This window comes from Emys orbicularis, chromosome 3, assembly GCF_028017835.1.
Source record: "Emys orbicularis isolate rEmyOrb1 chromosome 3, rEmyOrb1.hap1, whole genome shotgun sequence".
NCBI lineage: Eukaryota > Metazoa > Chordata > Testudines > Emydidae > Emys > Emys orbicularis.
Window position 1 is genome coordinate 5239983 of NC_088685.1, and position 144179 is coordinate 5384161.

Here is a 144179-nt window from a genome sequence, read left to right on the forward strand (position 1 = left end):
GAAGTGTTGAGAGTCTCTGGGTTAGGCTAAAAGGGGTAAAAAACAAGGGTGATGTCATGCTAGGAGTCTACTACAGGCCACCTAACCAGGTGGAAGAGGTGGATGAGGCTTTTTTTAAACAACTAACAAAATCATCCAAAGCCCAAGATTTGGTGGTGATGGGGGACTTCAACTATCCGGATATATGTTGGGAAAACAACACAGCGGGGCACAGACTATCCAACAAATTCTTGGACTGCATTGCAGACAACTTTTTATTTCAGAAGGTTGAAAAAGCTACTAGGGGGGAAGCTGTTCTAGACTTGATTTTAACAAATAGGGAGGAACTCGAGAATTTGAAAGTAGAAGGCAGCTTGGGTGAAAGTGATCATGAAATCATAGAGTTTGCAATTCTAAGGAAGGGTAGAAGGGAGAACAGCAAAATAGAGACAATGGATTTCAGGAAGGCGGATTTTGGTAAGCTCAGAGAGCTGATAGGTAAGGTCCCATGGGAATCAAGACTGAGGGGAAAAACAACTGAGGAGAGTTGGCAGTTTTTCAAAGGGACACTATTAAGGGCCCAAAAGCAAGCTATTCCGCTGGTTAGGAAAGATAGAGAATGTGGCAAAAGACCACCTTGGCTTAACCACGAGATCTTGCATGATCTAAAAAATAAAAAGGAGTCATATAAAAAATGGAAACTAGGACAGATTACAAAGGATGAATATAGGCAAACAACACAGGAATGCAGGGGCAAGATTAGAAAGGCAAAGGCACAAAATGAGCTCAAACTAGCTATGGGAATAAAGGGAAACAAGAAGACTTTTTATCAATACATTAGAAGCAAGAGGAAGACCAAAGACAGGGTAGGCCCACTGCTTAGTGAAGAGGGAGAAACAGTAACAGGAAACTTGGAAATGGCAGAGATGCTTAATGACTTCTTTGTTTCGGTCTTCACCGAGAAGTCTGAAGGAATGCCTAACATAGTGAATGCTAATGGGAAGGGGGTAGGTTTAGCAGATAAAATAAAAAAAGAACAAGTTAAAAATCACTTAGAAAAGTTAGATGCCTGCAAGTCACCAGGGCCTGATGAAATGCATCCTAGAATACTCAAGGAGCTAATAGAGGAGGTATCTGAGCCTCTAGCTATTATCTTTGGAAAATCATGGGAGACGGGAGAGATTCCAGAAGACTGGAAAAGGGCAAATATAGTGCCCATCTATAAAAAGGGAAATAAAAACAACCCAGGAAACTACAGACCAGTTAGTTTAACTTCTGTGCCAGGGAAGATAATGGAGCAAGTAATTAAGGAAATCATCTGCAAACACTTGGAACGTGCTAAGGTGATAGGGAACGGCCAGCATGGATTTGTAAAGAACAAATCATGTCAAACCAATCTGATAGCTTTCTTCGATAGGATAACGAGTCTTGTGGATAAGGGAGAAGCTGTGGATGTGGTATACCTAGACTTTAGTAAGGCATTTGATACGGTCTCGCATGATATTCTTATCGATAAACTAGGCAAATACAATTTAGATGGGGCTACTATAAGGTGGGTGCATAACTGGCTGGATAACCGTACTCAGAGAGTTGTTATTAATGGTTCCCAATCCTGCTGGAAAGGCATAACGAGTGGGGTTCCGCAGGGGTCTGTTTTGGGACCGGCTCTGTTCAATATCTTCATTAACGACTTAGATATTGGCATAGAAAGTACGCTTATTAAGTTTGCGGATGATACCAAACTGGGAGGGATTGCAACTGCTTTGGAGGACAGGGTCATAATTCAAAATGATCTGGACAAATTGGAGAAATGGTCTGAGTTAAACAGGATGAAGTTTAACAAAGACAAATGCAAAGTGCTCCACTTAGGAAGAAAAAATCAGTTTCACACATACAGAATGGGAAGAGACTGTCTAGGAAGGAGTACGGCAGAAAGGGATCTAGGGGTTCTAGTGGACCACAAGCTAAATATGAGTCAACAGTGTGATGCTGTTGCAAAAAAAGCAAACATGATTCTGGGATGTATTAACAGGTGTGTTGTGAGCAAGACACGAGAAGTCATTCTTCCGCTCTACTCTGCTCTGGTTAGGCCTCAGCTGGAGTATTGTGTCCAGTTCTGGGCACCGCATTTCAAGAAAGATGTGGAGAAATTGGAAAGGGTCCATAGAAGAGCAACAAGAATGATTAAAGGTCTTGAGAACATGACCTATGAAGGAAGGCGGAAAGAATTGGGTTTGTTTAGTTTGGAAAAGAGAAGACTGAGAGTGACATGATAGCAGTTTTCAGGTATCTAAAAGGGTGTCATAAGGAGGAGGGAGAAAACTTGTACACCTTAGCCTCTAAGGATAGAACAAGAAGCAATGGGCTTAAACTGCAGCAAGGGAGGTCTAGGTTGGACATTAGGAAAAAGTTCCTAACTGTCAGGGTGGTTAAACACTGGAATAAATTGCCTAGGGAGGTTGTGGAGTCTCCATCTCTGGAGATATTTAAGAGTAGGTTAGATAAATGTCTATCAGGGATGGTCTAGACAGTATTTGGTCCTGCCATGCGGGCAGGGGACTGGACTCGATGACCTCTCGAGGTCCCTTCCAGTGCTAGAATCTATGAATCTATGAATCAGCTAACTTATGATTTAATTGGCATCACAGAGACTTGGTGGGATAAGACTCATGACTGGAATGTTGGTATAGAGGGGCATGGTTTGTTCAGGAAGGACAGGCAGGGTACAAACGGAGGAGGGGTTGCATCATACATCAAGAATATATATATATAGATACGGATTCTGAGGTCCAGAAGGAGGTGGGAGGCAGATGAGTTGACAGTCTCTGGGTAAAGATAAAAGGAGTACAAAATAGGGGTGATGTAACGGTAGGCATCCTACAATAGGCCACCAAATCAGAAGGTAGTAGATGAGGCATTTCTAGAACAAATAACAGAACTATCCAAAACATAAGCCCTGGTAGTAATGGGGGACTTTAACTACCTAGACATCTGTCCAATAAGTTCTTGGGATGTACTGGGGACAACTTTTTGTTCCAAGAATTGGAGGAAGTAACTGGGGGGCAGCCATTTTAGACTTGATTCTGACTAACAGGGCGGAATTGTTTGGGACTCTGAAAGTAGAAAGCAATTTGGGAGAAAGTGATCATGGAATGATAGATTTCATGATTGAAAGGAAAGGAGTGAGAGCCACAGAATAAGGCCATGGAATTAAAATAGCAGACTTTAACAGAGAATTGGTAAGTAAGTTACTAACTCATCCAGAATTCTCCCAAGGGCTTAACCTTTGGTGGCCAATCCTCTCCATTGTTGTGACCAGCTGCAGGAATGCGGAAGTGCCGGTTTCAAAGCTCGTACCACAGAGAAAAGCAAACAGTTTGCAGCTTGCTTTGAGTGAGTAAATGAATGAGCAGGGGGCCGGGAGTTCGGAACTTGCAAAATAGAGAGCTGACATGCTCCAAAAAGCACTCTCTCTCCCCCCACACTCCCTGTCACAATCCACCCCACCCCCCCATTTTGAAAAGCACGTTGCAGCCACATGAATGCTGGGATAGATGCCCATAATGCACTGCTCCCAACACAGCTGCAAATGTTGTAAGTGTGGCCACACCACTGCGCTGGCAGCTGTCAGTGTGGACAGACTGCAGCGCTTTTCCCTACTCAGCTGTACGAAGACAGGTTTACCTGGCAGCTCTGTGAAGCGCGAGTGTATTCCACCTCTCCGAGGGGAGTAGCTTGCAGCGCTGCGAGGGAGCGTGCAGCGCTGCAGGCGTTGATTACACTGGCGCTTTACAGCGCTGCACTCGCTGCGCTCAGGGGGGGTGTTTTTTCACACCCCTGAGCGCAGCAAGTGCAGCGCTGTAAAGCGCCAGTGTAGCCAAGGCCTTAGAAACCAAGCAAGTATACAGCCCATATTCTTAACCTCAAATAGAAAATGATATATGTGTACAGATAGGATGAATAGATATAGTAGACCATAACCTTTGCGGAGATATATTACATGGCACAGGCAGCACAAAACATATTCCAGTTATGTCGTACATACATTTATAAGCACACCCCCCCCATAAAGCCTTATGGGGTATACTGTCACAATCTATACACAAATGCAAGGCTGACGGGGAATAAACAGGAAGAACTGGAAGTAAATAACAGCTGCCACTCCGCTGCAGCTGTTATTCCTCTCGGAGATGTGGAGTACCTGCAGCAGTGTACCCAGGGAGATACAGCGCTGTAAGTGCCCTGCCAGTGTGGACAGGGAGTGAGTTACAGCACTGGGGGAGGCTTTACAGCGCTGTAACTTGCAAGTGTAGCCAAGGCCTAAGTAAGCTTTGGGAGGCATTTGATCAGTTTCTTTAGGAAGGAATTTGCCAGGTTAAGTACCTGATCAGGAAGCACTTGGGGAACAATGCATCTTGGAATGCTCCAATCCACATAAGAAGTCTTCCTGGAGACATACAAGATACCATGTGGACAATGGCTTCGGCTTGTAAAGACTGAGTCATGCAGGGACATGTGACTTGCCCAGGTGACTCCAGAACTCCATCTTGGAGCTGGACTTTGCATAGGAGTGAGGAGGGGGGTCTCCACCCACAAGAGAGAGTCTATTTAAACCCGTGGAAGACCCCTCCATTTTGTCTTCAGCTGGCTAAAGAAGGAGCCTCTCCACCCCCCCAGGATACTTGAAGGAAACTGGAACAAAGGACAGTAACTACAAGGGGTGTGAGTGATTGCTGGACCCAGGCTAAAAGGAGATTAGCCTGTAAAAGGGAGCATTCTGGAACTGGTGAGGATCTTATCTGTATTTAGTTTGATTAGACATAGATTTGCGCGTTTTATTTTATTTTGCTTGGTGACTTACTTTGTTCTGTCTGTTACTACTTGGAACCACTTAAATCCTATTTTCTGTATTTAATAAAATCACTTTTTACTTAATAATTTACTCAGAGTATGTATTAATACCTGGGGGAGCAAACAACTGTGCATATCTCTCTATCAGTGTTATAGAGGGCGAACAATTTATGAGTTTGCCCTGCATAAGCTTTATGCAGGGTAAAACAGATTTATTTGGGTTTAGATATCATTGGGAGTTGGGCATCTGAGTGCTAAGGACAAGCACACTTCTGTGAGCTGTTTTCGGGTAAACTTGCAGCTTTGGGACAAGTGATTCAGACCCTGGGTCTGTGTTGGAGCAGACGGGAGTGTCTGGCTCAGTAAGACAGGGTGCTGGAGTCCTGAGCTGGCAGGGAAAACAGGAGCAGGGGTAGTCTTGGTACATCGGGTGGCAGCTCCCAAGGGGGTTTCTGTGATCTTACCCGTCACATAGATATCTAAGATACTGATCAGATTCCCCCATTGATTTCCCTCTTGTAGCTTCTCTGAGCCTATTATAATTTTCTGTGTCCCTCCCAAAATCTAGCCCTCTGTTAAGGTCACCTTGTTTTTTATAATTACTTGTGGTCTTTTGTCACCTGCCTCCTTTGAGCCTAGTTTGAAGCCCTCCTCACTAGGTTGGCAAGTCAGTGACTCAAGATGCTCTTCCCCATCTTGGTCAGGTGGACCCAATCTCTCCCCAGCAGACCGCAGCATCCCATGGTTGAGGGAGCCAAAGCCCTCCCATGGACACCATCTGCACAGCCATGCATTCATCTCCAGGAGGCACATGTCCCTGCCTGGGCCTTTACCTCAACCAACAGGATGGATAAGAACAGAACCTAAGCCCCTGGTCCCTTCACCCTAGCTTCCAGAGCCTGGTAGTCATTGCTGATCTGCTGCGGGTCAGACCTGACAGTATTATTAGCGCTCATGTGTATGAGCAGCACGGGGTAGAGATGAACCATAGTTATGGGTTTAACATGGTTTCTGTTTAAAGCTGAAATTTGCATCCTTTCTAAAACCTACGTATACATGGCGACACACACAATGGGTCTGATCCAGCACCTTTAGGGAGCCTTTCCATTGACTTCTATTTGAATAGGATGAGACCCCTGTATTTCTATACAAGATATGTGTATAAAGTATCTTTATCACACCAAATTATGAGAGCAAGTTGTTGTTTTCATATTTAGATTTTCATTTTTTGTTTGTTTGTTTCTTGCTTAGTAAATCATAGAAGATTAGGGTTGGAAGAGACCTCAAGAGGTCATCTAGTCCAACCCCCTGCTCAAAGCAGGACCAGCCCCAACTAAATCATCCCAGCCGAGCCAGGGCTTTGTCAAGCTGGGCCTTAAAAACCTCTAAGGAGATTCTACCACCTCCCTAGGTAACCCATTCCAGTGCTTCACCACCCTCCTAGTGAAATAGTGTTTGCTAATCCAACCTAGACCTCCCCCACTGCAACTTGAGACCATTGTTCCTTGTTCTGTCATCTGCCGCCACTGTGTCTAAAATAAAAAATCTCAGGGTCAGATTCTGCACACTCTAAAGTCAATGGGAATGAGATCCGGCAGTTGCTAATCTTAAAGGCATTGCCATTTCTTGCTTTTCTCTCTCTTCTAGTTTCTTTCTGTTCTTCTGTCACAGCTGCATACAACAGTGATTTTGCATATAGGACATTTCAGGTTCTAACAAGTGTCATGTTACCAGCCACCCTGCTGGGATGCAAATCTTCTCCCTTTCGTGTTAAACTGTTTGTTTGGATGGTTGCCCGAGCAAAGGAGGCTACACCCTGTTTCTAAGGAAATTGCTTGTGTGACTTTGGTTACTCTTACCGCCTGACTAGGAGACCATCTTACTACGCCTGTGACCAGCTCTGTTGTGGGAAGATCAGCTCCTGCAACTATGTGTTTAACCTCCCTTGTGGAAACGGGCAACATTATGTATTTGTGGCCAATAAGGGGTGGAATGGGTTTTTGGGGTCAGTGTCAGGGGGTATTTCTTTTTCCCCAGGGGGCTCTAAATCACAATCCTCCCTCAACGTTACAGCCGCTACCACCCTTTTATGGGCGCTAAATTGTACACACAATTTACTAATCTCTGCCTTACACTTCTGATGGCCTGCTGCTGCCTTGGCTGCCTCATTCTCATCTTCAAGGAAGTGAGTTGCTGCTCTCACTTCTTCTAACAAAATTTGTGTGTGTGTTAACCCTTTCCTATACTGTTCTGCATTCCTGCTGGCCTTGTCTCTCTCCTCTTGCATATTTCTAAGTACAGTCACCATTTTAAGCTTTTCTGCACCCGTCTGTCTCTCATTTGTTCAAACGCTGTTGTAACTGCTTTTTCTCCAGCTCCAGTTCCCTCCTTCCCTTCATCATTTCAACCATTTCCAGACATGCATAAAATAATGCCCAGGCAGCAGCCACATTCTTTCCACTACCCTGTGGCTTAAAGGTTGTGCAATATTGTTCAAAGCTCAGACTCGCTTCAAGCAGGCGATTCTTACCCTTAAAGCACCACTTTCCCAGGGCATTTCCCCTTCTTCATTACCCATCTCTCTAACCTATTGGTTTTCTCCTGTCTCAAGCGAGCAGCCAAGGTTTTTTTTAGCCATCTCTACTTCCCTTATCTCACTAATGATCCCTACCAAAAGCCCTTTTACGCAGTCACAGTATTGCTCTAAAATCTTTACTTTTAAGGCACAACTCTTTAACTCCTTATTGCACAGTCCTACTGTTATTCTAAGCACGATTCTTAACTTAAAAATTACAGGATGTCACCAAATATTCTATGAGAGAGGGACCTCACTAAAGGAGCTTAGTCTGAAAAAGGAAGAGACAGTTTGCGCAGGTCTGTGCCTCAGTTTCCCCACTCCGCAGCAACTACTCAACAAGTACCACGTGATTAGAGTCATGTGCTGCCCGCGTTCCTCCACCAGTTTGTTACCAGATTTGCCCATTACGTTGGGGTATGCTCATTTATTAGGGTTACTCTTCTGGGGGAGGGGCTTCTGTAATTCTATCAATGTACTGCTTGTGTCACTTGTGTTCTCATATGGAGCTCTACTTCTCCCTGCTGCAAGTTCCCTCCCAATGGGGCTATCCTGCAGGACCTAGGCTCCCCAGGGCTGGATTCTTCTAGACCCAGAATCAGATGAACGAACACACACACACGAACACACACACACACATTAACAGAGCGTGTCTGAGAGGACCGGGTTAATCAGCACTCCCAAGATGACCCTTATATGCCCCTGGACTCAGCAGGCTGGGTCGAGTAGCACTTCCAAGCTGCCACCTTTGTATGCCCCAGGTTCAGCACGTCCCTATCCCCACTTTCACATTAAGTTGTTCTGGTAGTAACCCACTTGATGAGCAAACCCCACAGGATTTTTGGGCACTGCAGGGATCTTTAGTTTAGGTACGAGGACCATTGCTGCAGAGCAAATGGGGAAGCCAAAAAACACCCACGAAGGTGGGGCGAGAGAGAGAAGCAACCAGCTTAAGCAAGACAGTTATTTATTGCCAGGTAATAACCATACAAGGGGAGCCAAACAAACAAAACAGTGATAATATTAAATCTAACTTAAATTGGATTATAAAAGTCAGGTTTAGAAAACTATCACTGATCCCACAAGTCAGGGTCAGAAGGCTACACCTAGAGAGAGAGAGCTGGGTTCTCACCACTCCGTGAAGCTTGAATCGATAGGGGTTCCCAGGGGGTGGTGGTAGCTGAGGGTCGGGAGTGCTGGAGACAGGCAGAGCCCCCAGTACGATCAGTCAGGAGAAGATGAAGTCTCAATGGAACTGATGCAGATTTTGGATCCAGGCATCAGAGAACTTACTTGAGCATGGGTAGGTGTTTTTGTAGGGAAAGAACGATGGTTCAAGGGAGAACACTAGATTTGTTTGTGAGTAAACTGGTGGCTGAAGGGAGTATACCACAGTTGTTTTGTGCAGGCTAGACAATAGGAACTGATTATTCCTGGCTATTTTCAGTGTTCCTTCCAGGGAGCTCACAATGCAATTAGGTAGCTTCGGTATTTTGGATACCAATAAAGGATTTATTACTAGAATTGGTCTGATAACTACTGAGCTGGGGGTGTGCAGGCGTGGGTTCATTCACATCTGGAGCAGAGATCCCCCATCATGCAGTGCTTCCCTGCTTTTCTGGTCCCAGAGTTCCATGTGGTTCTTGCCTTGGAATATCTATTCTCCATTCTGTATGCTGATAGAGATGCCTCCTTGTCTCAGCTTCGATGCAAATGAGGCTAGCGGAATTTCCCTAATCCTGTCACCCTTATCCCAGGGGTTTAGGTGTGTCTCCCACTGCCTTTTCATTGCTTTTTGTAAGTCTTTCTTCTGATCGGCTTTGGTTCAAGCAGAGGCTTGGGAGGGAGAGGTCTTTCATGAGTCAGACAGGCTGGGTACTGCGCCTGGTTCCCCAACAACACAGAGCTGATAGGTAACACCTCCTGGCTCATCACGAACTGTCAGGGAAGAGCTTGTTCAGACTTTGCTCACAGATCATAATTTAAAATTATTAGGTTGGCCAACATCACTGAAACAAATGCACCAATATTGTCATAAAAAACAACAGCTGCGTGAGGAAGCTAGTCCTTGTTCATACTTTTCAAACCTATTCTGCTTTCTCAGGTACTAGTATTTTATCATATACTGTATATGCTTTTAAGGTGTATATTAATGTTGCAATTTCAATTCAAATTTCCAACCAATGACTTAATTGGCAACACTGCTTCTGTTCTTTCTGAGGAACAAAATGTAGATATCAATGTTTTTTGCTGAACTTTCCACTCTGTTTCGATCACACATGATCTGGGCCCTGAATTCTTTTTTTGTTTGGTTGTTTGTTTTCTTTATGATAGTAGAAGTTGTCCGTCCTTTTTCTCCATCCAGTTTGACACAAACATGGGCACCAGGTTCTAGATCTGGCAGTTCTGTAACAGTGACATCTGTTATAAAAGTATTTATAAGCTCCTTTTGCTTTTTTATCTGATTTGGCTATTTGTTTCATGTCTGGCCATTCTGGAAGTAGATCCTTTTCCCCCAGTTGGAACAGCAGTTCTGAATTGTTTTCTCAGCAGGAGTTGTGCTGGACTATATCCATATTGGTGTTGATGGCTAGCACAGAAGAAGACCCATTCCTTCCTACTGCTGTTGGATTTTCTCAGCTGTCTCAGCCTCTGCATTCGCTTGTAGGGAATGTGGGCTGCTACTAATATAACCAAAATCATATTTCATTTGCACTGACTTACCGCTCCGGTGAATTTTGGTTCATTGCCATCACTAGTTGTTCTGGAATACCAAAGGGAGAAAAAGTGCATTTCAGCTTCTCAATGACACTGCAGCATACCGTTTTTTCCAAGTACATTATTCTACATACCTGGAAAAATAGTCCGCTACGATCAGATAATGATATGCTCTGAATTCTACAAGTCTGCAGCTAGTCTCTTTCAAGGTCTGTCTTATAGAGGTGGTGGTGTTCTACATGGTTCAGCATTGTCTCTCAAGGTTATTTGTACTGGATCTCCTTTCAAAAGTCCAATTGCAGTAAGTACGCCACAGAGTTCTTCCACCTTTCTCACTAGGCCCCATCATGACTGCCGCTCTGCGGCTGAGAAGTTTGTTGGTCTTTGATCCTGTGATGACATGCACTCTGAATGCAAACCTTTTGTCTTTGTAAGTGTTTCGGTGGTTAACTGATCCATATAGTTCAGAACACCTCCAGGACTAGTTAGGTGACTTCAACTCTGGGAGGGATTGAAGGTGATTGTAAGCCCCTTCTAATATGACTGTCACACCTGCTCCTGAGTCAATTTTAAAGTCAATAGTCTTTCTGTGGCTATTCAGTTCCACTTTCCAGGCTGGCTCTGTGTCATCACACATGACAGATCCCAGAAACAATGGCTCTTGATTGTTGGTAATCATAGTCAGCTTCATGACTGCCTTAGTATGGCAAACAGCTGCAAAATGTCTGCATTTTGTGCATTTATTACATCCCGTGTCTTTAGCTGGACATACATCTCTTGGGCAATGAATTTTTCCACATCTTGTGCATTTAGCCTGAAAGGTTTTGTAGTTTTCCTGCGACTTAACTCTCCTTTTGCCCCAGGGGTTTTATTTTGATGACTTTTAGCAGTCATGCAGGGCCCAGTGCTTGATTTGTAAATGAAGAGGTGCTGGGGCTCAGGCATTAAGGATAATATTGTTTCCCCTCCCCATTCACATCTCCCTGGGATCTCCCCCACACACAGTCCCCCTCCCCCAGGGTCTTCCTGTCCCTCCCACTGGCTTCCTTTCCCCCCAGAAGGGCTCACCCCCCGCAACAGGAAATCCATCCTCCTCTTTCCCCCCCATCTAGGAAATCTTCCCCTCCCAGCGAGAGCTGCACTCATGCATCTGGGGTTGAAACTGAGGTTCCAAAATCCAGCCCTGCCCCCCACGGCAGCCCCGATTGGCCAGCACTGTCCCCCCTTCCCACCCTATGTGAGGAGAGAGGCTCAGCACACCCGAAAAGGCAGCTAATCAGCAGCCAGGAAAAGTGGGAACCACGCTGGGGAGCCAATAAGGGGCAGGTCTTGCAAGAGAGCGGTAGAGTGATTGGCCAATCAACTTGCAGGGCCTGCGTGGGCTGAATGAGTGGCAGATAGCCCAGCCCCTAAGAAGGGGCGGGGGGAGGGGTCGAATGTGAGTGCCCAGCCCCTAAGAAGGGGCGGGGGGGGGTCGAATGTGAGTGGCGGCCTGAGGGGCCAAACAACAATAGATGCGGAGCTAAAATATGATTGAAAAGCCCTGGGTTGAAGAGGCGGCGCCAGGGGGCTGGGCCCTAGTGTGAAGAGCAAGTACCTGGGGGGTTGGGCCCCGGCCTGAAGAGGAGGTGCCTCAGGGGGCTGGGCCCTAGTGCGACAAGCAGGGGCTGGGCCCAGCCTAAAGAAGAGCTTCCCCAGTGCAAGGAGGAGGCTCCCCAGGGGCAGCCCGGGCCCCGAGCTGAGGAGGAGGTGCCCCGGGCGGGCTGGGCCCCGGTGTGAAGAGGTGGCACCTGAGGGCTGGGCCCCGGCCTGAGGAGGAACCTCTCCAGGGGGCTTGGCTCTGGGTAGCCTCAGCACAAATGAAGCTCTCCCTGATCTGTTTACAGTTTCTAAGCTAGTTTCTGGTTTTTCAGGTTTGTGAAGTTTGTTTTGTTGCTCAGGTTCAGAGGGCTTTGCTATTTGGGTAGCTGTGTGAAGGTTTAAGTCTGTCTTTAATTTTAGTTACTGAGAAAGATTTATCTGGCAGGCAATAACCACACTATCCCTAATATTTTCATGTTTTACAGTTCCAAAGCCACAGTTTTCTGTCAATGCATGCAAAGCGCTTATGAACAATTCAGCAGATGCCCCTGGTTATTGAAATCTCTGGTGAAAACACGCCCTTCCATAAACCACATTTCTCTGAGGTATAAAGTGTGCATCAAATAGGCCCAGAATTCTGTCATAGTCACCTTCGTGATTGTCTTCAGTAAAGGGAGGGGATTTAAAGATATGCTTCCCTACAGCATAAAGTAAAGATGATGCCTGAATGTCTGCAGCAACATCTTCCAAAATGCTGCTTTCAGTCTGTCCACTCTCTAGGTTTTTCAAAGCTGAAGTTTGCTGGGGCATTGAAGAGAAGCATGTTCATGAGATCCTCCAACCTGTGTTGCTTCTTGTTTGTTTATTTCTGTTTGCAACCTTTGTTGCGGCTTTCCTTTGTTTTGTGTTCTAAGAAGAGCTCTGTGTAAGCTCAAAAGATTGTCTGTCTCACCAGGGTCCAATAAAAGATATTACTTCACCCACCTTGCCTTTAGTGTAGGCTTGTCTACACTGTGGGCTTGTCTACACTTAAAATCCTGCAGCACCAGAGCTGCAGTGCTGTAGCCTTTCAGCAGAGACACTACCTATGATGACCTAAGGGGTTGTCCCATCAGTGTAGGTAATCCACCCCCCTGAGAGATGGTAGGCAGGTCGACAGAGGAATTCTTCCTTCAATCTAGTTCTGTCTACATGGGGACTTAGATCGCTTAACTACGCCTCTCAGGGGTGTGGACTTTTCACATCCCTGACAGATGTAGTTAAGCCAACCTAACTATCTAGCGTAGGCCCATGTCGTGTATTTCTTGTACACAGTAGGTTGCAGGGCTGCTGCTAGTAGGTCAGGCTCTTGTACCAGATACAGCCTGGCTACAGAGCTTCCTTTATAGACAGAGATGCCAGACATGTGTCCTCCAAGACCGTAAGATACCTTAGTTCACTGCTGGCTATAGCTGTTACCAGCTTAGGCCTTGGCTACACTCGCGGATTCACAGCGCTGCCGCGGCAGCGCTGTGAAGCGCGAGTGTAGTCGCGCCGCCAGCGCTGCGAGAGCTCTCTCGCAGCGCTGCAAGTACTCCACCTCTCCGAGGGGAATAGCTTGCAGCGCTGCGAGGGAGCGTGCAGCGCTGCAGGCGCTGATTACACTGGCGCTTTACAGCGCTGCACTCGCTGCGCTCAGGGGGGGTGTTTTTTCACACCCCTGAGTGCAGCAAGTGCAGCGCTGTGAATTGCCAGTGTAGCCAAGGCCTTAGATAATGTATGTCACATTGTGACATTCTGTACCTTGGGGGAGCATGCTGTAACCCCCATAGTCCTCATTTTCATATAATCGTGATCTTACGTATAGAGCATGCCTTGTAAGGTATCAGGGGAAAGGTTATGATCTGCTGAAAGTCATTTCTCTATCCATATATGTATATCATTAATGCATCTTAAGTTATGAGAATTGTGAGTATGGTTGTCACTAAAACATGCTGTAAGTTGGGGGAATCAGCCAGATATTAGCTCCCCAGAGGCAACAGCAAGGAAAGTAACCAACACTCGGGCGGGGAGTCAAACAACCCATCAACAGCCATTGTCCAGCAAGGGAGCTACAATGCAATGACTCACCTGCTTGAGGCCACATCAGGGGAATTGTTCAACCTTGCTTGGAGAAACTCAGTAATGCTCACCTGACTCTGAAGGGCAGGAGGTGGGGGAGGGAGGGGCAAAGCCAAGGGGAAGGAAAGGACACGATAAAAGGAAGAGACGTTTGCCAGCTCTTCCTCTCTCTTCCTCCTACACCTACAGACACCACACCAAGCGACTGAAGTGCTGATCAAAGGGGAGAGCCTGGCTGAAGAGCAGCCAGCCAGCCTGTGGTGAGAAGCATCTAAATTTGTAAGGGCACTGAAAGTGTTAAGATCAGCTTAGAATGTGTTTTGCTTTTATTTCATTTGACCAAATCCAATTTGTTGTGCTTTGACTTACAATCACTTAAATCTATCTTTATAGTTAATAAATATGTTTGTTTATTCAACCTGAAGCAGTGCGTTTGGTTTGAAGTGTGTCAGAGACTCCCCTTGGGATAACAAGCTTGGTACATATCAATGTCTTTGTTAAATTGATGAACTCATATAAGCTTGCAGCATCCAGCGGGCATAACTGGACCCTGTAAGACGGAACGTCCTAGGGTTGTGTCTGCGACCAGAGATATTGGCTAGTGTCATTCGGTTGCACAATACAAGGTGTAGCTTACATGCCAGAGGCTGTGTGTGAACAGCCCAGGAGTGAGGGTTCCCACAGCAGAGCAGCATAAGGCTGGTTTCCAGAGTCAAGGATTGGAGTGACCTAGCAGTTCTAATTAATTAAATTAATTAAAACAGGTTAATTAAAACAGTTTTTTCACTAACACCAGTTACCGTTCAGTGCTCAGGAGATCGAATGTCATCTCTGATGTTATTCCAGATAACATCAGAGGGGAATGTCACACACATACTGTGCCAAGATGACATACTGTGCCAAGCAGCGACTGAACCGTATAATACAGTTTAGGATTGCATTGCAGAGGGAGGGCGGGGTCCAAGTGTGTAAGGAGGATCCTTCCTTGTGGTATGGGAGTGCCTGGCCTCCTGCCAAGTATTAACTGCATCAGAGCTGGTTACAAACTCTCATAAAAGTGCCAGGCTTTGTCCGTGTTGGGGGTTTGCTCCAATTCCAGCTGTTGGGGTAGCTGCCCCAGTGCAAAGCCCTGGTGTAAATGGGAGAAGTCACCCCAAGCCATGATTTTCACTGGTGCAGCTTAGCCCATGTTGTAGCTAGCTACGTGCGGATAGTTACCCCAGTTTGTTTTGTACCTGAACCCCTTTGTGGAAGACTCGAGAAGCTTGATACCAGCAAAGATGTAACCACCTGCTTTCCAGCAGGGGATCAACTGCACCAGTGCAAATAGCGGGTTTGCATGTCTGCACCTAGGGGGCAATGCTAGCCAGAGTTGGTGCAAATTCCCAGTGTAGATACGGTCTGAGCATCCCACGTAATAAGAAAATCGCTGTGGAGCTGCGGAAGGTGTAAATACCACAAGCTAATGACGCAGGTGATTAAACACAAAGCAGATCAGTTAAGAACGTAATCCTCATTTTTATTCCCGCTAGGGCAGCTCATGTGATAATTACGCCTTGCAGTGTCATCCTCAATCTTCAAATCTGAATGCATCCTGGTTTTGAAAAGCACTAACAGCCCAGTGTCAACCAGAGCTCGGTAGTAACCTTGGAACTGGTCTGCTAGAATGTCACACAAAAGACCTGAATCCTCAGGTAAGATGATATACTCTGAAACCATACTCTTACCGTGAACATTGTTACACGTAGAGCACTGGTCTCCAACCTTTTTAAGCACAAGATCACTTTTTGAATTTACGTGCAACCCAGGATCCACCCTGCCCCTTCCCCAAGGCCCCACCCCGCTCATTCCATCCCTCCTCCCTCTGTCACTCGTTCTCCCTTACCCTCACTCACTTTCACCAGGCTGGGGCAGAGTGTTGGGGTGTGGGAAGGGGTGTGTGCTCTGGGCTCGGGCCGAGGGGTTCGAAGTAGGTGATGCAGTGGGGCTAAGGCAGGCTCCCTGCCTGCCCCGGCCCTGTGCCGCTCCCGGAAGCGGCCGTGACATCCCTGCGGCCCCTGGGGGTGGGCATGTGGCTCTGCCAGCTGCCCCTCCCTGAAGGCACCACCCCCGCAGCTCCCATTGGCCACAGTTCCCTGTTCCCAACCAATGGGAGCTGCGGAGCTGGCACTGGGGCAGGAGCAGAGTGCGGAGACCCCCCCTGTCCTCCCCCAGGGGCCACAGGGACATGCCAGCTGCTTCCAGGATCAGCACGGGGCCAGGGCAGGCAGGGAGCCTGCCTTAGCCCCACTGCGCCGCCGGACTTTTAGTGGCCGAAAATCTCCCGGATTGGCTGCAGTAGACTCCATGAGATTGAGCCCGTTTCTGGGAGACTCCTGGTGAAACCAGGAGGGATGACAACCCTAACTCATCCTGAGATGGACTGTCAGAGGCCCCACGATCGACCAATCAATCGCATTCTACCAGTGGGTGACCACTGATGTAGAGGAACTGATCCCCAGGTGGTGTAGCTCGCCATACACTGATTTACACCAGCGGGGGATCTGGCCCAGGATCTCAGTGTTAACCCTGTGCTCTCACTTGCTCATAACTCTGAAATGGGAGATTTTCCCTGCTTGGCCAGAGCCCAGAGGGGAAAGCTGGAAGTGTGAGGAAAATCTGTTCAGCCATTTTGAGTACAGCTACACTGGAATAAAAGACCCGGCCCAGGTCAGCTGACTAGGGCTGAGGGGCCAAAAATTGCTGAGTAGATGTTCGGGCTTGGGCTCAGGGACCCTCCCCCCTCACGGGGTACCAGAGCTCAGGCTCCAGCTCAAGCCCAAATGCCTACAGAGGAAATGTACAGCCCTGCAGCCGGAGTCAGCTGACCCAGGCCAGCTGCCAGTCTTTAATTGCCGTGTAGGGACCATGCCATGTCAATGTAATTAAGCGGAGAGGTGCTGAGATACCACAGTGATGGGTGCCAGTGCAAAACTTCTAAGCCCAGTAGGGAAAAACAAAGAAGTGTTCCGTTTCTGTCAGTCTTAGGCTTTGCCCAGAGCAAGGGCTCAGCTGCTAAAGTCAAATCAAGGTTGAAACCTGCTTATGATCCTCAGCTGGTGCAAACTGGGGTGGCTGCATTGAAGACAGCAGAGCTCTGCCGAGTTAGCTGAGGACTTCGCCCCTGACATTTGAACTGTTTTCAACCCCGTTTCTTAGTAAAACTTGTTATAGTTAAGGTTGTTATAGTTAAGGTTAACGATTGCGCCCAGGAGTTCTAGGCATTGACCAGAACCCCATTGTGCTAGGCGCTGTACAAATACAAAGAACAAAACAACAGTCCCTGCCCCAAAGAACTGACAATGTAAGCATAAGGCTAGAGACAACAATTAGAAATGGACAGATTGGGAAGCGCGATGAGACAATATTGTCTCATGAGAGGCTGTGGTTCCAGCACAGCAGCAGCCTATCCGCTGTCAGGTTTTTGCAGGCATTACGGCACAGCAGAGCGCTAAGGAGGGCTTTGAAGGTGGTGTGACAGGGTTTACAGACCCCACCCAGAGACAGAGAGATTAAAGGAGCAGTACTGGACAAAGAGCCCCTCCCCTTAGCAGCTGCGGAGCAGGCTCCAAATGGGGGATCTGCTGTAAAGGGGACCCTGACAACCAAGCGGGTTGAGGGGAAGAGTGAAGGGGAGGCCGTCTGAAGGGAGGAAGCCAGTTTGCTGTTTCTGGGGACAATGCAATGCACAGGAGAGGGTCTGGACTGTGGGTAAGAGCCAACCAGGAGCATAGGGGTCTCACCATTTTCCCTTCCCCACTCCCTGCTGAGGGAAAATAACTGGACACTAGGAAGGGGAATGCCTATTTGGCTGAGTGAGCTGCTGAGACTGAATGAGAACGGCCTGCTGGGGGACAGGGGGCAGTGGGATAGGACCATGCCCCAAACGGAAAGAGATCAGGAGGTAGGAAGCAGCCCTGGGGAAGTTGGCCAGGTGCACCAGGAAGAAGCAACTGAGACATTCCACACCTCTCCCTCTTGGTCCCTGGGCTGGGACCTAGTGGAGAGGGAGGGCCCAGGCAGGGCCGGCTTGAGGGTTTTTGCCGCCCAAAGCAGCGGGGGGGGGGGGGGAAAAGCCACGTTTGCGATCAGCGGCACTTTGGCGGCAGCTCCACCACGCCGCTTTCTTCTTCCTGAGGGACCCGCCGCTGAATTGCCGCCGAAGAGCTGAACGTGCCGCCCCTCTTCATTGGCCGCCCCAGGCACGTGCTTGCTGCGCTGGTGCCTGGAGCCACCCCTGATTTAGGTTAGATATTAGGAAAGCTTTCTAACAGTAAGGAGAGTTAAGCACTTTATCATTTGTTAAATATACCTAATGCTACAGAGAAGGTAAGGTCAGAGAAATGCACTTTGCACATGAACCAGTAAGTGGTGAGGTTTGTGATGGTCTTCAGTTCTTGGGCGAGTCCGTTTCACACTCCCAGAGCACCCCAGGGAAAGTTCAGTCTGCTGCACGGACGAGGTTTGCTCGTATAGTTGAGAGTTCCATTGGGCCAGAGGAGCGAAGTTATAGACCACCGTCTTCATCACACAGCTTTAGAGGGTCTGTTAGGTATCCTGGGAGCAGGCCATGGAATGTCTTCAAGATAAGGACCAATACCTTAAACTTGACAGGGCTTCATGCACAAGTCCATGGGGGCCGGATGCAATGCATCCGAGGGTGCTGAGGGAGTTGGCTGGTGTGATTGCAGAGCCATTGGCCATTGTCTTTGAAAACTCGTGGCGATCGGGGAAGGCCCCAGACGATTGGGAAAAGGCAAATATAGTGCCCATCTTTAAAAAAGGGAAGAAGGAGAATCCGGGGAACTACAGACTGGTCAGCCTCACCTCAGTCCCTGGAAAATTCCTGAAGCAGGTCCCCGAGGAATCCATTTTGAAACACTTGGAGGAGAGGAAGGTGATCAGGAACAGTCAACATGGATTCACCAAGGGCAAGTCATGCCTGACGAACTTGATTGCCTTCTATAATAAGATAACTGGCTCTGTGGATATGGGGAAAGCGGTGGATGTGATATATCTTGACTTTAGCAAAGCTTTTGATACGGTCTCCCACAGTATTCTTGCCAGCAAGTTAAAAAAGTATGGATTGGATGAATGGACTATAAGGTGGATAGAAAGTTGGCCAGATCATCGGGCTCAACGGGATCAATGGCTCGATGTCTAGTTGGCAGCCGGTATCAAGCGGAGAGCTCCAGGGTTCTGTCATAGGGCTGGTTTTGTTCAACATCTTCATTAATGATCTGGTTGATGGGATGGATTGCACCCTCAGCAAGTTCGCGGACGACACTAAGCTGGGGGGAAGGTGGTAGATATGCTAGAGGGTAGGGATAGGGTCCAGAGTGACCTAGACAAATTGGAGGATTGGGCCAAAAGAAATCTGATGAGGTTCAACCAGGACAAGTGCAGAGTCCTGCACTTAGGACGGAAGAATCCCATGCATTGCTACAGACTGGGGACCGACTGGCTAAGCAGCAATTCTGCAGAAAAGGACCTGGGGATTACAGTGGATGAGAAGCTGGCTATGAGTCAGCAGTGTGCCCTTGTTGCCAAGAAGGCTAATGGCATATTGGGCTGCATTAGTAGGAGCATTGCCAGCAGATCGAGGGAAGTGATTATTCCCCTCTATTTGGCACTGGTGAGGCCACATCTGAAGTATTGCATCCAGTTTTGGGCGCCCCACTACGGAAAGGATGTGGACAAATTGGAGAGAGTCCAGCAGAGAGCAACAAAAATGATCAGGGGGCTGAGGCACATGACTTAAGAGGACAGAACTGAGGGAACTGGGCTTGTTTAGTCTGCAGAAGAGAAGAGTGAGGGGGGATTTGATAGCAGCCTTCAACCTGAAGAGGGGTTCCAAAGAGGATGGAGCTCGGCTGTTCTCAGTGGTGGCAGATGACAGAACAAGGAGCAATGGTCTTAAGTTGCAGTGGGGGAGGTCTAAGTTGGATATTAGGAAACACTATTTCACTAGGAGAGTGGTGAAGCACTGGAATGGGTTACCTAGGGAGGTGGTGGAATCTCCATCCTTAGAGGTATTTAAGGCCCTGCTTGACGAAACTCTGGCGGGGGTGATTTAGTTGGTGCTGGTTTTGCTTTGAGCAGGGGGTTGGACTAGATGACCTCCTGAGGTCCCTTCCAACCCTAATCTTCTATGATTCCATGATTCTATGGGAAGCTAATTTAGAGAGCGGAGAACAGGTGTTATGAGCTCGTGGTAGCGTGCGTAGTTGAGGCAATGCACTGCTATGTTTTATATTAGTTGGAGTTTCCTAAATGCTGAAGGTTTCAGGTCCAGGTTTATTGCATTTTTGTAGCCCAGCCAAGAGGTGACAAAGGCATGAATAACTGCAGCCAGGTCTTAGTGTATGTACAGCCCCTAGCACGGTCTTGGCCTCTAGCAGTACTGTAATGCAAATAACAATGCTGGGTTTATACCAGTAAGTGGGTCAGCATCTCCGCATGCCATCTGTACTGAACCTCAGGTCCTTTATTAGTGAGCCTTGTAGCTGGTGTCCATCTCTAGCGCAATCACACTAACGAGAAGGCCCTTTTAATCTGAAAAGGTGCCAAGAGGGAAGATATAAATGAATCACCTACCAAGAAAAAGAGGAGTTTGGACACATATCGAGCATTCGTACCGAAAGAGCAAGAGTTCCTGAAAACCTGTAAGTATGAAAAACTGCCCCCAGTCCCTGCTGATACTGGGGAGCTGTGCCGGGATGTGCCTGAAATACACGGGGCTTTGGGGAGAGGGCAAAACTGGACCCAGCCCTGGCTGTGGTTGAGGGTACAGAAGCCGCTCTCCCTCCCCAGGGCTAGGGTGCAAGGCTGCACCGGCCCATGTTCATGTGGCTGCTCTATGGCACTTGCAGCAGGTGGGATCAGGGCCGCAGCATCCCATGGAAGTTGTGATGCTTCTCAGGGCACACAGGGCTGTGAGCCACCTTGTTGCCACCTGCTTCCAGTGTGAGGGAGTCTTGTGCCAGCTGGGCGTTAACGCTATAATATGACCAGCGTGTCAGCCACTCAAGCACTCTCCTCTGGGTTACACCAGCCCTGCCTTTGCCCTGCAGGCTGACAATAGACATCTGCCAGCCCGCAAGTGCCTTCAAAGTGTCCCACTGGTCTCTGGATACCCACAGAAATCCCAGATCCTCTGTTCCCAAAGGAACAATGTATCCCAGTTTTACCTTAGCCCACCGCTCCTGTCCTGTACCACGCACAGTTCTTGAGTTCAATTATAGTTAGGGCCCTTCCAAATTCACGGACCATTTTGGTCAATTTTACAGTCATAGGATTTAAAAAATCATACATGTCATGAGTTCAGCTATTTAAGTTAAGGTTATTGGGGGGGGGGGTTGTGGTACTGCTGCCCTTACTTCTGCGCTGCTGCTCCTGCTGGCGGCAGCACTGCGTTCAGAGCTGGGCAGCTGGAGAGTGGCGGCTGCTGGCCAGGAGCCCAGCTCTGAAGGCAGAAGTGCTGCTAGCAGCAGCACATAAGTAAGGATGGTACGGTATGGTATAGTATTGCCACCCTTACATCTGCGCTGCTGCCTGAAGAGCTGGGCCCTCAGTCAGTAGCCATCGCTCTCTGGCTACCCAGCTCTGAAGGCAGCACAGTAGTAAGGGTGACAATACCACAAACCCCCTAATATAACATTGCGACCCCCCCGCAACTCCCTTTTGGGTCACGACCTCCAATTTGGGAAACGCTGGTCTCCCCCATGAAATCTGTATAGTACAGGGTAAAAGCACACACAAAAACAGATTTCACGGTCCGTGACGCGTTTTTCATGGCCATGAATTTGGTAGGGCCTTAATCATGTGAAACAAAAGGGAATTAGTTTAAAAAGGCTAGAGATTCAACTGGAAACAAGTGTGAGTGATGGAAACAAATGGTTTCATATCAAACAAAATCATAAGACATGAACTAGGGTCTACACTTACTAATAGTTCCCTTTCCTAGCTAATAGAGTAGAGTCTCACCCCAAAGTTCTGTCTTTTGCAGCACTTGCTTGTCCCAAGTAGCCAGGACCAAGTCTTCCATGAACCACCCCCACTCAACCTATGATCTACTGAATCGGTCTTTTGTCTTTATTCACAGGCAGGGCCATTCCTTCATTGCCGTATTGTTCCTTTCCCCTTCCAAGTGGTTTGGAGGTTTATAGTTTGTCTTTGATGGTTTTCCATTGACTTCTCTGAGTTGGGGCATGGCGGACAATTAAGCAATGCACGACATGATTGGCTAGCCAGGGAGAAGTGATAACTCCCTCCCACTTGACTGGGCAACCACTGAGACATATGTTCCCTAGTGACTCCCTTTCATTCCAAGACCTTAAGGGCACAAATTTTCAAAATAGTGACATTATTCCTGAGATATTACGCCCAGGTCCTCTGCACCAGGGGAATTCCACTCTGGCCACCACCCTGCATGCAGTGGGCGCACCAAGTGGAATCTGGCCACAGGGCCTCACTCTTAAAGCTCATTGGAAATAGCCTCTAGCACAGTGGTTCTGAACCTATTTACTATTGTGGGCCGCATAGGGTGACCAGATGTCCCTATAAAATCAGGACAGGCCTGATATTTGGGGCTTTGTCTTATACAGGTGCCAATTACCCCCCACCCCCGTTACGATTTTTCACCCTTGCTATCTGGTCACCCTAGGGCCACATATGCAGCTCTCAATATGTTAATATGTGGGTCACATCCACACAATATATATACTACCTGTACGGCCCTGAGGATGGCACATGGGTTGCAGCTGTGTGCTGATTGGGCTGCAAGCGGCCTGTAGGCTGCGGGTTGAGAACCACTGGTCTGGTAGCACAGCACCCCTAGAACCATGCTGGAGCATTGGGACTGATAGGGATGAAGAGCCATCTATTGAATCACTGTTGCCATTTCCTATCGCATCCTGGGTTTTCCTTGGAGGCCTCCCCTCCTTGCACTGACCTGGCACAATGCTGCTTAGCTGGTGAGAGCTGAGTCTATCCCTGGCATGTAATTGTCTCCTCCTTCCAGATGAAAATATGGAATCCACAGTCAGAAAAGTTCTGAACACTACGTACGAGAAGCTGACCAACTCTCTGTCCCAGGATAATATATCGGATGAGGTTAAATATCTCAAGTGAGTCTGCAGCCCAATTTCTCCCTTAAAGCCTAATGATTTAGACACCCCAGCCTACACTCACATAGGGCTCTGCTTACCTGCTCTATGGACAGACCCATGTCGCACTGTGCAGATCTGGCTCTGAACTCCTCCTGCATTTGCAGGATTCCGATTCAGGCCTGTGTCTAGATAGCACCATAGGAATTGACAAACTGGATCAGACCACGGTCCCTCTAGACCAGGGTCCTTTCTCTGACAGAGGCAGCACCAGCTGCTTCAGAGGAAAGTATAAGACCCCCCACAATTCTGGGATGTCCCTGCTGCAGGGACAGTTCATTCCCCAGCCCTGTAGAGCTACTGGAAAAGAGAACCCCACTGCAGATACCTTCCCCACATGGGCTCCAAGAGGAAACTGTGGCCAGGAGGCATGCCTAATAGTGCAGGTTTTATAGAATGTTGCTGCTCAGGAACCAAGGAGAAGCAAAGAGCTGGTATGGCGGCTCAGGGCCTTTGCACAGGCTTCTCTGGGCTTACACGGCTCTCTGGGGATGCTCCCAGTTTGGGATTGGGCCTCGCTGCCTGAACAGGATGACATGGGGAGAATAAGGCCATTAGGGGTATGTGCCCTACATTGTAAACCTGGGTCTGTGGGACTCAAGCCTAGAGAGTCGTTGTTTCCAAGCCTGCGCTTGTGCCTCCACATGACATTGTAAACCCAGGTTTAGGATGGCTGGACCTGGGACTCACAACCGTGTTGACACGTCCATACTGCAGTACGCAGACCTGAGTCAGACCGTGAGGTGGTGCGTCAGTGGAAAGGGGTCCCCACAGCCAAACGTGGGGAGGGCCTGGCTCTGGCTCACTCAGCTCAGCAGGGCTCTCAGGCCACTCCTGGTGTCCAGGAACCTGGAAAGCATCTCTGTTCTCAGGTCTGTCGGGGGGCTGGTAGGGGAACCCAGGCCCACCCACTCCACTGGGTTCCAGCTCAGGGCCCTCAAGCCAGACAAGGAACGTCTGGGTTTGCTGGTTCTGAGAGTACCCTGAGCTCCGTCCTGCCTTCCCTCGGGCCTCTGCAGGCTCTTCGGTCTGTTGGCCTGTTCGCCCTTTGCTGGGGTGTTCTCCCTGGGCAGCTCTCTAGTAGTCTGCTGACAGGAGTTCCTTTCTCCTGCCTTCCAGCCCTTTTATCCTCCCAGCTGCTGTTAGCCAGCCAATCAGCAGTGGCTGGCAGTGCCTGTATTAACCCTTTGGTTGCTGGGCTAGCGTGGGATACATACATCCTATGACACAGACCTTCTGCTTCTAGGGGCGTATTCCAGGGTTCCTAGCCCCTCGCCAGCTGTAGCTGCTCTAGGCCGTGGTTCATGGTTTATGGCAGGAAAACTTGTCTGTCCATCCAGCCAAACCCTAACGATAGCGGAGCCTGATCCAGTGTTCATCTAAATCAGTTTGGGGGTTGGGGAGAAGGGGAGTCTTTCCATTGACTCCAATGGGGCTGTATTTGTGAGGAAGGGAGCTGCCTGGCCCTTCCCAAATACATGACTCTGTCTAACCCTCCCTCCCTCTCTCCTCCTCCTCAGGAACCGCCTCCTCACCTTGAAAGAAAAGTCTTCGCTGGACCCCATTTACATTGGGCTCTTTGGCAGCACCGGGGCTGGGAAGAGCTCGCTGTTCAATGCCATCATCGAGCAGCAGTTCTTCCTGCCAGTGTCGGGGAGCCAAGCCTGCACCTCGTGCATGGTGCAAGTCAGCAGCAGCCGGAGCAAAAACTACGAGGCAAAAATTCACCTTCTGTCACTACAGGCAAGTCTAATTCCTCAGCATGGCGCAGGGCACGGATGTGTTCTTTAGGACAGTATCCTGGCTGCAGGGTGTGTAGCCACAGCCCCTCCACAGGGTAACTCTGTCTTATGGAGAGGGCAGCTGGCTCCCTGGCCCAGAAGGCCCCTGCTGGCTGCTTCGTGCATTAAACCTCAGCCCTGCCTGATGATTGCCAAGGGCTCCAGGAAGGAATGAGTGTCCTCTAAGGACAGGGTTGGGGCTGGTTCTCTTAGTAGGCCAGGAGGGGACAGGTGGAAGCAACAGCACTTCCCTCCCTGCTTTGCTTGTAGTTGTCCAGAGGGGAATCCTGCTGCTGGAACCACAGCTGGTTCGTCTGCTGCAGAAGCCAGGGAACCACTTGTGCTGCTTCTGCACTATAGCTCCCCACAGCGTCTCCTGCAGCACCGAGCCAGTTCCCAGCTCCCATCCCCTGCCCTCTGCTCGGCACTAAAATCGATCTGTAGTGCCTTTGATTGGAATGCTGTTACACCAATCCCACCCAGCCTGAGCTCTAGGCATCCCCATAGCTACTGAAATCCACTACCACTGCCTGTACAGCCCTTGTCAAATCCAGCCCCAACTCCTGCATTATTCTGTAGCAACCTTGCCCGGCCCCCGCCCCGGCCCCCAAATGCCCAAGATAACAATGGCCTGTTTGCCCTGCTCTGTACTGGCAGGAATGGAAGGAGGAACTGAAGAATCTGGTGGAGCTTGTGCGGAAACCCGGAGAGGAGGAAGAGGAGGAGGAGGAAGGGAAGGGCGAGGATGATGTAGGTGAAGCTGTCCAAAAGCTTCAAGCGCTCTATGGGAGAGATGCTGAAACCAGACCTTATGAAGACCTGTTGAGGGCAAAGCCCCTAGTAAATATCCCTCCCTCAAAATGTATTCGCCTCGAGGGAGCGCAGGTGAGTGAGTGTGTGATCATAAATTCCAAATCCAGAAGACCGTTGTGGGTTCAAAAAAGAATGAGATCAGTTCATGGAGGACAGGTCAATCTATGGCTCTTAGCCAAGATGGTCAGGGACAAACCCCATGCTCTAAACCTCTGCCAGAAATTGGGAGTGGACGACAGGGGATGGATCACTAGATAAAGAGCCTTGTTCTGTTTACTCCTTGTGAAGCATCTGGCATTGGTCACTGTCCGAAGACCGAGTGGTGGGCTAGATGGACCATTGATCTGACCCAGTGTGGCTGTTCTTATGTCAGGGAGATGGGTGGAGAGGGTGAGACCAGAGCAGGAGGAGGCTGGGAAGGTGAGGGGATGGGGAGGGAGGTGCTAGAGCCGGCGGAGGGAGTCTGGAGCAGCTGGGCTCAGTCCCAGTTTCAGACAGTGAAAGCGGGGGAGAGGTGGGGAGGAGAAGCAGGGAAGTGTTGCTTCTTGCCAATGGCTAAACCAATGCCTCATAGTTTTTCCTGTGACATCGCTTATATGAGTGACCGATATAAATTTAAAGTTCTCTAGTATGTAAGTCATCAACCCTGAACAATTATATAAGTTCTGCGTGGGAGTGTGAATCCTGCTGCACTAATTAGGGCAGTGATGCTCAAACTATTTACCAGCCAGTCGTTCTTTTGTCAGAGGAACAAAAGTAGGAGGGGAGAGAGTCAAGACCGTGACAGGAAATGGGTGACCAGGCATTTCCCTGTCTTAGGGGTGAGGAGAGGATGAGCGGCTAGAGAGAGGCGTACACTAAAGTCTGACTTTTTCAACCTGAAATTATTATACACACAATGACTGAGGCATAAAGGGGAGTTAAAAGGTCAAAAGACAAACTGAAAAACAGGATTTGGTGGTTTTTAAAATCACCAACAAGATTTTTGATCTCTTAAAGTTGGCAGTACTGCAGTCAGATGTCTCCTAGACACACCCGAGGTAGCTTTGAGCCAGTTCGCTCATATACCAATAGCAGTAAAGCTGTGGCAGCTGTACAAGCCCACCCAGAACCCTGGATAATTACTCGGGCAGCTCCCCCGCACAGAAATCCATGCTACTGCCGCTTCACTGCCACCGAGATCAAAGCTAGCTCGGGTATGTCTCCATGTGCTGCAATCCTACCCCTCTGCCCCCCTTCGCAGTGCAGACAGACCCCTTTAAGGAAAGGCGGTAACATTTAAATTCAGTAGGTGCCTCCTTCAGCTTTACATTGAGCTACAAACAAGCTTTGCTGGCTGTGGATGGGTTTTTCCAGAGAACTTGGAATAGGCCAAACTCAGGGCAAAATTGTCCCCTCCTGCATGAATCTATTGTGGGATTCCCCATGGAGATGACCCCAGTCTGTCCCACTGAGGGAGTGAGCTCCGCCTGCCCCATCCCACTCCGCCACACCCCTGGCAGGAAGGCAGCTCCAGTGCTGCCACCTAGAGCCCGGCAACATTTCCTCACCAAAAATATTTCCAGTTGGAAAATGTGGGTTAGTTGAAGTCTAAACGTTAGGCAGGAAAATGTCAATTGTAACTGATATTCTGATTTTTTCCGATCAGGGACATCAAACCAACAATACTTTGTGGCGAATCATCACTTTGAAACAATTGTTTTGCTTTGTTTCGATTTAAAAATGTCATCTTGGCTTTGGGATTTGCAAGGGTTTTCCTGCCTTTCTCTTCCCCAATTTCAAGTGGGGATTTTCCCTGAGGAATTGACCACAGGGAACATTTCTGCTTTCTGATCAGCTCTGCCAGCCATGCAGAGGCAGCTGTAACCCTCTCCCCCCGGCAGCCCACCTCCTTGCCCCGTTCCCTAGCCACAGCCACTCCCAGGGATTTATGGGGGATGCTGGAGAAAGTTAATCAGGCCTCAGGCTACAGTGACTCGCTCAGGTGTCCTCTGCAGTACCAGAGAGGGAGATGCTGTGCTTCCCCCATGCTGTTTAGCTCTTGTGAAAACTCTATCAGAATTGGAAGGAGGCTAGACTTCCTGGGCTCTATTCCCAGCTCAGACAATGACTCACTGAGTGCTCTTGCTCCTCCCGGCCCCTCAGTTTCCTCCTCTGTAAAATGGTGGGGAATAAAACTTAGTCTCACAACACCCCCAGGTGGCAGATTGTTCAATTAATTTTACTGTTCACTGATGACTTTGAGGTCCTATCACCATGGAGGGGCAGAGTTTGATTTATTTATCGTGTTTCAGGCAAAAGAACTCTCTGACAAACTGGACCCTTATGTGCGGTGTCAAAGTGACAAGGATGAGGAGGAGCCAGCACAGGAGGAAGAGAAAGCCAAGATGCGACTCTGGCCACTAATCAAATATGTGGAAGTGACGATTCCGAAGTCCGACATGATTCCAGAAGGTGTCGTGTTTATGGATATTCCCGGGACAGGAGATTTCAACAGCAAAAGGGACGAAATGTGGAAAGAGGTGACTTACCAGCTCTGTGGTGTGTGGAAGAAAATGCTGAGATGTTATTTGGCTGGAAAGCATTTAACCATTGGTTCTAATGTTACTATTCCAGTGTAATGAAGGAAGGAAAGCTCTAGAGAGGGCAGTGAGCTCTGTGGCCTGGGGAAGGCCTGGGCAAGGCTTTAGCGGAACGAAGCAGCATCCACACCGTATAGTGCGGGAGCACCCCTGATATTAGCTAACAGTGCTTCCCAGCTTGGATCCATTGCTGCTCCTGGATTCCTGTAGCATCAAAGCCCCATAGCACCTTTCTCCATCCGCTCTTCACTAGTGCAGACCCTGCAATGATCAGATATACCGTTATCTTCTCTGCACTAGGGCTATCCCACGGAATATCTACGCAGCAATTAAACACCCGCAGCAGGCCCGCTTCAGCTGACAGGCTCGGGCTCTGGGGCTGTAAAATTGCTGTGTAGATGTAGATGGGCTGGAGCCTGGGCTCTGGGACCCTCCTTCCCCCATGGTGTTTAATTGCTGAGTAGGCATACCCCTAGCGGTCAGCTCAGAACCTCCAGCTAGCACAGTCCTGAGTGGCACACAGCTGAGGGGCTTGAGCTAGGCGCTCAAGTCTGTAAATTGCTGGCACAATCCTGCAGAGACTGAGCACTCTGCACTGCCATTGCAGTCAGTGGGGAATCCAGGGTGCTCGGCATGTCTCAGGATGGAGCATGGCTGCCTCTTTGCTTCCAGATATAATCCTCCCTATCTCTCTCTCTCTCCTTAAGAGCATCAATAAATGTTCAGTCATCTGGGTTATCAGCGACATCGAACGAGCTGTGGGGGCCAAAGTCCATGAAGTGCTGCTGACCGAGAGCATCAAAGCTTACCAAGGCGGGATGTGCAGTGACATCGCTCTGGTGGTCACCAAGTCTGATAAGCTGCATCTGAAGGAATACCTGAGGTAGTGGAATAGACTGTCCCTGGGCTTCAGGGACTGAGAGTCTTTCCTTTAGAGATTTACAGTGTGTCTGCCTGTCTTCCTCCTGCAGCCCCTCCTTCTAGCTACCACCTCATCCATGTTCACCCATCGGCTTCTGAAGCATCTGCCATTTGTTCTGGCTGGTGTTTTCTGACTGCAGTGTCTAACAACAGTACCAGTGGTTCTCAAACGTATTTGATTGTGCCCCCCTTCTTTGTGTCTAGTAGTAATTTACGCCCCCCCTTCCGCCACACAAGTACATATAGAGATAAAAAATAAACCAGCCTGCAAGTCACTAAATATTAAAAACAGTGAAGCATTGATTCAGACAGACCCAACGATCCCTTGTAATAAGAACAAAAGCAAAACTGTGGTGACACTTACAATTAAATGTGCACACTGTGTTGTAGCAAATGGATTAACGTACAGATGGCAACGACTTTGTATAATGCTAGGCAAGCTGAACAGAAATCCGCCAAAATGCACAGTGCCATCTAGAGTCAAACGCACAGCACCATCTGAGGGCCTGATACGTCTGGAGGAATCAGCTTTGCTAGTTATTCATTGCTGGCGCAGTCATGGGCGGCGAGTTCTATGGGCCCATGGTTCCTGGGCACCAGGAATATTTTTGGTTCCCAGACACCACGAGCCCTGTTCCAGCACTGGTCTCTCCTTTGGCCCTGCCTTCCACCCCCGGGCGTCCCCTCCCACCTCTATGTCCCCTGGGTCCTTTAAAACAGCCTGGGGCCCCCACTCATCACCAGTAACGCAGCAGAGCTGAGCGGCTTCCTGCCTGCTTGCTCCATGTGGCTGCCAGCCCCTCCCTGCGACCCCTGGGTGGTGTGGGTCCATGTCCCACCCCAAGCGCCCCTGCAGCCAATAGGAAGCTGTGGGGGTAGTGCCTGAGGGTAGCAGCAAGCGGAGAACCCTGGCCCGCCCTGCTTAGGAGACTCAGGTAAGCGCCGAACTCCTCTGCCCCCTCCCAGAGCCTGCACCCCCACCCCTTTCCCACACACACCCTCCGGCCCTTCCCAGAGCCTGCACCCCCTCCCACCGCACCCCCTCCCATCCCCAAACTCCCTTCCAGAGCCTGCACCCCTCACCCCCTCCTTCACCCCCACCCCCTGCTCCAGCCCAGAGCCTGCACCCCAGATCCCCTCCCCAACCCAAACTCCCTCCCAGAGCCTTAGGCAGGTGGGGGGCAGAGTTTGGGGGGCGGGCTCTGGGCGTTCTGGGCACCACCAAAATTTCTACAAACCTGCTGCCCCTGTGTGCAGTAAGGTTTTTTTTCCAAATGCATCTTGCACCTCCCCAGAATACATTCCCCCTCCTGCACAGTTTGAGAACCTCTGGTCTAGACAGGATGAAAGTGTGGGTATTTGTGTGTGTAACACTGTGCCCCTGGGAGGCTCGGCAGCAGGAACTGAACCTGCGATCTCAGGTTTTAAACACATAAGCCTCTACTGCCTGAGCTAAAAGACCTGCTGTGTAAGCCAAGGCTACAGCAAGCTACTCCACCCCCATGGTTCTGTCTGCACGGCCCGCGGGGGTGTAACTGCAGCACATGTAGCCATACCCATGCTAGCTCTGAGCTAGCTAGCTCGGGTGCCAATAGGAGTGAAGCCATTGCGGCATGGGCTAGCTGCCCAAGTACATACCCAGCTCCCTGGGGGGCTGTATTTGGCACCTAGTCTGTGCCACAGCCAGGGCCGGCTCTAGGCACCAGCAAACCAAGCACGTGCTTGGGGCAGCACGTTTTTAAGGGTAGCATTCTGGCCATTTTTTTTTTGTGTGCTTCCGGTGGCAAAAGCCTAGAGCCGGCCCTGGCAGCAGCAGCGCGTCGTGCCCGGGGGGCGCCCTGTAGCCGCTGTGGTTTGCGCCGCGGGGGAGCAGTGCCCACACCTTGTGGCTGGGCCGGCCAGGCTTCGAGTGGGGGACACTCAGGCTGGGGGACACCCCACGGGGCACACGGAGCCGCCTGCAGGTGCCGCAGGGCGGCCGCCCCCAGCGCTGCAGCCGTAGCTGGGCGAAGCGGCCCAAGCCGCCCAGAGACTGTGGCAGGGCGGCCAGAATCAGCAGCTGCAGCGGGGCCATAGAGGGCGGGGCGCTGTCGTGCGGGGCCTGCGTCCCACTCTCCGGGGCTCCGCTGCCTCTGGGGCTATCCTGCCCCGGCTCCTCAGCCCTCTGCTGGGGTGGTCCCCCGGTTCTGCCCTCCCAGGTCCCGGCCGGTCCTGGAGGCGGGAGCCCTGGATGGAGGGACCCTGGGCTGAGGCACGGCCCGGGAGCCCCGCTGCTTATCCTGACTCTGCCAGCGCCGGACCGGCTGGAGGTGAGTGGGGAGCGGGCAGAGTCATCACTGGTGGGGGGGAGCCCAGGGTTGGGGCGGGAGGGGGTGCGGGTGGTGGGGGGGGGAAGAGAGAGCCCAGGGCTGGGGCAGCAGGGGGTGTGGTTGGGGGGGAAGAGAGAGCCCAGGGCTGGGGTGGCAGGGGGTGCAGGTGGGAGAGGGGAAGAGAGAACCCAGGGCTGGGGTGGGGGGCAGCCAAAAATTTTTTTGCTTGGGGCGGCCAAAAACCTAGAGCCGGCCCTGGCCACAGCCTGTGCTGCCATGGCCTAGCTGCTAGGATGGACTATAAGGGATAGAAATCTGGCTAGATCATCGGGCTCAACGGGTAGTGATCAATGGCTCCATGACTAGTTGGCAGCCGGTATCAAGAGGCGTGCCCCAAGGGTCGGTCCTGGGGCCGGTTTTGTTCAATATTTTCAATAATGATCTGGAGGATGGCGTGGATTGTACCCTCAGCAAGTTTGCAGATGATACTAAACTGGGAGGAGAGGTAGATATGCTGGAGGGTAGGGATAGGATACAGAGGGACCTAGACAAATAGGAGGATTGGGCCAAAAGAAATCTGATGAGGTTCAACAAGGACAAGTGCAGAGTCCTGCCCTTAGGACAGAAGAATCCCATGCACTGCTACAGACTAGGGACCGAATGGCTAGGCAGCAGTTCTGGAGAAAAGGACCTAGGGCAGGGGCGGGCAAACTTTTTGGCCTGAGGGCTACATCGGGTTTCCAAAATTGTATGGAGGGCCGGTTAGGGGAGGCTGTGCCTCTCCAAACAGCAGGCCATGGCCTGGCCAACGCCCCCATTCGACACCCCCCCCCGCTTCTCGCCCCGACAGCCCCCCCGGGACTCCTGCCCCCATCCACCCCCCATGCTCCCAGTCCCCTGACCGCCCCCGGACTCCCCGCCCCTGACTGCCCCCCACCGCCCCCTCCAACCCCTCCTCTCATTCCTGACTGCCCCCCGGGATCCCTGCTGCCATGTTCCCTGCCCTCTGACCGCCGCGACCCCTATCCACACCCCCGACCCCTGACCACCACCCCGAACTCCTCTGCCCCCTTACCGCACTGCCTGGAGCACCGGTGGCTGGCGGCGCTACAGCCGCACCGCCCAGAGCACCAGGACAGGCTGCCACGCCACCGCGCAGCACAGAGAACCGGGTCAGGCCGTGGCTCTGCAGCTGCACTTCCCCAGGAGCTCACAGCCCCACCGACCAGAGCGTTGAGTGTTGAACCACCAACGGGTATGTGTGTCACAGGGGATTTAGGAAGAAACCGGCCATGGGATGAACTGTATTGCAAATGACTCTACAATAAGCCACCTTGCACCCACCACCACACTGATCAGTCCACTGCTCACAAGTCCCCCATGTGTGAAATACACTTAGGGCCCATCACTCGAAGAAGAGGACGTTACTTACTATACCTGGAGGTTCTCTGAGATGTGTGGTCCCTAGCTGTGTTCCACTACCTGCCCTCCTGTCCCTCTGCTTCGGACTTCACCATAGTGCAGTAAGAGGAGGAACTGGAGTAGTGCTGACCTGCACTGCCCCTTACACTCTCAGTCGGGAGCACAAAAGGACATACCGCACATGCAGGTCAACAGACACTGCTTGGAAAAAATCAGGACTCACGTGCACAGCGCGGATGTACACCTATGTGTGGAATACATCTAGGGACCACACATCTTGAAGAACTTCCAGTACAGGAAGTAACCTCTTATTTCAAGAGCTTTGGCCTCTTGAATCCCCTAAGTGATCTATCATTTAGGGGTTTGCTCCCCCTCTCTTTATAGAACAGTAAACCTTTGAAATGTATTCCCACATAAGGTTCCTTTCCCCTGCTGGGTGTGGCTGCCCGTCTGTCTGCTGTAAATTCCAGGCTGTCTTCTCTCTTCCTGGTGATTTTTACAATGCAAATGATCTCTTCCTGCAACCTCAGATACAAATGAATAGCCCACTGAATTGGACCCACCTGGTCTGAGATGTCAGCCTCTTTCCTTTGTCTGGAGAAAACTTATCAGTTTCCCCTGATGTGCCTGGTTTACACACATTTTAGTCACATATTTCCTGCCCATCTGTAAAGTTCTTTGTGGGTTGACCATATGTATGTACATAATGCAAGAATATTAATGATATATTACGGGCCACCTTTTGGATATATATCATGACGACAGTGTGTGAGGTGTAGCGAGTATGTCAGACCTGACACGAGTTGCGAACCACCAATTCACTTCTGTGTCACAGGGGGTTAGGAAGAAACAGGTCATTCTATGGTTGCTTTCTACAGTGATTCTTGCATCTTCCATTGAAACATCTGGTGCTGGCCACTGCCAGAGACAGGATGTTGAGCTAGATGGACCTGGGGTCTGATCCAGTCTGCAATACTTACGAACATGCTAAAGCCCATTGCCTACTTTCCAGACTGTGTATTGTCACCTTCCCATAACCCCCTGCACGTAGTTCTGTGCAAGGGGCATGATAGGATTTTTGATGTTTGCCATACCTGATTAAATGTGTCATTTTAATTTTTTTCCAGGGAAAGAAAAGAGAAACACGTGAGTATTTGCAGACTTTTTTAAAAAATAAGTTATAGTCTTAAAAATGAACTCTCCATGAACAAAAATAAGAGGTCACTGATTTATCTTCTAAAGATGGATGTCATCCACTAGGGCTGCTAAATACAATGGGGTGTTCCAGCAAGAGTCCTGATTACTGTAAGAGGAGCTGCAGGGTTAATTTATAGCATCCATGGGCCCAGTCTAGGTATCACCTGCTCACCCTACACATGTGAGGCCCCCATTCGCTTTGGGTGGGTAAGAAAAAGACAGTTTAGCCCACAATCAGGATAAAATTACAAGAGCTATCGGCATTTGTAGTTCAGGGAGGAAGTTGATCATCAGCTGGAATGGGGTAAATATCCTAAGAGAGGCCTGGTGCAGTGGCATGAGAGCCATGAAGTCCCTTGTTCTCCTCCCATCTTTGTAACAGACTCGTTATGTGTCCTTGGGCTAGTCACTTAACCTCTGTTCCCCTTAGCTTCTCCAGCTGTAAAACTGGAGCAATAAGACAGTCCCTATACATGGGAGCGCTGAGAAATGCATGAAGTGAAAATTACAGATGCAGGCATTATTATACCGACACATGAAGAGAAGGGAGTTACTTCACAAGTAGACCTTTAATCATTTTTGTTGCTCTTCTCTGGACTTTCTCCAATTTGTTCACATCTTTCCTGAAATGTGGTGCCCAGAACTGGACACAATACTCCAGCTGAGGCCTTATAAGTGCTGAGTAAAGCAGAAGAATTACTTCTCGTCTTTCTTACAATACCCCTGCCATTACATCCCAGAATGATCACTTTTTTTGCATCGGTGTTACACTGTTGACTCATATTTAGCTTGTGATCCACTATGATCCCCAAACCTCTTTCTGTAGTACTCCTTCCTAGGCAGTCATTTCCCATTTTGTATGTGTGCAACTGATTGTTCCTTCCTAAGTGGAGTATTTTGCATTTGTCCTTATTGAATTTCATCCTATTCACTTCAGACCATTTCTCCATGTAAGCGGGTGAACAGTCCCACCATTGTGGGGAACTTTCCTGGCTTTTACACTGCCCCAGTGGAATCGGCTACCCAAAGGATCTGAGTCCTCGCTCCAGCTCCCTTTACCCACAGGCCTGCCTGACCTGGGAGCCTCCCCTTCCACTCTCTTGGGTGGCAGAGTCCTCGTAACCCCGACAAGGCTGGGCCCAGCATTCCTGGGGGGCTTGACCCCCAAACTTGTCCTGATCACTTAGGCCAGGGGCTAGGGTGTCCCCACTCCGGGACGCTCTCTCCTCTCTGGATGCTTCCCTGACCCACTGATCACTGCATAGAGCTCAAAGCAAATACAGTTTATTAAACAGCACCCAATTAAAACAATGAGGAAAAACTGGGAAAGGTTAAAGGAAAACCCGTCACTCCGTTCTGTGGGCACAGGGGCACCACAACCAGCGTCGCTGGAACGTCAGGGCAGCTCAGTCTGTTCCTCACACGTCCCAGGCCCTACCCAGGCCCTGGCTGTGCTGCAGAGACGCTGCGGGTCAGACACTTGCTCTGGCGGTGGCCACACGCCCTCAGGCTCTGGGTGGCAGGGCCCTGCTTCCCATTGTGGCCCCCGCCCTGTTGGGGTTATGATCCCCCCAAGTCTGGCCTGCCCGGCCTCTTCACTGGGGGCGTCTCCCTGTGCTGGGCCCACTGCCCAGGGCCCCCCTCGCTCTCCCCAGCTGCTCACCGCACCCGGCTCCGGCCTGCCCCAGCCCCAGCCCGCCTCCAGCTCAGCTCTCTGAGCTGCTCCTCTGCCCCTCTGGCTCTAGCCGGCGCGGCTCAGCTTCCCAGCCCAGCTCTGGCTGCTGCTCTCCCCTTAGCTCAGCCCCACTCTGCCTCAGGCAGCTCCCCTCACACGGAGAACGGGACCCTGACCTCCTGGCTCCCTCATTGGCCGGGCTGCCCTGTCAATCAGGCTGACATGGAGCATTGGCCTCTCCCCATTGGCCCTGGGGACCGTCAGTCTCAGGATCCTGATTTCTCTTCGGCCCTTCCCCTTTCCTTTGGTACTGGGAGAGGCCAGCCAAAACCCCCACTAAGTGTCAGTGGGGGGCCAGCAGCCCCCTTACATCCAGTTTGTCCAGATCATTTTGAATTTTAATCCTATCCTCCAAAGCACCTGCAAACCCTCCTAGCTTGGCACTGTCCGCCGACTTTAAGTGTACTCTCTATGCCATTATCTAAATCACTGATGAAGATATTGAACAGAGCTGGACCCGGAACGGATTCCTGTGGGACCCCACTCATTATGCCCTTCCAGCTTGACTGTGAACCACTGATAACTACTCTCTGGGAACGGTTTTCCAACCAGTTAGGCACCCACCTTATTGTAGCTCCATCTAGGCTGTATTTCCCTAGTTTGTTTATGAGAAGGTCATGCGAGACAGTATCAACAGCCTTACTAAAGTCAAGATATACCACATCTACCGCTTCCCCCATCCACAAGGCTTGTTACCCTATCAAGGAAAGCTATTAGATTCGGTTTACATGATTTGTTCTTGACAAATCCATGTTGACTGTTAATCCAGGTTAACAGCAGTATGTTAAAAGCACACTAGGGAACTTCTAGTCCATGCTGGCAGGGTCCACATGTGCCAGTTAATGTGCAACATATTAGTGGGCTCTAGAAATCACATCCCTGTAGTTGCCATTACTGGTTCATGTAGACAAGCCCTAAAAGATCTGCTCTAGCTCAAACAGAAGTTCTGGGCTTGATGCAGAAATTCCAGGGTGAAGTTTGCCCTGTGTTATGTTGGAAACCAGATTAGATGGTGTCTGCTGGCTTTAAAATCTATGAAAGCATTTTGGGGGCTACCTATAGTAACTTTCATTGTCTTTCCAAATGTAGAAACCTATAGAAACCAAACACGATGCCATTTTAGAGAGGAACGCATCCGTGAAAGGGAAGAAAATCAAAGGAATGAAGACAAAGCTCGGGGTAAAGTATAACACTGGGTTTTCTAGTTGTTGGAAACCTATTCCTATTATATTTCAATAGTAAATGTGATGGTCCTTGGACTAACATTTATAAGTAAGTATTTTTCCATGAGATGTGGTGATTTCTACATGGTCTCAACTATACTATAAAAACCTCGATGTCAACTCACAAAGTTCTAAGCCCTATTGAATTCTGGGACCAGCTCTGTCTTGGCCTTCAAGTGCCTAATTACTGTCCACATCCAATGGGAGCTAGTTGCCTAGCCTTGTTAGGCACTTCTGAAAATCCCATCCAGTGATAAAAACGTGTGTGTTTGGAGCTGACCATCCTCTGTGGTTTGATTCTGAGGGCAGGTCTTCACTACGGGGGGGGTCGATTTAAGATACGCAAATTCAGCTACGCGAATAGCGTAGCTGAATTCGACGTATCAGAGCCGACTTACCCCGCTGTGAGGACGGCGGCAAAATCGACCTCCACGGCTCCCCGTCGACGGCGCTTACTCCCACCTCCGCTGGTGGAGTAAGAGCGTCGATTCGGGGATCGATTGTCGTGTCCCGACGAGACGCGATAATTCGATCCCCGAGAGATCGATTTCTACCCGCCGATTCAGGCGGGTAGTGTAGACCTACCCTGAGTCATAAATAAGGGATCCAGGCATTAAAGTCAGTGTGCAGACAAAGCTGATCCTTGATTCGGTGTTTGCTCAATGAAAAATTGACATCCCAAATCCAATCGTTTCACAGTAATACAGAATTAGGAATTTAAGATGCACTGTTTGTCTGCAGCACAAAGCATTCCTTAAACAAAGCCGGTAAAGTAGGGAGAGAGAAAATGAGGCCTCAGAAAGGGAGAGAGATGAGCTGGGACATTGATGAGGCAGAGATTTCACAAGGCTGTTCTTGGTGGAAAAAGCTGCAGAGGAAGAGGCTCTCGCCCCAACAATGGTGAGATTGTGTGACCAGACAGAGGAGTTTGCTGCTAAAGGGAGGGAGGGAGCGCAGTTTTGAACTGGATCCTGATATGAATGGGGTAGTTGAGGATACGCAACTGATTAAATTCACACTCACTGCACCACTGATTGTGCTAACTGGTGGAATTCTGCAGTGACAATAGAACTTGCCAGAAGCTGGGAATGGGCAACAGGGGATGGATCACTTAATGATTGCCTGTTCTGTTCTGTTCATTCCCTCTGGGGCACCTGGCATTGGCCACTGTTGGAAGACAGGATACTGGGCTAGTTGGACCTTTGTTCTCACCCAGTCTGGCCGCTCTTATGTCCTTATGAATTTTCTGAAGCTGCTTCAATAACCCCACTTTTTACATAATCTGTGTGTGGGGGTGGGTTTTTTTTGTTTGTTCGTTTGTTTTTTAGAAAATACTGCCGAGTGACTCAGAAATTCTGAACAAGGCTGATCTCGTTTACACGGTCAGTGCTAAAGAATACTGGCGGGAGAAGTATATGAATAAGGAAGAGACAGGTAACATACAATTGTTCTTTCAACATGAATTGCTAATGCTTCATTGCTCAGAGTGCTGACTCTGCATCTCTTACTGGTGATGGGCACACGCCACTGATGCAGGAATTTGGTTCAAAGCAGCATCTAAATGTGCAGATGCATTCCCCCAAACTGTGGGGATTATATTTATTGTTATTATTTGTATTACAATTACACCTGTATTACAATTGTATTACAGGTGTAATTGTCGGGGCTCTGTGGTGCTAGGCGATTTACATGCACATAATAAGAGACAGTCCCTGCCATAAAGAGCTGATGATCTAAATAGATTTGACAAACAAAGGGTGAGTGTCACTGTCTGTTCTAATGGGGAACTGAGGCTCAGAGATTAAGTGACTTGGCCAAGGTCACACGGGTATCTGTGGCAGAGCCAAAAATTGAATCCACAGCTCTGAGTCCCAGTGCACTGCAGACACGGAAATCTGTGGGGGTTGCAGGTGCTCAGCACCTCTGAGGTTCAGACCCTCTCCAATGACCATCTGAGAGCCCCACTTCTGGCGTCTCTTCCACCAGTGACCCCACCTTTCTTCCAACCCAAATCTCTATAGGCCCGCTGTCCAGTCCCTTCCCTTGACATCTCAGTAGCCCTCCCTTGCAGCCCCCTACATATGCTGTCTTGTTGCATGGGACCCAGTTGTTCTGCTGGGCCCGTCCACTGCTGAATCCAGAATCCTGGCATCTTGGTGCCCTGAACGGGAGTTTAACCTGGAGTTGAAGGCTAGAGAAGCTTTACCTGTTAATGATCAAGGATCAGACTCGCTAAAGCTGACCCAGGGTGTTGTAAATTCCACGCCCGAGCCCCAGCCTGGCCCCTGCACCCAAAGGGAGGCATCGTCCCAAGGGGAGGCAAGTGCTGTTGCCACCAGCGCCCTTCTGTGGGGTTCCTGCAGGGGAGGCACCTTCTCCATTGCAGCCAGGGCTCTCCAGGAGATGGGGGCTGCCCAGGGAACAATGCCCTGTATTAGCGTATCCTGTTCCAGCAACACCACCTCTGCAGCTAGCACTGCCCGTGCATTGGGCTGCACAGACCTTCTGGCAAAGCAGAGGTTGTGACCATTGATGTCACTGCTGTGTGTGCTGTGAATCCCTGTCTCTGCCTGAGCCTCAGGGGGTATAACACTGCGACAGGGCCAGGGAGAGGACTTCATCCTTCAAACTACAGGGTCTCATGTCCTGAGTGCTGGAGGTTCAATACGCCACATACCTGTCATTGCACAGCCGCAACCTTCCTTGCTTGTCACACAGTCTGCCCGGAAGCTGCAGAAGAGGCGGCATTCAGAGGACACAGCACTACATGTGTTGTTGATAGCAAAGCTTAGCTCTGCTTCTCAGCCCCCTGTTTCCTTCTTTGTGTTGCTTCCCCTTTTCCTCTCCCAACGTTGTGTAGCTTCTGCCTCCATACGCAGATCCCTGTGTAACGCTGACAGACCCTGGTCATCGGTGGAATCGAACTGGGGACCTCTGGAGCTTAGTTCATGAGCCTCTGCCGCATGAATTAAAAGCCAACTGGCTGTTGGCTAAGGCTGTAGAGCAGACTCATTTTATCTCTCTCTAAGTGGTCTTGGTGGGTTACACCTGCACAAACCGCCACCGCTGCCCTGCTCAGATCTGCAGCAGGCAATTTGTAGGTCCCCGAGTTTCTGAGACACCAGCTTTTCCTCCAAGTCTCTCAACTGAAACAAGAGACGTTCTATAGATGGAACGTTCACCCAGGTTCATACTGAAGCAGCCTGGAGCCCTAAGCACATCATGACATGGGGAGGGGGGTATCATGGCTCCACCCCTACAGTTCCCCCAACCTGCCACCTAGAGTGATAGTGCCCAGAGTGTCTGACGCAGAGTTTCACAGATGTGAGGGCCAGAAGGACCATTGTGATCATCTAGTCTGACCTCCTGCATAACGCAGGTCATAGGACTGCGCCGGAGTAATTCCCACTCCAAGCCCAGTAGCTGGGTTTGAACTAGAGCCCACCCTTCCAAAAAATATCCAGTAATAATACCTAGCTTTTTGACAGCACTTGATTTAAACATTTACAGTGAGCGAGAATCCACAGTTGGTCCAGTGGTTAATGACCCCCAATGTTAAAAACTTGTACCTTATTTCAAGTCTGAATTTGTCTAGCTTAACTTCCAGCCACTGGATCATGTTATAGCTTTGTCTGCTAGACTGAAGAGCCCATTATCAAATATTTATTCCCCATGTAGGTACTTAGAGGCTCTAAGGTAAACCTTAACCTTCTCCTTGTTAAGCTAAATAGATTGAACTCCTTGAGTCTATCACAAAAGGCATGTTGCAAATTTCCAAATGTATATTTCAATATCCAAACTTCCCATACTAATGCGGTCAGTCCATCTTGCCGTTAAAGCACTTGTTCTGATACACAGGCTGTTGTGCTAAACCTCAAGCAACTAAACTTTCCACTCCCACTAAATTAAATTTTCCACTTTGAATAAAGGTTACGCAACTTAACATCATTATTACAAATTATTCATAAAGCTTCAAAGCGGTTGGTTCACTTGATAATAAGCCTTTACTTAGCAATAGGCCCTTTGGCTTAATAGCCAAGAGAGCCTACTTCTTCCCACCAGGCATGACTGCCCGATGCCCCTCTCCTCAGGAGCAGCATGAGTGTAAACAGGAGTCCCCTCTGCTCTCTGTGTTTCTATTTGGATGGGTCAAGCCGGCTGCGCACAGAGCCCTCTGCTGGGCTGGAGTTCGGAGAGCCCTCCAGAGCAGTGGGGTTAACACCCCCACTGAAATGCATGGGGCAGTGCCCACCCTCACAGCAATTGGTTCAGGCTCTGTGCAGATTCAGGCAGATGTTACTGAACCTGTTTCCAAGCTATTCTTCACAACTGTGAGGACTAGAGACTTTACTTTTTGTAAATGCAGGCTGGGATTCTGATGTAATCACACGGCTCCTGGAGCTGGGGGCCTAGGCCTAGGCCTTAATCCAGCCCTGCGTTCACTGACGGGAAGCTCTGCAGGAGCGATGTTCCCCCTGCTGAACATCCTGCTGGAGGAATGTTTCCTACCACGTTTCTAAGGATGTGTCTATACTACAAGCGCTGCTGCTGCAGCTACATTGCTGACATGCTGTAGTGTGGACACTCGCTTCAGCAACAGAAGGGGTTTTTCTTTCGCTGTAGCAAATTCATCCCCTGGAGAGGTGGTAGCTAGGCTGTTGACCCAGCTGTGTCTACCGTCTTCACAGCTGAGGATGTGAGGGACATTCTGAAAGCTGAGCCAGTCTTTTTAGGTGACAAATCTGAGGAACTGTTCCAGATTGAGGTGTCATTAGAGGAGGTTTTGGAACAAACCGATAAACTAAACAGTAATAGGTCACCAGGACCAGATGGTATCACCCAAGAGTTCTGAAGAAACTCAAATGTGAAATTGCAGAACCACTAACTGTAATCTATAACCTAGCATTTAAATCAGCTTCTGTACCAGATGATTGGAGGATAGCTAATGTGACACCAATTTTTAGAAAGGACTCCAGAGGTGATCCCTTCAATTACAGGCCAGTAAGCCTGAATTCAGTATCGGGAAAACTGATTGAAACTATAGTAAAGAACAGAATTGTCAGACACATAGATGAACATAATTTGTTGGGGAAGAGTCAACATGGTTCCCTTTTGTAAAGGGAAATCATGCCTCACCAGTCTACTAGAATTCTTGGAGGGGGTCAACAAGCATGTAGGGGATCCAGTGGATATCGTGTATTTAGATTTTCAGAAAGCCTTTGACAAGGTCCCTCACCAAAAGCTCTTAAGCAACGTAAGCTGTCATGGGATAAGAGGGAAGGTTCTCTCATGGATCGGTAACTGGTTAAAAGATGGGAAACAAAGGGTAGGAATAAATAGTCATTTCTCAGAATAGAGAGAAGTAAATAGCGGTTTCCCCCAGGGGTCTGTACCGAGACCAGTCTTATTTAACATATTCATAAATGACCTGGAAAAAGGGGTAAACAGTGAGGTGGCAAAATTTGCAGATGATAAAAAACTACTCAAGATAGTTAAGTCCCAGGCAGACTGTGAAGAGTTACAAATGGATCTTACAAATCTAGGTGACTGGGTAACAAAATGGCAGATGAAATTCAGTGTTGATAAATGCAAAGTAATGCACATTGGAAAACATAATCCCAACTATACATATAAAATGACGGGGTCTAAATTAACTGTTACTACTGAAGAAAGAGATCTTGGAGGCATTGTGAATAGTTCTCTGAAAACATCCACTGAATGTGCAGCAGCAGTCAAAAAAGCGAACAAAATGCTGGGAATAATTAAGAAAGCGATAGATAATAAGACAGAAAATATCATATTGCCACTATATAAATCCATGGCACGCCCACATCTTGAATACTGTGTGCTGATCTGGTTGCCCCATCTCAAAAAAGATATATTGGAATTGGAAAAGGTACAGAAAAGGGCAACAAAAATGACTAAGGGTATGGAACAGTTTCTGTATGAGGAGAGATTAATAAAACTGGGACTTTTCAGATTGGAAAAGAGACAACTAAGGGGGGATATGATAGAGGTCTATAAAATCATGACTGGTGTGGAGAAAGTAAATAAGGAAGTGTTTTTTACTCCTCATAACATAAGAACTAGGGGTCATCAAATGAAATTAATAGGCAGCAGGTTTAAAACAAAAAAAGGAAGACGGGATACTGAGCTAGATGGACCTTTGGTCTAACCCAATATGGCCGTTCTTATGTACAGTGGAGGTTAGGTCGATCTTACTTACATCACACAGGGAGTGAAATTTTTCACAGCCCTGAGCGCCATGGCTAGGTCATCCTCGGTGTAGACTAGGCCTAACTCTGCCTCTCTGTGCTATTCCAGAGATCCCCAAGATGAGAAAGTACATCAGGAATATCTTTCTGAAAGAGAAGAAGAAGCTGCTAATGGATTATGTGACAGAGGCTCTCAGCATTGTCCTGTTGGCTGAGAATTTCAACTCCACACGAGACATGGTGGTACGGCTGGAAGAGCTTTGGGCGCTACAATCTGCTTCACTACTAGCACAGTGATGATGCAGTGAATATTCCCCTCTCTTCCCACTGCAGCAGTTTCTCTGCACTCTGCCTTCTTCCCGTTCCATCCCTGCTCCTTTGAACCGGGCCACTCGCCCCATGGTTCCTAGCAGGAAACAAATGCAAATCTGCTCTAAAAGTCTAGTAATGAGCTGACTAGTGTGTAAATGCACCACTGCCCCCGATGGATGGAGCTGTAGCTGTTGAGTTATGTGCCATAGACCCTATACTGCTGACAGCTAATGTGGATGGTTCTGTAGTTCAAACTAGGGAGAGGGACTATACTTTTTGATGCAGGAGGCTCTGAGTTCTGTCCCTAGGGCAGGGCTAGATGATGACATGGTAGAAATCCCTGCACCCTTTCTACACTACAGCGTACTCCATTGGCAGCATCAGTGAAACTGCATCAGAGCTGAAACATGCTATTTTCCCTAGGAGAGACACACCCACGTTGTCCAAGGCCATGCTCTACTTGGCCGATTGGGCTTTTTGATGATGCCACACCAAGCACTACCTCCCAATTGCTCACCGCTGGAACCATATCACCGGGGGACAAAAACGTATCCCTGCGCCCATTGTGTTCTGTGGGTGGGTAAAGCAGTGAAAGTAGGAAAAAGATACAGAGATTCTGTTCTTTCCCCCCATCTATAATTGATGTTTAAAACTACTACTGGCTTTATCTGCAAAGGCAGCCAAACCTTGTACCTCCCTGTTTCCCAGCTGTCCCTTCACACGGCCTCCAGCATCATGCAACGCTAGGGTTTTGGTTCAGTACCGACTCAGAGCACCACCGGCTGGACTGGTGACACCACCTCTTCCAGCACAGTGTGTTCTTTAGATGCCTCCCATCCGGGTGCTGACTGAACCCAGGCCTGCGCTGCGGTTTCTAGCAAGAAGAAATCTTGGCCTGTATCTTTATTTTGCCTCCAGCATCAGCTGCGCAATGATGTGTCCTTTGCTCTTCTGCCACTGCAGAATCACTATCAGCAGAGCGGCTTGGAAGGCTTTGTGGAGGACAAGATCAAGGCTTTGGAGAAGGAGATTGAGAAATGTTTTGCCCAGCTGGAACAGCCCCTTAACGAAGGTGTGAAGCAAGCCAAATTATCTCACCAAAAAGCGTTCTCTCGGCTCCTTACAGTGAGTAGCAAGCTCTTGATTTAGACCTCATGTGCACCTTTCATTCTCTGGCCAGCAACTGCTTCCACCTTTGCTTCCCCATTGCTAATTAACTTTTGAGAAGTGCTTTGAGATCTGTGGCAGAAAGTCCTATAAGGGCTAAGAATTATTATTGGGTGTTGAGAGGATTAATTAAGATTTGTAAAGGGCACTGGAAAAAAGACACCAAAGGAGAGCAGCATGTTATGGGCTAGATTCTGATCCTCTTATTCGCATGGAGTAGCCACTTACACCAATGGGACTCCTTGTGAGGTAAGGCGCTACTCAGTGAGTAAGGGTATTGGAATCCAGCCCCAAATTAATATAGGGCTCCATTCTGCTGCCTTTACTCAGTACTTTGCTCCCCTGAGTAGCCCTCAGTGGGATGACTTGCAGAGTAAGATGCTTCTCAACTTGACCTGTGTCACTGTAGTGTGGACGCTTTCTACTAGGACAGAAGGGCTTTTCCATCCTGGAGTTAATCCACCCCCTTGAGAGGTGGTAGCGAGGTCAAAAGAAGAATTCTTCATCTACCTAACAGTGTCTACACCGGGCTTAGGTCAGCTTAACTACATCTCTCAGGGGTTACGTCAATCTACGTTTTAGGTGTAGACCAGGCCTTAGTCTCTGCGCCTGTGCTCCTCATCTGTACAGTAGAGATAATAATCCTTCCTTCGTCAGTCTATTAAGACAGTAAGTGAGAGGGCAGGGTGTGCTTAGGCAAAATTCTGTATAGATCTATTCCACTCCCCTTCTTCCTGCACCTCAGCTTAGCGTTTTGCTGACGCGCTGGCCAGAGTTCTGTCTTTCCAGAAAGCATCACAGAGACTCAGACCTCTCTCCTGTAACCTCTGGGGCTATTGTATGTAAAACCCTGATCAATGGAGGGTCATAGTTCCCAGTCGTTTCCTGGGGAAGGACTGGACGCTTTATTGATAAAACAAACATTGAGTGCTCACAAAACACACAGTAAATTGTATACAACATTGTAAATAGCATTTGGAATACTGTGAAGAACTTTTAAACAAAAGCTCTTAGACAGTAAATCTGCTTATACAGACTGCCCCCCTTTTGTTTCGGCTACAAACATTCCACTATAAGGTTTCAGTGTAACTGTCTGTACTTTAGCTCACATATCAAAACACATCCGCCTCTGGTCTCCTCTCAGAGATGGTTTCTCAGGGCTTGTCTATGCTGGCAACGTTAAAGCCCTGTCACGGCAGCGCTTTAACTTGGCTTGTGTAGTTGTGGCAGAGCTCTCCCAGCGCCTAAAAAACCACCTCCACAAGGGGCATAGCTACCAGCGCTGGCGCACTGTCTACACTGGCGCATTACAGCAGTTTTTTTCCCACCCCTGAGAGAGAAAGTTGCAGCGCTGTAAAGTGCCAGTGTAGACAAGCCCTCAGTCTTTGCAGTGTGACTGTGGTGTGTCGTGTGTGTCACCTGAACTCTTCAGAGCTCGAGAACACTCCTGTCAAACACTTCAGACCCTGGCAGCGAACAAACACTGTGGGGAGTTCCCCAGCTAGTAGCTTCCAGCCCTTGGGGCAGTAGCTGACTGGTCCTCTCAGTTGCTGGTGAAACACAAATCTCTAGCCTGTATCCAAAGTGGTGCAGGGATCGGGATCAGCCTATAAAATATCCATTCCCTGGATCTCTACAAGCCTCTCACTCTATAGGGCACCATCTTCTCCCCATAGACCCAGCTGACATGGGCAAGAATTCACAGACCCTCCCCTCAGTAAGTGCTGCCCCATTCGTGCTCTCTAACCGAGACAGAATCCAGTTCAGAGCAGTTAGCTGAGAGCCAAATGTAAGTGCCACAGGTTCTGTAGCCTGATTCTTTAATAGTATTGATTGCCATTTGCTATTAATTTAATGAGCTGGGGGTAATAGGTTCTCATTCCAGAATCAGACTCAACAGAATTAAAACTAACAAGTTCAATATCTTGTAGGGAACCCAGGGTGCATGGCAAAGACACTCACACTGAGGGAAAAGCAAGGCCTTAGCCCCTTTTATTAACACAATCAAGGAAGAGAAGGAACTTCCAAAACAAATAGCAGTAATATAGCATTAGGGATACCTGTGGTGTCATCCCCTGCATATGCTCATCTACTCACACCCTTCCTAGGGGACCCGGTGGTGAGAGACAGAGGACTAGCTCTGTTCCTGGCATGCCAAATGAGTCTGGTGGTTCAGACCCCCAACACCCAGAGGTCCGTGGTAGATAAGAACAATGAAGAGCTAAGGGGTCAGTGATGGAAAGCTAGTGCCCGCTATATGGTGGCTTGGCCTATTGTAGGGTCTGGGCACTATCATGAATATTTATTCAGATGCCCAGCTTCCCCTGTCCAAATCTGATTTCCTCACCGTCATAATATTGGGGTGCCCTTATCCGATAGGTAAACATATTAATGTCTTTTAGCTCATTATCATAGATGTCACCTATTGCTAAAGCAAGTTTGTGGTTAAACATCTGCCAACAATTCTATCCGAAAATATCCCAGCCCAGTATCAGTTCAGTGTTCCTGCAGTTGCCTGGTATCGTTAAGTACCAACTCCCTCTCTTGAGCAAGCTGTTACCCTAGATTTTGGGGAACTGGGAACTGCTGGGCCATTTTATATATGCTAAGGGTCATAGGCCTACTTTACTTATCCTAACATGGTTAAGTCAATTCCTTACAGGATACAGGCCTGTAGGTTCCTTGAGTTACTGCTAAGTAAAATAAAAGGCTAAGCTAGCTTTATGGGCTACACCACTAAAGGTAATAAATGTTCCCCCACCCCCAGCTCTCCTTCTAGGTCCATAAAACACACCTCTATGTGTGACGGGTTCGGTCACAGAGAGCCCCTTGGGACTGTCACCTGATGTGATGAGATTACCTCTGAGCCTCCCTGCCAGCTTGGGACTCCAGAACCCTGCCTTCTTGAGCCAGACACACTAGCCTGCTGCAACACAGACCCACGTCGGGTCCACGCCCCCAAAGCTGCAGACTTTAACCAAAAACTTCTCAGCAGGTCACCTCTCTGCAGCACCCAGACACCCAGCTCCCAATGGGATCCAAACCCCAAATAAATTGGTTTTACTCTGTATAAATCTTATACGGGGTAAACTCATAAATTGTCCGCCCTCAATAACACTGATAGCGAGATATGCACAGCTGTTTGCTCCCCCAGGTATTAATCACTTACTCTGGGTTTAATAATAAACAAGAGTGATTTTATTAAGTATAAAAAGTAGGATTTAAGTGGTTTCAAGTAATAACAGACAGAACAAAGTAAGTTACCAAGCAAAATAAAACAAAACAGGCAAGTCTAAGCCTAATACAGTAAAGAAATCGAATACAGGTAAATCTCACCCTCAGAGATGTTCCAATAAGCTTCTTTCACAGACTAGACTCCTTCTAGTCTGGGCCCAATCCTTTCCCTGGTACAGTTCTTGTTAGTTCCAGCTCAGGTGGTAACTACGGAATTTCTCATGACTGCATCCCCCTTTGTTCTGTTCCACCCCCTTTTATAGCTTTGGCATAAGGCGGGAATCCTTTGTCTCTCTCTGGGTTTCCACCCCTCCTTCTAAATGGAAAAACACCAAGTTTAAGATGGATTCCAGTATCATGTGACATGTTCACATGTCCTGTGAGACTTCATTACCCACTGGCTGGCTCCCCCATATACAGGAAGGCTTACAAGTAAACAGAGCCATTTACAACCAATTATCCAGGTCAACGGGAGCCATCAAGATTCTAAACCACCATTAATGGCCCACACTTTGCATAATTACAATAAGACTTCAGAGTAATACTTCATATTTTAACTTCAGATACAAGAATGATACATTCATACAAATAGGATTAACACACTCAGTAGATTATAAGCTTTGTAATGATACCTTACAAGAGACCTTTTGCATAAAGCATATTCCAGTTACATTATATTCACAGTCCAAGCATATTTTTATAAAGCATATGGAGTGCAACGTCACACTATGGACCAACATTATCCTAATACTGCCCTAGTAAGTAAAGCTGGAATAGCACTGACCTGTTCCCAGAGTGGTGCAGGGATGGGACCCAGCCCTCACAGCAACCTCAGTTCTTGGTCCTGCTTCGATCAGCTGCTGTCCACAGGGCTGTTTTTAATTCCTCTATTTATAACCTTCCCCCCACTCTCTGATTAGCTCAGCTCTCAGAGGTGACTTGGGTATGTCCTGCAAAGCTACACAGCCTCATTAACCACTACTGAGCTCATCAGGTAACTGCCATGCTCTGTTCTGGAAGTTTCTGGGTCTTTCTGAGTTGTCCTGCCCTGCGCTCTGCATGTCTGTGTGCAAAGACACAGAATAACCAGCTAAGATCCATGTCTCTCCCCACTGTATCTCCCCCGTCCCGTGGAAGGACAAAGTCAAATGCTGCGGTGTAAAGCACATGGGTTAGAGTAGCTCTTCAGGACAGAGCCTGTCTCTCGTTATGGGTGCATCTACACTGCAGCTGGCATCTGATCGAGCGAATGCACTACAAATAGAAGTGTAGCAGTGTCGGCACAGGTGGCAGGGGGTAGGGGGGTTAGCTGCCCCAAGTACGTACCTAGGGTCTTGGACGGATCAGAGTTAGTGTGGATGGATATGTCTACTTGAGCTGGAAATTACACTTTCCAGCTCCACTGCATGTATGTACAGCTCCCCACACAATGGGGCCCTAGCTCAGCTGCGGTCTATAGGTCCTACTGGAATACAAATTGTAAGTAATGTATCCCAGACCCATTTCATTACAACAGTATTTCCAATTATCCAGCGAGACACTGGCTACCAAGGCTTCCACATGACCCTGAAAGCCGTGTGCCAGAAGAATGGTGTATATGCATCCCGGGTCTTCGCCCGCATAGACCTCAACGGCGCCCTGGCTCAGCCCATCTACGACAAAATCGACCCCATGTTCGCAAACATATTCAGGTGAGAGGAGCCCTGCCCCACTCAGGCTGCAAAGACACCAAGCCTCCTTTGGTAGGGCTCTAGGCTCCCCATTGGCCTCAGGGTCCTGCAGAACCCTGTGTGACAATGCGGTTCTGGTGGAACCCAACTGAGAGTGCCAACTCAGGACAAATTGCTCAAACAGGGCAGTTACAGCCCAAGGCTGGGGTTTTTTCCACCTCTAAGGCAAACCAAACCAGCCAGACTAGGAGGACTTCAGTCTCACCCCACTGGCTAACCGCAAGTCTCACAAGCAATCTCCTTAGACACTCCAGTTTCCCAGTATTACCACCAGTGCCACTCGTTATGGGGACAAATGGTTATGAAAACCAATACCCCAGTAAAAGAAAAAGGTTCTCCTGATCCCAAAGGACCAAGCCCCAGACCCAGGTCAATATACAACTCAGATCTTACCCACAAATCACGCTGTTGCCAATCCTTTAGAATCTAAAATCTAAAGGTTTATTCATAAAAGGAAAAAGATAGAGATGAGAGTTAGAATTGGTTAAATGGGATCAATTACACACAGTAATGGCAAAGTTCTTGGTTCAGGCTTGCAGCAGAGATAGAATAAACTGCAGGTTCAAATCAAGTCTCTGGAATACATCCCCCGCTGGGATGGGTCCTCAGTCCTTTGTTCAAAGCTTCAGCTTGTAGCAAAGTCCTTCCAGAGGTATGAAGCAGGATTGAAGACAAGATGGAGATGAAGCATCAGCCTTATATAGTCTTTTCCAGGTGTAAGAACACCTCTTTGTCCTTACTGTGGAAAATTACAGCAACATGGAGTCTGGAGTCACATGGGCCAGTCCCTGCATACTTTGCTGAGTTACAAGGCGTATCTGCCTTCTCTCAATGGGTCCATTGTATAGCTGATGGTCCTTAATGGGCCATCAAGCAGGCTAGGCAGAGCTAACACCAGTTTGTCTGGGATGTCCCTCAGCAGCATAACATAAGTTTGAAATACAGACAGTATAGAGCCAATATTCATAACTTCAACTACAAAATTGATATACACATATAGACAGCATAATTATAACCAGTAAACCATAACCTTGTCTTAGACACCCCATTTGACCCCCTTTATACAAGATCTGGGTGCCACTATAGGACCTTGGTTGCACCAATGATCTATATGGTCCCAGATTATATCAATAACGTCACACCCTGTTCTCTGGCCCTCCTGGGTAACCCAGCCTCGTGGAGTCCCCCACCAGCTCCCCTAACCCCAGTCTAGCTGGAGCATGACGTGAGGTTCTGTGGGGACTAGAACCTAGGTGTACAGGACAGCTGACACCTCCGCACCACTACCCAACAGGCTTGGTAGGCCTGCATGTATTACCGTATAGACCAGGGGTTCTCAAAGTGGGGGTCGTGACCCCTCAGGGAGTTGAGATTATTACATGGGGGGTTGTGAGCAGTCAGCTTCCGCCCCCAACCCCCAATTCACCTCCAGCATTTATAATAGTGTTAAATGATAAAAAGTGTTTTTAATTTATAAGGGGGATCACACTCAGAAGCTTGCTGTGTGAAAGAGGTCACCAATACAAATGTTTCAGAACCACTGATCTAGACCCTGTGGAGATAAACACCACAGGAAGTACCACCTGGGAAGGCCAGACTGACAGCTTCCCTCATGGCCCCTGATTGGTCCAGGCACCCTAGTTAAACCCAGGAGGAGTGCCAGGAAGTGTCTGTGAAACAAGGCGAACGCCCTAGCTGTAGTGATGTGCACAGGAACCAGCAAACAGAGCTGAAAACAGTGGCATTTGAGTGGGAGTTCTGTTGGAGGAGAAGGGAGGAGTCAAGCCCCTGTTCCTTAGGGGAAGGGAGTGAGTTCTTGTGTGTTGTGTAGTGGTGGTGGTTGTTTCAGTTTGCAGAGGCTGATAGGGGCCAGTGTGCTATCAGAGAAGCAGAGCCTTTGATCATAGCAGAGCCCCCTTTAGGGGATGGGCCATCCCCAATTAGAAGGTGGGACTTCCCTGATTAGGGGCCCTATAAAGGCAGCAAAGCAGCCAGTCAGTGGCACAGGAGCTAGCAAACAGAACGGAAAACAGGGGAGTTCGAGTGGGAGTTTATAAGTGGAGCTTGAGGAGGGAGCGTTTGGTGTTTGTTTGTTTTTGTTTCCACCTGACAGGAGCTTAGGTGGGAAGGTTATGACAGATACAAAGGCAGCAGTGACCCAAGGAATGGAAGAGACAATGAAGATGACCGGATGTGGAAGCTGCAGGATGTACATTATCCTTAGCACATCCCTAGAACGCTGTTGCCCCTAGGCTTGTGCCTACTGTGTCTAATTGGAAATCCGGCCCTAGATATGGAATGTGGATCGAAGGCTGAAGAGGATTGTAACAGGAGCAGGAAAGAATCCACTGACTATCCTTCACATGGGAACAAATGATACTGGTAGATTCTTTCTGGAGCGCATCAAGGGTGACTGTGGCAGACAGGGGAAGATGCTTAAGGAAATGGAAGCTCATCTTCAGTGGGATTTTACCTGTCCCTGAAAGAGGATAATGAAGGCGAGAGAAGATTATGATGATTAACAGATAGCTCAGGCAGTGGTGCTATCAAGAGAGCATTGGGATGTTTGACCACTGGGAGGCAGTAATGGAGAGAGGACTGTTCTCTTGGGATGGACTTCACCTGAATAGGGAGGGAAATTGACTTCTGGGATGGAGGTTGGCACAACTGATTAAAAGAGCTTTAAACTAGGAACTTGGGGGAGACAGTTGGGAGATGCTCATATAATCTCCACGTCTGATTCTAATATTGACCAGGAGGAAAAGAATACAGCAGTAGGTAGGAGAATGGACATTAACAGGAAAGATACTGTCAATACCGGTGAAGGTAACAGACAGGCGATACTGGCGGTAGAATGACTGTACCCAATTGGGTGAGGAATCTGGACAAAGCCAACCAGCAACAGTTAAGATGTTTGTACACCAATGCAAAGAGCCTGAGGAACAACACGGAGTAGCTAGAACTACTGGTGCAAGAATTGAAATCAGATACTATAGGGATATCAGAAACATGGTGGCATAGTAGTCATAAGTGGAGTACAGGTATTGAAGGGTATGTGATGTTCAGGAAAGACAGAAATAACGGTAAAGGTGGTGGAGCAGCCTTGTATATTAATGATGAGGCAGACTGTAAAGAAATTAGGAGTGATGGAATGGCTAAAACAGAGTCTGTTTTAGGTCAAAACCATTTTGGGGAAGAAAGCTACCAGAGGCTCTACTGGGTTAGTGCTGGGGGTCTGCTACAAACCTCAGGATCTGATTTTGCTCTGGATAGAGACCTCTTTAATGTTTTTAGTGAAATAAATACTTCTGGGAATAGTGTGATTATGGGAGACTTTAACTTCCCAGGTATAGATTGGAGGACAAGTGGTAATAATAATAGTTGGGCCCAGATTTTCCTGGATGTGATGGCTGACAGATTTCTTCACCAAAGAGTCAATGAGCCCACAAGAGGTGATGCCATTTTAGATTTTAGTATTAGTGTATAGTGAGAACCTCAGAGATGAACTGGTTGTAGAGGACAATCTTGGTTCGAGTGATCATGAGCTAATTCAGTTTGAACTAAATGGAGGGAAAACCAAAAATAGATCTGCAACTGGGGTCCTCGACGTCAAAAGGGCAAACTTTAGAAAATTAAGGGAATTAGTTAGGAAAGTGGACTGGATTGAACAACTGAAGGATCTAAATGTGAAGGAGGCTTGGGATTACTTTAAATCAAAGTTGCAGAAGCTACCTAAAGCCTGGATCCCAAGCAAGGGGGAAAAATTGTAGGGAAGCGTTACCAGACCAAGTTGGATGAGCAAGCATATCAAACAGATTATTAAAAGGAAGCAAAAAACCTACAAAGAATGGAAGATTGGAAGGATCAGCAAGGAAAGCTACCTCTTGGAAATCAGAAATTATAGGGGAAAAGTGAGAACTGCCCAAAGCCAAGCAGAGTTGGACCTTGCAAAGAAAATTAAAACCAATAGTAAAAGCTTCTGTAGCCATATAAATAAAAAGAAAACAAGGAAAGAAGAAGGAGGACCACTAAACACTGAGGATGGGCGGAGATAAAAACTAATTTAAGCATGGCCCAACACCTAAACAAATACTTTGCCTGAGTTTTTAATAAGGCAAATGAGGAGCTCAGGGGTAGTAGCAGGGTGGCTAATGGAAATGAGGATATGGAAGTACAATAGAAATTACCACATCTGAGGTGAAAGTCAAACTAAAAAGCTTCATGGGACTAAATCAGAGGGCTTGGATAATCTCCATCCAAGTTTATTGAAGGAATTGGCACATGAAATCACAAGCCCAATAGCAAGGATCTTTAATGAATCTGGAAAACTCGGGAGTTATACCCTATGATTGGAGGATTGCTAATATAGTAGATGTTTTTAAGAAAGGGGGAAAAAGAGATCTGAAAAACTACAGTTAGTTTGACCTCAGTTGTATGCAAGATCTTAGAACAAAAGAAAGAGAAAGTAGTTAAGGACACAGAGGTAAACAGGAATTGGGATAAAATACAACAGGGTTTTACAGAAGGTAGATAGTGCCAGACCAGCCTGATCTCTTTCTTTTGAGAAAACAACTGATTTTCTTTAGACTAATGTCCCTGGATTTAAAGTTCCACATGGGAAATTAGTTAAATTGGAAAAGATGAGAATTAATATGAGAATTGAGAGGTGTATAAGGAACTGGTTAAAGGTAGACTACAATAGGTCATACTGAAAGGTGAACTGTGAGTCTGCAGGGAGATTGCTGGTGGAGTTCCTCAGGGATTGGTTTTGGGAACCATCTTATTTAACATTTTTATTCATGACCTTGGCACAAAAAGTGGGAGTGTGCTAATAAAATTTGCAGATGACAAAAAGTTAGAAGGTATTGACAATACAGAGGAGGACCAGAATATCATATTAGACTTGGACAACCTTTGAAAACTGGAGTAATAGAAATGGGATGAAATTGTATAGTGCAAAGTACAAGGTTATGCACTTAGGAACTAACAAGAAGTTTTGCTATAAGCTGGGAACTTATCAGTTGGAAGCGACAGGGGAGGAGCAAGACCTGAGTGTATTGGTGGCTCACAGGATGACTACGAGCCGCCAATGTGATGTGGTCGTGAAAAAGGCTAATGCGATCCTAGGATGCATCAGGCGAGGTATTTCCAGTAGCGATAAGGAAGTGTTAATACCATTATACAAGGCACTGGTGAGAGCTCACCTGGAATACTGTGTGCAATTCTGGTCTCCCATATTTAAGAAAGATGAATTCAAACTGGAATAGGTGTGGAGAAGGGCTACTAGGATGACCCAAGGAATGGAAAACCTACCTTATGAGAGGAGACTCAAAGAGCTTGGCTTGTTTAGCCTAACCAAAAGAAGGCTGGAGAGAGAGATGATTGCTCTCTATAAATACATCAGAGGTATAAAGTCAAGGGGCAAGAACAAGAACAAATGGCTATAAACTGGCCATTAACAAATTCAGGCTTGAAATTAGATGAAGGTTTCTAACCATCAGAGGAGTGAAGTTCTGGAACAGCATTCCAAGGGGAGCAGTGGGGGGCAAAAACCTAACTGGCTTCAAGACTGAACTTGATAAATTATGGAGGGGATGGTTTGATGAGATGGCCTACAACGGCATGTAGCCGATCTCCGACTGCTAGTGTCAAATATCTGACCACTAGGCATGATTGTTCAAGTCCCAGTCGTGACACATTATTATGACTGTAGAAGAGACAATCAGCCCTGACTCTCCTCTCTCGTCCACCATTTATAATTGTTATGGTAGTGCCTAGGAAACCCAGTGACAGATCCTGGCTCCCATTGTGCTAGGCACTAGGCAGACATGTTAAGAAGAAGACAGACCCTGCTCACAGTCTGGGCGTCAGACAAACGGTGGGGATGGATAGGAAGATGGGTAACAAAATTAAGTGGGCTTACCAAAAAGCTTTTGATACGGTCTCCCACAGTATTCTTGCCAGCAAGTTAAGGAAGTATGGGCTGGATGAATGGACTATAAGGTGGATAGAAAGCTGGCTAGATCGTCGGGCTCAACGGGTACTGATCAATGGCTCCATGTCTAGTTTGCAGCCGGTATCAAGCGGAGTGCCCCAAGGGTCGGTGCTGGGGCCAGTTTTGTTCAATAGCTTCATTAATGATCTGGAGGATGGCGTTGACTGCACCCTCAGCAAGTTCGCAGATGACACTAAACTGGGAGGAGTGGTAAATACGCTGGAGGGTAGGGATAGGATACAGAGGGACCTAGACAAATTAGAAGATTGGGCCAAAAGAAATGTGATGAGGTTCAACAAGGACATGGGATTCTCCCGGGAGAATCCCATGCACTGCTACAGACTAGGGACTGAGTGGCTAGGCAGGGACCTGGTGGTTACAGTGGATAATAAGCTGGATATGAGTCAACAGTGTGCCTTTGTTGCCAAGAAGGCTAACAGCATATTAGGAGCATTGCCAGCAGATCGAGGGACGTGATCATTCCCCTCTAGTCGACATTGTTGAGGCCTCATCTGGAGTACTGTGTCCAATTTTGGGCCCCGCACTACAAGAAGGATGTGGAAAAATTGGAAAGAGTCCAGTGGAGGGCAACAAAAAATGATTAGGGGGCTGGAGCACATAACTTATGAAGAGAGGCTGAGGGAACTGGGATTGTTTAGTCTGCAGAAGAGAAGAATGAGGGGGGCTTTGATAGCTACTTTCAACCTGAAAGGGGTTCCAAAGAGGATGGCTTTAGACTGTTCTCAGTGGTACCAGATGACAGAACAAGAAGCAATGGTCTCAAGTTGCAGTGCGGGAGGTTTAGGTTGGATATTAGGAAAAACTTTTTCACTAGGAGGGTGGTGAAGCACTGGAATGGGTTACCTAGGGAGGTGGTGGAATCTCCTTCCTTAGATGTTTTTAAGGTCAGGCTTGACAGAGCCCTGGCTGGGATGATTTAGTTGGTGATTGGTCCTGCTTTGAGCAGGGGGTTGGACTAGATGACCCCCTGAGGTCCCTTCCAACCCTGATATTCTATGATTCTATGAAAAAGCAGAAGTCTCAGCTGCCACTAGCATAGCCCAGGCCCGAGGGGGTGCTGTGTAGGTCCCAGCAGAGCTGGATTTAAGGAGAGATTTCAGGAGAATAAGGTGACACCTTGACAAATTTTGCAGCTCCATTGCTTTCAGCGGGCCTGCCCCCACCTGCCATTCACACTTTCGTTAATTGCACTGTACCTGAGTAACTTAGGGAAATGCCACCCTGTGCCCCTTTGGGGTGTAAGTGGCATTGGATACTGGCACGTAATGAAGTGAATAAAGCTCCGTGGCTTCAATCCATCCCCGATGCCCAAAAGGAGAAGGACTCAGCCCAGTAGTTGAGGCAGTGGAGGTGTCGCTCCTGCAGAGCTGGGGGGTCAAATGTTTACCCCAGCTGCTATAGAAAGGTATGTGTGGGTGTTCGCTCCTTCCTGACCGAGGGGAATCTCCCAGCTTTACACTACTGGCTAAAAAAGGGGGTGATCTGGAGCTGAGCAGAGGTACGGAGGGGGTGTGATAGGCACCTGTGTGCACTGGCTTCAAGTGATCCTGAGCTGACTGAACAGTTCTCAGTGGATCAGTCCAGGTGTCATATGTTAGAGTAGCCCTGTGGCTGATCTAGCTTGTACCAGAGTCAGCATGGCACCTGGCCAGCTGTGGGATTGGAGGGGGGGATACAGATGGCTTAGAGCCACCTTTGTTTCTCCTCCTACCTCCCCACTCAGCTGTGTCGAGCCCATTTGTCTTTTTAATGATTCATATTTTATTATCCAACTAGGATCCAAAAGGGAACCAGAGCCTCACTGAAACCCTGCCTTGATATGTTCAAAGACTCGGTGCAGGAGAAAATCCGTGAGGTTGGGAAGAAGAGCCCAGTGACCAGTGAAAACTGCAAGCTCAACTTCTTCATTGAGGAAGTAAGTTGAGGTTAAGAAAAGAGTGAGTGCTCTGCCCTGCCAGACAGAACTTCTGGGGTGAGAGTCATCCGGCTATTCTGCCTCTCCGCTTGGCCGAGGAGGGCTGCAGGATGGGAATAACCATGGAAGGGTAACAATGGGTGATGAGGACTCTCAGGGAGTGCAGGATCAGCTCTGTGATGAACTCTGCCTTCTGACCCACTGATAAGAGACCTGAACAGCTGTAGGTTGTAGCCAACACACAGTGTTTAGCATTTATTACCTGGCATCCATGCAGGGCCAGACTCTCAGGTGCAGCAGAGCTGTGTTTAGCACAGGACCCAAGGGGGGAGTGCGGGAGGTGGAGAAATCGCCTTGACTCCAGGACTGGTTTGGCCCTGGTGTGACTTAGAGCACCCTAAAGGCCTAAATGACACTGGTAATGGTTCCCCTAGGGACCATCCTGACTGGCAAGGATGGTCAAAGCCCAATGCAGTGTGCTCCAACCCCCTCCCCCCCCCGATACATTAACATGCCTCCTGTGCCGGATGGGTGCGTCCAGTGATGTCAGCCCAATGGGAGGGCCAAGGATCAGGCCCCCAGTCTGTAAGATAATCAGACATCGAATCTCTGTGCACACCAACGAAACCTGGTCAGATTGAAATAAATAGCAAGGATTGAAAATAATCCTGGTCCAAGGCAATGCTCCCTCTCATTTTTTCCATCCATGGGCGGAATGAATTTTGTTATGTGCACCGAGGGATGTGCGCCACCGTAGACACAAAAAACCCAGATATAATTTTTTTTAAGTTACCACAGGGATAATTACTCCAGCCAGGACAGGTTAGGCATTTTAGAACTCACTACTCAAAGAATTAAATTTAAGTGTAAGAGAAATAAAAATTATGAAATGCCGAGACCAGTCAAAAAACTCAAATAACACACTTTGAAAGAATAAAAGTGCAGAGAACGTATGTGCATTGCAGGAAGTATCAAGAAGTAACAACAACAATAATACAAGTATGTGTTGGGAGGTGAGTGTGAAAGAGACAGAGATTGTGTGAGACACAGAGACTCTGTGTGTGTATGTGACAGACTGTGTGTGCGCGCGTGTGTGTATATGTGACAGAGACTGTGTGCGTATGTGACACAGAGACTGTGTGTGTATGTGTGTATGTGTGTATGTGACAGAGACTGTGTGTGTGACACAGAGACTCTGTGTGTATGGGTGTATGTGACAGACACTGTGTGTGCGTGTGTGACAGAGAGACTGTGCGTGCATGCGTGTGTGAGAGAGAGACAGAGACAGAGACTGTATGTGTGCTGGCTTCTGGGGAAGTTTCTGAGACATGCCATGCGCTGAGACATGCCGTGTGCTGAAAGCTCTCCTGCTCTGTCCTGAGCCCTGTCTTCCCTCCCTCGCTCTGCAGAGATGGGGTACATGGCAGGGGGAGAGGGAGAGAGAGAGACAGACAGAGATTGTGTGTGCTGGCAGCTGGGGAATTCTCGAAGACCAGCTGGTTCAGACCTCAGACCGCAGCAGCTCTCTCCAGCTCAGAGTCCTGAGCCAGGCTGTCCCCTCTCCCCTGCTCTGTGGAGATGGGGTACAGGGGCGGGGGGGGGAAGGACATCCTGACATCAGCACCTCCCTCCCACAGCTCCCTCTGCACAGCCAGCAGGAGGGTCTTGGGAGCAGCTGCAAGAGTAACATGGCTGCAGAGCAGCAGGGGGAGGGGCACCTGAACACACGCTGTCAGATGTGCGCGGCTCTGCGGCACTTGAATCTCTCCTGGGCAGCCGCCCAACCGTGCAGCTTAGAGGGAACAAAGGTCCAGGGTCCGGGATAGTTCCACTCCCCTCTGCACCAGTTCCACCATAGCACTGCTAGGCTGCTGATGTGTTTAAGGTCTGGTCTCTTGTGAATTCCTAGGGCAAGTACCCCAACTGCTTTATACCATTGGAAAGCAACTGGGAATCCCAAAGGACATACCAGACTGGGTTCTCATCCTCGTAGCTAACAAGAGAACCTGCCCCCTTAACTGGCTGGTGATTATAATCAGCTGGAGCCACCAGGGCATATGTTGGACACTGTGGACTGGACTAGGTCGTAGAGGTGGAAAACCATCAGAGACTCAGTCTGCACCTCCAACCAGGGAATCTTCAGACACCCTTGAGGCACAGGAGCAATGAAGTTAGTTAGAAGGCACCAGGTGTTCTTTAGCCTTTAAGCTGGGGAAAAGTTTGTGGAGCTCACAGGCTGTTTGAATTCACATATTTGTATCTAAAACTCTGGCCTTAAGAATCCCACACCTGCATATTCCACCTTGATTCTGGGTCTTACCAATAAGCAAACCACCTCCCCACCCCCGAATCCCTGATCAGGTCTTTTTTTTTTTATTAATGGAGATATCCCATCTCCTAGAACTGGAAGGGACCTTGAAAGGTCATCGAGTCCAGCCCCCTGCCTTCACTAGCAGGACCAAGTGCTGATTTTTCCCCAGATCCCCAAGTGGCCCCCTCAAGGATTGAACTCACAACCCTGGGTTTAGCAGGCCAATGCTCATACCACTGAGCTATCCCTCCCCCCCATCCCTCTTCTGTTCCAAACCGTTTATTTAGATCGTTTTTACAATTGAGGGATTGAAAAGATAACGGCAAACTCTTTAAATTGATTCACGCAGACAAACATCATCCTGAGGACCCTGGAAAGAGAGATCCTTAAGAAGAAGATGGCTGTCTACCAGTCCCTTCCGCTGTCCATCCAGAGTGACCTAAAGCCTTACTATGAAGGTAGGACCCTTTTGCTGGGTGACCCTGCATTTTGTGGTGTCAGTTTGTTCTCTGGCATTGGGGAGTGATGATGATGATGAACTTCTTTAACTGTATCCTCCAAAGCCAGAGCGGGCACCATTGCACTGACACACTGACTCACACAGACCCATCAAGTAAATGAGTCACACAACGAAATGACTGGAAAGTATTATCGAGAAAAGACTTTGTGAGGAACTGGAGAATCAAGTAAGCAACAACCAATCTGGGTTTGTGCCAGGAAGGTCAATGATTGACACAGCATCTGCAGCCCAAATACTGCAGGAGAAGTACAGGGAGAAACGCAAGGAATTGCATTTAGTGTTTGTGGACTTAGAGAAGGCTTATGACAGCGTCCCTAGAGGTGATGCCGGTGGACGCGCAATCTGCTAGAGTTATATGTTCAGACTATCATGGACGTGTACAAGGGCCACAAAACAGTAATGAGGAGCAGCTCCGGCTCCAGTGGGCCATTTACTGTAGGGTCTACAACAAGGATCAGCTTTAAGCCCATTCCTGTTTGTGACTGTAATGGACACCTTGAGGCAGGGCATTAGGAGAGAGGCTCTATGGAGCATGCTTTTCACGGATGACATAGTGTTGTGCCGCAAGGATAAACATGAACTAGAAAGGGACCTAGAATGATGGAGGGCTGCAGGAGCAAAAAATGGCTTACAAATCAGCTGTCAAAAGATGGAATACACATGATGCTTCATGGAGAGGGACAAGGAGAAGCCAGTAAAGCTGGATGGTATAGAGTTACAGTTTGTGCAACAGTTTAAATACCTCAGATCAGTGTTGAGCCTTGATGGGAATGGGGATGTGGATGTTAAGAGTGTCATGAAGAGCACTTGGTGTAAATGGAGGGAGTTGATGAGGAGTTCTCTGCAATACAAACATGCCAAGAAAACTAAAGAGCAAAGTGTATAAGACCATGGTTAGACCAGCCATGACATAAAGGTCAGAATGCAGGCCAATGAAGAAGAGAGAACTAATTCACATTGCTGAAATAAGAATGCTCTGGGGGACAATGAGTAAGAACAGAGCTGAGACGCTAATCAGTGAAATGGTACAAGCCATGATGCAGGTAGTTCCCATCAGGGAAAAACTGAAGGAGCGTTGACTGAGGTGGCCGGGTTGTGTGAGACAACGACACATTGGATATGTCGGTGAGAGAGTATAATATCTACTAGTCATAGGACAAAGACCATGAGGAAGACCCAGAAAAGGGTGGTTTGAGATGCTGGAGAAGGACATGAAGAAGTTTCATGTCAGCTTGGAAGATGCACTTGACAGGAACGCTTGGAGACCAAGAACAAGAGCCACCGACCCTGACTAAAACGGGACAGGAAAGCGAAGAAGAAGTTTGTTCTCTGGCCTCTTGAGATGTTTTTTTTCCAGACAGATAGAAGAACTCTTCTTGCCTCTCACTGGGGACCAGTTACAGGGACAGTTTAATTAGCACCAGCAAAGCATGAAGCAAAATCTGTAAACTGGTGTTCTTGGGCAACATGGGTTTGGTGGTGCCACAGATTCGGCCGGTGCTCCCTTCCATCCATCCAGCAGATTGGGGGGGGAGGGTGTTGTCGTTGCCATGGTAATGCTGTTAAGCTGTTACAGCTGCTCAGTGCTTCTGTTCTTGGAGCTCTGGTGTTATCAGCACTACCAGATAGTGCAGCCTGCTAATTCAGCAGCCCTCGATGTTACTCATAAAGAAAGACCACAGGCACAGTTCAGTGACAAAGGCACTTGGGCAGGTTTATTGCCCTCCAGGCACAGTGCCCCCTGGCAAGGAGTGGCTCAGTCAGCAGGTGGAATTTCTGCTGTCCTGTTGGCCATGCAAAGGGTTAAGGTGAGATACCCCAACATTAATAGACTGAGACAAACAACTTACAAACGACCTTATGTGTTTCATGATACCTGCTTGTTACCTCCTTGCTCCTGATTCATCACTTCTGTCAAATCCTCTTATCTTGTGCTAGATTGGGGGTGTACCTGTGCTAGCCTTCTGGAATGTGTTTACATACATACCCAATGACTGGTGCTTCTTAGAAGTGCCTGTGTTTTAGCAGTGATAGCAGGATCCTTGCCAAGTTCATGTACCAGACAGTGAACTTGTAAGCACCTGCTTTAATACGTGGCCTGACTTTGGTTCACAGCCTCTGGTTCAGGTCCCATGACCCCGTGCTCCGTGCTCTCTCTCTCTCTCTCTCCCCTACTGGGGTCAGTCTGAGATCCTTATGGATGGGTGGAGGCAGAGCAGTCCCTTGGATACGGCGAATCGAGGTGACTGCCCCGGGCCCCGCACTTTGATAAAATCATGAGGAGGTGGGCAGGGAGGTGAGGCGGGCCGTGGGTGGGTGAGCAGGGTGAGGAGGCGAATGGGGAGGCAAGCGGCAGGTGGGTAGGGGGGTGAGAAAGAGCCCCCAACCAGAACCTCCCCCTCTCCCCAGTGCCTCCTGCCAGCTGGCAGGCCCCACCGATCAGTGCCTCCCCCTCCCTCTCAGCACCTACTGCCTGCCGCAGAGCAGATGTTTCGCAGCATCAGGAGGCACTGAGGGGAGGGGGGAAGGAGCGAGGGTGCAGTGTGCTCGGGGAAGGGAGCGGAACTGGGCGGGGAAGAGATGGGGCGGGGGTGGGAAGAGGGAAGGCGGGTGGGGCCTTTGAGAAAGGGGTAGAATGGGGTGGGGCCTGGGCGGAGCCAGGGGAAGCACCCCTGGGCAGATTAGAAACTCAGCACCTATGTCCCGGGCACCGCATCCTCCTGGGGATGGCCCTGGGTGGAGGAGTTCCAGAAGGATTAAAGAGGCATGGGAGAAGGAGCGAGGACACTGCACTGAGGCAGAGGAGTGGGATGGGGAAGAGTCATAGAATCATAGAATATCAGGGTTGGAAGGGACCTCAGGAGGTCATCTAGTCCAACCCCCTGCTCAAAGCAGGACCAATCCCCAACTAAATCATCCCAGCCAGGGCTTTGTCAAGCCTGACCTTAAAAACTTCTAAGGAAGGAAATCCCACCACCTCCCTAGGTAACCCATTCCAGTGCTTCACCACCCTCCTAGTGAAAAAGTTTTTCCTAATATCCAACCTAAACCTCCCCCACTGCAACTTGAGACCATTACTTCTTGTTCTGTCATCTGGTACCACTGAGAACAGTCTAGATCCATCCTCTTTGGAACCCCCTTTCAGGTAGTTGAAAGCAGCTATCAAATCCCCCCTCATTCTCTTCTGCAGACTAAACAATCCCAGTTCCCTCAGCCTCTCCTCATAAGTCATGTGCTCCAGCCCCCTAATCATTTTTGTTGCCCTCCGCTGGACTCTTTCCAATTTTTCCACATCCTTCTTGTAGTGTGTGGCCCAAAACTGGACACAGGACTCCAGATGAGGCCTTACCAATGTCGAATAGAGGGGAACAATCACGTCCCTCGATCTGCTGGCAATGCTCCTACTTATAAAGCCCAAAATGCCATTAGCCTTCTTGGCAACAAGAGCACACTGTTGACTCATATCCAGTTTCTTGTCCACCGTAACCTCTAGATCCTTTTCTGCAGAACTGCTGCCTAGCCATTCGGTCCCTATTCTGTAACAGTGAATGGGATTCTTCCATCCTAAGTGCAGGACTCTGCACTTGTCCTTATTGAACCTCATCAGGTTTCTTTTGGCCCAATCATCTAATTTGTCTTGGAAGTCTTGGGGTCTTGGAACAGGGATTGGGATCTGGCACAAATCAATTCCTGCTCAGCATTTCACTGGCATCTCTGCAGTGCCCTGAGGCAGTGAGGTCCCTCCCACTCTGGGCTGGGGCACGTGTGGACATGGAGGGGTCATTTGCATTGAGGAATATGAGGGAGTGTCATTCTCTGGGGCAGCCAGGCTGGCTCCTTTCTCCAGCACTAAAGTCACTGTCACTAGAAGAAGCAGCTAGATGTCCCTTCGAGTGGTGCTGTCACTGCCATTGGTTGCCATTACTTTCTTCACCTAAACCCAGTACGTGCCACCCTCCCTGCCCCAAATCCTTCCCAGTCTTGTCTAGAGCTGTGACTGCTCCCATCTTTCCAACAGAGGCAGCTAAGATCCAGGGGCCGCGATCCTGCCAGAGGATGCAAAATATCCTCAAGGAGAACATTGCGAAAGAGACGGCGGGTGGAATGTTTGAGAAGGCAAAGGAGAAGATGAAGATGCAGCTCCAGGAACTGAAGGTGAGAGACACTTCCCCCTGCTCTGTGGGGCTGTATTTATGGGTTTGGGTGGTGCTGTCTGGCAACAGTACAGTGTCCACAGAGGGAGCGGCCCAGAGCAAGCTACCCAGCCAGAATGTAGGCCAAAGATATTGGAGCAAACCCTCTGCTCCATGGGATGTTCAGTTTCCACCTAGAGCAGACACAACGTGACCTTGATTTTCAAGGCCTCCTTTAAAGGTCTGATCTTGCAAACACACATGTGCCTAACAGAACAGCACCATTGACTCCAGTGGAACCACAAATGGGCTTTAAAGTAAGTGTGGGCGTGTTTGCAGAATCCTTGATATTTATTATTTGTGTTACCGTAGCGCTAAGGAGCACTGGTCATGGCCAGACCCCACCGTGTTGGGCGCTGTATAAACATAGAACCAAAGGACAGGCCCTGCCCCCGAGAGCTTACAATCCAAGTATAAGACGAGACAGCAGGTGATCGGAGTGTAAATGATCTCTGTACAGTGAGCTGCATGGAACTCGAAGGTGTAGCAAGAACGGGTAGTGACTGCACCATTTTCCTGAGAGTAGGTGTATGCTCTAGCAACTCAGACCTTCTTTGTATAGAACAACAAGCAGTTTTTTTAACACCTGGCTCAGTGTAATGAACAACACTTTCCACAAGTCCGTTAAAGCGATGTGTCCATGGTAACTGTGAGCACATCTGTTTGTAGGTGAATCCAAGTATTTGCAGGACACTGGAAGATGCAAACAAGCAGTTTGATGCTGCTCTCTATTTTTACGCATGCAAACTGATGGGGCCCACAGTGAGTGTGAAGGCTTGTTGAACCAGCCCTATGTGTCTCTGTGGATTGTACTGAGCATAGCTACTGCCTAGATATTACAAGAAGCAACTGTGAGATGCAAACAGTTCTGGTGACATTGTAAATGTTGTCCCCTGATATAGACAAGGTGGGTGAGATAATATGTTCTATTGGACCAGCTTCTGTTGGTGAGAGAGACAAGCTTTTAAGCTTCACAGAGCTCTTCTTCAGGTCTAGAAAAGGTAACTAGTGCATCACAAATAAATACAAGGTGATACTGATGGTTAAGCATAAGGGTTTAACATGTGGCACCACTTTAAATGAAGTGGGCAGGTAACACCTCTGCAGTCATAGGACAAAGGAGGGTTAGTAGGTTACAGATTGTTGCAATAAGCCATAAATCCAGTGTCTCTGTTGATCCTTGATTTTTGGTGTCTAACAGAGTTACGTATTTAAGGTCCCAGGCTTGTCTTTTGAGTGTGTTGTGCAGGTTGCCTTTGAGGAAGAGGACTGAGAGATCAGATATGGAGTGATCGCTTAGTGAAAAGTGTTCCCTCACTGGTGACAGGGTATTTTTGTCTCTTATCATTTTTCTGTGTGAGTTCATTGAAGGGTGTAGTGATTATCTGGTTTCACCCACATGGTGGTTGTTGGGGAATTTGATGCACTGGATGAGATACACCATATGTTGTGATAGGCATGTGTAGAACCCCTGGATCTTGAAAAATGTATTGTGGGGTGGGCAGGGGATTGATCATCGTAGCACTGGAGATATAACTATAGGTTTTGCAACTGTTCTGGCAGGATCTGGTGTTGCTTTGAATTGGTATGTCCTGGTCAATGGGGACTTTGCTTCTGATTATGAGATTAGCATGTTTTGGGGGTTGTTTTGAATCCAGCAGAAGGGGTTTAGGGAAAAAATTCTTTCAAGATGTGGTCCTTATAAAATAAGGGCTGTAATTGTTTGACACCCGTGGGTTGATTGTATTAGCCACTCCATTATCTTGCTGAGGATTAATGTCAGACTGACAGACCTATAATTACCCAGATCATCCTATTTAACCTTTTTAAATATTGGCACAAGATTAGCTTTCTTCCAATCTTCTGGAACTTCCCCAGTGTTCCAAGACTTATTGAAAATCAACATTAATTGAGTGAGTTCCTCAGCCAGCTCTTTTTGTACTTTTGGATGCAAGTTATCTGGACCTGCTGATTTTTAAATGTCTAATTTTAGAAGCTGCTGTTTAACATCGTCCCAAGATACAAGTGGAATGGAAAGAGTATTATCATCATTGTATGATATGAATGTGACACTCTTTACCTCAAAGTAGCACCCTGGAACCCCCATATTCATCACTGTCATGTGATTGATATGTTTTGTACAAAGCCTGTCTTGTGAGGTATCATTTTAAATGTCTTCATCTTTTGAACCTTAATATCCTGTTGAATCGCATGTGCTATCGTTGTATGTGAAGTTATGAAGTATTGCTGTATATGTTACTGAAATATGTTGTGAACTTGGGAGACGCCCGCAGCCAGCCTTTCAGTGGCAGCAAAGTGTTAGAAGAAAAGGAGCAGGTTGACCCAGAGGCAGATTTGAGTATGGGCTTCTTTATTGCGATACTTGTTCCCCTCGACCCAATTGTCAAGTAAGCACTGAGTTAATCACTTCACACTCTTTTGTCTAAGTTAGTACGTAAATACCTACATTTACTACAACACCCCCAAACCCCTTACTGAATAATATGAACACCCATACAATGAATATTAATAGCTATAAACTGAATATGATTATACCCACATCCCCAGACATTTTTACCTTGAAGATACATTTTTCTGCAGTAATTGTAGCCACAAGTTCTTCTTCGAGTGATTGCTCATGTGCGTTCCAATAGGTGTGTGCGCGCCACGTGCACAATCGCCGGAAAGCTTTTCCCCTAGCGGTACCCATCGAGTCGGCTGTGGAGATCCCTGGAGTGGCGCCTTCATGGTGATGTATATATGACCCTGCCGACCCGCCGCCTGCTCAGTTCCTTCTTACCGCCCATGACGGTCATTGGAACAGCTCAGTCTCTTGCATCTGCAAGTGCCTTACCTAGTGGTTCCCTTGTTTTGTGTAAATAGTCATTAGTCAGTTAGTTGTTAATAGTTGTAGTTTAGTTTAGCTTACCTTGGGGGGCTCTCCCCCTGTTCTACTCTCCCCAGCGCTGGGGCATGCCTCAGTTGCAAGGGTTTAAGGCGTGCAAGAGGTGTGCGAAGCCTATGCCCACAAGCGATCCAAACGCCGCCTGTCTCAAGTGCCTCGGGAGGGCCATCAGACAGATAAGTGCCCAATTTGCAGGAGCTTCAGACTTAGGACTAAGAGAGAGCAGGACTATCGTTCGAAGCTCCTCCTAATGGAGTGGGCCCTTCGGCCTCAGCCAGAGCTGGCACCGGCATCCTCGGTGCGCAGCGCACCTGCCTTGGTGCGGGATGTCCCGGCACCAAGGAAGGACTCTGCCAGGGAGCACCAGCACCGCTCCCTGGCCCGCAAGGCCTCCAGGCGGCACCATTCGCAATCCCCAGTGCCACATAAGAAAAAGAGGCCAGATAGGGGACATTCCCCTGTCAAGAAGCCGAGGGGGGATTCCAGTGGGGTGCGTCCTCCGGTGGGACACCCTCAGTCTGGTCCTCAAGAACCGGCACCGTTGATTTCTGCCCCAGTGGCGGAGCCGTTGAGTCCGGCGAGAACAGACTCCTCTACCAGGGACGACTTGGAGGATGTGCTTGATCTCCCCTCCACTCTGGACACCTATGAGGCGGCCTGAGACCTCATCGCCATGATGGCGCAGTACCTGGCCCCGCAGGTGCGGGGCCCGGCTTCGCAAACTCAGGCACTGCCAGTAGCATCGGCGATGGCACCGACTGCAGTGTCAAGCCCGGCCCGGCACCTAAGTCACGGGACGCCAATAAACTGGATCTCTTCGGCCGTAAAGTCTATTCGACTGGCGGGCTCCAGCTTCGAGCAGCGAACCAGCAGGCAGTGCTAAGTCACTACGCCTTTAATTCCTGGAGCTCGTTGGCGAAATTCCAGGAGTTAATCCCGGCCGACACTTATGAGGAGATGCTGAGGGAACTGGGATTGTTTAGTCTGCAGAAGAGAAGAATGAAAGAGGATTTGATAGCTGCTTTCAACTACCTGAAAGGGAGTTCCAAAGAGGATGGATCTAGACTTTTCTCAGTGGTAGCAGATGACAGAACAAGGAGTAATGGTCTCAAGTTGCAGTTGGGGAGGTTTAGGTTGGATATTAGGAAAAACTTTTTCACTAGGAGGATGGTGAAGCACTGGAATGGGTTACCTAGGGAGGTGGTGGAATCTCCTTCCTTAGAGGTTTTTAAGGTCAGGCTGACAAAGCCCTGGCTGGGATAATTTAGTTGGGATTTGGTCCTGCTTTGAGCAGGGGGTTGGACTAGATGACCTCCTGAGGTCCCTCCAACCGTGATATTCTATGATTCTATGACACTCGCAAGGAGTTTGGCGCACTCCTTGAGGAGGGTAGAGTAGTTTCTAGGACCGCCCTCCAGGCAGCCCTGGACGCGGCGGACTCTGCGGCTCGAACCATGGCCACCGCCATCGCTATGAGGTACAGTGCGTGGCTCCAGGTTCGGGGATTTCACTTGAGGTCCAGAACACAATACAGGACCTCTCCTTTGACTGTGAGGGCCTGTTTGCCCAAAATACGGACACGCACCTGCATAGCCTGAAGGACTCGTGGGCGACTCTGAAGTCTTGGGGGCTACACACCCCGGCGCCTCAGAGAAAGCCCTTTAGGCCTCAGCCCCCGCCCTCCTCCTACCCTGGGCCCCCTAGGCGAGATCCACCAAGGAGAAGGGGCAGGAATAATAGGAGGTGCCCTCCACAATCCTCCTCAGGCCAAGGCCAGGGTTCGACCAAACAGCCCCCTGGGCCCAAGCCCAACTTTTGAATATGCGCCTGAGGACGGTGCACCAGTTGCCATCCTGGATCCTTCCCCCCCTTTGTGAACCGACTCTCCCTCTTCTACCGTGCTTGGTCTCAGATCACATCAGACCTCTGGGTCCTCAGCACGGTAGGGGCAGGATCTTCTATCCAATTCTGTTCCCTCCCACCCCCCTCCCCGTCCCTCTTGAGGGACCCTTCTCATGAACAACTTCTTTTGCAGGAGGTGCAATTGCTCCTAGCTCTAGGGGCAATAGAGGAGGTACCTCAGGAGTTCAAGGGCAAGGGGTTCTACTCCCGCTATTTCCTCATCCCCAAGACCAAGGGCGGGCTTCGGCCTATCCTGGACCTACGAGATCTCAACACATTCATAAAGAAGGTCAAGTTTCGCATTGTCTCTCTGGCCACCATCATTCCCTCCCTGGATCCGTGAGACTGGTACGCCACCCTCAACTTGAAGGACACGTACTTCCATATTTCCATCATCCCAGCCCACAGGCACTTTCTCAGATTCATAGTCAGTGGCCAGCACTTCCAGTTCAGGGTGCTCCCTTTTGGCCTTTCAACGGCACCCCGGGTGTTCACCAAGTGTATGGCGGTCGTGGCGGCCTTCCTCCGCAAGCGCCAGGTGCAGGTATGCCCATATCTGGACGACTGACTCATCAAGGCCGATTCCTAGGAACGGGTGGCAGAACATGTATCCCTGACCAGGGCGACTTTTTGCAGGCTGGGACTTAAGTTGAACGAGCCCAAGTCCACACTGACTCCCATACAAAGAATAGAGTTCACAGGAGCTCTCTTGGACTCCACACAGGCGAGGGTGTTTCTTCCGGAACTTAGTTTCAAAGAGCTCACGGACATTATCGAGACCCTGCACCACTTTCCCACAACCACAGCCAGAAATTGCATGAGGCTATTGGGGCACATGGCAGCCTGTACATACGTAGTCCAGCACTCCAGACTGCGCCTTCGGCCCCTCCAGGCATGGTTAGCACAAGTGCACAGACAGGGCAGGGACCCATTGGACTCAATAGTGACCCTCCCGCCTCGGATTCTCAACTCTCCACTGGTGGCTACAACCACAGCTGGTTTGTGCGTGAGTACCCTTTGCAAAACCCCAACCTATGCTCTCCCTGGTCACGGACGCCTCGGCACTCGGTTGGGGAGCACATCTGGGCAATATCAGAACCCAGGGCCTCTGGTCCCATACAGAGCTATTGCTGCACATCAATGTAAGGGAGCTGAGGGCGGTTTGCCAAGCATGCCAAGCGTTCCAGTCTCACCTCCAGGGCACATACGTATCAGTGCTCACAGACAATACTGCAGCGATGTTTTATATAAACAAACAGGGTGGTGCTCGCTCCTCTCCCCTGTGTCGGGAAGCCCTCGCGCTGTTGGACTTTTGCATCGCCCCCTCTATACACCTACAGGCGTCGCACCTTCCAGGGGTACAAAACGAGCTAGCTGACCAACTCAGCCGCTCGTTCCACGGTCATGAATGGTCCCTCAGACCGGACATCGCTCACTCGATTTTCCAGAGGTGGGGCTCTCCCCACATGGACCTGTTCACGACACGGAACAAGAGGAAGTGCCAGAGGTTCTGCTCCTTCCTGAACCACAGCCCAGGCTCCACCTCGGATACCTTTCACTTATAATGAACGGGTCACCTGCTGTATGCGTTTCCGCTATTCCCTCTCATACACAGAGTGTTCCTCAAGACTCGTCAGGACAGGGCTTCTTTGATCCTCATAGTGCCAGCATGGCCTCGCCAGCACTGGTTCACCATGCTATTGAACCTCTCAGTGGACAGACCAATAGCGCTCCCCCTCTGTCCGACCCTAATCACACAGGACCATGGCCGTCTGCAACTCCCCAACCTGGAGTCCCTCCACCTCATGGCTTGGAAGCTCCATGGCTGAACCCTCGGATTAGCAATATCATCCCTGGGGGTACACCTTGCGGCCATTTCGGCCTTTCACCCGGGAACGGCGGGTGGGTCAGTGTTTGGTAACCCCATGGTAGGCAGGTTTCTTAAGGGCTTGCACAGACTTTATCCCCCGGTACATCAGCCCGTTCCCCAGTGGGACCTCAACCTAGTCCTGTCCTCACTCATGGGGCCCCCTTTTGAACCCATGGCTACCTGTCCTCTGTCCTACCTCTCTTGGAAGGTGGCCTTTCTGGTGGCTATAACCTCCGCTAGCACTGACCTCCAAACTGACATCCAGAACACTGACCTCCGAACCTCCTTATACGGTATTCTATAAGGACAAGGTGCAGCTACACCCTCACTCTGCGTTTCTCCCTAAGGTTGTATCCCAGTTTCATGTGAACCAAGATATATTTTTACCAGTGTTCTTTCCTAAATCCTGTGCCACTAACAGGGAGTGTATGTTCCAATCCCTGGACGTTAGACGTGCCTTCGCATTTTACATTGAACGCACAAAGCCGCTTCGTAAATCACCACAGCTCTTTATTGCCATCGCAGAAAGAATGAGGGGGCTTCCGATCTCATCACATCGGGACTTGCTATGACCTGGCTAAAGTTCCAGCCCCTCTGCTTATGGCGCACTCTACCAGAGCGCAGGCGGCGTCCACGGCATTCCTGGCGCAGGTCCCTATCCAGGATATCTGCAAGGCGGCAATGTGGTCTTCCATCCATACCTTCACTTCACACTACGCCATTACCCAGCAGGCGAGGGATGATGCTGCCTTTCGTAGGGCAGTCCTGCATTCAGCGATCAGGTGAACTCCGACCCCTCCCCCTGGGCAACTGCTTGGAAGTCACCTACTGGAATGCACATGAGCCATCACTCTAAGAAGAAAAAACGGTTACTTACCTCCTGTAACTGTTATTCTTCGAGATGTGTGGCTCATGTCCATTCCAAATCCCGCCCGCCTCCCCACTGTCGGAATATTCCGGCAAGAAGGAACTGAGCAGGTGGTGGGTCGGCAGGGTCATATATACACCGCCGTGAAGGCACCACTCCAGGGGTCTCCACAGCCGACCCAACAGGGGAAAAGCTTTCCAGCGATCATGCATGCGGCGCACACACCTATTGGAATGGACATGAGCAACGCATCTCGAAGAACAACAGTTATGAGAGGTAAGTAACCGTTTCCCCCCCTAATCAGCAGTTCGCAGGGAAGGAAGGAAGGGGCTATGACCCCGAGCTCGTTTAGGTAGCTGGGAAAGGAAGGGAGGGGGAGATAACACTGCTTTACCCAAAGAGTATCCCTTAGATCCCTACATTCCTTATGCAGTTGCAATGCTTATCAATCCTTAACGAGCAAAAGGGAAGGGAGAGGGATAGCATTTTATTTATCAAGCGCAGAAACAGCCAGTGCTTCTACTCCCTAATACCATGCCAGCACACCAGCGGTTTTCCAGGGCTTTACTTAACCCTTACATATCCCAACACAAAGGACCAGCCAGACATGTGCTGATGGCCCATTAAAGGGAATCCACTCTCCGAGAGACTTCTCAGAGAGAGCCCGTGTGCAATGGGGAACTGCCTGATCAATGGGGGCTGCCTGACCCCATGTCACAGCAAGGATCTTTCTAGCGGTGAAGAAGTATAAAAGAGGGGCAAACAGAGGCTAAGGACACCATCCCCATCCATCCTGGCTAATAGCCATTGATGGACCTATCCTCCATGAATTTGTCTACTTCTTTTTTGAACACTGTTATAGTCTTGGCCTTCACAACATCCGCTGGCAAGGAGTTCCAGAGGTTGACTGTGCGTTGTGTGAAAAAAATACTTCCTTTTGTTTGTTTTTAAGCCTGCTGTCTATTAATTTCATTTGGTGACCCCTAGTTCTTGTGTTATGAGAAGGAGTAAACATCTCTTCCTTATTTACTTTCTTCACACCAGTCATGATTTTATAGACCTCTATCATATCTCCCCTTAATCGTCTCTTTTCCAAGCTGAAAAGTCCCAGTTTTATTAATCTCTCCTCATATGGCAGCTGTTTCATACCCTAATAATTTTTGTTGCCCTTTTCCAATTCCAATATATCTTTTTTGAGATGGGGTGACCACATCTGCATGCAATATTCAAAATGTGGGCGTGCCATGCAAGTTAAAGAAGTATGGGCTGGATGAATGGACTGTAAGGTGGATAGAAAGCTGGCTAGATCGTTGGGCTCAACGGGTAGTGATCAATGGCTCCATGTCTAGTTGGCAGCCGGTTTCAAGCGGAGTGCCCCAAGGGTCGGTCCTGGGGCCGGTTTTGTTTAATATCTTTATTAATGATCTGCAGGATGGTGTGGACTGCACTCTCAGCAAGTTTGCAGATGACACTAAACTGGGAGGCGTGGTAGATACACTAGAGGTAGGGATCGGATACAGAGGGACCTAGACAAATTAGAGGATTGGGCCAAAAAAAACCTGATGAGGTTCAACAAGGACAAGTGCAGAGTCCTGCACTTAGGACGGAAGAATCCCATGCACTGCTACAGACTAGGGACCGAATGGCTAGGTAGCAGTTCTGCAGAAAAGGACCTAGGGGTCACAGTGGACGAGAAGCTGGATATGAGTCAACAGTGTGCTCTTGTTGCCAAGAAGGCTAACGGCATTTTGGGCTGTATAAGTAGGGGCATTGCCAGCAGATCGAGGAACGTGATCGTTCCCCTTTATTCGACATTGGTGAGGCCTCATCTGGAGTACTGTGTCCAGTTTTGGGCCCCACACTACAAGAAGGATGTGGAAAAATTGGAAAGAGTCCAGCGGAGGGCAACAAAAATGATTAGGGGTCTGGAGCACATGACTTATGAGGAGAGGCTGAGGGAACTGGGATTGTTTAGTCTCCAGAAGAGAAGAATGAGGGGGGATTTGATAGCTGCTTTCAACTACCTGAGGGGGGGTTCCAGAGAGGATGGAGCTCGGCTGTTCTCAGTGGTGGCAGATGACAGAACAAGGAGCAATGGTCTCAAGTTGCAGTGGGGGAGGTCTAGGTTGGATATTAGGAAACACTATTTCACTAGGAGGGTGGTGAAGCACTGGAATGCATTACCTAGGGAGGTGGTGGAGTCTCCTTCCTTGGAGGTTTTTAAGGCCCGGCTTGACAAAGCCCTGGCTGGATGATTTAGTTGGGGTTGGAGCTGCTTTGAGCAGGGGGTTCGACTAGATGACCTCCTGAGGTCCCTTCCAACCCTGATATTCTATGATTCTATAGAGGCAATATGATATTTTCTGTGTTATTATCTATCCCTTTCTTAATGATTCCCAACATTCTGGTCGCTTTTTTGACTGTCGCTGCACATTGAGTGAATGTATTCAGAGGAGTATCCACAATGACTCCAAGATCTCTTTCTTGAGTGGTAACAGCTAATTTAGACTACATTATTTATACGTATAGTTGGAATTTATTTTGTCCAATGTGCATTACTTTGCATTTATCAATACTGAAGTTAATCTGCCATTTTATTGCCCAGTCACCCAGTTTTGTGAGATCCTTTTATAGCTCTTTGCAGTCTGCTTGGGACTTAACTATCCTGAGTAGTTTTGTATTGTCTGCAAATTTTGCCACCTCACTGTTTACCCCTTTTTCCGGATCATTTATGAATATGTTGAATTGGACTGGGCCCAGTACAGACCCCTGGGGACACCACTGTTTACCTCTCTCCATTCTGAAAACTGACCATTTATTCCTACCCTTTGTTTCCTATCTTTTAACCAGTTACCGATCCATGAGAGAACCTTCCCTCTTATCCCATGACAGCATACTTTGCTTAAGAGCCTTTGGTGAGAGACCTTGTCAAAGGCTTTCTGAAAGTACATTATATCCACTCGGTCCCCCTTGTCCACATTCGTTGACCCCCTCAAAGAATTCTAGTAGATTGATGAGGCATGATTTCCCTTTACAAAGACCATGTTGACTTTTTCCCAACAAATTATGTTCATCTATATGTCTGACAATTTTGTTCTTTACTATAGTTTGTCCAGTACTGAAGTCAGGCCTACTGGTCTGTAATTGCCGGGATGACCTCTGGAGCCCTTTTTAAAAATTGGAGTCAGATTAGCTATCCTCCGGACATTTGGTACAGAAGCTGAAGGTTACAAACTACAGTTAGTAGTTCTGCAATTTCACATTTGAGTTCCTTCAGAACTCTTGGGTGAATACCATCTGGTCCTGATGACTTATTTATGTTTAGTTTATCAATTTGTTCCAAAACCTCCTCTAATTGATACCTCAATCTGGGACAGTTCCTCAGATTTGTCACCTAAAAAGAATGGCTCAGGTTTGGGAATCTCCCTCACATCCTCAGCCGTGAAGACCAATGACAAGAATTAATTTAGTTCCTTCACAATGGCCTCATCATCCTTGAGTGCTCCTTTAGCATCTCAATCATTCAGTGGCCCCACTGGTTGTTTTGCAGGCTTTCTGCTTATGATGTACGGTACTTAAAAAACATTTTGCTATTACTTTTTGAGTCTTTGGCTAGTTGCCTAATATTTATTGAACACTATTGCCTTTTCTGAATTATTATTGATAATTTTATCTTTTCTATCTGTCAATAGTCCAATTCCATACATCCATTCAATAATGGACAATAATGAAGAATGCCATTATTGGGATTCTTTGTTCCTAATATATTGTAAAAACTTTTAATTTTCCTTAACTCTGCTGACCATAGAATTCTCTTGTTATTCTTTTGCTTCTCTTATCAATTTTCTACAATTCCTAGTTCTGTTTTATATTCATTTTTATAAACTTCCCCATATATATATATATTGTGACAGACCCAGACCAGTGGGGTACAGGAGTCTGGTAGAGGGCAAATATACTGGTCACTGGATGAGTAGTTTTCTGTTCCCTGAGTGACCAGAGCAGGGGCTGCACTAGAGTAATCAGGAACCTGCTAGAACCAGTTAAGGCAGGCAGGCTAATTAGGAAACCTGGAGCCAATTAAGAAGAAGCTGCTAGAATCAATTAAGGCAGGCTAATCGGGGCACCTGGGTTTTAAAAGGAGCTCACTTCAGTTTGTGGTGTGAGTGTCAGGAGCTGGGAGCAAGAGGTGCAAGGAGCTGAGAGTGTGCTGCTGGAGGACTGAGGAGTACAAGTGTTATCAGACACCAGGAGGAAGGTCCTGTGGTGAGAATAAGGAAGGTGTTTGGAGGTGGCCATGGGGAAATAGCCCAGGGAGTTGTAGCTGTCATGCAGCTGTTACAGGAGGCACTATAAACAGCTGCAGTCCACAGGGCCCTGGGCTGGAACCCGGAGTAGAGGGTGGGCCTGGGTTCCCCCCAAACCTCCCAATTGACCTGGACTGTGGGTTCTTCCAGAGGGGAAGGTCTCTGGGCTGTTCCCCAACCCACATGGTGAATCTCTGAGGCAAGAAAATCCGCCAATAAGCGCAGGACCCACCAAGATAGAGGAGGAACTTTGTCACGATATATAGATATTGAGTTTCATGCAGTTCACTGTGTTCGGCTTTCTCAGATGAAACCTTAATAGATGGTTCTACTCTGAAAAGTGACTGTAAAAATGGCATCGTGAGCATCATTTGTACTGTCACTCCAAATGAAATGTTCGCTGTTTACAAGCCACCTGTCAGTTCTGTAAATTCCCCTTGGAATCCGAGGGTCAAGCTGGGCTCTTTCCTTCCTGCCTGTCATAACCAGCAATAAAAGCTCTGCAGGGCAAACAAGGTTCATAGTTACACCTGTGCAGCCCCACAACCTTCACATGATGCCCTAGGTGGTACTTGCATGACTGGTTGGTGACATTGCACAGAAGTGGTTGATTGTGATTAGAACATCACAGACTATTCAGCTGGTGCTGCACCAGATGGTGCAGACTCCGTCTCCTTGTCCCCTAGATGAGCTGACTGTTAGGACTGAGTTGCTGTGAGGTCACTTCCATGCTCACGTGCTGTGCAATGTGTTTGCTGCAGGACTCTGTCGTGACAAAGCTGCAGACGGACACTTCCACCATGCTCAAACTCGCCTTGTCTCACCGGGAAGAACTCACCGAGAGGCTACCAGGTAAAACTCTGAAATCTCCTCCTAGGTATGGGCATGGCTGGAGTCAGAACCCTCTCTGCCCTGATGGTATGAAATGCTACAACAAGAGGCATGTTCGCCCATGTACAGGCTGCCCTACAGGGGGCAGTGGCTGAACCAGGCCCTGACATGACATTTGAGTGTGAACTGGCCTGTGTGTATGGGGAGAAGTCCACTGCCTTAGTACGTGGAGGCGCAGTGTGGGGAGAAGCAGGAACGACCTCCCAGGAAGGGCTGGATGGCTCAGTGGGGCTGGAACACCGCTACTCCACCCTCCCTCCTTAAAAAGGGGTCTAATGCAGAAGGTCCCTGTGAGGGCAGGAGCTGCATTTTATGCAGATCCAGTGGCCCCAGTCAAGGGCATCAGAGCCTTCCCAAGTAGGGAGGAGTGCTGGGGGGCCCCTGCCCCTCCCCTTCCCCCCAATGTCCCACCCCCCACAACCCCTCCTTTTCCCCCAGAGACCCTGCTCCCCAGCCAAGCCGGAAGATGGAGCGAGGCCTGGGGGCTGAAAGCAGTCCCCTGCCTGTGTCCCCACACCCCGAGTCCCCCACCCAGGGCAGGTGGAGGGTCCGTGGCTCCCCACAGCTGCCCATGGCACAAGTCTTACCATGGCCGGGCTGCGGCTCCGAGCCCTCCCCCCGCTGGCCAGAGCTGGGTCAGGGACAGAACCATGGGCAGCTGTCGCGGATGCTCCACCTCCACCTGCCCTGCGCTGGGCGGGGAGCCCAGGGGGCGGGAACACAGGCCAGGGGCTGCTCTCACCCCACACCCCAGGCAGGTCGAGGGTCTGCCATGGGTCCCACAACTGCCCGGGCTCCCCAACCGGGCTCCACGTTAGCCTGGCCATGGCATGGGGCCTTGGAGGGAAGAGGAGGGTGTCAAGGCTGAATCCCCACTCTGGCACTTCGAGTGCAGAAGGTGGGAGCCCGCAAGGATTTTAAAAATTAATATTGGCCACTCCAGGCTTGTTTTACACTGCCAAGTTTACAGCTTTTCTCTGACCTTGGCTTGGTAAACGCTGCCACCACCCAAATGCAACCCGCCCCCCCTTTGAACCCAGGAAGCAGCACTTGGGAATTCCTCCCTGTGGGGTACCCTCAAGCCCTCCGGGGAAGAGCTGAGAAAGAAAATAAAGGAAATTAGCTGTTGCCCCCAGCTAATCAAATAGCATAGGCACAAACCTGTTAGTACACCAAAAATCCAATCCTGTTCTTAACAAAGGTAAATTTTATTAAAAACTAAAAGGAAGAAAATACATCCAGAACTTAGGCTTTTGCTAGATTTTAAAAGAGCAATTCCAAAAATCAAGCACCCAAACTAGCTTTCTTGGGGGTTCAGCTTAAAGGTTACAAGCAAACAAAAGCATCAGGGGTTAGCACAGAGGAGATCCACAAGCCAAAATAAGAAATAAACCTGACTGTGTCTAACTAAACATTCCCTATCCAAATAATTGCTTGTAGGTCTGGAAGATGAATTTTCATACCTGGTTCAAGCCTTGCACAGCATTCCTGCTTATAGCATTGCTGCTCCATGTCTCCTTCTCCGGAGAACAACAGACAAAGGGGACGTTTTTTTCCCATTTTAAAAAGTTTTAGCCTCCCATTGGCTCTTTTGGTCAGGTGCCCACTCCTTTTCCTTTATCTGGGGAACTTTGTTAACCCTTTACAGGTAAAGCAAGCACAGAACAGCCACCAAGAGGGACTTTATAGCTAGCTGGCTGGCTGGGTGTTCATAAAAGGGAGCTACCCCTCCACCCCCTTTCATTTACTGCAGGGGGCGGGGTCCGCCCCAGTGAAAAGTGCATGGGCCTGGCCTGGCCACTTTCGAAAAGTGGGAGGGCTATGGCCCCCCCAGCCCCAATACCTGCCTCATACAACAGTCATGGAGGGGCTGCAGATGGAGCAGGGAGAGTTGTATGGCCACCTTATACCCTGGCCCACCCAACCTGGGGGCTCCACACATACAGCCTAGATACTCAGAGCAATTTCTATTGACTTGAGTGGCTGTGGGATAAACAACTTACCCAAGGGCTCACAGAGATGCTGATAGAGCCGGGAATCAAACCCACATTTCCTGAGTGCTAGGGCAGTGCCTTAACCACAAGGCCATCTGCTCTGTTGCTGGTTTTACTGCATACTTCTGTGTGGCCTTGGGTAAATTACTGAATTGCTCTGTTTCCCCATCTGTAAAATGGGAATAATGAGACTTTACCCACCTTTCCAAAGTACTTTGAGCTCTATGGATGAAAAGCCCTAGGTGGGTGCTAAGTACGATTAACTCAAGAGTAAATAGATTAATAAGAGTGGAGGTTGTCTACACAGGCATATGGCCCATCTGCAACTGCTATTGGCAAATATCCCCAATGGCTGGCAATGGGACACTAGAGGGGGAGGGCTCTGAGTCACTACAGAGAATTCTTTCCCAAGTGTCTGGCTCATGGGTCTTGCCCACATGCTCAGGGACTAACTGATTGCTGTATTTGGGGTCAGGAAGGGATTTCCCCCCAGGTCAGATTGGCAGAGATCCTGGGGGGGTTCACCTTCCTCTGCAGCACAGGTCTCTTGCTGGTTTAAACAAGAGTAAAATGGTGGATTCTCTGTAACTTGAAGTCTTTAAACCATGATTTGAGGACGTCAGTAACTCAACCAGAGGTTGTGGGTCTATCACAGGAGTGGGTGGGTAAGGTTCTGTAGCCTGCGATGTGCAGGAGGTCAGACTAGGTGATCATGATGGTCCCTTCTGGCCTTAAATTCTGAGTGTATGAGGTATTAAAGCCCCGATGCAGCCAAGCACTTCAATACATACAATGGTAACCCTTGTTTTCCTTCGTTTGTGTGGGAGATTAGAACACTTTCCTTGCTACATAATAAAGGGAAATGGACAATTCTTGTTCAAAAGAAAGAAAACGAACCATGTTTTAATCCGCTGTTCTTTTTTTTGCAGACCTACAGGATGAATACCAAGAAATTGAACAGATTCACAAAACGCTGCAAAGAAAGTGACGTTCTTAAAAAGAGACATCAGAAATTCTCTGTCACAAAATCTGTGTTTTAATGAGCTTGTTAGAGACTTTTCTCTCTAATTGTGTGTGGTGTTAATTGAGCTATTTCAATGACTTATTTTCTCTTGTTTAATAGTTTGTAAATTTGGAATTTAAATCACATTTTATTGTAATTAATTAGAGCATGAAATATAGGTTAAATGTCCCATCATGGAATGCTGAGAGAGTAAAGATACACTCTCATTTCATGAATTTGCAATGCATTGTAATAGCAGCTTGTAGGGGATAACCATGTTTTTATACTCATCTTAGTCAAAAAACTTTGTTCATAGATTTTAATTCCAAAATACAGAATAGGCAAAAAGCCCCGCTTGCTAATGGTGGAATCAATTGTGTACATGTCAAATGCAGACTTGGATATGTTATAGCAACAGAACTAAAACTGCTGAGGAAATTATTATTTTTTCTGCAATTTTTTAAAAATTTCAGGGTTTGGGGGGGGGGAGGAAATCTGCAAACTTTGTTAGTTGCTTAAAAAAGTCAGCTTTTTTCTGTGTTTTCATGAAAACCAAAAAGGTTCCATGAAATGGACTTTATTTGCTAAAATTTCTGTTTCATCAAGAAAATGTTTTGATTGAAAAGTTTCTACCGGCTCTTCTGCTGTCCTGTCCCCTGAAAGGTGCAGGGGGTTCTGTGCCAAAGCCTCACTTTCAGGTTACTTTCAGTTTTGCAGCCAGCGCAATAAAAGCTAGCACAGCAGACATCACCTCCCTCTGTCTGAGTCTGTCTGTCTGACTGGCTCCAGAAATAGAACATTTGATGACATGGAATTTATATCCCACGATAGGATTGCCAACTTTGTAATACACCTCTACCCCGCTATAACGCGACCCAATATAACACGGGTTCGCATATAGCACGGTAGCAGCGGGGCTCCGGCGGCGCTTTAAATCACCGCTGGAGCCCTGCTGCTGCTACTCCAGGGCTGCGGCAGCGAGGCTCCACCGGCAATTTGAAGGGGCTGCGGCTCCCCGCGGCCGGAGCCCTGGGCTCTTTAAATCACCGCTGAAGCCATGCCACCCCTACCCCGATATAATGGCGTTTCACCTATAACACGGTAGGGATTTTTGGCTCCCCACGACCTTGTTATATCGGGGTAGAGGTGTATTTAAAAACTGGACACTCCAGTAGGAGTGCCGGAACCTCCCCTGTCCTGCCTCTTCCCCCTGAGGTCCTGCCCCGGCCCCGAGGCCCCACCGCTGCCAGGCCTCCTTCCCCAAGGCTCTGCCCCTGTTCGCTCCTATTTCCCCCTCCCCTGTCACTTGCTGCTCTTCCACTCCCCCAGGTCAGGAGGGACTCTCATCTGCAAAGCCGGGATTGGGAGCTGCAGCCGCCTGATACAGGTAGGAGGTGGCCCCGGCTGAGTAGGGGCTGGAGCGGGTGATGATCCGGTACCTCCCCCACCCACAGTAACCGGACATTGGGGGTCTGATCAGTAGATCTGACCGGATACTGTCAGGTCCTCTTTTCGACTGGACAGGGCACCTGGCCATCCTATCCCACGAGGGTCCAGTGCTCCCATTGCCTGACCGAGAAGATGAACAAGTAAGCAGCAAATAATGCTATAAAAAGGGGATTCACGGATTCGGGGTCATTTGCAGCTGATCCTGCCCACGACGTCGCCTAGCAGCTGTTCTCACCCTCTCTGTCTCGGCAGGAGGGGTTCTGGCTGGCATGCCAGAAGACCCACCTCCAAGCCAGATCCTAGCGGGAGTGGATCTCCAGTACTTCATCCAGCAGTTTAAAAAGTCTGGCTTCAGGTAAAAGCAAAACTAAAGAGCGAAGCAAGAGTCTGGTGCTGGAGGTAACGTCGGCTCTGCCTGGGATATTCCCAGAGACGTTGTTACAAGGCCTTCGGCTGTTTCATTTGCAAACAAACCACTCCCCCCGCCCCTGCATGGGGCTCTTGAGACTCTCCCCACTGCTTGGAGGCAGGCGTGCGGTGCTGGTGCCCATGTGGAGCCTAAGATGAGCCACCATAGAAAGTCCAGCTAAGAGGGTTGGGGGGTCTGCCCTGGGATCGCAAGGAAATACCAACTCAGCCAAAATCTTGGCCTCTGGTTCAGCTGCACCTCCCCAAGGAATGCAGCAGCCGAGAACTTCTCGGGGATCCCAGTAACGATTTAAGTCCCTCCCCCTTTCTCTCTCTGTCTCGCCCTTAGGAGACCATTGAACTGGTACCGGAACATGCGAGCCAACTGGCTGTGGAGCCTGTCTGCAAAAGACAGGAAGGTGAGAGCGGCTCCTGTCACTCGGCAGCTGTCTCTGGGCTCGGATCTCAGAGCAGGGGCAGGAGCTAGGTTAGGGTTCTCCAACCCGAACCCTGGGCCACTCGCAGATGAGGGAACGTGCCGAGAGCAGCCCGCGGTGCCTTCGTTCCCTGGAGCAGAATGAACAGTCGCTTGGGAACAGGCGCTAGGCTCATCTGTCTGTCCTCCCCTAGGCTTGCGGGCGCGTCGTGATCCGGCATCTGGAATGTCTGTTCTCTGCCAGAGGCAACATGTTGGCAAAGGGCAGGGTGCCCTTCGTGGTACCCCCATGTGGGAGCCTGGCCTGGGGACCCTGTGGGGCTGTGGGTTGTCCCACAGTTGGGATTGACACACACCCACTCAGTACATCCCAGGGAGTGAACTGGCAACTGGTCCCTTCTCAGCCTCTAGTAACATTGTGCCTATTCCCCCAGGGCCTCCTTTCCATGCAAGAGAGGAAAAGTTTCCGGAGGGCGGGAGTATGGGGCTGTGGAGGGCTGAAATCCCTGTCACCCGGAGTCAACCACCCTCTGCTGGCCAGGGGCGGGGCGGGGCGGGGTGATCTAATAGGTCTACCTCAGCTCTGTCTTCCGTGGTAGAACGGCACCATTGGAAGGTTCCGGACTTAGGGCCAGTTTTGCAAGGGTATTGTGCAGCCTGCTTTAGGTACCTAAATCCCTTTAAGAGTCTGCCTGCCCACCCCAGCAGGATTTGAACACGGTTCCACAACTTGCTTTCAGTGGTTGCCAAACTGCCCTGCCGCGCTACCCGGTGTTGTCCTGCCCCTTCTTGCTTTCCCTTATTCTCCACGCTGGAACGCGGGGTCAGCGCGGCTGTGCTCGGAAGAACAGGAATCGGCACTCATGCCGCCCTCTGCCTCCGGAGATCTCAAACTGCGTTACAGAGCTGGGGAAACTGAGGCACGGAGCAGTGAGGTGGCATGACCAAGGTCACACTGCAGGCCAGTGGGCTGGACAGCAGTTCTGTGCTCTAACCACTGAACCATGCTGCCTTCGCAAGAGGTCAGCACCACGCCCCAAAGGGCATTGAGCGGTTAACCAACTGGCTGGAGCAATGAATGCGATGCTCAGACGTGCGTTGGCTCTGTGACCTCGCTTCACTTTCAGTCTCAGCGAATATAAACGAGAACTCTTGGCGCGGTGGGTGGCCTCCAGCCTAGGGCACTTCCTCCGCTACAGCTGAGCAGGGGGATTGATTGGCTGGGCCGTGATTGATATCAGACAGTGGTCACGTTGCAGCCGCTCTCTCTTGCCCCCAGGGCAGCGTGTGATGGGCATGTCCCTCTGGGGCTCTGGTCTCGCTTGCACTGTCCCTGCCCTACTCTCTTTGGGTCAGCGGCTACCCTGGGGAATTCAGAGAAGAGGGACAGAGAAGGCTCATTAGATCCCATCTACTCCATCCGTCCAGCTGTTTTCTCGGGGCTGGTTGACGCAGGAGGTCAGACTGGTTGGTCAGCCTGGGCTCAGATCTAGGAATGATCGTTTGGGGCCAGTGCAGAATTGCTCTCTACAGTCTGTTCGCTGGTGCTCTGGCTGGGACGGCCACAGTACTCGGACAGGCATAAATTGTCCTAACTGGGGCAGGTTGAAAGGGCTCCTCTCTAGTGCCCTTGTACCTCCGGATGGGCGAGCGTCCCCGAGTGATTTCCCGACCAGAAGAGCAGAAACGCCTGCCGAGGTCGCAAAACGTTGGGGCTTCAGCCTGTAGCTCTCCATCGTGGGCGGTGGGTATCGAAGGTCGGGCTGTGGCCCCAGCCACGCTCCCCCTCTCACCTGAAGCCAGTGAGGGCTCAGCTCCAGCTGGCGGCCCAGAGCTCGGGGCTTCGACCAGCCAGTAGCCTGGGGGTCGGGCCGGGGCTGGGGTCAGGCCGGGGCTCGGTCTGGCCCAGGGGTCGGGGCGGGTGGGCCGGGGCTCCTCCATCCGCAGGGGTGGGGGCGGTTGGGGCTCTGGTAGGCGGGAGGCGGGGCCTCGGGCAGAAGGGGTGGGGCTGGGGGACTAGCCTCCCCGAAGGGGGGATCTCGCGCCGCCCATGCTCTCCATACACTGGATAAACGGGTTGAAATTCAAGTGTGGTTATCTGCCAAGAAGCAATTGCAACAAGCCCTGGGGCTCCCCGTCTGCAGGGGTGTCATGTGCACTGTTGTGCGTGGCCTTTGGGCAGCGCATCATCACCTGGTGGGGTGTCTATGCAGCCCCCCACCCCCACCCCGCTCCCATGAATTCTACGTGAGTCTGCTCCACTCCGCACCGATGGGAACGGCTAGTGATCGCTACCCCGCTGGGCAAGGAGACTGTTTACAGAGCGGATTTGATCTGGGGGCGTCTCATTTCCTAGCCCTGTCTTTATCCCCCTGCAGATCCTGGTCCCGGCTTTGATGGTTACTGCCGGGAAGGACTTTGTTCTCCATCCTAATCTGAGTAAAGGCATGGAGGAGTGGGTAAGTGATCAGCATTATCCACCCTGATAAGACGCTGCCCGATGGCGTCCCGGTTACCCGGCGGCCAGGGATATCCAGTGTCATTGGGCTGACGTTGGTTCCCTCGGACTCCATCCCAACTGAATGCATCCCTTGTAAGTGGCTCGTGCTTCACATGTGAAGCAACTGTGGGGAGTTCCCAGTAGCAGAAGGGCCTCGAACCAGCCGCCTTGACTAACGAGCTACATAAATCCCACAAGCTGTGCCTGCCGAGAAGGGCGATCAAACCTCATGCTTCAGGCCACGTGCAGGAGTCAGGGCGAAATGCTCTTCTAGCCAGGTGTAACACCACACGCCTGGGCTGGGGAATTGTCCTTCCTCTCAAGGGTCAGGAATTGTCCAGAGCTGGGTTCATGGTGCCAGGCTCGATGGGGCTGATCCCATATGGCAGGTCCTAAGCAGCCACCTTTTCTAAAAGCCTCTGTACCTTTGAGAGGCCCGGCAGCGTCTTTGGAGTGAAACAGGGTCTCACTGTTCTTGTGCATCTCTCTCCAGATTCCGCAGCTGACCCGGGGCCACATTGAAGAGTGCGGACACTGGACTCAGATGGAAAAGTACCGCATGCACCGCGGGGGCGGGTTGGCTGGCATTTAAAGCCCTGTCGTCGTCAACCGCTGGGGGCCTGACTGTAAGCGCTGCTTGGCAGCCAGCTCTTGCTCCGGCGCCCTTGCTGCACGGAGTGAGCTTTTAGCGAGTCTAAATATGCGCGGCGAGGGAGTGGGGCGCCGCGGCCGGCGTTTGCTAAAGGCTCGGCTGGGTCAGCACTGCAAGCCAAGCTGCTAAGGGCAGTGAGCTCTTGTGCCTGGTCTGTGACCTGATTTGCCCACAGGGATCACCACGGATTATCTCCCCCACAGCCCCCGCCCGATGCTGAAGCCTTGTGCAATTAGCTAAATGGCTTAAAGAACAGGAGTTCTTTTTGTGGATACTGACTAACACGGCTGCTACTCTGAAACCTGTCTAAATGGCTTAGTGACTTTTAACACTTCCTCTGAAGCCTCCAGTATTGGCCTGTGCTGGAGGGACCAGACCAAATGGTTCATGGCAGATCACTGCACATTTGGCTCTGATTTTCAGTGGGCCGAGCGCCCCCAGCTCCCATTGACTTCAGAGGGAGCCAGGGTGGCTCAGCACCTCCCTGAATTAGGCCAATACATATACGCATAACCCAGCCTACCTGGATGGCAGCATTACCGCCCGGGGCCACGACGCAGCTCCTGATTCGTCCTCATCCCATAGCCCAGTCCAAGAATTCGGAGGGGCTACCCCAGTGGCTCTCAAACGTTTGTACTGGTGCCCCCTTTCACACAGCAAGACTCTGAGTGCGATCCCCCCTTTATAAATTAAAAACACTTTTTTTATATATTTAACACCATTATAAATGCTGGAGGCAAAGCGGGGTTTGGGGTGGAGGCTGACCGCTCGCGACCCCCCCATGTAATAACCTCACGACCCCCTGAGGGGTCCCGACCCCCCGTTTGAGACCCCCTGGGCTACCCCCACCGAGCCAGCTGCTGCAGCGCTTGCTCAGGCAAAATCCCCCAGTGGGGTCAGTGGAGATTCGGTCTGCATGGGGACTGTTGGAATACAACCCCAAACGCATGTCCCGCCACCAGCTAATGAGAGAGTTCATTACAGCCCCAGTCGTGCCGCACGGGGAGATCCCCGGGATCCCCGGCAGCTCGTGTGCCGTCCGAGCATCCCTGCACTACTGCGCTGCAGCCTCCCAGCTTGTCCTCCGGCAGATGGGAATTGTGTACAGAACTGTGCGATCCAGCCCACTGGGGTGTGTGAGCTCTGTTAAATCAGCCTCATTAGCTTAGCCCATGTCATCAGCTGGCCATTATTTAACACAAGTAATTAGCAGAGAAGAGGAGCCGAAGATGAGCTGGGCCGGGAGGGATCGTCTCACGAGAACAGAGTAGGACAGCTAAGTGTGCGCGGCTGAGAGGCCATTACCGTCAGCACCTCCAGGGCACTGGAGGGGGAAGGGAACTGTGGATGGTGAGGCAAGCGGGCCTGAGCCGGAGTCATGGGGGGTAGTTAGGAAAAGGCAAAGTTAGTCAAAGTTCAACCTATATGGTCCTTATAGGGCCTCTTTTGCCAGAGTGTCTGAGCGCCCCAGTCGGGAGCATTGTGAACTGGTGGATGCTCTCCGGCCCCAGGGAGTTCAGACAGTCATTGAAGTACTAATGCTTATCAAAAGGGCTGTGTCACTATTTAATGTATCCTCGTCTACACCCAGGGTCTCTAGTTCTCTTCCCTCTATGGCAAGGCCTCAGTTTCCAGGGGAGGCAGGTCCTAGCCTGCGCCCCAAACCCAGGACATTTTCCCCAGCAGGTGCTGGTCTTTTCTTCTGCCCCTGCCCGTTTCTGGCCCTCTTTTCCCCTAGGCTCTGCTTCAGAGTGCATCCTTCCTCATCCTTCTCCCCCCCGTGCAAGGGACTGGGTCTGATTTATGTAGGCCCAGACACCCCCCACCCTGATATATATATATATATATATATATATATACACACACACACACACACACACACACACACACACACACCCTTCCAGCAGTCTCTGAGAGGTCTGGATAATTTGAGTCAGCTGCTTTTTTTTCTTCTCTCCCTCCCTCCATGTGACACTTCACTCTGTCACAAACATGTTTATCTTCACACACCCCTGGGAGGGAGGGAGTCACTAGTATCTCCATTTTACAGATGGGGAAACCGAGGCACAGCGAGGCTAAGTGACTCGCCCAAGGTCACACAGGCAGTCAGAGTTGAGCTGAACTGTAAGAAGTGCTAACCTTATCGCCACCTCTCCCGTCCCCTTCCACAAGAGCAGCAAGTTCTTTCTTCCCCTTAGCTGTCGCTGACTTCTAGCAGGACAGTGCAGGTATTTGAAAGGGCCTGGCCCAAGCAAATAGAGACCCACAATGGGGTGGGGGGAGGGGTAAATGAAAGAAGGATCCACCCTTTCTTTAAATTAAACCTTCTTCATATCATTGGAAAGGAAACAACACAGCTGAGATTCCTTTACACTTGCCCATCAGCCAAGGGGTGAAACCACCCCCCCAGGTCTCTGCAAGTCTCCGTTCTATTTCGCTCCGATAGCTCAGCCCCACAGAATGGATCCATCCTCCCAAATTACCCACATACCCCTTCTTCATGCCCCCAAACCTCCTCTGCACCTGTGAGAGAGAGAGAGCACTTCATCATCTCCATAGAGGCTTCTTGGGAAATAACCCCCCACTGACTGCTCATCCATGACTCCTGGAATTAACTCACGGGTCTGCCTGAATGTCAGAGAAGCTGTAAAACAGCAGATAGACTGAAAGGCTGTTAAGTCAGCAGGAGCAATTGGATTTCTGCGAAGTGCATGTGTAATATGATAAATACTAACGGCTGATGGATGAATCTCTCTGCAGCGCTGCTTGAATCAGACTCGATTTCTGCTGGTTTACAAGATATATAAAATCTCATCAACTAAATTGCAAGGCGGAATATTCTCCTGGCTTTACAGGGTCTGAATGCCAGTGTTAAGAGTGCCGAGTGCGGTAAAGGACGGAGTCGTTACACTCCAAAGGCTGGAGAGAGATCAGTGCTGAATAATGTTACGGGTGCTAAGAGAACGTAACAGAACAGACTCGCCTCTCTCTCGGCGTGCCCCGGCTGCCTGCGGAGCGGGTTTGTAATGGAAACGCTCCTCAGCCAGAACTAGACTGTAGCATTTTGTATTAAACCGCGTTGTTGCAGGCACAGAGGCCCGAGGACAGCAACAGCGCTGGTTCGTTGCCCGGCGTGCTTCGCGCCAATAAACATACCGGGGTGGAGAAACAATCAAAGTTTATTTGAGATCTCAAAGTGGTACAAGGAGACAGGCAAGTCTCAAATCGAGCACACCAGAACAAAACATTTTCTCTCTTCTTATACTTTAAAACTAAGCCCCCACCTCTCTCCCCCTGTACCACCCCCCCCTTTACTCCCCCTCCCCTCTCTACCGAAGACATGTTTATACATTTAAGCCGTTAAATCATTCTAGGGCTATAAATCTAGCTTGTTAGTAACATTCCTCTAAACAATCATTTGGTTCTGTTTACCCTTAGTTTACTACCCCTCCTCCAGCTAGAAACATGCAAACCTCATCATTATTGCTTAGGACCTGGTTATGAGCAAGGTCGTAATTGGTAACTGGCTATTTACACATTCCAATTCCTGTCCTTGGCTTTTGAGGCCGATTAGAGTTAAACATGGAAGGACAGAGTTTAAACATGGAAGAACTCTGGTTCATATATATAGGCCTAATGACGTCAACAATCCCCTCCTTTGAGAATACTCAACAAACTTTTGGCTGAGTTTTCTCATATTCTGTAGACAAGATACGATTGAGTGCCATAGAGCTGGGGTTCTCAATGAGAGGGTATGCTGGGATTTCTGGGGAACGGGGGGCACAAAGCTTACGGAGGAGCAATTTAAAACAAGCAATCAGGAGGAGGGTGACCAGGCACAGTACCACACCTGTGAGGAGGAGACGCACAAGGCTATTTCCCAGTCCTCCTAGGTTGGGCAACCAACCCCAAAGGGAATCAAAAACTGTGGGTTCCCTTTCCTGAGCCTTCCACTGCTCAAAAGCCTGTTCGGCTGACAGGACGTGCTTGTTAATGTCCTGTGAGTTTTCTGGGACATAAGTACAACATTCACTCCCAATAAGGACACACACTCCGCCCTGGGAGGCTAAAACATAATCTAAGGCCTGTCTGTTTTGCAGGGACAGCAACCGGAGCTGGTAAAGCTCTGAGTTAAGGCTTTTCTCTATGGCCAAGGTCTCATTGGCATACTTGGTGAGAAACACAGAGAGCCTACGATAAAATTGAGCCAGTCGTCCCACCCCATAGGATGGGAGAAAGATCATACCCAATCTGTCTCCTTCTGTAATGGGCTCTGGGGTGGCATACAAAGATCTATGCTGCCTAGGGCGGCCAGGGGGCAGTTTAGGGAAGACACGAAGGGGAGGGGCAAGATATCCTAGGTAGCAGCTTCCATACCACCGATGCGGTAGCCACTTATAGGCAGAGGTACCGCAAATATAAAAGGAGTGGCCATTCCCTACCAAGCCATTATAACCGCTACTCCACCTATTTGTTTGTCTGTCATTAAACGATCCGAACCGGGCGGTAGAGTCGGATTTGCCTTTAACATAGACAGGGATGGAAGTGTCACTGTCAGGGGATAAATAATACTGACAGGTGCTATTCCCAGCAAACCAGGTGTGATTACTGGACTTAAACTATCGATAGCACACCAAACCAGGGGCCACTGGCCGCAACCTAATAGGGGAAGGGATATACGTTGAGTTGGCCTGCGGCTTCCAGGGGTCGTCCCTTAACGCATACTGGGACTCAATGGTACAGTTCTGTGACAAGGGGGTACCCGAGGCATTTTTCCCTCTACTGAACCATCCCCAACAGATATCTGACCAATTCTGGGGAACTACCCTCCAGGGTAACCCTGCAGCATGGTGCGGGATTTGGGAGCATACCCAGCAGTTAGAGAGGTTAAACTCTTGGGCAAAGCAAACCTTCAGGGACTCATATGTGTTTGTCTCTAAGTTAGTAGGGATTCCTTTCCATCCCGCATGTGCCTGGGGGGAAACGGGAGTTAACAAGAGGAGTGTCTCTATGGCAAAGAGCACCACTGTGGCAGACCCTGGACCTGAACTCATATTGGGCAGGTGACCCTAGGGCCTAACAATCACAATTCTCCAAATACCCACAAAATAACAATTACCAATAGCAAGCAGATTAAAAACAACAGGGACCAGGCCACCAGGTTAGGCCGGCCCTGTGAAAATAAACACAACCAACGCTCAGAGGTCTCGCGGGGAGTGCGCTGTGACGGTCCAAAGAGATCACAGGGCATTCCCAGCAGACACTATTGTCGCCTGAATAACAGCTTAAGTCCCAGATCGTCGCTGGCAGTCTTCTCTGCAGGCTGGACGGTCCACCGTTCAGGAGCAGGCACTGCCTTCAGGCGAGAGTGATGAATCCAGTTCTTGTGTCCCTCAACCTTTGCCGCTGTATGGGAGACCAGCAGGATGGTGTGAGGTCCCTTCCACTTCTCTTGGAGAGGCTCGTCCTTCCAAGTCCGAACGAGTACGGAATCGCCTGGCTGCAAGGAGTGGATCGGGGCATCCAGCGGGAGAGGCTGCAAATCTTTGGTATACCTGTGGAGAGAACAAAGAACAGCAGACAGAGAGCACATGTACTGAGATAAGAAGCCACACCCCATTTCCCACTCCCCTGCCAGAACCGGTGTACCATTCATAGGCCATGCCCTTCCAAACATAATCTCGAAGGGACTGAGCCCTAACCTGCCCTTAGGGAGAGCGCGAATGCGGAGCAAAACAAGGGGCAAAGCATCAAGCTAACTTAAGGGAAGCCTCTTGGCAAACCTTTGAGAGGTGCCGCTTAAGAGTCTGATTTGTACGCTCCACTACCCCACTGGCCTGCGGTCGCCATGGCGTGTGAAGCTTCCAGGGGATCTGTAGGGCATCCGATATCTTCTGAACGACTTGGGATGTGAAGTGTGTTCCGTTGTCAGATTCCATCCACTGGGAGAGCAATCTGAGCCTTACTCTGTGCCACTCGATATCCTCGGAGTCCAACAAAGTTCAGGAGGCTCACAGTGGCTTTAAGGCAAGAGGTTAGACTCACAGCAGCAATTAACAAGTCATCCACATATTGCAGGAGGAGGACTTTGTCCTCGTTGTCCCACTCCTCCAAGTCTCTAGCCAGGGCCTGGCTGAAAAGGGTGGGGGAATTTTTAAATCCCTGGGCCAGCACTGTCCAGCAAAACTGCTTTCTAACCCTCCTTCTGTCCTCCCACTCGAAGGAGAAAATCTCCTGTGACTGGGGGTCAACCGGAATCGTGAAGAAAGCATCCTGTAAATCCAGGACTGAAAAATGGGTGTACTGCCCACCTATAGAAGCCAACAATGGGGGTGTAGAGTCTTAACCCGCTCATTAACTGCCCCCAGGTCCTGGACCAGCCGGTATGTGCCATTGGGCTTTTGTACAGGCAAGATAGGAGTGTTCCAAGCTGACTGGCATTCTCGAAGTACCCCGCACTTTAGGAACTGGTCTATAGTTTCCTGCAGTCCCTCTCTGGCTTCCTTTTGATTGGATACTGCTTGATTCGCACTGGACCTTTTCCTGGCAAGAGCTGAACAGTAATAGGAGTATGATGGGCTGCCTTTCCTGGGATCCCTGATGCCCATACCAGAGGAAAAACCCGCTTCTCCCACTGACTCCACTCTGGGGCTTGCATAGCTGAGGGCTCAATTGCAAGTGTCATTATCCACGCATTCTCTGGGGGTAAGGTGAGGCTTATTTCATCTTGAGTGAAATGCAGGGTGGCACCTAAGCGACAAAGCAGGTCCCGTCCTAATAGAGGCGTTGGACAATCGGGGAGGTAAACCAGTTTGTGAGATAGAGTTCTGTTTCCCAAAGCACATTCCGCTGGGGCATATACTGGGCACTTAATTCCTTTCCCTGTTGCTCCCACCACAGTGAGGGAATCTGCCACAGGCAGCTGAAGGGGTTGGTTTACAGCAGTTCGTGCAGCTCCAGAGTCTATTAAAAAGTCTATGTCTGAATCTCCCACCCACATTTTTACTCGGGGTTCCGGGGGCAGGATAGTCCGTCTCCCCTGACACCCCTATTCTTGATCCTCTGCTGCCATCATAGGGGTACCTTCCCTTTCAGGGCACTCATTTTTCCAATGTCCCTCCTTTCGGCATATGGCACACTGATTGCGACCCAGACGCCTTTCCTGTAAGCCAGGGCGCCCACGCCCACGTCCTCTCATTCCCCGGCCCCTTCCACCTTCCTGAAATCTTCCCCTGCCACCAGCCTGTACTGCTGCAACCATCATTTTCACTTGCCTCTTTTCCTTTTCTCCCTCCCTAAGGCTGTAAGCCCTGTTTGCAGTTTCCAGAATCTGTGCCATTGTCATGCCCATCAAATCCTCCTTTTTCTGCAGTTTCCTTTTAATATCAGGGGCAGCACGGCTGGTAAAGATACCCTTTATAATTGCCTCAGTAGCCTGATCATCGGGGTTTGCATTAGTAGTTTGCCTGATGGTATCCCGAATACGCTTCAGAAAAGCAACCAGACTCTCTTTTGGCTCCTGTACTAGCTCATACGGCTTAGCCCAATTGTTATGTCGGACAGCTGAGTGTCGGAGACCATGTAATAGGAGCTCCTTGTATACAGTGAGACGGGTGAGATCCGCTGGCACGTTGGGATTCCACCGGGGGTCTGCTGTAGGGACCTGAACTGCAGCAACAGGGACGTTTGCTGCATCTGCCTCATGTCTATGTTGTGCCTCCTCCCGTGCCTTAGACACAACCTGATTTCGCTCCACCTCAGACAGCAGGGTCCGCATAAGGACATTACAGTCATCCCAGTCAGGCTTATGGCTAGCCAGACACCCTTCAAAGACCGAGATAAACTTGCTTGGATTCGTAGAAAATTCCCCTGCCTGTGTCTTAAAAGCTGCTAGGTCCACTGGGTATAAACCTGCATTGTAGTGGCTGGGCGATTATCTGCTCCATGACGGGCTATCCGAGTCTCAGTAATCAATGGATAGAATCCCACCGAGGGGGCAATCTCTGGGACCTGAGGCACCCTGTCTTTATATGGTGGGGGTGTTGGAGCCGAAGGGGACACCGACTCTGCCATCACAACCGGGGGAGGGTTCTGGGGACTAACAGTAGTTACTACCGAACCTGTCGGAGTCAAATTACACCTTTGCAAAAGATCTGACCTATTTCTTAACAACATAAACAACTGTACATACATATGTTCATTCCATTTACCCGTTCACTGACAAAACAGAAGCAATTGAAGGATCGTATTATAATTAAGTGATCCCTCCGGTGGCCACCTTTCCTGGTCCTCTAGCTGATATTGAGGCCAGTCTACTGTACAGAATCTTTTCAGTTTACTTTTAATCAACGGATCCGATCCAAACACTTTCCAGTTCACCAGAATGCATTCTAAGGGCGTACACCTTGCCCTGCCTGCAGTACTCTGCCCCTGCCCCATACTCTAGGGAGACACTGGGCGTCCCCAGGTCAAAACAGGTAAAGTCCCCACTGGACTGTTCCTACCTTATCCAAGGGTCCGGTTCTGCACCGTCGCCCACAGCTGCTTCTCCACTAATGGAGCACGTTGCACCGTTGTACCCTCCGGGGTCGAGCAAACCACGTCTCCGCCGAGGCCCCCGATGAAGTCACCGGTGAGCTCTGGGCGTCGGTCGTCGCCGCAATCCGTCGACCTCCGAGAGGGGTCCGGGCAAGGCTAAATTTCAGCCTCAAGCCCACCCAGGGACGCCAAGACTGTTGCAGGCACAGAGGCCCAAGAACAGCAACAGCGCTGGTTCGTTGCCCGGCGTGCTTCGCGCCAATAAACATACCGGGGTGGAGAAACAATCAAAGTTTATTTGAGATCTCAAAGTGGTGCAAAGAGACAGGCAAGTCTCAAATCGAGCACACCAGAACAAAACATTTTCTCTCTTCTTATACTTTACAACTAAGCCCCCACCTCTCTCCCCCTGTACCACCCCCCCCTTTACTCCCCCTCCCCTCTCTACCGAAGACATGTTTATACATTTAAGCCGTTAAATCATTCTAGGGCTATAAATCTAGCTTGTTAGTAACATTCCTCTAAACAATCATTTGGTTCTGTTTACCCTTAGTTTACTACCCCTCCTCCAGCTAGAAACATGCAAACCTCATCATTATTGCTTAGGACCTGGTTATGAGCAAGGTCGTAATTGGTAACTGGCTATTTACACATTCCAATTCCTGTCCTTGGCTTTTGAGGCCGATTAGAGTTAAACATGGAAGGACAGAGTTTAAACATGGAAGAACTCTGGTTCATATATAGGCCTAATGACGTCAACAGCGTAATCATTTGTATGTGAGGTTAGAGGGCCTGATCCAAAGCCGAATGGAGCGCCTCCCATTGCCAGGCCCAGAGAGCACTGGTGGTGCAGGGGAAGGATGTTAAGCAGAGATCACCTTGAAAAGAACCAGCAGAGGGTTCGTAAGTTGCCTGCATGGCTGTTGGAACGGCTTGAAGAGCTTCCTCCGTTTCCCTTTCCCTCTCCCTCCCGGCGGTTTGAATTATTGTGCCAGGGGATCTAAACGCTCCCTAAATTTTGGGAGAGTTTGGATCCCATCTGATTTTCCCAGCTGGTCTCACTGGGCCTGATTTGTCTTCTCAGCCCTGTTTGGTGTAAAGCTGGGGTAACTCCATTCAAGTCAAGGCAGTTCCACTGGGATACAGGAGAGAATTGCATCCTATACAGCAAACAGGAAAACATCAAGAAAGAGCTCTCCAACCTGGAGACTTTCATAAATAACCAACCCTCCACACAAATGGACTTCACTAAAATAAGACAGGAGATCTACACTACACACTTCACCTCTCTACAAAGGAAAAAGGACCGTAAGCGGTCTAAACTCCTACCTGCCACATGGGGCCACAACAGGGGTACCCCTAACTCACCCAGCAATATCGTCAATTTATCCAGCTACACACTCAACCCAGCAGAAGAGTCTGTCCTATCTCGGGGACTCTCTTTTTGCCCCAGCACACCCACGAACATGATACAGTTCTGCGGTGATCTGGAAGCCTACTTTCGCCGCCTCCGACTCAAAGAATACTTTCAAGATAACACTGAACAGTGCACTGATACACAGATACCCTCCCACCAACAACACAGGAAGAAGAACTCCACATGGACTCCTCCTGAGGGTCGAAATGACAGTCTGGACCTATACATAGAATGCTTCTGCCGACGTGCACAGGCAGAAATTGTGGAAAAACAACATCACTTGCCTCATAACCTAAGTCGTGCAGAACACAATGCCATCCACAGCCTCAGAAACCACCCTGACATTATCATCAAAGAGGCTGATAAAGGAGGTGCTGTTGTCATCATGAACAGGTCTGACTACCAGACGGAGGCTGCCAGACAACTCTCAAATACCAAATTATACAGGCCACTTTCCTCAGATCCCACTGAGGAATATAGTAAGAAACTGCACCATCTACTCAGGACACTCCCTACACTGACACAGGAACAATTCAACATACCCTTGGAGCCCCGACCGGGGTTATTCTATCTACTGTCCACGATCCACAAACCTGGAAATCCTGGACGCCCCATCATCTTTGGAATTGGCACTCTCACTGAAGGACTATCCGGATATGTAGACTCTCTGCTCAGACCCTATGCCACCAGCACTCCCAGCTATCTCCGTGACACCACAGATTTCCTGAGAAAACTACAATGCATTGGTGATCTCCCAGAAAACACCATCCTAGCCACCATGGATGTGGAGGCTCTCTACACAAACATCCCACACACAGATGGAATACCAGCTGTCAGGAACAGTATCCCTGATGATGACACAGCACAACATGTTGCTGAGCTCTGTGACTTTATCCTCACGCACAACTATTTCAAATTTGGTGACAATATATACCTCCAGACCAGTGGCACCGCCATGGGCACCCGCATGGCCCCACAATATGCCAACATTTTTATGGCTGACCAGGAACAACGCTTCCTCAGCTCTCGTCCACTCATGCCCCTCCTCTACCTACGCTACATTGACGACATCTTCATCATCTGGACCCACGGGAAGGAGACTCTGGAAGAATTCCACCACAATTTCAACAGCTTCCACCCCACCATCAACTTCAGCCTGGACCAATCTACACGGGAGGTCCACTTCCTAGACACCACAGTACAAATAAGTGATGGCCACGTTAACACCACCCTATACCGAAAACCCACCGACCCCTATGCCTACCTTCATGCCTCCAGCTTCCACCCCGGACACACCACACGATCCATCGTCTACAGCCAAGCACTGAGGTACAACCGCATCTGCTCCAACCCCTCAGACAGAGACCAACAGCTACAAGATCTTCACCAAGCATTCTCAAAACTACGATACCCGCACAAGGAAATAAGGAAACAAATCAACAGAGCCAGACGTGTACCCAGAAGCCTCCTGCTACAAGACAAGCCCAAGAAAGAACCCAACAGAACTCCACTGGCCATCACCTACAGTCCTCAACTTAAACCTCTCCAACGCATCATCAGTGATCTACAACCCATCCTGGACAATGATCCTTCGCTTTCACAGACCTTGGGAGGCAGGCCAGTCCTCGCCCACAGACAGCCTGCCAACCTTAAGCATATTCTCACCAGCAACCACACACCGCACCATAACAACTCTAACTCAGGAACCAATCCATGCAACAAACCTTGATGCCAACTCTGCCCACATATCTACACCAACAACACCATCACAGGACCTAACCAGATCAGCTACAACATCACCGGTTCATTCATCTGTACGTCCACCAATGTTATATATGCCATCATGTGCCAGCAATGCTCCACTGCTATGTACATTGGCCAAACTGGACAGTCACTACATAAAAGGATAAATGGACACAAGTCAGATATCAGGAATGGCAATATACAAAAACCTGTAGGAGAACACTTCAACCTCCCTGGCCACACAATAGCAGATGTAAAGGTAGCCATCTTACAGCAAAAAAACTTCAGGACCAGACTCCAAAGAGAAACTGCTGAGCTTCAGTTCATTTGCAAATTTGACACCATCAGCTCAGGATTAAACAAAGACTGTGAATGGCTATCCAACTACAGAAGCAGTTTCTCCTCCCTTGGTGTTCACACCTCAACTGCTAGCAGAGGACCCCACCCTCCCTGACTGAACTAACCTCGTTATCTCCAGACTGATTCTTGCCAGCATATTTATACCTGCCCCTGGAAATTTCCATTACATGCATCCGACGAAGTGGGCATTCACCCACGAAAGCTTATGCTCCAATACATCTGTTAGTCTTAAAGGTGCCACAGGACTCTCTGTTGTTTTTTAGGAAAGAATTGGGCCCATAAGTATTATGTGATGGTGCATCGCTAAAGAGTTACAGCATCACCCAGCATTTTTCTCTTTCAAAGACTAATTAGTCTCTGCTCCCAACACCCCGGGTGATCGACATTATCATCTTCATTCCACAGAGAAGGCAGCGGAAGCAAAGAGATTAATTGGCTTGCGTCGAGCCCCACACGGGTCACTGGCAGAGGTCTAGTCATGTTAGAACTCAAGGTTTCCTGGCTCCTTCTCCTATGCTCAGACCAATGGATTTCAGTTCTATATGCTCTCCTGCACCCATGTGGACTATCACACCTCGGTGTGCTTGTATAGTTCACCAAAGCCCAAGCGCTGCACTGGAACGTGATTTTTTTTCAAGTGTTCAGGTTGATTGCAAAACCAGGTTTCCTCAGATAAGACAAAGTTTGAGTTCCTCGTTCAGGATGACACACCGATCCTGATGAACTTCTGAAACAAAGCTGGGTTTGAGTCATTCACTGGCCAACCAGCATCTGCTCCATCTCCTTGGGTGAAAACTCGCTTCTTCCTCAGTGGTCGAATAACTCAGAATGGATGTTTTCAAAACTTAAATGGTTCCATGGCTGTTTAATGTGACTACATCTGATTTATTTTGTCTCTTTCTCTCGCTCTAGCAGAAGTGCCTCATGTTGCAAACTTACCACCTGTTTGCAGTTTAGTGGCTTCTGCCGGTTTCAACTTTGTTCATGTCCCGGGGGGGAAAAAAAGGGCTGCTCATTGAATTGTGGATGTAGCAGATAATTAGACACCTTCTTTCTCAATCCTGCTACTGAACTTGGCACCTTTCGCCCAAAGACCTCCGTGTGCTTTACAACACTAGCTCGTCAACCCTCACTTGCACCTTCTTTGCCATCCTCTGTTGATCACGCCCCCCTGGGGTGGGGTGGGCTGCTGTAGCTGCTTAGCAGCGCTGCTATACCAGGCAGCATTGTAGGGTGGGAAATGAAGAATCCCGTATCCAAGGGGAATTTCAGGGAATCACCCACCCTGGAATTTGTTGCTTTCCTCTGATGTTGGCCACGGCTGGACAAGGTGGGCTGATTTGATCTGTTTTGGGTGTTTCCGCAGCACCTCTCACCATGGTATCTGGGCACCAACCCATTCATGCAAATGTTCTGCTTCTCTTTGCGTGAATCCTGGGTGTCTCCAAAAGGAGGTGTTCAGAACCTAGGAGCTAAAGGAGCCTTCAACACCCAGTTCACTGACCTATTTTTGACAACCACAGGGGCTGTGACCATCTTACTGGCCTCACAGTTCAATCCTTGAAGAAAAATCACAGCCCAAGCTTCCCCCCACATACCGGCTGAGGTCACTGTGCCCCATTGCCAGGCATCGCCAGAGCCGAGCCCACCACCCTCGTGTCTGTCAATGCATGTGTCCATTTCTCACCCTTGGATAAAATATCAAGTATCTGCATGGATGGGAACCAAACGAGATTGGATGGTACCGAGAAGGAGTCAGTATCACTGACAAGTAGGTCTTCCCCTTTGAAGATGTCTAGCAGGGTTGTGTGGGCTGATCCATCGGCCTGCTATGGATTTGTTGGCGGATTGATGCAGACCCCCTCCCAGGAACATTCCCACTTGGATGTGTGGGAACAAAGGTCAGTGAGTTAATGCTGACCTGTGGTTCTCTACTGGGAAAAAGCCAGCTGATGGATTCATATCACAGGCTCAGGAAATACTTTCCAGGCCAGCAGTAACTCAGGAGGATGTTAAACAGCAGCCCCTAATATTAGACACTTTAAATTAGCAGCTCCAGATAACTTGCGTCCAGGAGTTTTAGAAGAGCTGGCCAAGGAGTGCTCTGGTGTCACAACTGGGATATGGGTGGCCTGGCCTAGCGGGTAGAACCAGGAGTCAGGGCTAGTGGTCGGAGCAGAAGTAGGGCCTAATAGTTTGAACAGGAGTCAGGGGTCAAGGCAAGGGGTCAGCGCTGGTGTCAAACCAAGAGTCAAGCTGAAGATTGGAACCAGAGTCAGGGATCAGGAGTCTAGCTGGAGATCGTAGCTGGCGGCGGGGATCAGGAATCAAGCCAAGGGTTAGAGCCAGGTCCAATGCAGGGAATAAGAGAGGACTATGTTGTAGCAGAAGACTGGGTACCACCAACTTGCACAGGCAGCTTCCTGGAACTCCCTCCATGCTTAAATAGTGCACCTGGACCAATCAGAAGTCAGTCAGAGGTGCTACCAATCAGGTCATCTGTGGGTGGCACTTCCTGTGGGCCTTAGTCTCCCAGGGTTTATAGTGCATTGATTGCAGCTCTGCCATGTGGGGGCATAGCTGCTTTGGTTACCCAGAGCCCGGCAGATCTGGGTTCTAGCCTGAGTCCCTCCAGTCTGGGCCATTAGTGTTGATTTTTTGTAATAAGTTGTCATAACTCCCCGGGTATTTAAAAAGGGTGAACGGGATGACCCAGGTAGTCTCAGACTTGTCAGCCTGACATCGATCCTGGGCAAAACAGGGGAGTGACTGATACAGGACTCTAATAACAAAGAATTAAAGGAGGGTAATAATTCATGCCAGTAAACATGGATTTATGGAGAATAGATTTTGTTCAACTCATTTTTTGACGAGATTACAAGTTTGGTTGATACACGTGGGAGTGTTGATGTAATTGACTTCATAGGGCATGGGACTTGGGACAATGTTTTGATTGAAAAATTAGAACAATAAAACAATTAACATTCTATTTAGTCAAAAAGGCATTTTTGGGTCAAATTCTCAGCTTCTTCTAATTGGCAGCCTGCATTTTCCCCACGTTAATGCCACCTCGTTACCACCAGTTAATAATAAAATGTATCATTTTCTTCTAAACTTTTCATGGGAAATAACATTTCCCAACAGCAAAGCAGCACAGGCTGTGGAGCAGTCTCCCTAGGAAATGGATGGAAGCCTAATTCCTTGGGACGGGAAAGCTGGGCCGGAGAAAGCCCAGTAAGGAGCAGTCCGAGCTTAATGGAGTGTGTTGTTGTTTTGTTTTGTTTTGTTTTGTTTCAGGCCAGCTGCTCTGAATAAGATCCTCATCAAGTGGCTGGAGGATGTTCACGGCAATTCTTTGCTGCAGAAGATTTCAAAACTCTGAGTTTGCCCTTGGAAGATTTCAGCCTCCAACTTCCTGCTTGCTGCTTGTGTGTCGGTGTGGGCCCTGCCAGTATCACACTCCTGATAAGTTAGGTTTTGCCTCTGTGTTTTGGTTTTCAAGCTAGCCAGTGGGAAAGGTGGGGTAGCCTGGGCTCAGCTAGCCACATCAAGCCGGATAACTGCTTTTCTTTGCACTTGCGTCGGAATGCAAGCGTCTCAGCGAGGGATTGTAGCATCACGCTCTGATTTGGGGCAGTTCTCCTGCATGTGTTGTGATGCAAGACACCGACGTTTCCTAGGAAATGAGGAGGCCAAATCGAAGTCTCAAAGCTGCAGGGAGCAGTAAACCAAGCGTCGTCGTCTATTTAGCAAATAATGTAAACTGCAGAAAAATAGAATGGGGGGGAAATTCCCTGGCTAGGAAGCGGCTGAACATTTCAATCAAGGATACAGAGGGACGGGTGACTTCCCAAGTGCCTCCTGCATCTACAGTTGATTCAGCTATTAATGATACTGAGCCACTAATCTGAAATCCTGTAAATATTTTGTAGGGTTAGGCTTCCACCTCTGGCAGTCAAACTCCCCGCTCTGGGTTTGGTTTGGCTTGGCCCCCAAACCAGAAAGGCCTGTTTTCTAGTTCAGACAGGGCCAATAGCTTTGTGATAAGAGATGAGTGGAGGAGTTTTTGTCCCATGAAATCTCCTGAAAGCACCTAGCACCCTCTGCTGTCCACTGTTCAGATTGGAGACCAGTGATGTCAGTTCTGACCTGGGCTCGTGCCCAAACCTTGAACCCTGGCCAGCAGCTAGTCAAGCCCTAAGCACTGCCTTGCTTGTGACCAGTGTTTATTTTCATTGCGATTGAGGCTTTTGTTGTCAGTTTAAGCAGTACATTGAGGGTTTAATACGGGGTTTGCTGGATACTAATAGCTCTTTTATGCTGCTTTGAAAACTTGCTTCTGCTTTTGTTATTTCAAGCGTCTTTTGTAAACCAGCAACCGAAATAAATCCCAGAATTGATCTCATGGCATCCAGTGTTCTTCCAGGTGGCGCCTGGTTATGTTCATGCTGGTGGAGATTCTTTGTAAGGCGTGTTTGCGATACATTGTCGCCCGAGTGCTTTTGGAAGTGGGGTTAGCAGTGGAACCAGATGGATAACCCCACAGATCCTGAGACATCCTTTTTAGAAGGGAGTCTAGCTGCAAGCCAAAAATGGGGTGGGGTGTTCTCTTGAGGTGAGTTAGTGTTGTGCTCTGAAAAGGAGGGACTAATATCACAAAGCTTTCAACTAGAATCTAGATCTCAGCTCTCCTTCCCAGAATATAAGAGCGGCCATATTGGGTCAGACCAATGGTCCATCTAGCCCAGTATCCTGTCTGCCGACAGTGGCCAATGCCAGGTGCCCCAGAGGGAATGAACAGAACAGGGAATCATCAAGTGATCCATCCTCTGTCGCCCATTTGCAGCTTCTGGCAAACAGAGGCTAGGAACACCATCCCTGCCCATCCTGGCTAATAGCCACTGATGGACCTATACTCCATGAATGTATCTAGTTCTTTTTTGAACCCTGTTATAGTCTTGGCCTTCACAACATCCTCTGGCAAGGAGTTCCACAGTTTGACTTTACGTTGTGTGAAAAATACTTCCTTTTGTTTGTTTTAAACCTGCTGCCCATTTATTTCATATGGTGACCCCTAGTTCTTGTGTTATGAGGAGTAAATAACACTTCCTTATTTACTTTCTCCACACCAGTCGTCTCTTTTCCAAACTGAAAAGTCCCAGTTTTATTAATCTCTCCTCATACGGAAGCCATTCCATACCTCTAATCATTTTTGTTGCCCTTTTCTGAACCTTTTCCAAGTCCACTATATCTTTTTTGAGATGGGGCGACCACATCTGCACGCAGAAGTCAAGATGTGGGCGTACCATGGATTTATATAGAGGCAATATGATATTTTCTGTCTTATTATTTATCCCTTTCTTAATGATGCCCAACATTCTGTTTGCTTTTTTGACTGCCGCTGCACATTGAGTGGATGTTTCCAGAGACCTATCCACAATGACTCCAAGATCTCTTTCTTTAGTGGTAACAGCTAATTTAGACCCCATCATTTTATATGTATAGTTGGGATTGTGTTTTCCAATGTGCATTACTTTGCATTTATCAACATTGAATTTCATCTGCCATTTTCTTGCCCAGTCACCCAGTTTCGAGAGATCCTTTTGTAGCTCTTCACAGTCTGCCTGGGACTTAACTATCTTGAATAGTTTTGTATCATCTGGGTCAGTTCCTCAGATCTGTCACCTAAAAAGAATGGCTTACTGAGGAAGTGAGGGAATCTCCCTCACACCCTCAGTCATGAAGACCAATGCAAAGAATTCGTTTAGTTTCTCTGCAATGACCTTATCGTCCTTGAGTGCTCCTTTCGCATCTCGATCATCCAGTTGGCCCCATTGATTGTTTAGCAGCCTTCCTGCTTCTGATGTACTAAAATTTTTTTTGCTATTACTTTTGAGTCTTTGGCTAGCTGTTCTTCAAATTCTTTTTTGACCTTCCTAATTATATTTTTACACTTCATTTGCCAGAGTTTATGCTCCTTTCTATTTTCCTCTCTAGGATTTAACTTCCCCTTTTTAAAGGATGCCCTTTTGCCTCTCACTGCTTCTTTTACTTTGTTGTTTCGCCACAGTGCACCCCGCCCTCGCCAGCAGTGGGAGAGCCTACCTCCCACGTCCTTGGCACCAAGGTATCCTGCGGGCAGGGGGAACCCTGGCTGCAAACCATCAAGGGATCAGGTAACTGGGAGGCAAGCCGTGAGCACCCTTTGTCTCTCTCTGTTCTCCCAAATGAGCAGATAAAAGTTCTTTATCATCACAGGTGAACAGCCTGCTTTTCCCAAACCAACCCTCTTTCCTCCCAACAGGGATCTTTGTCATAGACCCCGCAGTCAGCCTCACCAGCACTGGCTGGGTCCCAGGAACTAACCCCATCCAGCATCTGTTCACCCTTCAGCCCTGGTATGCTCCCTCCCTTCTGCAGGGGTGTGGAGTTCCCTGCAGGGCCTCTAACCCATCCCAGACTACCCCAAAGCTGTGGCATGCTCTCTCTACAGCCACAGCCTTTCTGAAAGTCTCGTAGGCATATCAGTTCCCCTCGTGCATCAAATGAGGCGCATCTCTTCCTGTTTAGGCACCCAGCTTTGGAAATTCCAGCCCCGTGTTTTGGGAGCACAGTTCTCCCCAGGGTGCCCCACGTGGCTGTGACGTATGGCACCTGCCCAGCTGGGATGTGCCCTGCTGGTCTCAGGTGGTTATTGTCATTATCCCGGTGACAAGACTGAGAGCGATTTTAAAAATGTCTGAGTTTCAAACATCCCTTTGACGCAACGCCCTTCGTCATGAGAAGCAGCGCTTAAAAACGGTCTGAAAGTTCACCTAGAATTAGGAAGTCTTCCTCCATTTGCGAAAAGGAATGAGACTAGTTCTGAGTATTAAACATTTGAAGGCACAGGAAAGACACAGAGCAGAGGGTAACTTTAATAGTTTATTTTATTCTGACACGCCCTCGGTCACAATCCACCACACTTCTATCTTTCCCTGCAATTCAGGATGAACTATGTGACATCTGACACTTCACAGGTGCAACAGGTAATAGGAACAACCCAACTTCTACACCACAAATACACCAAACAAGGGTACAACATACAGGGTCATTCTCAGGAGGTAGACTGCTCAGACACCAGTGATGAGCCTGGAAATGAACCTGAAAAGCACAGACTTGGGTTTTCCTCCCCCATATGCTGGTTTGAAGCAGGGACAGGGGTGGGGGGACCAAAGTGTAATGGAGAAGGGGCAGCAAAGACTTGGCCTTGTCACCTCACAGGTGTCCCCGGAGGTCATTTCACCATCACATTTCAGCCTGAACAGAACAACCTCCATTCATGCTGTTCCTCTGACTCCCCGCTTTTGTTTAAATCAGCGCCATTCTAGGACAAGTTTATGCAGCCAAACACCCCTTAGTTGCCTTTAACCCACTCCATTCACCAGACATTTACCCGCTGGGTTACACCTTTACGAACCCCTGGACGAAGGGCTTCAGCACAAACAGGACTAACGCTCTCCCAGCTCCCCAAAGGACGCAGCAAGAGGCCAGGTTGGCTTCACCACCCTGCCAAGGCAGCAGTGGCGGCGGGTGGCTGCCTCACTGAACCTGCATATTTTCCCCTCACCCACTGCCACCCTCAGCTCCTCCGGCTGGGTGCCTCTGATTAGAGACAGTCTCTGCCTTTCTCTTCAGGGGAAACCTAGGATATCCCAGGGCACAGGCACCGACTCCGTCGGCTGGAGCACCCACGGAACAAAAATAGTGGGTGCTCAGCACCCACCAGCCACAGCTGTTGGGCAGCTCCCCCAATCAGCTAATGGGGGGGGGCATTGCCGAACAGCTGTTTGGTGGCTCGGGGAGGGGTTTGGTGGAAGGGCGGAGAGCAGCAAGCGGCAGCCTCGGGGAGGGGGTAAAGTGGGGGTGGGAGGAGGTGGAGTGAGGGCGAAGCCTCAGGGGAGGGGGCAGAGCAGGGGTGGGAAGAGGCAGGGCAAGGGCGGGGCCTCGGGGAGGAGTGGGTGCAGGGTCTCAAGGCAAAGCAGGGGTGAAGCACCCCCAGGGAAAAGTAAAACTCAGCACCTATGCCCGAGGGGGAGGGGGCAGGTTGGAGCCTCACAAGGAGACACTGAATAAAAGCTCGTCACAGGGTTTTTGGTTTTGCATTCTCAAAGCGCTTTGCTGACCGGCGGATTAACCCTCCATGCAGTCGGTGATTATTGCCGTGTTACTAAGGACAGAGAGGCACAGAGCAGGGAAATGCCCAGCCCCCAGGTCACCCAGCAGCAGACTAGACCAGGGGGCTCCCAGTCCTGTGCTCAGAGTAGGGTGACCAGATGTCCCGATTTTATAGGGACAGTCCCAATTTTGGGGTCTTTTTCTTATATAGGCTCCTATTACCCCCCACCCCCATCGCGATTTTTCACATTTGCTGTCTGGTCACCCTAGCTCAGAGCAACAGATCACATTGCTGCTCCCTCAGGGATAAAGACCGTTTATTAACCCTCTGGGAGCCATTACCTTCTACCGCAGACTGCAACATCAGAGGCACACCTGGCCAGGGCCGGATTAACTTTTGGTGGGCTCTGTAGCGGGGTGATCACCCCACTCCTGCCCTGAAGGGGGTAAAGCAGCCCTGGGAGAGGCCTGTGTCTGGAAAAAGGCCAGGCTGATGGGGGGAAGCAGCCACAGATGGGGCCACGCCCCAGTCAGACCACAGCTGGCCCTATAAGAGGGCTGAGGGCCAGCGACAGAGACACTCTCTCTCTGGCTCTAGAGAGAGCAGGACCTGGCTGCCTGGGAGCTGAGCAGGGTACCTGGGATGGCGCAGTGCCGGGGAAGGGCAGAGGGAGCTGGGGAGCTCCAGCCTAGCAAAGCCCCAGGCTGCAGGCCGAGTTAAGGGCCCACGAAGGGGCACTAGGGCTGCAGAGGGGCAGCCCAGAGATAAGCAGAGGCAGCTGGTCCAGCCCCCCTTGCCGATGATGAGTGGATTACAGACTGCGTCTGCCCCAGGGGGCGGGGGCTAGACGATGACTGGCAGTAGCCACTGAGGCGAGGTGGGGCTAGAGGGTTGTGGGTTCCCCTGGGTGGGGAGACCCAGACTGTGGGTTGCTGCTAGGAAGCAGAACCCTGTTGTAAAGGGCACTGGGGTCCGGGAGGGACACGGGGGCCAGCGGCGGGCAAGACACCAGCCTGCAGAGGGCGCTCTAGGGGCTGGGAGAGCTAATTCCCACGACGACCAGCAGGAGGCGCCGCGCCAGTGAGTCGTCGCCCTGCCACAGGTCCCATGGGGAACGATTGTAAAAGACAGGAGAGCGACACAGGAGTTGTCTTTGACACAGCACACAGCTGCACAGGTTTTATTTACGGGATTTACAAGGTTCAGTTGCAGATGGAGGTGGCTGCCGTTAGGGTACCAGCAGTGGCAGCCCCCGGGCAAAACAATACACACAAGTGCACATACAATAAATTCTCAAAGAAAAAAATACAAAATAAAACACAGAGGATACAACGAGCGAACAAAAGCCGAAGCTGGACAAACCACCAGCTCTGAGCTGCTCCCACTAACAGCTCCCCCTTCATGTTTCTCATATGAACTATCAGGGCTTGAATTAAATTACTGTATGAAATTAAGGCTGATTTAAAAAACAGTTTAAAACATTTTAATAAAAAATATGAAAAACTTTTAATACATTTTATTTACAGCATCATTATTCGTACTAGTCTTGCTAGTCCTTCCTTCCCTCCAGGCAGAGAGGCCCTGAGACTAGGATCAGGACCAGCTGTGCCCCCAAAAGACCGGGCCAACCCTCCAAATCGGACCAGACCCGCATCCCTCCCCAGGCCAAACTGGACCAGACCCGCGTCGTTCCCCAGACTGAACCCCCCAAACTGGACCAGACCCGCATCCCTCTGCAGATCAAAGCCCCCAAACTGGACCCGACCCCCCATCCAGCCCAAACTGGACCAGACTCCTCTATGAACTGACCCCTCTCGACCTGAACCTCCCCACTGCCTCCCAGAACAGGGCTCCTCCTGAACCAGAGCCCCGCCCCCGCCCTGAATCTGCAGCCAGACCACTCTCGGGCCTCCCACCCCAGAGCCGCCCCCTGCTGTCGCGCTGCTCCTGTTCTCCTCCGAACCGAGCCGGGTCGGGCCACCCCTGGCTGCAGCTTGGCAGGTGCGGCTCCCCACCAGGCCTGGAGCACACGTGGGCCAGGGGAGCTCAGAGGGTAGGGGGCTCATGTCTTCCCCGGGGCGCTGGTGGGGGAGATGGGGCAGGGGTGAAAGTAAGGCGGTACGGCCTGGTACGGCGAACCGGTAAAAAGTGGCCGCCAGTACCAGCCCGTACGCAGCTGACTTTAAAGCGTTGCCCCTTTTGCGACCCCCATCGGCGGCCCTGCTGGGTCCCTAGCAGCAGGACCACCAACGGGGGCGCAAAAGGGGCAGCGACCTTAAAGCGCCGCGGCGGCAAAGGATCCTGCTTAAAGCACTGCTGCGGCGACGCTTTAACGTTGTGGCGCCTTTTGCCCCGGGCCGGCGATTGCTCCGGCCGCCGCTGCCGCTACTGCAGCCAGAGCCCCGGGCCCTTTAAATCTCCGCTGGAGCCCCAGCTGGCGCGGATGGGCTGGCTGGGTGACGCTGACCCCCAGCTCCGCCCCTTCTGGGGACCAGAGCCAGCCCCCGTACCGGTAAGTATTCCCCGTTACTTTCACCCCTGGCAGGGGGTACTAGGTCTCCCCCAGGAGCGCTGGTGGGGGGATGGGGCAGGGGGCACTGGGTCTCCCCCAGGAGCGCTGGTGGGGGCATGGGGCAGAGGGTGCTGGGTCTCCCCCAGGAGCACTGGTGGGGGTTGCTGGGGCAGGGGGTGCTGGGTCTCCCCCAGGGGCGCTGGTGGGGGGATGGGGCAGGGGGTGCTGGGTCTCCCCCAGGGGCGCTGGTGGGGGGGATGGGGCAGGGGGTGCTGGGTCTCCCCCAGGGGCGCTGGTGGGGGGGATGGGGCAGGGGGTGCTGGGTCTCCCCCATGGGCAGGCGCTGGTGGGGGTGCTGGGTTTCCCCCAGGGGTGCTGGTGGGGGAATGGGGCGAAAGGACACCAGTTGCTCTGCGGGGACCGGGCTGAGGGGGGTTACCTGGAGCAAGAAGCACTCACTGGTCAGGATGCCAGTCGGCCAGGTGCCAGTGCTGCCTCCAGCTCAGCATGGTCCAGCCCCCCCCATGGTTCCCGGCCTCTGCATTTGAATAATGGTGGGGCTGGGGGGGGGCGCCCGGGGCAACACCCTCCCCCCAAAGCTGCCCCAGGCCTGGCAGGGGCCCGAGAGCCCGGGGGGGGGAGGCGCACCATGGGGGAGCCCAGCTGTCCGCAGCGCATGGCAGCCAGAAACCCCCGATCCACACCTGCCATCGAGCCTCCGCTCGCTCCCGCTCGCTCCACCAATTGGTCCGAGTCTCTGAGAGCGGGAGCGGCTGAGGGCTCCTCTGCCCCTGTCACCCATCCAACCCCCCCCCACACTCCTTGTCCCCTGACCACCCCCTCCCGGGATCCCCCACCCCTAACCGGCCCCCTGGGACCCCACCCCCTATCCAACACTCCCTGTGCCCTGACTGCCCCCTGACAGGCACTCCGGGACTTCCACACCTATCCAACCGCCCCCTGCTCCCTGTCCTGACTGCCCCCAGGACCCCCTTTCCCCTTACCACACCGCTCAGAGCACCAGGACTGGCAGCCGCGCCTCCCGGCCAGAGCCAGCCGCACTGCCCGGCAGGAGCTCGCAGCCCCGGCACCCAGAGCGCTGGTGGCACGGCGAGCTGATGCGGCGGGGGCCGGGGGGGACAGGGGGGGAGGGGCCGGGGGCTAGCCTGCCCGGCCGGGAGCTCAAGGGCCAGGCTGGACGGTCCCGCGGGCTAGATGTGACCCCCGGGCCGTAGTTTGCCCACCTCTGGCCTAGACTGTAAAAGAGCCCAATAGATGTCTGACAGCCAGCCAGCCTAAAAGCTGTGCCGTGGCTCATGGCGATGCCTGCCAGCCTGGGGGACTGGGAACAGCAGGGACTGTGCCCGCGTGTGCCCTGGCAAAAGCACAATCTGCTTTTCCTCTTCTGCTTTCAGGGCCGGCTGCAGGCACCAGCGCAGCAAGCAGGTGCTTGGGGTGGCCAAGGGGAAGGGGCGGCACGTCCGGCTCTTTAGCGGCGGGTCCCTCGGTCCCTCTCAGAGGGAAGGACCAGCCGCCGAAGAAGAAAGCAGCACGGTGGAGCTGCCACTGAAGTGCCGCCGATCGCGGTTTGTTTGTTTTCCCCGCCGCTTGGGGCGGCAAAAACCCTGGAGCCGGCCCTGTCTGCTTTACAAACAAACCATCAGTCATTACATCCGCCCCATGGACTGATGTCACTGTTATTCCTACTGTACAGATGGGGAAACTGAGGCACGGAGCGGCGACCATGGCTTTCCCAGGGACACACAGAGCCAGTGACCGAGCTGGGATCAGAGCGCAGGCCTTCCCGGCTCCCAATCCTGTGCTCAGATTGCTAGACTAGCACTCGCCCAGCATGCTGTGCAGGGAACAGAGTAGTCTGCACTGGTAGCAAAGGGTCCCAAAGTCGTAGCCAGTGTTTTGGTTGTTAAAATTTCTCCGGGATATGGTGGTAGATTTAAAGGCTTAAATCCCTTCTTCTTTAGGGTTGTGTTTAGCCTCAATGTAAGTGGTAGTAACTCCCATGGTCTTCAGTGGGGCTGACTTTGGTCCTTAGATTCTGGAAGGATTTCCCCATCAGATTACAGGCGTATAATGAAATAAAACAGGGACAAATAAATAAGAACAAATACATAATAATTAATAATACAGGACTTTGCCCTTTTAGAGCAGCTTTCATCAAAGGATTGCAAAGCACTTAACAGACATTGGTTAATTAGACCTTACAACACCCCTGTGAGGTAGGTCAGGATCCTCATCCCTGTTCGACAGACAGTACAACGAAGGAACAGAAAGGGGAAGTGACTTACTCCGTATCACTTAGTGGCAGACAACGCAGAACTCCTGTCTCCTACAGAAGGCCAAATGTGCCAAAAGACCTTGCTGAGCGTCCTTTCAAACATGGCGGTACAAGGGAAAGGGGGACGCAGGCCATACGGGTCCATGAGACACCATGGATTGCAGGAGACCAAGGAGGTTTCAGTTGGGTTTCCTGAAGGAACCCAGCATGGGGCTCTCTCATAAAACTAGGCGTGACTAGTGGTGGATTCGCCAATGGGCCCATGGGACCCATGCCCAGGACCCTGGCCAATTGGGGGGCCCCGGAAAAATGGGCACCCCAACCCCAGCAGACAAGCACCATGGCCCGGAAGCCTCCACTCCCTGGCAGCAGCACCATGTGGGCACGGTGAGGGAAGCCCACGTGCCCTGAACCGGTCCCCTTCAGAAGCACCGGGGAGGGCCAGGCCCCAGCAGTGGTCTGTGAAGTCTATTGCACCGCCTTAGTATATGATTTCTAAATGCAAAGCAATTGTGTTAGGTTATCTGTCATGTATCACAGTGTAGTCTTTCTGGATTATTAAACGTATTGTAACTGATTATTTCCTTTAAATAAAGATTATTTTGTTTTTGAAGAATTACTGGTTGGGGGTCAATCGTTTGAGCGGAAGGCTGGATCCGTGTCCTCTCGCGGGTTAACAGAACTAGTCTGTTCCGGGGACTCCTCTGAGGGTCAGAGACAAACTCTCTAGTAAAACCTGGTCAGTTCCTCTAAGACAGCCACCCCTTGTTACCCACTGAAATGGGCCAAATTGACAATTAGTTTACAGTTACAGGCTGGCCCTTATTGGGGTGCCTTGGGTGCAAATATTGGGGTAACAGCTTGGGGGGGCTCGAGGCATTATTTAAAGCCTAAAGGAAGGTATAGTGCCCCCTACTGGATAAGAGGATGTTTGACACTAAGCAGTAAACATTTTAGTTTAGTTTATTTTAATGAATTATTTTGAAAACCAGTTTCATAAAGCGCGCGAAGGGGAAATAACTCAAGGTGAGAACTTTTGTTATAAGACTTAAAGAGGTATTGCTGCTATTTATACTGATGCTAGAGCCATAATCCTAAAAGAAATTAGGAAGCCCAGATAAATGTCTAGATAAATGTCAATATCTCCCAGCAGGCGACTGTCTAGAACCTGCCCCTGCTATGTTTGAAAGAAACAGCAATCAAATGACACCCTGTGATGGGGTGTCCACCCGACATAGCACTGGAAGGGGCTAAGGTGGCCAGGCAGACCTATTAACTCTACAGGGTGCCCCTGGAGGAAGAGCCAGGGAGCAGGGAATTGATGGCAAGCAGGCTCAGCTGGGCAGGAATAGGCGGGGCCTATAAAGCCAGGAAGCTGGCAACAGACAGGGGCTGCTGCTGGGAAAGGGCAGCCCCTCCCTGGGTAGAGGGGGACGTGTTTGGAGCGGATACACCCAGAGCAAGGAGGGGAACCAGGAGTAGTAGGAAGCAGTCCAGGGAAGTAGCAGGGAAGGCTGGGAGAGGAAAGCCCAGAACTGCTGGGTTGAGGGTCCCTAGCCTGGAGCCCAGTATAAAGTGCGGGCCCGGGTTTCCCTACCAGCCACCGAGGGCATGGCATAGACTGGTGGGGCAGTGAACAGGAAGACTGTCTGGGTCACTGTGGGAGTGACAGGCAATTGAAGGACTGTACCCTGGAAGAGGGGGAAACGCTGAGTGGCCTAGCCAGGGGGCTGAGTCAAGAAGAGGACACTGCAGTTCCCGGAACGAGAGAGGGGCTGCAGACCCGAGAGAGAGAGACGACGTGACCACGTGTGACAATGGGAAGGGGCACTGACCTCGAGAGCTAATCCCCGGAGTGACCAGGAGGAGGCACCAGACAAGCAGTGAGTGGGGCACCCCATGATACACCCCAAACATCAGTCATCAGCTGGGTTCAAACCCAGGACTTTCAGGACCATAGCACAGACCGCCACCACTGGAGCTAAAGAAGAAACTCCATTAACTGGTAGCAGTAATAGGTTGTTATCCTCTAGTGCATCAGCCACTAGAAGACGAGTTTTCCAGTGGGTTAGAACATAAGAACTTAAGGACGGCCATACTGGGTCAGACCAAAGATCCATCTAGCTCAGTATCCTGTCTTCCGAAAGTGGCCAATGCCAGGTGCTTCAGAGGGAATAAACAGAACAGGGAATTATCAAGTGATCCATCCCCTGTCGCCCATTCCCAGCTTCAGGCAGAGACTAGGGACACCATCCATGCCCATCCTGGCTAATAGCCATTGATGAATTTATCTAGTTCTTTTTTGAACCCTGTTTATGGTCTTGGCCTTCACAACATCCTCTGGCAAGGGTTACACACACATGCTCACATCTTCCTCACCCAAACCAATTTTTGTTAGCTAATCTTTCTATTAAAATAGCATTAGGTCCCCAATCATGCTCAAGGCCCCATCGTGCTAGGTGCTGTACCTGTGGGTGTGACGAAGGGGTTATCGTTATAAATAAAATGAGTGCCAGCTCCCCCTCTCAGTCCTTCGTTAGCCAGTTGATGTCCTTGCGTCAGAGTGTGGTGTGCCATGCATGCCTAGACACTGCCCCATTGCACTACTGTTGGAAGGCTGTGTCCAAGGCTTGCCTTTGCTCAGCAGGGCCATGTCCCATCTGTCCCTGTCTGCTCTCTCCCACAGGCCAAGTGTGATGACATTTGCCGTGAGCCAGTTCTTCTATTCCTCTATGGAATCCATCCCCTCTTCCCTCTGGAGTCCCAGCTCCTTTTCCGTGAGAGAAACCTCCGTGACTCGGTCAGAGCCCCTCTGCCACACAAGGGAGATCACGCCTGTCGCGGGCTGGGAAGGAGCCACTCATCCCATCCAAGCCCAGCCTCTCCCCAGGCCTCCTGCCCACAGCAGACAAGACCGGCGAGAGCAGATCACGGGTCTGGACCAGACGTCAGCCCATGGCTCAGACTTCAACATCCAACAGAAGCATCTGCAGAGCCAACTGGGGGCACCTACCCTATCCACTGAGTCGCTGGCCAAGGTGATCCCTAATGCCCCTGTTCTGCGCCCACCGGACAGAGACCCCAGGGTGAAGTTCAACATGAGCAGGGGCCCTTTCCGAAGCGATGAAGTCTGGGAGGAGCTGGACTGTCACGTGCACTCAAAGAGACTCCAGCACGGGCAGGGCTTACCCCTCACCCCCCAGAAACCCCACACAGCTCTTCTGCCTCCAGCTCCACAAACCCCCATCCTGGGCGAGCCATTGCTGGGGGAGCGGGACACCAAGCAGCAATGGGAATTCAACACAGATCGGCCCAAATGGGGATTTACAGCAAAGGTCCCAACGCCCCTGAGATCTGATGCCGGCCCTCAGCGTGCACAGGAGATCCAGGAACCATGTGTGTGCCCCTCGGGATCCCTGCCCCAAAAGGCCCACAGGATCATGGCATCCCCTGATGCCATCCTGGCCAGGCTTGTGCCCATGGCGGTGGTCAAGCTGCAGGATCACGTGGCTCAGAAATGCTTGGAGATCCAAATGAAGGTGTTTCCTAAGATGGTGAGAGAGTCACAGAGAGATGCTCCCCTCCTGAGAGAGACTGCCCTGCCTGGGCCACTCCGCCTCCCTAGGGAGCCAGGCAAGCCCAGGACAGCGGCATTGCCAATGATGGGACAACAGCCTGCCCACCTCATCGAACGCCACATAAGGCGTAAGCATCTCCTCATGCAGTGGGGGCTGCTCACCCTGGACCCAGAGCCCCCGGCAAAGCTGCCTCACGCCGTCCCAGCCAGGGGAGCTGGGGTGGAGTTCAGTGAGATGGAGACCGATTTCCTGCTCGATGAGGTCAGGGAGAACTTGGACTGGCACACGCAGCGGAAGAAGCTGCAGCAGGAGTGGGGTTTGCCGGATGCCCTGTGGAAATCCCTGCGGGCTTTCCTACCCCCGGTTCCCAAGCTGTCCTCCCTGAAGGCAAAGCCCGAGGTTGAGGTGGTTCCCATCCTTGGGGAGCTGCTCTTCCTTGGGAGGGACGTTAAAAAGCAGCTGGCGTTCCACATTACAAAGATGCAAGTGCAGCAAAGATGGGGACTGCCCATGAGGATCCAGGATTCCCTGAGGAGGTTCATGTCTCCTTCCCCAGAGGAGAGAGGCCGGCTCTCTCACCCTACATGCGGGGGCATCGTGACTCCGTACCTGTCACCGTTTCAGGTGCGTTCCAAGAAGGCTAAGTCTATTCAGTTGCCTCTAAGAGCCCCCAGTCAGAGGTGGCTGGAGGATGTACATGCCCTACCCACAGGCAGAAGGCAGCAAATGGCCAGGTCTTACTCCTGGAAGCATCCTGGGGCAGCAGCATCGAAAGGGAAAGAAACCCCAGACCATAGCAGCGTATCGCAGACAGGGAAGCAAAGCACAAGCTCCTCTTGTTCCACATGTCCTCCAACGCCAGTGGAAGATACCACCATGGAGACGGGCAGGAGTGAGGGCGCGGCAGGAACCAGGCTAACCCAGATCACTGCACTCTGCAGCAGGGGTGGACCTGACATCACCACCTCCAGGAACCGCAATAACAGAGAAGACGCTCGCAGCGACACTCCACATTTATAGGAGCGAGTTGAGAAAGCCCCTTACCAGTGTGAGCGGCACCGAAGGGACTGAAGAGACGCTGGAGCTGAACATGGAGAGGAAGGTTATCTCGGGAGAAGGCTCCTGCCTGAGGCCAGAGGCACAGGCAGGTGAAGGCAGGGCAGATCTTCCCAGGACCCAATGCCACCAGGTTGCCCCAGAGGCACCAGGCTCTGGGCAGCTGACAAGATCCATCCTTGACTCTCCCATTGCTGGGCAGGCTGCGCACGACCTGCAGATCAAGCAGCTGATGGAAATGTTGAGCAGCTCCTGCCCCTTGGCGGGCCAGGTCTCAGTCTGCCAGCTGTGCCGCAAGGCACATCCAGGAAAGATGAAGGGTCAGAAAACTCAGGAGACACAAGTATCTGCTGAGCTGCATGGTCTTCGAGACATCACGGCTCCACACGGGTTCGATGGAACTCTGAATTCAAAGCTCTCCAGGGACCAGCCACCAATCAGAGTCTGCAAGAAGTAAGCTTCGACGGAAGAGACCAGCTGGCTCTGTAGGTGCTGACTTGCCCAGAAGATCCCATGGAATTCCACAGCGATGGACTCCAGGAGACTCCTCAGCATCATCCAACCACAACAAGATGCCAGTGGTGTGGCTCCTTCCAGCAGACAGGAGCAAGACGCAGGATGGAATGGGGAAAACGGCTTCCACCAAGCAACCAAAGATGGTGTCCATTGCTACGAGTACAACAGGGCTTTCGCAAGCCGGGGAGAAAGCAACTGGGAGTCCTGACAGTTCTCCTCCAAAGCCACCAAAGGCTTCCAGAGCTAGGACACCATCCGCTTCAAGGAACAAAGTTCCAGTTGTGGAAGCAGAGAAAGAACTGACAGGAAGGGGATGCAATGCATGACAGTTCGTTAGCAAGAGTTAGGCTAACTGTAACCCTAATAACGCGAGATTTGTAGAAGCGAGGAATGTGTGAGGCGAGTGGGAAAGAACTGTGTGAGAAGTTGTTGCGGCCTTGTGTAAATAATATGGAATGTAGACTAAGAGTCTACATTAGTGAGCAAAACAAGATATCAGAATGACCTATGTATAAACAAAATGCAGCTGTTGCTCATTATTGTCTGTAACAAAAGGTATAAATGCTTGCTGTAATTGTTTACCTGTTGAGAGACCTGTTTAGCTCTCTCCCTCTATGCAATTGATAGAGAGAAAATAAAGCATCTGACTTGCTGTACCCAAACAAAAAGTGAGAACTGTGTTTTTCTCCGACAGAAGGAACAAAGTACTTCCTCTCTACACCCTTGGCAGTGGGAGGGATGGAGGCCGGGGTTTGACATAGGGCCGTAGCGTTAGCCTGAATCGTTCTGATAATGGGTAACGCTACCCGGGTTGGGGCATCAGATGAAAGGATGCTCACCACCGGGTCCTGCACCTCCACTATCTCCTCGGTCTGTAGGTCCATATTTCGTGCCACCCTACGTAACAAGTCTTGGTGGGCACGGAGATCTATAGGAGGCGGGCCTGCGGGTGTTGTACCCGCCACTGCCTCATCTGGGGAAGATGAGGACGACGCCTCAGGGAGTAAAGGACCTGTGTCGGGGTCTGGCTGCCCGGGACTCGGGGGTGCAGGGTCCCCTGTACCAGGGTCCGGCTCCTGCGTGGGCGTCGGGCCCAAAGCCTCCATACCCCCTGGGAGAGGACGGGAGATGGTAGCCTCAGGAGCCCTGGGCTCAGAGTGAGCCGAGCGAGAGGTCGCTGGTGGAGCCCCTTGAGCCTGGTGATACGCCCAAGGGGTCCAGAAAGACCAATGCGTCGGGTCCTGTCGCAGGTTTTCTGCCCCCTCCTGCCAATGACCCAAGTCGTCCGAAGCTTGACCCAGAGCAGGGTACGCTGAACGGGGGGCCCCCTCAGATGAGTGAGACGCCGATCTCGAGGGCCAGGGCGGTGCCGAGCGTGGGTGCAGAGAATCGCCCTGGTACGGTGCCGATCCAACGGCGAGCGACCTCTGCGCGGTGCCGGTACCGGGATTGAGAACGGTGCCGATGTCCATGTCGGTACCGGGACCCGGATCTGGATCTAGATGACGAAGACCGTCTGTAACCTCGGTGCCGGGAGCGGCCTCGCGAATGAGAGCGGCGCTCATACCGGTGCCGGGAGCTGCGCCTTGACTCTAATGTCATAATGCCACCACCCAACAATGATTTCACATGATTGAAAAAATTTAAATAATACCTTTAATACCAAAGCAGAGGCAAGGTTTGTGAAGGAAACACAGTGACCTAAAAAAGTACGGTACAATAATCAGCAGACAGACAACTCAGACAACGATTTCATTGTTGGTATCTTGAGGTCAAATTGTAGTCTGCAGAAAATCTGCAAAGAGAGATGTGGAAGGAAAGAAAGAAAACGTACCTTCAGAGTAAGATTAAAGAGACAGAAGAAGCCACTGGCTCAGGCTCCTATGTGACTCTGACATCCACCTCTGCTAAACCTTCAGGGAAAGCCGCCAGCCTCCAGAGTGATCTTATATTTGAGGAAATCGGTCGCCGCATCAAGGAAATGGGAAGCCAGCTGGTCAAGAAAGTGAATGCCATATTTCAGTGGGACATCACTAGAGATGGAAAGATGGTGGTGCAGTGGACTCTTGACTTAAAGACTGGCTCTGGAGAGATCTATCAAGGAGCTTCACGTTGTCCTGCTGACACGGTCTTCACCCTTTCCGATCATGACTTCATGCAGTTGGTCCTGGGCAAGCTTAAGCCCCATAGGGCATTCTTTCTTGGCAGGCTGAAGGTAAGAGGCAACATCATGTTGGGTCAGAAGCTGGAGATGATTCTTTAAAATCAACTCTGAGATGCACTGTGCCTTACTGGTGGCAAGAACAGCCAAGACTGAATTCCTTTTGTCGTACAGCAAAGTTGCTCACAATGGAGACTGAAAAAAGAACATCCTATTTTAATGCAAATTCTTACTATTCAAGTTTGGAGACACTCTACAGCTAATTTGCTTGATCAATTATTATTGTTACAGTAAACTGGGAGTTAATAGCACAATGCACTATGTCTCTCACTGGTCCTCAATGGAACCTTTCGTCATGCATTTGCTTGGCTGCAGCAAGCGTATGGAATGCGTACAGTGCTTTTCATTTCAGTCTCAGGAAAGTATGTGTCTGCCACTCTGAAGTTCAGGAGAACAGGGTTCACATCCTGAGCTTCCAAAGATGACTGGGGCTGGGAACGCTGCCGTCGTCACCCGCCCAGAGAAGGTTTTGCACCTCCAATGTTCCTCCACGGCCAAATGGGAAAGTAGCGGTGAGACACTGTGCCAGATTCAGCACTGGGGTAACTCCATTGAACACTGGGGATGAATATGGCCCATTGAGACATGTTCAAGAGGGAGTTATGGCCAGTACTTTTAACCAGAGGGAGGTCACTGCAACATGGGTTTGTGGAGGCAGGTGGGGGAGACAGGTACCAGTAAATAGTAAAATTGAGGGGAAGATGTAGCCTGGGACAATCTCTAAACATAAGGAGATCACTCCTGGAGCATTTCATTAAGGTATGTTCAACATTAGTTGGAGAAGCCAACGAGTACTGCGACTTCCCCAGAGTTCTAGAAGCTACGCAACACAACACCCCAAAAGAAGGGTGTTCCATAAGGTTGGGGAGCTCAAAAGTCCCACTGGCTGCCTTGTATGATGCTTTTATGGAGGAATTGCCGTAGCTGAACTGGCCAGGGGCTCTTTTTCTGACACTGGCCAATTCCTGACCACTGACCAAGTCTGTGAACCCAGTCATATGTGAAGCATAAGGATTGATAGGCCATGTTGTTTTATCATAACCACTGCAAATGTAGATGCTATTCTTATCATATGTCTAATCCTTTGTTGAAAATTACTAAACTGCTTGTCTTAATATTTCCCTGCAGCAGTGGGTTCCACAGGTTAAGTGGACCTTATATAAAAATCATTTTAATTTTTTTCCCCCTTCATAGTATCACCTTGTTCTTGAACCTAAAATATCTTCTGGTCAGATCACTGTTGAGCCGTAATAAACTAGCCCATAAATTCAGGTCAACAGTAACTGGGGTTTTTTGGGAGGTGGGAGCAGGATAAAAATGCAAGAAACGATACGGGAGCGGGTGGAAGTGGGTCTTGCGGGGCAGGACCGGAGCAGGATTAAAAAACAGTCTGGCGCAGGGCTCTAGTCCCATCCTTGGGCCACTTCTGCCAACATCTGCCACGTACGTTACTGCTCTCTGCCCGCGTCCTGTTTGGGCTAAGGCAGTGGCTCTCAACCTTTCCAGACTACTGTGCCCCTTTCAGGAGCCTGATTTTTCTTGCCTACTGAAGTGCTTTATAAATAAGAGACTGGTCAAACACACCTCTATCTACCATATATGAACAATTAAGTTAACAATCAGCTAAAAACCACTAGCTGGACCAGGATAAGCCGTCATTTAATTTCAACTTGGTTACTGTGTAAAAACAATTGTATTATTGCTGTACTACTGTATTATCGTTGTACTGTTGTATTATTGCTATATTGTATTATTGCTGTACAACATTTACAATGTGCATAACCTTGCTAAACTGTTTAACCAACACACAGGTAAAAAACAAAAACAAATGGCAGCAAACAAGGAAAGGCAAGGAAAAAACAAAGTGGTAAACAAACAAAAAGTTACACAGTAACTACAAATTGGGTAAACAAATGGCCTGTTAGTACCAGTGACACTGCATCCTAACTGAGGCACATGTTATTCAAAACAATCGCGTTCAGTGTCTGGGTACCAATACTACATCCTGACACAGCGATATTCGATACATTGGTTACTGTCCATTCTGTAGGTTATCTGGAAAACAGCATCCATAAGAAACAACTGGATCTATGTCAACTACTGGTGTATCACAGAGCCATGCAACCAGTGGAACAGAGAAGCTGGCCACTTCTATTTCCTGCCCAGTGAAGCTTACCAGAGGGTGACAACCAGCAGTAAGGATAACCTATAACATGAATGGACAGTACTGGCTAGTAACTAATTACAATATATTTATATATAAAGGCCTCAGTGGTAGTGTCACTACTCCAAATTTCTGTTTTACTTCTCATATACATAGCACTGTGGGACACACTATCACAATCCCTATCCCAGTATTTCAAAACACTCAGCCTACTACTAATAATAAAACAGGTAATAACTGAAATTGCCCTAATAGGAGTGTGTCTCTATCTGTGTCACCAAAGTAAAAGGGCCAAAGTACAACACCAGACTGGAAAAAACATGGTTATTCTTGGATATAAGGTGGTGTCATATGTACACATACATACTATACATATATGCCCATACACACTACAAATATATATGCCATATCCACATCATTCATATATATTAATTATTTGGGAGTGCCTCCAAGGCTCAATCATAATACTACATTCCTCAGTCATGGTCCCGGGCCCAACATTCCCAGGCCCACCATCAGGAACTAAAAAATAATTAAATAATCAAATCTGCCTATCAGTCGTACGTGGAAATGTGCAGACTAAAAAAACAGATGGGGCATAAGTGTATGGATGGTAAAATAAGATAACCACATAACAGTGTTTAGCCCACTGGGTTATCTTTAGTCCATGCATTATGCTTTTCCGGGACGATGGGTAAACTTCCTCCCCTTAAAAAGACAAAAAGTGGGGGAATGTAGTAAAATGAGGCCATGAAACAAAAACCCTTATCAGAGGCCCAGTATGAGGCCTGAGGCCTGAACTAAAGTAATGGTCAAGACTTTGCTAACATAAAGCAAAGTTAAGCTGTGAGCCAGAGGCAGGCCCAGCTCACAGAAGCTGGCAAGGAAAGGGCTGATGCTGCTAAAAGAGACATACCTAAAAGCTACTAAACACTAGATATCAGAACACTCCAATACTTGTACATTCCACACATAACAAGGAACAGGCTGACCCATCCCAATGACAGGGCCAAAAGGGGAATATAATGGATAGAGTTGTTTTGTTCGAACCAACATGTACAAGGTGAGAGGCGGCACCTTACTACGCAGAGGGGTTGTACCTCAATACGTCAGGAGTGATGTGTAACTTGTTTGTATCTGTGTATAAGAACGTATCCCTGAGTGAATGTCTTTGTCCAGCCTAGGGGGCAGTGGAAGGTCCTGCCACTGACTGAGCTGAGTCCATTGCCAGGGGCACATATTCGTAGTATGTCCTCTAAAGTAAAGTCTAGGGGGAACTATTACTGTGCTTCGTTTGACAATAAACCTGGCCGGGTGCCTTCGTACCTTACTAGAGACTGTGGTCATTGGGGGTTCTCTCGGGGTCTGCTGTGTCAGCTATCTGCGCAGAGCTGCGGCAGCACACTGAGGGAACACACGCACGCAGCCGATTGGTATCAACATTGACCAGAGCAGAGCACCACACCGGGAGCGTCTGACAACATTGGTGACCCCGACGTGATTCCACCTTTGGCTCCCAAACATACCAAAGCATCATGAAAGTATACCCTCAAATACCCTCAAAGTATTTGCATGTACCTGTATTTAAAATGTATTTTGGTTTAATTTGATAGTTGGTTTAATTTGATATGCTTTTCTTTTGTTATGTTATGTTACTGGGAAGCAATGGTTGATAAAGTTTGTGCTTCTAAACAATTAACAAGGATAAAGTTAGTATCACAAGCAAATTAACTCTAAAAAGCTTGTTGAAATTAGGTTACTAACTCTTTTGCTGAAACAAAGTGTTCAGCAAGAGAAAGCAATACACCTTCTCATGGAAGATTATGAGCATTTATTTTAGCCGCTAAGCATTACATTTAGTACAAAATATTAGTAATGCACCTCACGTGAAAATGACTGTCTATACAACAATTGCAAAAGTACAGCTTGTGTTATAAAAGGCTCAGTCCCTATTACATTGTTCTTATTACATTGTAAACAAACTAAGTTAAACTGTGTATTAAGTGTGGGTTACTAAAAACAAAAACAAAAACAAAAAACCCTTTATTATGTTAACTAACTAGCTGTTTAAGTTGCATCCCACAAACTAAAGACACCAGAAGATATCACACCACAAAAATACCAAATAATATCAGTATACAGTAGAGAAACCCCCAAGCATCAAAAAACCTGTGTGTTCAAACTCTGTGGGGATATAAAGGGAGGGGATAAGGGGGTTCCCTAGCTGGAGGTTTTCTGCCATGTTAGATCGCGGTTCCTACAGCGGACAGCTCGCTTACTCACCGGATCAGCGGTCGGGGTCACCAATGTTGTCAGACGTTCCCGGTGTGGTGCTCTGCTCTGTTCAATGTTGATATCAATCGGCTGCGTGCGTGTGTTCCCTCTGGGTGCTGCCCCGGCTCTGCGCCGATCCCTGACACAGCAGATCCCAAGAGAACCCCCAATGACCACAGTTTCTAGTAAGGTACGAAGAACAAGTGGCTGTGTGATCGGAAAGGCTCAGAGGTGGCAAACACAGGCAGACGTACAGGAACAGACAGACTAATCTCTTCTCAGAGGGTCCAACTTGCCTCCCCCAACCTCCACCCTACACTACTTCTATAGGGTTCATTAAGCATCTGCATGATACTTTATTTGCACTGAACATCAAAAAAGCCTGAAGCTGCAACAGCAGCTCCTGGAATCAGAACATACTGATCCCCGCAGGTGACCGAAATACTGACTTTTCGTATCCCTGAATTGTGTCATTTTACGAAGGACAGTAAATAAAATTCATCCTCTTACTTGCACTCTTCTGTGTCATCTCACATCTGATTCTGCCACTGACTCACCTGATTGACTCACCTTGGGCAAGTGTGTTCCTCGGTTTCCCCATCTGTATAACGAGCATACAAACCTACCTTCCTCACAGGGGTGTCTGAGGACTAATTAGTTAATGTCTGCAAAGTGCTTTGAACATGCAAAGTGCTACGGAAATGCTATCACCATCTACATTATTAACGATCCCTTTCATGCATCACACGTGCTTTAGAAGAAGACCCTGACACATGGTCAGTACATTTTGGGGGCTTGTTTAAAACCAGCTCGGTTTGAGCACGAAGCAAGTTAGAGCAAGGGACTGAGCTCCTGGACTCCAGCGTTCTGTTCCCAGCTCCATCACCAAGTCACTGTGCCTCAGTTTCCCTGCCTGTACAGCAGACACCATGCCTCTACCTGCTGCTTCACAGAATGCTTGTGAGCATTCTGTGGTGCTTGGAGCAGGTGGCTAGCAGCAGAGTGTTCTGGCAACAGGACGGCTGAGAAATAGGCGTATCCCACGTTGGCTTCCCCTTCCTCCCTCTGAATGAAGAGCAGCTACAGGTGACCCTGCCTTGCTCATACTCCTCCCTTCTCCCCTCCCGGTCAGTCCCTCCCTCCAGGAGAGAGCAGCCGCTCCCCCGAGAACCCTCCCTGATGCTCCGCTTCTGCCCCTCCTGTCCGGACAGCGCCCGCTGCGTCCGGACAGCGCCCGCTTGCCGAGCTCTTCAAACGTAGCCACACAGGAGCTGCAATCCCGGCTGTCCTCGATAGAGGGCTCCCGCTGCCTCTGCCCCAGCTCCGCACCCCACAGACGGCAGACACACAACGCTATTAGACGGTCCTTATCTCACGGTTCTCCCACGGCGCTGCCGGGCCGGGTCTGCTCCCATCCGAGAGGCTGCTCTGTCCTGCTGCAGGCGTGGGGGCGGGGATCATGGCTGCACGTTTCTTTCTTTGCCTGCAATAAATGGCAAGTCTGTGTGCTGGTATCAGAGGAATGGGAGGTACTGGACCGAAGCACACACTGACCCCTCTCCGCCTCCGCCCCCCACCAGCCAGGCATGGCCAACTCCTGGGACCCACCTTCCTTCACCAGCCTTGCTCAATGCTCCCCAGGACCCTCGGAACCTCCTCCCCTTCTGGATCCCCTGGCACCATCTTCTCCCAAACGCTTCTCCCCCAGCTCACGCTGTCCGTCCCCCCCGGCACCCCTCGGGCCCCTGCATCCACTCACAGGGCTGCCCGTAAATTACGCAGCACGGTTTCAGGTGATTTGCAAGACCCGCCCACCCCTCGTAACACTTTAACACCAACACAAAGACACGGAATTAACGCATTGGGGGCAGGTGGGTCCTTATGTCATTGATACACAGCCCCACACCTTTCCTGTGCGCCGACACCAGCCTTCTCCCCCACGGCTCTGCACAACTCCCCATCTCAGCTCACCCCATGCCCCTCCGGCTTCTCCTTCACGTCCTGTATCCTTGGCCGCCTCCTCCTCCTCCTGGCTTTGCATCTATTTCATGCAAAAAACTGGTGTGGGATGGTCCCGCCCACATGGAGAAGTCCAGGGAGGTGCCTGCCAAGTCCCTCCACAAAACCCACTTCTCCTGGTCTCCTCTCCAGCCACTGCCCAGGGATCGACTGAAGTGCACCGCGGGAGGACAGTGTCCCCCAGCCCTTTGTCAGCTCGGTAAGGCCCCACCTTGCAGCTACCTCTCTGTACATCTCCCGCACGCAGGAGGGGGTTGGGAACAATCCCACGGCTCATGAGAGACACCGTCACTTAGCCGGGCACCCAAGAGAACGCACCAGTGCAGCGGGCTAACAAGGGCCTCAGACACAGAGTCAGCCCGGCCAAGGCCACCCGACCCAGCACTGCAGGCAGGGAACCTAGCGAGCAGCCCCCGAACGCAAGAACTGCCCCGCTATTTAGCCACGCAGCTTTCCAAAGCACCCAATGGAGCTGACTGTACAAACAGGCTGTCTGCCACTGTTTGCAGCGTAGGTGTAGCCGGGTTGGGCCCAGGGTAATATCTTAGACTGGCGAGAGAGACACGCTTCGAGCTGCACAGAGCTCTTCCGCTCTGGAACATCTTTACTTATTTACTTTCTAGTTTAGCTGCGTTTTAAGGGTCACTGTCATCTGGCTTGGCTGGTCCGGGCCCACGAGAGGGCAAAAGGGCCCTCTGACACCTCCCCTGTCCTCCCCATCTCAGCCCTCCAGGCCCTCTGAAGTAGCCCAGCCCACCCCACCTGCCTCTGGCCATGGGGCTGAAGAGCAAGCAAAGAACTGGAAGCGACGGGCTGGGGAACTGCCCTGCTCAGGCTGGGGAGAAGGGTCCGGTCCCTGGCTAATCGCTGCCAATGGCCGGCCCCTTCACCAGGCCTCATGCAGCACTCCAGAACCACACGAGCTCGCTGAGCTATGGGTCAGGCAGGCATTTAGACCACAGTGCTAATCCCCCATAACCTCCAGCCTTGCTGGCAGAGTGACTAACCTGCCTCCCCGAGCACCACCCCCACCAGGGCATGCTACTGATGAAGGGCTCTGTCTGTCACCCACTCCCCTGCTGCATGTGCCCTACAGCTAGCCAGGATGGCCAGCAGCGGCTGAGATGCACTTTTGTCACTTCTCCTCTGCTGGCACCCAGGAGGCCTGGGCCACCCTGTGTGAATATGTGTATGGGTGTGTGTATATATGTGAATATGTGTATGTGTGTGTGTGTATATATATATATATATATATATATATATATATATATATATATATATATATATATATATATATCTGTCTGTGTGTGTGAATATGTGTGTGTATATCTGTGTGAATATGTGTCTGTATCCGTGTGTGTGCATCTGTGTGTGTATGTATCCGTGTGTGTGCATCTGTGTGCATGTACGTGTGTGTGTCTGTGTGTATGTATGTGTTTATATCTGTGTATGTCTGTGTGTGTGTCTGTGTTTATATCTGTGTGTGTATGACTGTATATCTGTGTGTGTGTGAATATGTGTACATCTGTGTGAAGATATGTATATGTGTGTATATCTGTGTGTGTGTGTGTGACGTGAGTCCGTGACAGTGTGTGAATATGACTGTGTATATCTGTGTGAATATGTGTATATCTTTTTGAATATGTGTAGGTGTCTGTGCGTATATGTGTGTCTGTGCGTATATGTGTGTATATGTGTCTGTGAATATCTGTGTGTGTGTGTGTATGTGTGTCTGTATATATCCGTGTATGTGTCTGTGTGCGTCTGTATGTGTCTGTGTGTGTGCGTAATTGTGTGTGCATCTGTGTGTCTATGTGTGTGTGTGTCTATATGTGTGTATATGTCTGTGCGTGTGTATATATCTGTGCGTATATATGTGTGTCTCTATATCTGTGTGCCTGTGTGTGTGTGTATATATATGTGTGTTTGTCTGTGTGTATATGTCTGTGTAAATATGTGTGTGTGTGTGTGTGTGAATATGTGTATATCAATGTGAGTGTCTATATCTGTGTGTGTGTGTATATCTGTCTGTCTGTGTCTCTGTGTGTTTGTCTATGTATGTGTGTATATCTGTGTGAGTATATATCTCTGTGTGTGTGTATATGTGTGTATATCTGTCTGTGCCTCTGTGTGTTTGTCTGTGTATGTGTGTATATCTGTGTGAGTATGTGTATTTGTGTGTGTATATATGTGTTTGTGTCTCTATGTGTATATGTTTGTGTCTGTATGTATGTGTGTGTATATATGTATGAGTCCATATATCTGTGTGTGTGTCTATATCTGTATGTGTGTCTATATGTGTGTGCGTGTCTGTGTGTGTCTATATGTGTGTGCGTGTCTGTGTGTGTATATATGTGTGTGCGTGTCTGTGTGTCTATGTCTGTTTGTCTGTGTATATATGTGTGTGTGTCTATGTGTATGTCTAAGTGTGTGTGTGTGTCTATGTGTATATCTGTGTGCATATTTCTGTGTGTGTGTCTGTCTGTGTGTCTCTGTCGGTGTATATGTGTGTCTTTGTGTGCGTATATCTGTGTGTGTATCTATGTGTGTCTGTGTATATGTCTGTGTGTATCTATGTGTGTCTGTGTATATATGTGCGTGAATATCTGTGTATATATGTGCGTGTGTGTCTATATATCTGTGTGCGTGTGTCTGTGTATATCTGTGTATGTGTATATCTGTGTGTATATTATATGTGTATATCTGTGTGTGTGTGTGTCTGTGTGTATATATGTGTGTTTATCTGTGTGTATATATCTGTGCGTGTATATGTCTGTGTATATGTGTGAATATGTGTATATGTGTGTGGCTATGTGAGTGTCTATATCTGTGTGTGTGTATATATGTGTGTGTGTATATCTGTTTGTGTGTGTGTCTGTCTGTCTGTGTCTCTGTGTCTGTCTGTCTCTCTGTGTGTTTGTCTGTGTATGTGTATGTGTGTGTATATGTGTGTGTGTATATATGTGTGTGCTTGTGTGTGTCTAGATGTGTGATTGCGTCTGTGTGTGTATATATGTGTGTGTGCGTGTGTCTGTCTGTGTCTGTGTATATATGTGTGTGTCTGTCTGTCTATGTGTGTGTATATTTCTGTGTGTGTCTGTCTGTGTGTCTATGTGCATATATGTGTGTGTATCTGTGTGTGTGTGTGTCTATGTGTGTATCTGTGTGTGTGTCTATATGTGTGTGTCTATACCTGTGTGTGTGTGTGTGTGTCTATATGTGTGTGTCTATACCTGTGTGTGTGTGTGTGTGTGTATATCTGTGCATGTATATGTCTGTGTGGCTGTGTATGTGTGTGCGTGTGTGTCTATATATTTGTGTGCCTGTGTGTGTCTGTGTATATATGTGTGTCTGTCTCTATGTGTATATACGTGTGTGTATATGTGTCTGTATAAATGTGTATATCTGTGTGTGTATTTCTGTGCGTGTGTCTGTGTATATGGGGAGGGGGAGGAAATAGCTCAGTGGTTTAAGCGTTGGCCTGCTAAACCCAGGGTTGTGAGTTCAATCCTTGAGGGGGCCATTTAGGGATCTGGGGCAAAAATCTGTGTGGGGATTAGTCCTGCTTTGAGCAGTGGGTTGGACTAGAACTTCCTGAGGTCCCTTCCAACCCTGATAGTCTATGATTGTATGATATGTGTGTGTGTGTGTCTATATATCTGTGTCTGTCTCTCTCTCTCTCTATGTATCTGTGTGCGTATATGTGTGTGTGTGTGTACATATGTGTATGTATGTATGTCTGTGTGTGTACATCTGCCTGTTTGTGCGTGTGTGTGTCTGCGTGTGTGTATATATATATATATATATATATAATGAAAGCTAAGCTTCTCACAATCACCTGACTCCAGGAGCTGGGGCTTAACCCCCCACCCACAAAGTATCATGAAACTCATGATTAAAATCACAAGAGTGGACACAGTGCTGGCCCCTCCCCCTAAGAAAAACCCTAAAAACAGAATAAAAGCTGTGTAAATTCAGAAATATTTGTACATGATTCATGGAGGCTAGGTCCATCAATGGCTATTAGCTAGGATGGGCAGGGATGGTGTCCCTAGCCTCTGTTTACCAGAAGCTGGGAATAAGGGACAGGGGCTGGATCACTTGATCATTACCTGTTCTGTTCATTCCCTCTGAGACACCTGGCATTGGCCACAGTCGGAAGACAGGATACTGGGCTAGATGGACCTTTGGTCTGATCCAGTGTAGCCGTTCTTATGTTAACATCTGAAGGTCCTGCTGGAATAGAAAGGGGCAGTAATTTTAAAAAGAGAGACAAGATGGGGGAAGTAATATCTTTTATTGGACCAACTTCTGTTGGTGGAAGCGACAAGCCGTCAAGCGCCACAGAGCTCCTCCGGTCTGGAGAAAACAGGCAATTTAAATTACACTTTCCAGGGCACGTACCGTGTCTGTAACTTGTTTTGCAGGCAGCACAGAACATGCTTTGGGCATTCAGAGATAGAACAGAAATTCAGAATCCTGGCAATGAGCTTTTCCAAAGCAAAGTGCAAACTTTACCCGATCTACCCTCGCTTCCTGGGGTTTTTTGCCAGTGGGGAAACTGAGGCACGGGGCACGAGCGACATGAATGAATGAACTAGATTAAAAGGTACTGGCAAAAGGATTAGTAGAGGCAGCCAGGCTCAGCAGTGCCACAGTACGGATCTGGAAAGTCAGCCTTGCGATCTTTTGCCTCATCTCTTGGTCCACCCACAGCGTTTCCAAGCAGACACTCGGGACCAGAGATTGTTCAATGGTCCTTTCGCAACCATCTGTGCACAGACCTCCTTGGAGTCTGTATTCTGAAGTTAAAAGCAATGCCAGGAGACCTCGCTGAGCCCTGCATGCTGTCTCCGGAAATTTAATACACGCCATCAGGGCTTTTAAGCCACTATAACATCCACCATGGCACTCAGGACAGAGTCCAGGAGCAAACCTGGGCACGCAGCCTAGACCCGCGATGGGATTCAAACTCCCCTTAAAGCTCCAAGAGAACCAGCAGCTCAGAAGCAGATGGTTCTGCATCAGCCCCTCTTCTCTCACTTGCCCTGGTCACAATCCCAGGGTCACGTCAGCAGACGCCACCACCAGCAGGTCTCACATCACAATAATCAAAGGTGGCACTCCTACCACACACCCCACCGGCCCAAGGCCTGACAGCTCCTTCTGCAATGACAGCTCCTAACACGCAGAACCCCAGGCCTGGTCTGTGCACAGCTCCTCTCCCCACAATTCTTCCCTGCTGAATTTCAAAGCCTGGGATCGATCCAGGAAGCATGAGCCAAACTCCCCCTGGCTACAAGCCACTCTCATAATAGACACCTGCCTGCAAAATCATAAGGGCTTTCTTTCCCCGGACCTGGAGAAGAGCTGTGTGTAGTTCGAAACCTTGGACCTTCCTCCAACAGAACTTGGTCCAAGAAAAGAGAATAGCTCACCACCTTGTCACTCCCATAACGGGCGGGAGAGACCACAGCCAATTTTTCAGACAGGAATTCCAGCCTCCTTTAATGTCCAGGTTGCATAAAGACTGGTCTCCTTTCATTAAAGGACCAGTGGCTTTTTAGATCCCTCACCCACCCTCTTTTCTTTTCCCCACTTATTTTAAACATCAACAACTATAACAATTCTTTCACTTACATGTGCACACTCATTCCTGGCTGGTTTCCAAAGCCCCACCGGCAGAGTGGACAAAAATCTAGGTTTAAAAAAAGAAATCAGATTGTTATTTCATTTGGATTTTTGTATTTAAATTCAATACATCTGTTTGAAAATAAACCTCTGAAATTATGGCACCTTTCTTAAGGCCTAAACTTCCTACAGTCTATTCAAATCATTGCCATTACATTAAAAAAGTGAACATTAAGCAGTACACAGTTTGCTCCTGAATTTTTAGAGGAAGTGAAATCACTGAACTGGTGGAAGTCCCTGTCTGAGCACCTGGAACTAGAGTTTGGTGACGTGCTAAACCCCAACTTTTGACAGCAGTTGCCTCTTCCGCAAGTGCATAGCGAATATTTTCTTCAGTTTTGAAGGGTTAATCGATTTGTCTTTAGGAAAAATAACTAAAATAACTACTGCAAACCAAGATTAAAATCAGTGATTTAAAACAATGTTTCCGGCTTGCTGATTTAAACTAGAATCAAAATTGGGGCTTTCAATTGCTTGGATTGAAAATCAATTCACCCTGGACACAGGCCTAAACTGTCATGTGGCCAAGTGATTTTGGGAGGCCCAATCCCAGATACGGCCAAGGGACCTGATTTTCAGGAGCGCTGAGCTCCTCCCTCTGAGCCAGGGAGCTCTAGGCCCTAGGGTGACAAGTTGGGCACCTAACCCCCCCCCAAGGGTTTAGGCTGCAGAAGCTGGAAATGGACCATGTGCCCAGTACAATTGCAGCTGGTCCTGTCACCAGCCTTTTTTTTGTTTTTTAAATCTAAGTTCACTGGGGCAAAAACTCCCCCCCCCCCCCCCGCCCCAAAGCATTAGGTGCTCCCTGGATTCCCTACAACCAGCCCCAGCCCCACTCGCTCTCCCCGTGGGTCTGTTCTGCACGGAGGGTCCTTACGCTGCAACGCCCCCCTTGGCCCCCGCCCAACAGGGCTCTTTGCAGCGGGGGGTTACCCGGGCTCGTTTCCTTGCAGGGTATTTCTGTCTGCCCCCCCCCCCCCCCCGCACCTGGGGGACTCCCTGCGGGGTTGGTTTAATGCCTCACAAAACCCACCGCCTGCAAACCGGAGGCTGCCGCCCTCCCAGGCACCCCGCCCTAATCGCCACAACGTGGGGGGGGGGTCTGTTTGCTGGGGGCGGGGGGGCCTGGCCTGGCCCTGACGTGGCCTCTCATGGGTACCTGGTCAGTCCCGAGCCGAGCCAGCCTGTCCCGGGCATCCTGCAAACCCAGATTCAAACCTCCTTTCGGGGTCACATCCCACCCCCAGGGGACCGACCTCACCCGGCCTCGGCGGCACGGGGCACCCGCCGACCCCCCGGGCATTGCAGCGGGGCGCAGGGTGTCTGCTGGGCTCCTTTCCGGGGGGTGCGAGCAGGGGCTGCAGGGAACCCAACCTCCTCTGCCCTCCCTTCGCCTGCAAACTACACCCCCGCCCCCGCCCCACAGCTCCCTTCCCCGGGGAAAGGGCGGAGCAGCCGGCTGCAGAAGCCAAGGTTTTGCACTTGAGCAGAGAGCGGGATTCTGTGCTGGTGCAGACAAAGCGTCCAGCCTTGCACTGCTGTGCAAAGCACCCCGCCCGCACCCTGTGCAACGCCAGCCAGCCTGCACCTGTGCACCGCCCGTGTGCAACGCCAGCCAGCCTGCACCTGTACACCGCCCCCGTGCAACACCAGCCAGCCTGCACCTGTGCACCGCCCCCGTGCAACACCAGCCAACCTGCACCCGTGCACCGCCCCCGTGCAACGCCAGCCAGCCTGCACCCGTGCACCGCCCCCGTGCAACGCCAGCCAGCCTGCACCTGTGCACCGCCCGCGTGCAACGCCAGCCAGCCTCCACCGCTGCACCGCCCGCGTGCAACGCCAGCCAGCCTGCACCTGTGCACCGCCCCCGTGCAACACCAGCCAACCTGCACCCGTGCACCGCCCCCGTGCAACGCCAGCCAGCCTGCACCTGTGCACCGCCCCCGTGCAATGCCAGCCAGCCTGCACCTGTGCACCGCTCCCGTGCAATGCCAGCCAGCCTGCACCTGTGCACCGCCCCCGTGCAACGCCAGCCAGCCTGCACCTGTGCACTGCCCCCGTGCAATGCCAGCCAGCCTGCACCTGTGCACCACCCCCGTGCAATGCCAGCCAGCCTCCACCTCTGCACCGCCCCTCCATGGCCCCCGTGCAATGCCAGCCAGCCTCCACCTGTGCATCACCCCTCCATGGCCCCCGTGCAATGCTACACAGCCTCCACCTGTGCACCGCCCTCCACGGCCCCCGTGCAACGCCAGCCAGCCTCCACCTGTGCACCTCCCCCGTGCAACACCAGCCAGCCTCCACCTGTGCACCGCCCCCGTGCAACGCCAGCCAGCCTCCACCTGTGCACCGCCCCCGTGCAACGCCAGCCAGCCTCCACCTGTGCACCGCCCCCGTGCAACTCCAGCCAGCCTCCACCTGTGCACCGCCCCTCCACGGGCCTCGTGCAATACTACACAGCCTCTATTTGTGCATTGCTCCTCCACATCCCAGCAATGCCAGCCAGCCTCCACCTGTGCGCTGCCCCTCCACGGCCCCCGTGCAATGCCAGGCAGCCTCCACCTGTGCACCGCCCCTCCACGGCCCCCGTGCAATGCCAGCCAGCCTCCACCTGTGCACCGCCCCTCCACAGCCCCCGTGCAATGCTACACATGCTCTATTCGTGCATTGCTCCTCCACATTCCAGCAATGCCAGCCAGTCTCTGCTTGTGCACCGCCCCTCCACGGCCCCCGTGCAATGCCAGCCAGCCTCTGTCTGTGCCTCCCCTCCCCCATGCAATGTTCCCCAGCGTCGGTCCGTGCATTGCCCGTCCACGGCCGCCGTGCCATGCCAGCTTCTGTCCATGCACTGCCCCGTCGCTGACCGTACAACACACGAGGTGCCCGCGCATCACCTCCCCCGGGAAATAGCAGCACCCCACGGGGAGACTGCACTAGACACAGTCAGACTCACCTGAACGGCCACAAGCCCCGGCAGCTTTGCAAAGCAGGAAGTGTTAGCGCAGTTCCCAGGACAAGCAGCACGGGCTGCACGTCTCCTACTGCAGGGAGCCCTGGGCAGGGAGCCCTTGCATTTGGCTCTACCCTCTGTTTGCATTGGCCCTCCCCAGTCCTCAGGCCAGCCCTGGGCAGAGTGGGGCCACCGCAGTTGAGCGGAGTTAGTCGATTGCAGGAGAGGAGGGCATCTGTTTTGCAGCTCTGGTCATAGCAGCTGCAGTTAGTTCTATGTTCAGCCCCTGGCTGCATATGGATTTTCATCCATAGCTCTCAGAGCACTTCTCAAAGGACGTCAGTATCATTATTCCCGTTCTACATATGGGGAAACTGAGGCACAGAGAATGGCACTCCATGCCCAAGGTCAGCCAGCAGGGCAGTGCGGGAGCCAGGAACAGTCACAGGGTTGCCAACCCTTCCAGATGGGCGGGAGTCTCCCGGAATCGGCCTCGATCTCCCGGTGGCTATTGAAAGCAATCCGGGAGATTTTAATAGGTCGCTAAAAGTCCTGGGGGCTAAGGCAGGCTCCCTACCTGCTCTGGCTCAGAACGGCTCCCGGAAGCGAGCGGCACATCCCTCTGGTTCCTGTGGATTGCCACGGGCACGCAGGGGCAAAAGAAAATGCAGGCCTGTTATTTACCAGGCTGCACGTGGCAATAGACTATATTGGTAAGGGATGCAAGGAGAGTATGGGTCACGATGCAAACTGCAGACACACACACACAACTAAAATTAATCAATTTAAAGTTTTATTGGGGATAATTACAAGGGGTAAGGGAGCAGAGTTTGATTAGCTAATAGAGTTAATGAAACTTAAAATACACAATGACTAAAATATCTACTAACAATATTTATAAACAAAGATGCAGCAATTAGTAATAACTGATACTTACAAATACAAACCAACGCATAACGACCGGCAAACGTAGAAACTCTGTTTGAAACACGTGAGCTGAGAGAGAGGCTTCGAGGTGATCAGGCTCGGTTACGGGTGTACACAGGATACACAGGATTCGTTTTTCTTTCTCCTCTCCCTGCCTGCACATGGCAGGCAGCCCATAAAGTACCAACTATGACATCATAGAAGTGTCATAGGGGACGGGGCCCAAAACCTGTTTGTGTTAGTTTCTGATTGGCACAAGCAAAGTTTACACCAAGTAGGGGAGCAGGTGCCTCAAAGTCTGGCTTCGCCCCCAAAAGGTGAGGAAATGCATATTGCTTTAGAATGCGTGCAACACTGAATGACAAAAGAAGAGGCCAGGGCAATACCGGTATGGGCAAGTTTTACAGGATGCAGACAGGAACTCATCTCAACACAAAATACACTTGAATACAAAATATATGTTTTAAAGGGGGCTTTAGGTCTGATTCAAAAAGCACATTAAACCCAATAGAAAGACTCCCATTGATTTTCAGCATGCATTGGATCAGGGAGAAGAGAGCCTTTCAGAGCTAGTGTGCCGGCATAAATTTAGCTCAGTACAACTGTGGCTGAAAATGGTTCTCATTTATGTAGGCTCATTAGCCTATGTAAAAAGAGCTCATGGTCTCTGTCCAGTTTCTAATGAACTAATATCCATATCACAAAAAAGTTATCAAAATTGGCATTCTTGTTAGCTGTCTCAGAAATGGTGTCCAAGAGAGCTGTAAAGTAACTGTTCTATGGATAATTAAAGGCTTTGAATTTCCAGGCAGTTAGTATGAAAACATTTAGTGCCCAATCCTACAAAACGGCCAATGAGTCCAAAGGCCAGACTTTTCATCCTGGCTTGATCCCATGTACTGTTTTTCCTTGTAACATTTTGTGCCCACAAAAATTGCACCTGTAATTCATTTAAGACCAAACATTTCTGTATACATTTGCAAATCAAACTGGTATTTTAGGTGTCTAACAATTAATAATCCTGATTCAGAACAGCACTTAAATAAGTGCTTAACCCCATCCCTACACAGAACGGCTCTTAAGTATGTTCTTAAATTCCACGGAAGACAAGGATGGAGTTAAGCACATGCTTAAATGTTAGGCTAAGTAGATATGCCTTGCAGAATTGGGACCAATGTTTGTCCTGCTATGAATTTTAAATGCAAAATTTCACTCCCCCCAAAAGAAAGACATATTTCAAAATGGAGGCCTAAATGTCTATTTAACAACTTTCAAAAATACTAGGTAGCCTTTTTTTCAAAGGCATAAAAATGTAATAAAAAATCTGTAAAAATCCAGAAAAACAGAGACGTTTACACCGCTAACTCTGAACTACTGTATACGGCCTTTACCCTGCAATGGCTCGTGCGCAGGGAAGCGGCTGCCCCCTTAAACACCCTTTGATTGGTTTTTTTATTATAAAGAAAAATAAAATAACTGGCTGCTGCTTGGCGATCCAGCTCTCTAATGGCAGCGCTGCCCCCCCAACCCCGTTCAGTCATTTCTCTAGTTCTTGAAAGCAGATGATAAGACAGGGGTCGGCAACCCCCGGCCCGCGCGCCGATTCTGAGCGGCAGCTGCCGCCTACTGAGAGGAGGAGGGGCGGAGGGGCCGGAATGCACCACGCTGGGGGAAGAAGGGGGGGAGGAGGGAAGCTTGGCTGTGGCAGGACCAAGCTTCTGCTTCCTGCCCCTGCAGGGGAGAGCGGTCGGGAGTCCCGGCCCCCCCGCCCCACTCAGCCCCCCCCGCCCACCGCTCTCCCCTGCGGGGGCAGGAGGCAGAAGCTTGGTCCTGCGGCAGCCCAGTTTCCCTCCTCCCCCGCTTCTTCCCACAGCTTGGTGCATTCCGGCCCCCTCCGCCCCTCCCCCTCCCTCTCCCTGCCCGCCTGGCCCTTGCGAGGGGGAGGGGGAAGAGCGGCAGCCTGCACACAGCTCCCTAGAGCCGGCAGAGAGAGGGAGGGACGGGCCTGGTGGAACAGGGCATATCCCTTCCAGCCCCCTGCCATGAGCCGCCCACACCCCAACACACACCCATCCCTCTGCCCTGCACCCCCACACCCCCCAGCCTTCTCCTCTGCACCCCACACCCCCCCAGCCCTCTGCCCTGCACCCCCCCAACACCCAGCCTTCTGCCCTGCACCCCACACACCCCCAGCCCTCTGCCCTGCACCCTCCAACACCCAGCCTTCTGCCCTGCACCTCCACACACACCCCAGCCCTCTGCCCTGAACTCCCCAACACCCAGCCTTCTGCCCTGCACCCCACACACCCCAGCCCTCTGCCCTGAACCCCCCCAACACCCAGCCTTCTGCCCTGCACCCCCACACACCCCAGCCTTCTCCTCTGCACCCCACACCCCCCCAGCCCTCTGCCCTGCACCCCCCCCAACACCCAGCCTTCTGCCCTGCACCCCACACACCCCCAGCCCTCTGCCCTGCACCCTCCAACACCCAGCCTTCTGCCCTGCACCTCCACACACACCCCAGCCCTCTGCCCTGAACTCCCCAACACCCAGCCTTCTGCCCTGCACCCCCACACACACCCCAGCCCTCTGCCCTGCACCTCCACACACACCCCAACCCTCTGCCCTGAACTCCCCAACACCCAGCCTTCTGCCCTGCACCCCACACACCCCCAGCCCTCTGCCCTGCACCCTCCAACACCCAGCCTTCTGCCCTGCACCTCCACACACACCCCAGCCCTCTGCCCTGAACTCCCCAACACCCAGCCTTCTGCCCTGCACCCCACACACCCCCAGCCCTCTGCCCTGCACCCTCCAACACCCAGCCTTCTGCCCTGCACCTCCACACACACCCCAGCCCTCTGCCCTGAACTCCCCAACACCCAGCCTTCTGCCCTGCACCCCCACACACACCCCAGCCCTCTGCCCTGCACCTCCACACACACCCCAACCCTCTGCCCTGACCTCGAGTCCCCCCCAACACCCAGCCCTCTGCCCTGCACCTCCACACACACCCCAGCCCTCTGCCCTGACCTCGAGTCGCCCCGCTCAGCCCACTGCAGGCCTAGGTGAACAGAACCCCAGGCTGGAAGCAAGCTGAGCAGGCTGGCGGCGTAAGATCAGCATTTTAATTTAATTTTAAATGAAGCTTCTTAAACATTTTGAAAACCTTGTTTACTTTACATACAACAATAGTTTAGTTATATAATATAGACTTATAGAGAGAGACCTTCTAAAAAACGTTAACATGTATTACCGGCACGCGAAACCTTAAATTAAAGAGAATAAATGAAGACTCGGCACATCACTTCTGAAAGGTTGCCTACCCCTGTTATAAGAAATGATCCACTAACAGCCTCCTTAATGTACCTAGAACCTAATTTGACCTGATTGGGAAATTAGATAAATTTGCTATTTTATTGTCCTGCTCCTTCAGTTCTTGAGCTGTTGGGATGTTTAATCTAATCAAGGCCAGACTGACTGAAAACCATTAAATCTAGTAACTGGAGTGATCTGTAAGTGAAATGAATCACATGGTAAGTGCACAGGGCTGTTAAGTTCTTATTCAGATAGCAATAATGTAATATTCCAGTTGGCATTTCTGAATTATCCTTGTACCCGAGATTTCCTGTGCTTCCATATATATGGTTTTAATGCAGCCATTGCACCTTAATTTTTCACTCACTGGTTATTCAATAATCAAACATTCAAGAGTGAGGAATCTCAGGATTTGGGCTGACTGAGAAGACTCTGCAAGAGTACACAGTTTCTGTTTGATTCAAACCATATGTGATTATTAAACTCTTTTTCTTTCTAGTAACCCTTCATGTTCCTTTTTTTCATCTGTTTCATAGGCATTTTTCGTCAAAGACGCTCTTGCCCTGTTATCCTGAGAGGTTAGCCAATATTCAGGGCTTTGTAGATTTGTTTCCATTAGGAGGAGAAATTATTGATATGTGTCTGGTATATTCTTTGGTGCAATACTGTTTACTTACAAAGAAGGTACAAAAAGTTCTTCTTCGAATGATTGCACTTGTCCATTCCACTCTAGGTGTGTGCACACCCTGAGCACAGTTGCCAGAAATTTTTCCCTCAGTGGTACCTGTCAGGGTGACTCAAGTGCCCTCTGCTACCATGCACCATTATCACAGAAATAAAGTACCCAGCCAACCCCACACCCCCACAGTTCCTTCTTACAGCCCATAACAGTCACTGGAGCTGTTCTTGCATTCACAAGCTCTCTAAATGGTCTTTAGTCTTACTGTACACAGTTAGTTGTAGTTATTTACTGTGAATTTTAATGAAGTTTGGTAAATTGGTTAGTTGTGGGGGGGTTTTGTGGCATTTTCATCTGATGCCTGGTGCTGAGGGATGCCTTGGTCACTGGGCTTTAAGCCCTGTGCCTCCTGTAACAAGTTTTTGCCCCTGAGAGATCTACAGTCAAGTTGTCTGAAGTGCCTGGGAGAAGCTCAAATCGGGGACTGCTGCCATATCTGCAGGGACTTTAAGCCTTGCACGAAGAAGGATTGGGAGGTCAGCCCGAAGTTTTTGCTCATGGAGGCGGCACTGAGACCTCCATCTGAGCCACACCGGTCAGACTAGCACAGACTGGCTCGGCATTGGTAAGACTGCCAGGCATGTGGATCAGAGTAGAGTGCGATCTAAGCCAAAGCATTCCTCTACCTTGGTACCGTAGAAGTCAGCATTGTTGACTCCAGCACCTATTTAGGCACCATCAAGTCTGGTAACAGAAGAGCCTTCTATATCTGTGGTACCGCACGGTACTGATACTATCTTGGAACCAACCACACCGGAGGCATTTGCCACTGGGATGATTTAGTTGGGGATTGGTCCTGCTTTGAGCAGGGAGTTGGACTAGATGACCTCCTGAGGTCCCTTCCAAGCCTGATATTCTATGATTCTATGATACTCTGCCATGGCTCCCTGTCAGGACCTGTAGAGGAAGAGAAATAGGGGTCTTAGGCATAGGCCACCACCTCATCCCACCTCAATGTCAATGCGTGCCCCACACAGTCATCCAGGAGGTTCTAAGCAGGCATTTGATTGGATGCTTTAGGATGCCATACCAGTTTCTGCAATGCCAGACCCTGATTTGTCCTTTATTTGCAAACCACCTTTCCCACTTCTTTGGTGCTTGGTCCCGTATCACCACAGACTGTTGGGTGTTGAACACGGTGGAAGTTGGATACACCCGACAGTTTATTTCCACCCCCTCTTTCCCAACTCCCCACATTTCTCTTCAGGGACCCCTCTCATGAAGAACTTGTGGTCTAGGAGGTTAAATTTATCCTTCAGGAGGGACTGTGGAAAAGGTTCTGCAGAATTTAAGAGGGAAGGGGTTATACTCCCATTATTTCCTAATCCCGAAAGCCCAGGGAGCTGTCAGACCTATTTTGGACCTGGATCAACTCAACAATTATAAAGTTCCATATGGTCACTCTGGCATCCATTATCCCCTACTTGGGTCCCAGAGACTGGCACACCATCCTTGATTTAAGAGACACTTATTTTCATGTATCAGAGGGGTAGCCGTGTTAGTCTGAATCTGTAAAAAGCAACAGAGGGTCCTGCGGCACCTTTAAGACTAACAGAAGTATTGGGAGCATAAGCTTTCGTGGGTAAGAACCTCACTTCTTCAGATGCAAGCATTGACTTATCCAATCGACATTTAAGGCTCTAGGCCTTCTAATAAATGCAGACATGTCTATCCTCACTCCGGTGCAGAGGATAGAGTTCATTGGGGTGGTGATCAACTGTACTCAGGCCAGGGCCTACCTCCCAGAGGTACATTTCCAATCAGTCAGATCCCTGATAACACACCTCAGATCTCATCCTATCACAACAGCCTGAAACTGTATGAGGCTCCTAGGTCACATGGCCTCATGCACATACATGGTACAACATGCAAGACTGCACCTCAGACCTCTCCAGGTGTGACTGGCCTCAGTGTACTCGCCAAGCTGTCTCCCTCTGGACGCTGTACTTACAGTACCTCCTAGGGTTCTTATCTCTGGGAGTTTTGCGTTGCCCACTCAATCAACCTTGAGGCCTCTTACCTTCTGGGAGCACACAATGAGCTGGCAGATTATCTCAGCAGGTCTTTCTCCAGATGCCATGAGTGGTCTTTCTGCCCAGATGTGGCCAGAGTAATTTTCCAACAATGGGCCACTCCCCAAATAAACCTGTTTACAAGCAGATTCAACAGAAAGTGTCACCAATTCTGCTCCCTACAAGGCCACAGTCTGGGTTCCATCATGGTCATCTTCCTATTACAGTGGATGGGACACCTTTATTATGCTTTTCCACCTTTCCTGCTTGTGCACAGAGTGCTGCTAAAGATCAAGCGGGACCACGCCTGGATTATTCTGATAGCCCCAGCATGGGCTGGCCAACTCTGGTTCTCCACCTGCTAGATCTCTCAGTGGCAACTTCAATCCTACTTCCCTTGCACTGAGATCTAATTTCCCAGGACCATGGTCGGCTGCTCCACCCAAACCTGAGCTCCCTTCATCGAAGAGCCTTAAAGCTCCATGGCTAACTCCCAGAGAGCAGGATTTCTCAGAGTACGTTCATCAGGTCCTACTAGGCAGTAGAAGGCCATCCACCAGGACTACTTACCTCTTGACGTGGAAGTGGTTCTCTGCCTGGGCATCCCAGGGTGGAGTCTTGCCCGTGCAGTCATACTTGAATACTTATTGCACCCGAAACAGCAAGGTTTAGCAATCTCCTCTATCAAGGCTGACCTGATAGCAATATCAGCTTTCCACCCTTGGGTGGAGAACTGGTCTGTTTTTTTCAAATGACGTGTCTGTCAGATTCCTCAAAGGCCTGGAAAGGTTATACCCTCAAGTAAGAGAGCCCTTTCCTCACTGGGACCTGAATTTGGTCTTATCAAAGCTTATGGGTCCACCGTTTGAACCTTAAGCAATGTGCTCCCTATTATATCTCTCCTATAAAGTGGTTTTCTTAGTGGCCATCACTTTGGCCGGAAAGACCTCAGAACTCTGTGCCCTCATATCGGAGCCTCTGTACATAGTCTTCTTTAAAGATAAGGTGTGTTTATGGCCTCACCCCAGTTTCCTCCTGAAACTGGTTTCACAATTTCATAGCAATCAAGCAATCTACCTACCTCTTCTGCCTGAAGCCTCACACAAATAGGAATGAGCAATGTCTTCACTCATTGGATGTTAAACAGGCTCTAGCTTTCTACATAAAAAGACCATTCTGATGCTCCACCCAACTGTTCATAGCTGTAGAGGACGTGATGAAAGGTCTACCATCTCTTCACAGACAATGTTGTCCTGGATTACTTCATGTATGCACACTTGTTATGTTCAGGCAGATGTTTCACTACCAGCAAACCTGACTGCTCATTCCACAAAGTCACAAGCATTCTCAGCAGCATTGTTAGTGCCGATTTGTATTCAGGACATTTGTAAAGCAGCTATCTGGGCATTGGTGCATATGTTCTCCTCCCATTATGTCATCACTCAGCATTCCAGAAATTATGCCAAATTTGGTCAACCTGTACTGCACTCTGTGTGTCCACGAACTCCGATCCCTCCACCTACTCTTTTGCTTGGGAGTCACCTAGAGCAGAATGCACATGTGCAATCACTCGATGAAAAAGAACAGTTACTAACCTTCCATAACTGTTGTTCTTTGAGATGTGTTGAACGTGTCCATTCCATGACCCACCTTCCTACCCCTCTACAGTGGAGTTTTCTGGAAAGAAGGAACTGGGGGGGAGGGAGGCGTAGGATCGGCTGGGCACTTTATACTGGCACTACTGGCACGCAGCAGCAGAGGGCCCTTGAGTCACTCTGATGGGTACCACTGAGGGAAATATTTCCAGCGACTGTACTCGGGGCACGCACACACCTAGAGTGGAATGGACATGCACAACACATCTAGAAAAAAAATAGTTATGGAAGGTTAGTAACCATTTTTTCTGTTTCCCTTAAAGCAGTAGAAACAAACAATAGCTGCCAATTTCCTTGATCAGAAATCACTCTACCTGATTTTCCAGCAAGATCCATGTGTGAGGAGCTCTGTCTCTTGCTTCTCTTGATCTCCGTTCCCTCTTAGGCTTTCTCGCTTTCTGCTTACTTTTTTCCCTTTAATACACAAACACAGCTTGTCAAACAACACTAACCACTGCATTTGCAGTCAGGGAAGGCTTTATCCCACAAGGTTATTCTTTTGACCATGCCTTGCCATGTAGCCCCTGGCCTTGGGCAGTAGTTTGCATTGTTTCCAGCTATCTTGCTACATAAAAAGACTTAATTGCACCTTCCATTTAAACTGAAAGAAGGGTGCATAACACACCTATTGTCTTTAACCAGGTCTGTGATTGTCCATAGATCAAAGACACTTTTGGTGGCAACCATTAACACCTTCCAGTATAACAGCACTCCCCACCCCCAGCTCTGGTTTAAAGTGATGACACCCTAAATGACTTATCCCAGACAGAAAGAAAGGAACTAATCCAACAAATTAAAATGTATATAAGCTTAACTATTTAGATATTTACTGTGTCTTTTTGTCAGGACTTCTCAGAGAACCAACCCAAATCAGTTCAACTGTCACCCAGATCTCATTGGAGTTTTCTACTCTTTCTGCCCCCCCCCCCCCATTCCCCTTTCCTGTTAACCAACCAGGAGGGCCCTCTTTCAGTCTGCTCCTGCAGTGTGTCCATTGCTTCTGTGGAGTCTGCCAAATAGGGCAGCTTTTGTCAATTGTGTTCTAAGGGAATTCATTACAGTCTGTCACATCTCTTCCAGCCTCACTTTGTACATATTCAGTCTCAGTTTCTGAGTGCACCCAAGCTGAAATTCTGTCCCACTAGTACCTTCTCAGATGGTCCATATACTCTTCTCAGACGGTCCATATATTCTTGTGTCAATACTTAGCATACCCATTGGCATTAACCAGGCCCCTTATTTTCCTGTGTGAACACATAGGAGCAGGTTACAATCTTGCCATAAAGTACACCAGAAAACTATGTTGAAGACTGTGACACAAACAAATAAAATAGAAGGCCCAATTCTCATTTACACTATGGCCTTTTTGTGCTGCTGAGGCAGAATAAGGGACCTAAAAGAGAGTGTAAATGTAATTTAGTGCCAGAAAAATATAAAGGGGCCTAGTGTAAATGACAATCAGGCCCAGAGAAAATAAGTTGAAATATGACTAAACCTCCCATCATTGTATATTGCACCTCAGTATTGAATATAACATCACATAAACATTCAAATTTTCGAAAATGGCCAGTAGTTTTGGGTGCCCATCTTGAAATAGCTGAAAAATTAGGCCTCAGAGGTATTTATCATCCATAGGTCCAACTGAAACTAATGGGAGCTCCAGTTGCTCAGTGCCTTTTAAAATCGGGCCCAAGCTGTCTCAGATAAGGCACTCAAATGCTGAAGACGCTAAAGTCAATGTCCACACTTGAAAATGTTGGTCTTAACCTCTTGCACTTACTAAAATAGTGGCCCTTTTAAAAAAAGTATCACCCATAGCATGTTACCGAACAATGACATCGCCCATTGATTTTAGCGGGAGCTGTCAGTGCTCATCATCTCTATCAATCAGAAGTTTGGTTTGTAAGTTTAGAATTTAAGTGCTTAACTGTGAATAACTTAGTTTCAAAAATTGACTTCCCTGTATATCAGTATATGTTCTTGGCTTGCCACAAAAGAAACTCCATCTGACTTTTGACAAAGTTCCTTTAAAACTGAGGGTGTAAGTAAGTTATACAAAACATAAATAAAATATTTCAACTTAAACACTTGATCCTCTACCCCGATATAACGCGACCCGATATAACACGAATTCTGATATAACGTGGTAAAGCGGTGCTCCGGGGCGGCGGGGCTGCGCACTCTGGTGGATCAAAGCAAGTTCGATATAACGCGGTTTCACCTATAACGCGGTAAGATTTTTTG

At 49.8% G+C, this 144179-nt stretch overlaps 1 protein-coding gene across 1 annotated transcript; it reads left to right on the forward strand.

The window, feature by feature from the left end:
• The first annotated feature begins 15470 nt into the window (after positions 1-15470).
• LOC135876780 (nuclear GTPase SLIP-GC-like) lies at positions 15471-80331 on the forward strand. The gene is made up of 18 exons (XM_065402118.1): positions 15471-15498; positions 20407-20508; positions 22866-22971; positions 24531-24753; positions 25449-25676; positions 27899-28126; positions 28894-29069; positions 33966-33984; positions 36860-36949; positions 38322-38427; positions 43318-43451; positions 44484-44645; positions 49455-49612; positions 57444-57582; positions 60243-60351; positions 64432-64568; positions 77220-77310; positions 80273-80331. The coding sequence occupies exons 1-18, from the start codon at positions 15471-15473 to the stop codon at positions 80329-80331; spliced, it is 2295 nt and encodes a 764-aa protein (XP_065258190.1).
• Positions 80332-144179: the final 63848 nt, after the last annotated feature.

What these genes read in the sequence shown, in the direction of transcription:
- LOC135876780 (XM_065402118.1), top strand. Translation starts at nt 15,471, where the DNA reads ATGTCACACAAAAGACCTGAATCCTCAG. An exon ending in GCAAGAGTTCCTGAAAACCT is followed by an intron (nt 20,509 to 22,865) that starts GTAAGTATGAAA and finishes TCCTCCTTCCAG; the next exon opens with ATGAAAATATGGAATCCACA. An exon ending in TCAACTTCTTCATTGAGGAA is followed by an intron (nt 57,583 to 60,242) that starts GTAAGTTGAGGT and finishes TGATTCACGCAG; the next exon opens with ACAAACATCATCCTGAGGAC.